Raw genomic sequence first — 144179 nt, forward strand, 5'->3', positions numbered from 1 at the left:
CCATGGGGGGAGGTGGTTGACAGTGTAAACAATATAAACATACAGCTTAGTGGCAGCAAGATTAGACGTGATTTAGCTTCTAAAGCACAGGCTTTCGAGTTCATTAACACTGCAAATTGTTCTCTTTCCGTTTTCGGTCTTAACCATTATCCTGCCGTCATTTGTCCATACATTCTGTAGCCCAAATTTCGAAATCGCTCGCTTCAAAACGTTTAGTCTTTCAGATGTCAGATCCTCGCGTAGTGTCAAACCCGACTTGGCGAGATTCTTCTTTGCTCTGAAGATTTCAGATCTTTTCCTAGAGGACACAAATGTCACTATTATAGGTCTTGGTTTTGTAGAACCTGGCGACCTACGACCCACTCTAAGACTTCTGTCGGTGTCACTCAGAGTCACCTGCACGCCTAGCTTCTCTTGGACAAGGTTTATCACTTGTTCATCTGTGTTCTCTCTGCTGCTCTATGGAATGGCGAACAGTCTGAGATTATTGCGTCTCTGACTTGCTTTTAACGATGCGTCCAGTGCACGGGTCTCGCTCGCACTCGCCTCCGGAGTTTTCTGTATTTTGTCCGTCGCTGCTGCAGTGACGGCATCAGTGATGGTCTGAACATCGAGCCCGAGCGGCTCCTTGGCCTGCCTGCACTGCGGCACTCACCCCACCTCGGCCTTCAGCCTTCACGAGTGCGGCGACGTCAGCGGTGCCGGGCGGAGCGGCCGCAGCTCCCGCTGTGGACTCCACCCTGCGCTGTCTCCGGCCTGGCCGTTGGCTGCACTGAGCGTTGTTCGGCGATTTTCCATTTTAAGTGCGATTCTGTGTAATTGGTGCTCAGTATGTGATGTAAAATACGACACTCGGCAGTAGATGTACGGCTTTAGTATATGTAGACTGGCCTAACTGCTTAAAACACCTCCAGATTTCACGTAAACTTGCGAGCCAAGCTAACGCACGTCACTCACTCGCCGCCATGACACCTAGGACTATATGATTCCCTGTTGGGACTAGGTTTCTATTTAGTTCACCTGCTATATTCAGAAACTGATTATTAAATACTGTACATATATGCGACTTATCAGTAACACGGACATTCCCACTACGAACTGATTCTATATCCTCGACCTGTCTCTGTAGACCAGCTACTTCCTTTACGACTGGCCATACGGTTTTAATTTTATCCTGAGACTTAGATATTCTATCTGCATACCACATACTTTTTGCCTTCCTAATAACTTTTTTGAGCACCTTACAGTACTGTTTGTAACGGGCTGCTGCATTTAGATTTTGACTGTTTCTAACGTTTTGATATAATTGCCACTTTGTTCTACAAGATATTCTTATCCCTCTAGTCAGCCACCCAGACTGCCTGTTTGGCTAGTACCCTGTTTTGAACGTTCTAACGGAATGCAACTTTCAAAGAGCACGAGAAAAGTCTTGAGAAAAGCATTATATTTACCGTCTACTGTATCTGCACTATAAACATCTTGCCACTCTTGTTCCTCGATAACGTTTACAAAGGTCTCTACAGCAACTGGATCAGCTTTCCTAAAAAGTCGATAACTATATTTAACATGTGTTGCAGCACAAAAATCTTTTAGAGTTAAAATTTGTGCATCACGATCTGAAACGCCATTCACCTTTTTGCTAACAGAAGGGTAAATCGTAGTCACTCCTGAAAACGTCGCCACGGTTTCTGGGATTACTCAGAAACATTCAAAGAAATCCGTCCGACGAATTGCAGCAGAGACCGGTCGGAACGACCCGGCGCGCAGAAAATGCTCACACGGAGCCTCCGCGTTTCCGTTCCGACTCCCGAGCCACCAGTTGGTACGTAACGGGCCGGTTGTGGCGCCCTGGAAATATTATACGTTCGGAGTCGGGGCGGCCGCACGGGACGCTCGGCACGCCGAACACGTGGAGCCGGACGTCGGCCGAAGCGAGAGGGGGCCGGAGTCAGCGTGGCCGGCAACTCCGCGGGGACGGCGCTCTGTCTCGGCGAGGGAAAAAAATGGCTCTGAGCGATATGGGACTCAACATCTGAGGTCATCAGTCCCTAGCACTGACAACTACTTAAAGCTAACTAACCTAAGGACAACACACGCATCCGTGCCCGAGGCAGGATTCGAACCTGCGACCGTAGCGATCGCGCGGTTCCAGACTGAAGCGCCTAGAACCGCTCGGCCACAGCGGCCGGCTCGGCGAGGGAGATTTGTATCCCGGGAGTGCCACAGGTGGCGGACTTTGTGAAATCTCAATGGCAGACATTTCAGCGTTCAGTCCGTATAGAAATTAATAGTAGCAAGAGGAATCGTGAATGAGATTTTCACTCTACAGCGGATTGTGCGCTGATATGAAACTTCCTGGCAGATTAAAACTGTGTGCCGGACCGAGAGCCGAACAGGTACTGGCAGAAGTAAAGCTGTGAGGACGAGGCGTGAGTCGTGCTCGGGCAGCTCAGTTGGTAGAGCACTTGCCCGCGAAAGGCAAAGGTCCCCAGTTCGAGTCTCGGTACGGCACACACTTTTAATCTGCCAGGAAGTTTCAAGAGGAATAGTGATACCTCAAAAACAAACATCTACATTGCCATTATCTGCACGACGATTCTGACGGTGTAATCTAATTTTCAAAATCTTTACTACTTTAAAGTTTAGTATCGGACTTTCAATTAGACAAGTAACACAAAGCAACTAAATTCCAAACTGTAAACTCTTCATCCGATTTCGTCGATCGCCGTGTCTTTACAAAACTATTAGTGTATGTTATTTGCATCTTGTTTCAATATTCCTGCATGCCATGCCTATGTATACTGCATCACAACTTTGACATTCAAGTTTATATATTCCTGATTGTTGGAATTTGTCCCTCTTGGTAGCTGGCTGGCTTAGATGTGATTGCCTGCCAAGAGGGACATATTCCAACAATCAGGAATATATAAACTTGAATGTCAAAGTTGTGATGCAGTATACATAGGCATGACACGCAGGAATTTTGAAACAAGATACAAATAACATATCAGAAGTTGGAAGCATGAAACAAACCATTCCACATTTGCAGAGCATTTAAAACACCATAACCATCATCCTACAAACATGGAACAAGAAATGAAAATAATGAGAATAATCAACCATGACAAGCATCTTATACAAACGCAAGAAAACTTTCACATCCAGAAAGCCATAGCAGAAAACAAACATCTGATAAATGAACAAATACACATCAGCACAGCCTCCCTACTACACTTAATACAGGAAATGATAACATAAAACAAAAAAACTCTTCCCCACACCATCTGGACACACACACACACACACACACACACACAAACACAGCAAAAAAAACCACATTGTAACACACACACACACACACACACACACACACACACACACACAGACACACACACAGCACAAAAAAATTATATCAGACCAAAACACACACACACACACACACACACACACACACAAATGCATACACGGACAGATCACAGATACTTCAGTAATTACACTCGAAAGTTCGGCAATAACATTCGATCTTTGGCTAAAAAATTTGACAGTCGGCAACAGAAACCAAAACATTGCATTGAAACAAGCGTTCAGTTCATAGTGCTGTGGGATGTGCGAAAAAAACCGCAAATTGGCATTCCTAAGAAGAAGAACAACACCAAAAATGCAACAGGAGCGTAATATGTAAGAAATTGTCCACGCAACCTGTAAGTACAGTTCGAAACATTACTACTTAATAGGAAAAACCAACCACCAGAACTGTTTATAACCTATAGGCACAGTGACAAAAAATGTAAATTAAATAGCTAACATATGTACACATTCCAGGCCACTGATGATGCCTTGCAGAAAATAAGGGAGGAACGCGTATGGCACTAAAATTGTGTTTTATTCAGTCGCTGTCAGACGGTCCATAAGTAAAAATTATCAATATACCGTAATATTACACGCAACTTAGGAAGACAGGACTAAAGAAGTTGGAGATATTCGTTGGGTTGGGTTGTTTGGGGGTGGAGACCAGACAGCGAGGTCATCGGTCTCATCGGATTAGGGAAGGAGGGGGAACGATTTAGGGAAATCACGGAAAACCTAAATCAGGATGGCCGGACGCGGGATTGAACCGTCGTCCTCCCGAATGCGGGAGATATTCGTGAATAAATTTGTTAAATATTCACTGTGCTTTAGAAAGCACAAGACATTGGGCCACTAGCCTACTTTCTGTTCTATTCCTTTGATATATGTTTATTTAATTTGTTTATGTATGTAATAATGTGTGTTAGAGTGTGTTTGTGGTCCAGCCGTAGGAATATTTATTTAATTTGAAGTTATTTAAATGTAACTCCACTATTTCGTGCGTTCCATTTTATGTTTGTGAGTGGGCGTTGGCTCGGAGGCAGGGCGGGAGCCCCCTAGCCGATCACAGCGATCGTCTCCGGGGAGGACGCGAGGTAGTTGGGAGCAGTGCGGCACTTCTGCAGTTGGGCCCACGACACGGCAAGTGCTGGCTGCACGCGGCGGCGCGGCCGGCGCTCGGTCGCGGCAGAGACCCGGGGAGAGTGGAGCGGCTGGCGCGAGGTCGCCAGAGGTAGAAGTACTTCGGAGTGCCGACTTGTGCGCTTGTGACATTTCCGCGGCTTCTGCACTGAAGACGTAGTATGCGCTTAGGAGTGATTATCTCGCCAGCTGTGCTGTTGTTCATAACGAATTACGTGCTGTGGGAATCTATTGTTTCCCTGTTATTCAACTTATATTTTATTTAATTGCTGTACCCTCGACACCAATAAGTGTTTTGCACAAACATACCACATTCTGCTATCGTACTCATCATTTAAAGTCGTTAGAATAGTGCCTGCAGATTTTATTTAATTGCAGTCTTTCATCGATAAATTTGTGTTACTTTTATAATTCGCAATAGCCGAGTGATAGAAACCTTCGACCATTCGATTCGTGTGCATATTCGTATCGTATACTGTAGGCGCAGCAGTGTTTGGCCTGTAATGCGGCAGCTACGTATCCCGGCCCCTAGACAACGAAACCGGTCAAAACTTGTAATATTTCAGCTCTGAGTCCGAGCGTAGGTAGTTGAGGGCCACCGACACCCCACCATTCATTTTCTATTGGAAATCCCGCAACCGACTGTGCGAAAGAGGGCTGACTTTGCGAACGGCGTTGCCGCAGTGACTGATAATGAAGGATTTGATGTTGGCTGCGTGCGGTTCACAGATGAAGTACACTTCATTCCAAATGGAGTTGTGAATAAAGAACAACTGGCAATTTTTCGGTTCCGAAAATCAGCGCTTATGTTAAGCGAAACCGCTGTATTCTCGCAGTGTTACAGTTTGGGCTGCGGTATGCAGCAGAGTCGCTGCTAGCGTTAGAGGATCGACCGTGCATGCGAGACGGGACCAGACCACATCACACCGAGCAAGTGTTTCACTTTCTTGATCAATACTTCTCGAATACAGTCATTGCGTTTGTATGTATGTACGGTATTCTGCCTTACGGCAGGTCTTGTCACGTGTTATGCCTCTTCCACTTTTGTCTGTCCATAGCCAGTCTTTTCATTTCTGAATATTTGCCTCCTTTCATATTCTCCAGCATTTGATATCTTCATTTTCCTCTTCCCTTTTTTCCCTCCACCATTCCTTCTATTCCTTCCTTCAATAAACAGTCCCTTCTCAAATAATGTCCAATCCAGTTCCGTTTTCACTTTCTGATGACTTTCGGCACGTTTCTTTCTTCTCCAACTCTTCTTAATATTTCTTCATTCCTTGCTCGGTCTTCCCATTTCACTTTCTCCATTCTCCTCCATATCCACATCTCTAGTGCCTCCAATCTTCTCTCATCTTCCTTCCTCAGTGTCCAGGTCTCCGCACCATACAGTGCGACGCTCCAAATGCAACATTTGGCAAGTCTTTTCCTCAGTTCTTTGTTTAGTGGTCCATACAGTAATTTCTGTTTCCTCTTGAATCCTCCTTTCTCCGTTGCAATTCTTTTCCTAATTTCTGTTCAGCAATACATATAATCGATTATTACACTTCCCAAGAAATTCAAGTTATTCATTTGCTCTATTTTCATACGGAATTTTGTCCCCTTTCCTCCAATTACCATGCTTTTCATTATCTTCTTTTTAATCTTCATTCCATAGTCTTCTAATTTTGTGTTTAGATCATCGAACATTTGTTCCATCTCTCTTGCACTCTCTGCCATGACAACCATGTCGTCTGCAAATCTTATACACTGAACTCTCTGACCCTTATGCAAACTCCTCTCCTTCCATCAAAAATTTCACTAATAATTTCCTCCAAATATATACTGAACAGTGCTGGTGATAAACAACAACCTCGTCTTCCCATTTGTCCACTCATCACACCTCCTGTTCTTACTTTTCCTCTCTTGCGTTGGATCATTGCAAATTTAATGGCGCAGGGATGGACTCACATCCACATTTGCCCGGTCTGACTCATTGCGATTAATTTTTGAGTGGCTCATCGAAAGATACCGTCTACCGGAAACATCCCACCGTGCTGGATGCGCTCGAATCGACCGTCTGTGCGGCATCCCAATCGATTTCTGCTGAGGCCCTACAGCACGTGATGGTGAATTTCAGCGCCCATTTGCGCCACCTCGGTACGGTGAGTGCTCGACATTTCAGGATGACAGTGATGTGATTGCAAAGAGTGGTTGCAGACGAGAGTTTTAACTGTGCACGCTCATACAGTACGACCTGCACAGCGCACAGTGGCATCTGTTGGCAGCTTTTTGAATTATTCCCAAACTTCTGTATAAAATCCTTACGGCTTTCATAATAAACGCACCATTTGTTGCACTCCTCTATCGATCTCAGTTGCCGAGATGTTTAAGTTCGAAAGCAGGGGCTCTTTCATTGCACGTCGTGTGTTACCGTGGTGTTTTCGGACAAGGAAATCGATCAGTATATTGTAAATAAAAAACTTTACTTGCAAACGCTAAGTTACTATTTTAAATGAAAAAGGAACGAAAACATCTTTTGATATTTGTTTCGTTTGAGTAGTAACGTGAAGAATTTCCTGTAATGTAAAATAGGAGATCACTCTCGAATGTCGCCGTTCGCCGGCCACCTGTGCTTCCGGCACGACGCTCGCGCCGAGCGGGTAGTCTACGCCAGCGGCTGCAGGCGCTCCACATCCACCGAACATCGCAAACACAGCGAGGGGCAAAGAGAAAGAACAGATTTCCAGCGTTTGTAAAAGAGAAACTGTGAAAAAAAAACACACATTGCGTGTGCCAGTGGACGAAGGAAGGTTCAAACATTTTTTTCGCACAGACACTGTACCATGAGCAACATTCGTTGCCGGAGAAATATCGAAATGATAGTCCGTTTCATTACACACACGAATCAGCATGTTCCTGTTTATTGAACCGATAGCTTCAACAATTCTATTTTTCTTTTATGCACCACCGCGGGTAAAAAAAAATCGCAACCTGTGATGTCTGTTGACCTGTGGGGGCCAAAAGCAATGAAGATCTGGTTGTGCATCTGTTCCAGCCCAACGTTGTGGGACAGCGTTGTTAAAATAACGCTGCAGCTCAGGGAGAAACTAGGCGAGTGGTTCCGAAAAAGTGTCCTCTACCATTTCCTGGGGAACTGAAATGCAAATTCCGTGTCATCTGTCACGGTTGCCGGACGCAGTTCCTGCAGCAACTGCAGCTTGTGAGGCTTGGTGTGGGGGCGTCGTTGCAGAACACGCCGCACCGTTGTTTTGAGGAAGTTGGAAGTTCCTGGCCCCTTGTGAACGCGTCTCCGATACGCTCGACACTTCTGTCAGGCGTGCGTGGCCCATCAGTGAGTGCTCTTCCCTCTGCATGTGCAACCAACTTGCAAGAATTTTGTACGCCAGTCATAAATCTGCTTGTGCAGAGGCGGCTTCTTGCTGAATCGAAGCGGAATCCGTGTTCGACTTGAACAAATAATTCCCTTCGCGATAATTCCAACACCCAGAGTGACTTCTGGTGTGGCGTGGTCGCCATATTGCTATAAACAAGAGGCAGCGCAGGTACTGCATGTCAAAACTCTGAACCTGCTTGTATCCAGTGACGGGCACAGTGTATTTCTGTCTTGTATTGTTTGTGAGTAGGTAGAAAACGAGGCTTAGTGGAAATACTTGGGTAACAGAAGTGGTACTGATTTTAACTGATGAAAGCGGGAAATATAAAAATGCAGTAAAGGAAGCAGGCGAAAAGGAACACAAACGTCTCAAAAATGAGATCGATAGAAATTGCAAAATGGCTAAGCAGGGATGGCTAGAGGACAAATGTAAGGATGTAGAGATATATAATAGTAGGGGTAAGATAGATACTGCCTACACGAAAATTAAAGAGATATTTGGAGAAAAGAGAAACATCGATATGAATATCAAGAGCTCAGATGGAAAACCAGTCCTAAACAAAGAAGGAAAAGCAGAAAGGTGGAAGGAGTATATAGTGGGTCTATACAAGGGTGATGCACTTGACAGCAATATTACGGGAATAGAGCAGAACGTAAATGAAGATGAAATGGGAGATATGATACTGCGTGAAGAATTCGACAGAGTACGTAAAGACCTAAGGCGAAACAACGTTCCGGGAGTAGACAACATTCCATTAGAACTACTGATAGCCTTGGGTAAGTTAGCCATGAGAAAACTCTTCCATCTGGTGAGCAAGATATACTACTAAACTCCGTCCGAACAGCCTTCGGAAGGCCCAACGGTACAGACCGAACGCCGTGTCATCCTGAGACCACAGGTGTCACCTTCCTAGCATTTATAGACGTAGAGGAAGCTTTTCAAAATGTTGACTGGAATACTCTCTTTCAAATTCTGAAGGTGGCAGGGGTAAAATACAGGGACGGAAAGGCTATTTACAGTTTGTACAGAAGCCAGATGGCAGTTATAAGAGTCGAGGGGCACGAAAGAGAAGCTGTGATTGAGAAGGGAGTGAGACAGGGCTGTAGCCAATCCCTGATGTTATTCAGTATGTATATTGAGCAAGCAGTAAAGGAAACAAAAGGAAAATTTGGAATAGGAAGTAAAATTCGTGGAGAAGAAATAAAAACTTTGAGGTTTGTCGATGACATTGTTAATTCCGTCAGAGACAGCAAAGGAGCTGAAAGAGCAGTTGAACAGAATGGACAGTGTGTTGAAAGGAGGCTATAAGATGAACATCAACAAAAGGAAAACGAGGAGAATGGAATGTAGTCGAATTAAGTCGGGTGATGCTGAGGGAATTAGATTAGGAAATGAGACGCTTAAAGTAGGAGATGCGTTTTGCTACTTGGGGAGCAAAATAAGTGATGATGGTCGAAGTAGAGAGGATACAAAATGCAGACTGACAATGGCAAGGAAAGCGTTTCTGAAATTTTTTAACATCGATTGTAGATATGTCAGGAAGTCTTTTCTGAAAGTATTTGTATGGAGTGTAGCCACGTATGGAAGTGAAACATGGACGGTAATTAGTTTAGACAAGAAGAGAATAGAAGCTTTCGAAGTGAAGAATGCTGAAGATTAGATGGCTAGATCACGTAAGTAATGAGGAGGTACTGGATACAATTGGGGAGAAGAGGTGGCACAACTTGAAGAAGGGATCAGTTGGTAGGACATGTTCTGAGGCATCAAGAGATCACCAATTTAGTACTGGAGGGCAGCGTGGAGGGTAAAAATCGTAGAGGGAGACCAAGAGATGAATACACTAAGCAGATTCAGAAGGATGTAGGCTGCAGTAAGTACTGGGAGATGAAGAAGCTTGCACAGGATAGGGTAGAATGGAGAGCTGCATCAAACCAGTCTCTGGACTGAAGATCATAACAACAACAACAACAACATTGCTTGTCTTTAATAAACGATTGAAGTCTGTTCTTTCTTTTCGTGTCGTCCTGTACCGGTGTCGTTCGTGCGGAACCTAACCCCTTCAGCGACCGCCGCGATCGACGTCTGTACGGACTGTGAATTTGTCTGTCGTACTTACGAGTATATCAGAGCAGCAGACTCTCTCAGTTGTGTTACTTAGCCATCATTGAGTCATCGGCTGTTTGCGTGCATAGTCCAAAAGACATAAAGAAATAAGGTTTCCTCATTGTTAGTTCCTAAAACGTACGTGGAACGATTTCAGCGTTACGATTGGTCGCTGTCGCGTGGAGATTATCGTGATAAGTGAGAGTTCTTCTAAAAGAGAACAGCGGTGTTCAGGTACCTGACGTCCTCGCTGTACAGAATTTGGTAATCTTTGAAACAAAAAATATAAAATTATATATCTAAATTAATTATTTACGTTGATATAGAAAGGCTACTCAGTTCCTTCCGAAATGAAATTGAGAAAATCTCTGCGATCAGAAGAAAAAATACAAGAAAATATTTCCAAACCAGAAATGAAACATATTTTTAATTGTATTCCTATGTTTTCCATAAATAAGGGTATTTAGCGTCTATTCCTCAAGTGCGTGAGGGACAGAGCTACGCACATTTCCGTCAAGTGGAAATTCATAGAGATGTTAACAGATCTCGCGTTTTTTCCAAGATCGATATGTTTCTCCGTCTAAATTGATGCGCAGTCTGTTTATCTTGCATAAACTCAATGGAAAATTTGTGTATCCTGCGGTTATAAGGATCGAAAAACGATGCTGAGTAGAAGGCGGATGTCAACGTGACAGGACCTTAAACGAATCTGGCAGTAGGGTAAGCGGAAAAACGAAATATTAGACTGTGTATACTTTCATTTACAAATATTGCATTAATAAATTCTTGGTAGCCAGTCTCTGGCGCTCTATACCAGTGAACTGTTACAGTCAGTCGTGCTTTAGCGTGACTGTGACACATACAGACGGCGGACATGTGCGCGGTCGGTCCACATCTTCAGACAGAAACGCTTCCACGCTTCAGATCTGCCCCGACAGTTCCATCCTGCGACAGCTGTCGGCGACGATGGCTTGAATTACACTTCCACTGTACTTCAGATGCTGGTGCTGCGGTCTCATACACATTTCAGACGTACAGTATAAGGCTTCAAAATTGTCTTGAGAGGGATGGAAAACACACAAAAAGAGATATTATAAGAATTTTTTCTTATCGAGCTGCATAAACATATTCAAATTTTTTATGCCCTTCCATTTATTTATTTATTTATTTATTGTTCCGTGGGACCAAATTAAGGAGAAGTCTCCATGGTCATGGAACGAGTCAATACATGAAATTATAACACGATAGTAGAAACAGATAAAATGAAATATAAGTAACATAATGAGGCGACAATTCGTAAGTTTAAATAAAGAAAATCAACAATGTAACACTGGAACTTGCTTAATTTTTCAGCTGTTCCAGGAGCTCCTCGACAGAATCGAAGGAGTGAGCCATGAGGAAACTCTTCAGTTTAGACTTAAAAACGTTTGGGCTACTGTTGAGATTTTTGAGTTCTAGTGGTAGCTTATTGAAAATGGATGCAGCAGAATACTGGACTCCTTTCTGCACAAGAGTCAAGGAAGTGCATTCCACATGCAGATTTGATTTCTGCCAAGTATTAACTGAGTGAAAGCTGCTAACTGCTTGGGAATAAGCTAATACTGCTAACAACAAACGACATTAAAGAAAATATATACTGTGAGGACAATGTCAGAATTCCCAGACTATTGAATAAGGGTCGACAAGAGGTTCTCGAACTTACACCACACATAGCTCGAACAGCCCGTTTTTGAGCCAAAAGTACCCTTTTTGAATCAGATGAACTACCCCAAAAAATAATACCATACGACATAAGCGTATGAAAATATGCGAAGTAGACTACTTTTCGTGTTGAACTCTCACTTATTTCAGATACTGTTCTAATGGTAAATAAAGCAGATTTTAGTGTCTGAACGAAATCCTGAACATGGGCTTTCCACAACAGCTTACTATGTATCCGAACGCGTAGGAACTTGAACTGTTCCGTCTCACTTATAATATGCCCATTCTGTCTGATAAAATTATCAGTTCTTGTTGAATTGTGAGTTAGAAACTGTAAAAGCTGAGTCTTACTGTGATTTAGCATCAAATTATTTTCCACAAGCCACGAACTTATTTCATGAACTACATTACTTGATACTGTTTCGGTATTACACACAAGATCCTTCGCTACCAAGCTGGTGTCAGCACCAACAGAAATATTTTTGAATCACCTGTAATACTAGAAGGCATATCATTTATATAAATAAGAAACAGCAGTGGCCCCAGCACCGACCCTTGGGGAACGCCCCACTTAGCAGTGCCGCATTGGGACTGAACACCACTACCACTCTCAATATTGCGGAGAATTACCTTCTGCTTTCTGTTCTTAAAGTAAGAGGCGAACCAATTGTAAGCTACTCCCCTTACTCAATAATGGTCCAACTTCTGCAGTAATATTTTGTGGTCAACACAGTCAAAAGCCTTCGTTAAATCAAAGAAAACACCTAGCTTTCGCAACCTCCTATGTAATCCGTCCAAAACCTCACAGAGAAAAGAGAATATAGCATTTTCAGTTGTTAACTATTTCTAAAACCAAACTGTATATTTGACAGCAAATTATGTGAATTTAAATGCTCCAGTAACCTTGTATATACAACCCTCTCGATAACTTAAGCAAACACCGATGGCATAGAAATAGGTCTATAATTGTCAACATTCGACGTACGGTACATTTTTTTTTGTGAATCGCCGTCCATAGCTTCAGACATAGTGGCCGCAAGTGGCTGCCGTGAAACTGAGGCGAAAAACGCATTCACGGAAGTAAAATAAAATGTAATGTTTCAGAGTAGACGAATGAATTTATATTTCCGCTTAATATACCGTTATTGCGTTACTTTTAGTGTATCACTGGTAATTAGGAGCTACGTAATCCCGTTTGAGTTGAGTTGAGCGCGTTGTGACTTTTGCCTCTGCCTGTTGCAGAGTACTGCGGCTCGCTGAACTTCTGCCCCAGCGGGACCTTCTGCTGCTTCGACGACATGTGCTGCAAGTGAGTACAACAACGCCTCCTTTAGTGTAGTTTAGTGTAGACGCTGACCGGCAATGTAGCTACTTCTTCCACTACAGTTTCCCACATTCGTGTCTATGTATCGAGTGCATCTGCTTTGCGTGGGTGAACCTTTCTTTAACCTTAGGATGAATGGTGCCGAAAACACACATGGATGCATATGCAGGGCCTCCAAAGCCCTGCCCTAATTTAAAATTTTCCTCTGTTCATATAATCATTCTTTGGAGTTAAATTTATTTCTGTCAAATTTACTGTCATATTGAAAGATTCCTAAGACACAGTAACAGGATCTGGTGGGCCTGATTAACATTTTATTAATTAAAAAAAACTCTAAGAGTGAATTTTTATTAGTTACATTCATTTACATACAACATATAGAAATAATTTTATTAATTCACTTATACGTTGCAGTTTACATTTTATAACATTTATTACAACAATTTTCTTCAGTTAAAACATACTCATTATTCACAATATTATGTATGTAGCCAATATTTTGACAAAAAGTTATTTTCCATTGTTCACATAAAATTGCATTTTACTTAGTTTTCAACATGTGACAAACAAGAAGCACAAAGAACGCCAGTATGTTCCTTACAAGTGTTGGTTTTACACTTAATGCATGTCATAGCACTCTCCCTGTGTTTATTATATGGACAATAATTGCATCTTCTACTTTTTTCTGAAACAGGTAGTTGGTTCGGCAGTATGACATCTTTTCGAACACCACATCTTTGCATAGCATCAACGATTTTCTTTGGAAGATTAGGGATCTGAATACGAAGTTCCATTAGTGGTCTTACCATTTCCTCTGCTAAATCTCTTAGGAACAAACGCCTTTTATCACTTCTTCCACTATGGTACGTCAGATGTTGGGCGGAAAATAAAATTTCACTGTTCATTGCTACGACGTCCATCATATTCATCCATAACGCAAATGGCCATCTTCTTGTTTGTCTCTTGCAAGTGTAATAACGAATTTTTCGGTCCATTTCACCTACTCCACCCTTCGTAGAGTTATAGAACTTTATTATATCTGAGGCAGAGGGTTTCATCTCATTAGGAATTTCTGGTTTATTTTGTTTGATTGTTCCCACCACTGTAATTTGCTTCTGAAGCATCTCTTCTGCCAGCTGCACACTAGTAAAGAAGTTGTCAACAGTAATATTTTTTGATGATCCTTCAATGCTTTTAGCAAGATCTTTCACCACACTCAATTCAAGATTTTTCTGAATAGGTTCATGGGGCTTCCTTCTCGTGTAAACAATTCCGTCTAAAGCATATGCAGATGTACGATGGCTATCCACAAAGTACATTACATTTTGGAATTAAAAATAAATAAAGTATTGGAAATTTTTTAAATTATATACAGATGAAAGCCACACTTAAATACTACTTTTCTACATAGTTGCCATTTAAATTAAGGCACTTATCGTAGCGATGGACGAGCTCGGAAATTCCTTCGTCGTAAAATTCGGCCGCCTGCGCCTTCAACGACGTGGTTACCTCTTCTTGAAGCTGTGCGTCGTCATCAAAACGCTGCACAGCCAACCACTTCTTCATTGCTGGGAATAAGTGGAAGTCGCTCGCTCGGTGCCAGGTCGGGACTGTGCGGCGGATGAGGGAACAACTCCCACTTAAAAGATTCGAGAACTTCACGAGTGGCATTTGCCGTGTGGGTCCGGGCGTTGTCGTGAATCGGCAAGATCTTTGAGCCCAACTTTCCCCTGAGCTTGTTTTGTATTGCTCTTCTGAGGTTGTGCAGAGTTTGGCAATACCTTTGAGAGTTTATTGTAGTGCCTCTTTCTAGGAAATCCACAAAAATCACACCTTTTCTGTCCCAAAAGACAGTCGCCATCACCTTCCTTGCCGACATTGTCTGCACTCATTTCTTGGGTTTTTTGGGGGAATTGTGTGCCTCCACTGCATTGACTGCAATTTTGTCTCGCAGTTCACATGCTTAACCCACGTTTCGTCACCAGTAACGATGCGATCGAGTAAAGAGTCGCCATCTTTCTCGTCAGCGTCCAAAGACGTTAACGCTGCAGCCATTCGCTGATTTTTGTGAATCTCTGTCGAGATTTTTGGTATCCATCTTGCACAAAACTTGTGGTAACAGAGCTTTTCGGTAATGATTTCGTGCAACAAACTTCGTGAAATTTGTGGAAAACTCATAGAGAGTTCCGTTATTGTGAAATTACGGTTTTCACGGACCGCGGCATCGACTTTTTCGACAAGTTCGGCAGTGACTATGCTGGGTCGTCCACTTGGTTCTTCGTCGTGAACGTTAGTTCGGCCATTTTTAAATTTTATGACCCATTGACGCACTCCACCTTCAGTGATTATGTCGTCCCCATACACTTCACAAAGCTGCCGATAGATTTCTATCGGTGTACAGTTTTTTGCAGTCAGAAACATTATTACAGCACGCACTTCACACTTCGCGGCATTTTTAATTAACGCTGACATTTCAAACTGTCGCAGTAACTCAACGGAGTACAGCACGAACCTCTCACTAGCACGGCAGGATGCCGACTGAGCGGCGGAATGCCATGACACCAAGATGGCCGCCCCTAACGGACACAAAGGAAAACGTAATGTACTTTGTGGATAGCCCTCGTAGCATACCATAACCAAAATATTTTTATGCCATACTTGGCTGGTTTAGAGGGCATATACTGGGTGAAGCTGCATCTTCCACGGAATGGGAGTAGCTGTTCGTCAACTGTGAGCGAATCATTGGAAATCATTCTATTTCTACACTTGTCAAGAAATAGTTCCCATACATAGCGAACAGCTGCAAGTTTGTCATCTGCAGATCGAGGGTTAAGGAAACCTTCCAAGCTCTGCTCGAAAACCAAATTACCTACCACTATCACCAGAGCTATTGTCCTGTATATCGCTCGTCTGCGCCTCGTCAGACATCCAGAACACGGCCTGTTTTGAGCACACTGACTGCCCCCCTAGTGGAACCAACTTCTGCTCGGAAGTCGACGCTGACTCCGGAAACGTCCAGTTTGTGCGATCAAAATTCCAGCAGTTCGCCGTCGATCCGTTTTCGGCAGCTCGCTGACCGGGGCCCCCAAAGCGCCGAAGGACGACCGGTGGTCGCGTTCCACACCTGCAGTAGTCGCGTCTGTACCGTAGCCCGCTTCCCCTCCTGTGCCGTGTTTCTCTGGAACTCTGTACTCTGGGCCACGGCCACTTCCTCCTCGCTGTACTTCAGCAGTAAAGAAGGCCAGAGCGGGCGGCCTACCAGGGCGGTGTGTTTGTGGAAAACTGTAGCTCGACGTCGGTAGTCAGGAATGCTCGGGAATATCTCAGTGCTGGATTGTTACGTATGCTCGACTATCGAGGTCATGTTAAATCTGGTTTCAGTGAGGGATTTCAGCAAAACCTAAAGTTTTAACACGCAGAAACACGTACCCGTTATTAAGATTACAGCGTAAAAAATTAAAAGTTTGTATTACTTTTCTGTAAAAACAAAACTGAATTAAGAAAAGAATACTGTACTGCACTCTTAAATCAGTTTAAAGTTCAAAGTTTTACAAAAGTTCAGTACACGTATGTACTGAACAAAACAAGTGCCATTGACTTGAAAAGATTGAGAACAAGGTAATAAAGAAAATTATTACTCAGAATTGCGTGCAGTTTAATTTTAATCACCAATACGTAGATTCAAGGTGGAGGGGGAACGGACTCACGGTGTCAGTTTCATCGCCGACGAATGGAAGAGTGTGCTGTGCCAGGATTCGAACCAGCGACCTCCCGCACACCAGGCAGCTGTGTTGAGCGGCGATCCGCCACCTCTGCCCATCGAGGCGAATCAGTTATACGAATGTGCCGAGTCTGTTCCTCCGGACATGTACGAATGTGTGGGACTGCATACCAGGTCCACTACTGTTTCTTCTGTATATTAATCACCTGTCATCTGTTACATTACCAGATGCCAAGTTTGTCTTATTTGCAGATGATACAAACATTGCAATAAATACACTACTGGCCATTAAAATTGCTACACCACGAAGATGACTTGCTACAGACGCGAAATTTAACCGACAGGGAGATGATGATGCGATATGCAAATGATTAGCTTTGCAGAGCATTCACACAAGGTTGGCGCCGGTGGCGACACCTACAACGTGCTGACATGAGGAAAGTTTCCGACCGATTTCTCATACACAAACAGCAGTTGACCGGCGTTGCCTGGTGAAACGTCGTTGTGATGCCTCGTGTAAGGAGGAGAAATGCGTACCATCACGTTTCCGACTTTGATAAAGGTCGGATTGTAGCCTATCGCGATTGCGGTTTATCGTATCGCGACATTGCTGCTCGCGTCGGTCGAGATCCGATGACTGTTAGCAGAATATGGAATCGGTGGGTTCAGGAGGGTAATACGGATCGCCGTGCTGGATCCCAACGGCCTCGTATCACTAGCAGTCGAGATGACAGGCATCTTATCCGCACGGCTGTAACGGATCGTGCAGCCACGTCTCGATCCCCGAGTCAGCAGATGGGGACGTTTGCAAGACGACAACCATCTGCACGAACAGTTCGACGACGTTTGCAGCAGCACGGACTATCAGCTCGGAGACCGTGGCTGCGGTTACCCTTGACGCTGCGTCACAGACAGGAGCGCCTGCGACGGTGTACTCGTCGACGAACCTGGGTGCACGAATGGCGAAACGTCATTTTTTCGGATGAATCCAGGTTCTGTTTACAGCATCACGATGGTCGCATCCGTGTTTGGCGACATCGCGGTGAACGCACATTGGAAGCGTGTATTCGTCATCGCCATACTGGCGTATCACCCGGCGTGATGGTATTGGGTGACATTGGTTACACGTTTCGGTCACCTCTTGTTCGCATTGACGGCAATTTGAACAGTGGACGTTACATTTGAGATGTGTTACGACCCGTGGTTCTACCCTTCATTCGATTCCTGCGAAACCCTACATTTCGGCAGGATAATGCACGACCGCATGTTGCAGGTCCTGTACGGGCCTTTCTGGATACAGAAAATGTTCGACTGCTGCCCTGGCCAGCACATTTTCCATATCTCTCACCAACTGAAAACGTCTGTTCAATGGCGGCCGAGCAACTGGCTCGTCACAATACGCCAGTCACTACTCTCGATGAACTGTGTTATCGTGTTGAAGCTGCACGGGCAGCTGTACCTGTACACGCCATCCGAGCTCTGTTTGACTCAATGCCCAGGCGTATCGAGGCCGTTATTACGGCTGGAGGTGGTTGTTCTGGGTACTGATTTCTCAGGATCTATGCACCCAAATTGCGTGAAAATGTAATCACATGTCAGTTGTAGGATAATACATTTGTCGAATGAATACCCGTTTATCATGTGCATTTGTTCTTGGTGTAGCAATTTTAATGGCCAGTAGTGTAGTAAATCTTTATATATAGAATTCTACTGTACATGTCTATGTCACTGAAGTACTCCTAAACGGCTGGACCGTTTACAAAGAATTTTTTTGTATGCGTTTCGATGGCGCCCTGGATGGTTTAGATTCCCAAATCAGCCAGGCAGATGGCGCTGCAGTCGGTATCTAGGTTATTTATCTATACTGCAACTAAACGGCTGGATCGGTTGGTGATTCGTGCCAATGAAGACAATAATATTCTGCGATGCCGCCAGCTGTTTCTTCAGTATATCGTTGATATGTATGCGAAAACTGAAAGCGAGCGATTATGATACATCAGGTATAATCAAGCGAAACTTCGAGCTGAGGAATACATCCATTTGCGCGATGCTATTGTTGGTAACGTAGATCGAATAACTAATATCAACGACATCGGTACTTAATACATTCTTCCATCATCATATATTGGTAGTCCACGTCATATGCAAGAATATATTCAAGACGCCATGACTTTTGTCCGCGCGTACGGACGACCAGATTTGTTCATTACATTTACGTGTAATCCAAAATGGGATGAAATTAAAATTGCGTTATTGCCAGGTCAAACTGCAATAGATCGGCACGATATCACTGCACGTGTCTTCAGACAAAAGTTAAAATCGTTGATGAACTTGATTATACATTCCTCTGTATTTGGCAAAACAGTTTGCTGGCTGCATTCTGTTGAATGGCAAAAAAGAGGTTTGCCACATGCGCATATTTTGATTTGGTTGGTTGACAAAATACAGTCTGAAGAAATTGAGCGGTGGTATGAACATGACGGCGCTGCATGGACAATGAAGAATGTACGAAATATTTTCCAAAAAATTGTATAAATGATAAAATCACTAATATCGATGGTTATCCATTGTATCGCCGCAGAGACACTGACGACTGAGGTGGTCAACCACGTCAGTTACGCGTGTCAGACGGTACAGCAGTTGACACTGACAGTCACTGAGTGCTTCTATATTCACCATTGCTGTGTGAAATCTACAAAGCACACGTAAGCATTGAGCTCTACAGTTCGGCTAAGTCCATAAAATATATATGCAAATATGTCCATACGGGCAGTGATATGGCTGTAGCTGCTGTGCACAATGTTAACGAAAACGATGAAATAACGCGGTATCAAATGTGCCGATACATCAGTAGCGGCCGGCCGGTGTGGCCGTGCGGTTCTAGGCGCTTCAGTCTGGAACCGCGTGACCGCTACGGTCGCAGGTTCGGATCCTGCCTCGGGCATGGATGTGGGTGATGTCCTTAGGTTAGTTAGGTTCAAGTAGTTGTAAGTTCTAGGGGACTGATGACCAGAGATGTTAAGTCCCATAGTGCTCAGTCCCATTTGAACCATTTTTTACCATCAGCAGCAATGAAGCAGTTTGGCTTATTTCGGGTTTTCCGATTCACGAAGGAGACACTGCTGTTATACATTTGGCCGTGCACCTTGAAAATGGACAGTGTGTTTATTACTCGGTAGAGACCGCTCTACAACGTTCATCAATTGCCCCAAAAACCACATTAAGTGAGTTTTTCGAACTACGCAACCGACCAGGTATTCCCGGTCAATTCGCAAAGACATTAATGTATACTGATGTGCCACGATATTTCACATGGAACAAACAGTCAAAAAAGTGGGAACCACGAAAGCGAGGTGTTCCGGTTGAAGGATTATGGGAAATACATTAGGCCGATTACACACAGTCCATCCAAAGCAACGCGAATGTTCCTTCTTTCGTTTATTGTTGGTTAATATTCCTGGACCGACGTCCTTCCAATACTTGCGAACAGTCAATGGCATTTTGTACGACACATAACATGATGCGTGTCGTGAATTACATTTGCTGATGACAACCATAGGGATATTACACTAGCAGATGCAGCATTGAGTTCCTCTCCTCATCAAATTCGCCAATTATTCGCCATAGTATTGACGACATGCTTTCCATCTCAAGTTTCTATTCTCTGGGACAAGCATAAAGTTTCCATGACCGATGACATTCTGCATCGCATTCGGATCGCTGATCAAGATGCCAATATCGATTTTTAGCCAGAAATATATAACAAGGAGCTAATAAAGATTGAAGATGTTTGCATTCTGATTACGAATATGCCACTCATTCATTTTGGTATGCCCTCACCCAACCGCCCGGTAAAAGACATCATTAACAGCAACATTCAGCGCGAACAACAGTTCAATACGGCCCGGCCTCTTTAACTGCTTTCGTTGAAAATAATGAGCAACTAAGAACAAGGATATATATATATATATATATATATATATATATATATGTATTTTTTTTTTTTTTTTACGGACCAGGTAGCACTGGAAAAACGTTTCTCATCTTACTAATAGTTGCGTGCATTCGATCACAAAATCAAATTGCCTTAGCAATAGCTTCATCAGGTACCGCCGCCACTTTGCACATTCAGCACTCAAGTTGCCGTTGAAAATTCGCACAAATCCAGATGCAGTGTGCAACATAGAGAAGCATTCCGGTATGGCTAAAGTTTTGCAAAAATGCGAAATTATTATCTGGGATGAATGCACTACGGCCCACAAGCCTTAACTTGGAGGTCTCGAGAGAATGATGAAAGACCTAACACCCGGCTTTTCAGTGGTGCCTTACTGCTGCTGTCCGGCGATTGTAGACAGACACTGCCGGTCATTGCACGCGCTACATATGCGGATGAAATTAACGCATGTATAAAACAATCTTATCTATCGCGAGTTGTCAGTATATTACGTCTGAACACAAATATACGTGTTCAACTGCAGAACGATCCATTGGCACTATCATTCTCCGAGCAACTGCTCAACATTGGAAATGGAACAATACCATTGCGTGGAGACACACAGTGCATCAAATTGCCAGACAATTCCTGCAACATGGTAAATACGAAAGATGCTTGATTGAAAGCATATTTCCAGATTTACAAGCTAATTATATTTATCATGCGTGGCTTCGTGAACGAGCTATTTTAGCCGCAAAAAAATATCCATGTTGACGCTATTAACTTCAAAATACAACAGTCATTGCCGGGCAATGAGATATTGTTCAAATCGATCGACACTGTTACCAATCCCGACGAAGCAGTCAACTATCCTGCTGAATTTTTGAATTCACTGGATTTACCAGGAATGCCACCACATAACTTGCGATTAAAAATTGGCTCACCTATCATTTTGCTTAGGAATTTAAATGCACCTAAGATATGCAACGGTACAAGATTAGTCATAAAAAATTATGGGCAATGTCCTTGAAGCTATAATTTTCAACGGCAAATTTGAAGGTGAAGTTCTCCTGCCACGAATCCCAATGATCCCTTCAAACTCACCCATTCCATTCAGAGGTCTGCAATTTCCAATTCGCTTGGCATTTGTCATGACTATTAATAAGTCACAAGGTCAAACAATGTCGATTTGTGGGTTGGATCTAGAAAACCCGGTCTTTTGACATGGCCAATTACGTGTAGCGTGTTCTCGCGTTGGAAAACCGTCAAGTTTATTCATTTATACTCCTCAGGAATTGACTAAAAATATTGTTGATCAACTAGCATTAAGATAAAATTAAACAAAATTATTGATTATAACGAATTGTTTTTAGAAAAATTGATGTTATTTCTAAATAAAGAATAATGAAATTATTATATTATTTGTCTTCCATTTCATACTTTGTTTAATATCCTAATCGCCTGAAATATCTTGCAGGACAACGTCTGTCGGGCCCGCTAGTCAAATATAAATTTAGAAAGGGCAGCTAATCAAATTTTTACTGACATTAATAAGTGGTTCATAGCCAATTAACTGTCATTAAACTTTGAAAAGACCCACTATATGCAGTTCAGAACTTCTGAGAGATTTCCTTCTGGTGTGTGTATAAAATATGACGACATGGAAATAGGACAAGTTGAGAGTGTAAAATTCTTGGGATTACAACGTGACAATAAATTCAGTTGGGAGCAGCATACTAACGAACTGCTAAAGCGCCTAAACAAGTCTGTGTTTGCAAATACTGGCATATTTTGCTTATTTTCACTCCATTATGTCATACGGTATCATATTTTGGGGTAACTTGACAAACAGAGAAAAAATTTTTAGAGTACAGATGCGTATAATGAGAGTAATGAGTAGTGTAAATCCAAGAACATCATGTCGAAACCTATTCAAAGAATTGGGCGTATTAACCACAGCTTCTCAGTATATTTATTCCTTAATGAAATTCGTTGTAAATGATACATTTCTTTTTCCAACTAACTGCTTAGTACACAGTATCAATACTAGGAATAAGAACAATATACATAAAGATTTAAAATCACTTACTCTTGCCCAGAAAGGAGTCCAGTATTCAGCAACGCACATTTTCAATAAGTTACCAGCAACCATTAAGAGTTTAGTTTCAGACGACGCACAATTTAAACATAAGTCAAAAGAATTTTTGGTGGACCACTCCTTCTATTCCATCCATGAGTTTCTCAACAAGTGCAGTAGACCATTTTAATGAAAATTTATTATACTTTAATTTTTGACAATACTTGGTTGTAACAGCTAAGTAACTACCTACTGTGTGAATGATGGATGTATGGAAAGCAGATGTAAGTCTTAAGTCTGTATATAGTGGAAGTTTAATTTTAAATCTTGTACATAATGTGACTGATATTAAATGAGGATCACTGAAATGATTAATTTACTTTAATTTTTGACAATACTTGGTTGTAATAGCCAAGAAACTAGCAAACGTCTGAATGATGGATTTAATGAAAGCAGATGTAAGTATTAAACCTGTAAATATTAGAAGTTTAAATTTAATGCATGTACATAATTTCACTGTTTATTGACTAAGGATCATTAAAGTTAATTAAACTCAAGTTTTTGTAATTAAATTTTTGTAATGTGTTTATCTGACATGATCCACATCCAGGAGGATTCCCTCTTTTATGTGTCTATTGAATGAATAATTAATCTAATCTAACCTATCTGCCACAGATGGTTTAGCTCATATCTTCTTCTGAGTCCACTGGAAAACGATAACTTTTTCCTTGGATTCAGCTCTTTGATGAAAAAAAAATATTTTGTGTGATGTACAGATTCATTTTGTTTTCCAATTTCATATGCACGCTGAATCACTAAGTATTGCCAGCAAGAATGACTCCTAAAGTATGACAGTAGCTGAAACGTCTGTGGCACAAATGTTGCATCGGACAACGGGGTCCATAATAAGACGTTGGTTTTTTTGTTGCTATGTCGGGTCGCGTCAGAGATACGAAGGTGAACTTTGGCATTCCTTATCACATCGGCACTTATCGAAGCACATGCTCTGACAATCGTCTCTCGCATATCGTGCAAATAATAAATATGCGCCGAATACGGCGTGCCACTAACACATAAACACTATTCGACAGTTTCGCAATACAACACTAACAGGAAAGGTAAGACTAGTATCGTCGAATCAAGCGAATCTCAATCATGTATTCCTTCGAAGAACAAGTCGGTATCCTTCACATTTACGGAGAACGCCAACGAAATTCACTGAGGAAAAAAAAAAAAAAAAATGGCTCTGAGCACTATGGGACTTAACTTCTGACGTCATCAGTCCCCTAGACTTAGAACTACTTAAACCTAACTAACCTAAGGACATCACACACATCCATGCCCGAGGCAGGATTCGAACCTGCGACCGTAGCGGTCGCGTGCGTCCAGTCTGTGGCGCCTAGAACCGCTCGGCTACACACGCCGGCAAATTCACTGAGAGCTGGAGACGTATACGCTGAAAGATAACTGCAGCGTACTCACACTACACGTCGTACATTTAAATGTGTGTATGATAAATTGAGAACATCTGGTTTTCTAACGCATCGGAAACATATCCGGCAGAAGAAAGTTACTAACAGGGAAACGGAAATTCGTACTCTTGCACTGTGATTCGAGACCCTTGGGTCAGTTGGCGTCAAATCGCGAGGTAATCTGGCACGAGCCAGAGTAGTGTTGTTCGTGTTCTGCATCGCCATAAATATCATCCTTACCATATCAGTCACCGCCAAGAATTAACTGGTACGGATTGTATGTGTCGCGTTGCATTCCGCCGATGGGCTCAACTTCAGATTCAGAGCGATGATTTTATTTACTGACGAGGTGACATTCACGAACCACGGAAATGTTAATTCGCATAACATGCATTATTGGGAAACTGAATAATCCTTGTTGGCTGCGGCAAGTTGCACAACAAAAAATCACGCTCGGTGAATGTATGGTGTGGGATTCTGGAGGACAGAATTATGGCTCCTATTTCATCGAAGGAAATCTTAATTGTAGAAAGTACACCACATTCCTGCAAGAAACATTAGGTCTGTTATTGGAAGAAATACCATTAGGAACAAGGAACGGAAGGTGGTGATATACAGGACATAAAATCCCGTTTGAGCTCTGCGGTCATTTTTATGTTAATAATTGGCAACCAACGCTGTACAGTCGTGAGAAAGTCATGCGATGTTCAATTGACTCCTTTATTAGACCATGTTATGCGTTTCGGTATTACACCCGTCTTCAGACATCTGTTACAAGAAAGTAAAAGACATAAGTGAACAGCACACTCACCACGTCTCAACGTTACAGAAAACAGGATCTGGTCATATGAGTTACATACCACAAACTTCAACTCCTTCCTACCCAACCAGGCGTACAGCCTCGACAACTCAAAGAAAGTGTCCGACAACATATGACTGTAACTGCGACACGAGCAGTCTTGAAGCAGAGCGTAAACTGACGGCAAACAAGTCGACTAGCATCCAAGTGCCCTCGGTAGGGGGCTCTGCACGGTCATGTGCTCCATGCGTCCACACGTAATTTAATAATAATACACTCAGCATATAACATCTAACAGGGTGTAATTAGGACTAGCAACCGGAATAGTACTTCGGTACACGTTAACACTAAAGGATTAAAAAAAATAAAAAAAGCTCCAAATTTTTTTACATTGCCTTACTATACCTATAGCCCATAGTGGTGGCCCTATGCGCAACTCAAACCATATGTCAGTATAAAATAAATAATAGGCTGGGGGGAATTCCTTCATGCACAAACCTTTCAACCTCCCAAATCACTAAAAGAATACCACCAAATTAAATATAACCAACATTATCCTTCATAAACTAAAACCCTGTGATCATCTCGCGTACGCAAACGTCTTACGCGCCATCTCTTAAAGCCAACAGCAACGCATGGAGCACATGACCGTGCAGAGCCCCCTAGCGAGGGCACTTGGATGGTAGTCGACTTGTTTGGCGTCAGTTTACGCTCTGCTTCAAGACTGCTCGTGTCGCAGCTGTAGTCATATGTTGTCGGACACTTTGTCTGAGTTGTCGAGGCTCAACGCCTGGTTGGTTAGGAAGGAGTTGAAGTTTGTGGTATGTAACTCGTATGACCAGATCCTGTTTTGTGTAACGTTGAGACGTGGTGAGTGTGCTGTTCACTTATGTTTTTTACTCTTTTGTAACAGATGTCTGAAGATGGGTGTAATACCGAAAGGCATAACATGTTCTAATAAAGGAGTCAATTGAACATGTCATAACTTTCTCGCGATTGTACAGCACTGGTATACACTACTGGCCATTAAAACTGCTACTGCACGAAGATGACGTCCTACAGACGCGAAATTCAACCGAGAGGAAGAAGATGCTGTGATATGCAAATGATTAGCTTCTCAGAGCATTCACACAAGTTTGGCGCTGGTGGCGACACCTACAACGTGCTGACACGAGGTAAGTTTCCAGCCCATTTACATACACAAACAGCAGTTGACCGGCGTTGCCTGGAGAAACGTTGTTGTGATACCTCGTGTAAGGAAGAGAAATGCGTACCATCACATTGCGGACTTTGATAAACGTCGGATTGTAGCCTATCGCGATTGCGGTTTATCGTATCGCGACACTGCTGCTCGCGTTGGTCGAGATCCAATGACTGTAAGCAGAATATGGAATCGGTGGGTTCAGGAGGGTAATACGGAACGCCGTGCTGGATCCCAACGGCCTCGTGTCACTAGCAGTCGAGATGACAGGCATCTTATGCGCACGGCTGTAACGGATCGTGCAGCCACGTCTCGATCCCAGAGTCGACAGATGGGGACGTTTGCAAGACGACAACCATCTGCACGAACAGTTCGACGACGCTTGCAGTAGCATGGACTATCAGCTCGGAGACTGTGGCTGCGGTTACCCTTGACGTTGCTTCACAGATAGGAGCGCCTGCGACGGTGTACTCGACGACGAACCTGGGTGCACGAATGCCAAAACGTCATTTTTTCTGATGAATCCGGGTTCTGTTTACAGCATCACGATGGTCGCATCCGTGTTTGGCAACATCGCGGTGAACGCACATTGGAAGCGTGTATTCGTCATCGCAGTACTTGCGTATCACCCGGCGTGATGGTACGGGGTGCCACTGTTTACACGTCTCGGTCACCTCTTGTTCGCATTGACGGCACTTTGAACAGTGGACGTTACATTTCAGATGTGTTACGACCCGTGGCTCTGCCCTTAACTCGATCCCTGCGAAACCCTACGTTTCAGCAGGATAATGCACGACCGCATGTTGCAGGTCCTGTACGGGCCTTTCTGGATACAGAAAATGTTCGACTGCTGCCCTGGCCAGCACACTCTCCCGATCTCTCACCAATTGAAAACGTCTGTTCAATGGTGCCCTAGCAACTGGCTCGTCACAATACGCCAGTCACTACTCTCGATGAACTGTGGTATCGTGTTGAAGCTGCACGGGCAGCTGTACCTGTACACTCCATCCGAGCTCTGTTTGACTCAATGCCCAGGCGTATCGAGGCCGTTATTACGGCCAGAGGTGGTTGTTATGGGTACTGATTTCTCAGGATCTATGCATCCAAGTTGCGTGAAAATGTAATCACATGTCCGTTCTAGTATAATATATTTGTCCAATGAATACCCGTTTGTCATCTGCATTTCTTCTTGGTGAAGCAATTTTAATGGCCATTAGTGTACGTTCGTTAAAGAGACACTTTATAAAAGTAAAAGTCCTGTAGGACACTCAGAGCGAAAGCAGGAAGTAAATGAACGAAGTTTTAAGTCCAGCAGGGATAAAAATTTTGTATGTCGAGCGTGTAGCCATTTGAAACTTCAAAAGGAATAAATTATTCTAGGCGCTCAGTCCGGAACCGCGTGACTGCTACAGTCGCCGGTTCGAATCCTGCCTCGGGCATGGATGTGTGTGATGTCCTTAGGTTAGTTAGGTTTAAATAGTTCTAAGTTCTAGGGGACTGATTACCACAGATGTTAATTCCCATAGTGCTCAGAGCCATTTTGAATAAATTAAAAAGTCCACAAGTGTTCCACAATGACAGACTCCTTTAGTTCCTCAGTGACAGGGCCAGAAACACCCTGACGGCTCAGCTGGCAGCTCCAGGGGTCGTGCAGCCGGACCTAAACGGCAGTGGAGCCCTGGAGGCGGAGCTGGAGACACAGCCCCGAGTGACGGAACCCCTCCAGGACCGGCGCCTGGCCCACGAAACCCACTCGGAGCGAAACAGTGTGCTCCGAGCTGAGCGCTGCACTAAACACCTTTCGGCTCTAGGGCGCAGCTGGTTCCTTTTTTATGTAGAGTGTTGTATCACGAGGAAGTGAGGAAGAGCATGTCGTTACGGGTGGGCGGTGACCTGTTTCTGCAACACAGATGCACACGTGGATTAATACGGGACAGGAAGCGGAACAAGCTCGTCAGTAATAGTCCTCTTGCAGACTGATAGTATTCTGCCTTACGGCAGCTCTTGCCGTGGGTTAAGCCCCTTCCACTTTTGCCTGTCCGTAATGAATTAAAAAGGGAGACAGAAAAAGCAAAGGAGAAATTGCTGACAGAAAAGTGTGACAGGATAGAGGAATTAGAGAAAGGAAAATACGATTTGATGTACAAAGAAGCAATGGATTTGACATTCAGGGAAAAGAGAAACAACAATGGACTAAAGGAAGTAGAGGCAGCAGTCGGTGAAATGGTGAGTGAACCCCAAGAAATAATGAGAAGATGGGACGAATAGCCATTCTATATATTCTTCGCATCTTCTCGTACGCTGCAGACAGCCGACCGAGTGAAGAAGACCTTGGGATAGAAGAAGAAGACAAAATCGCAGATGATGACAAAGGAAATGCAATGCTATGGAGGAGATGAAAAATGGAAAGGCAATGGGAATTGATGAGATTCCTGCAGAACTGTTAAAGTCATTGGAGGAAGAAGGGAAAAAAGGGAGTCGATTGAATTGTGTAATAAAATGGAAAATGACCATAGGACTTTACAGGAAGTATCTTAATACCTATAGAAAAGAAAAAGAACAGCAAAAAGTGTGAGGAACATAGAAGAGTGAGCGTCATATCACATGCAGCCAAAGTCTTGCTGAGGACCCTCAACAGAAGGTATATGGAAAGCTGAATTGCGTAATAGGAGATGAACAATTCTGTTTCAGGCGAGAGATGCCATTGGGCTACTGAGATTGTTAGGGGAGAGATACACGGAGAAGAAAAGGAAGGTGTGTGTTGTGTTCATTGATCTTGAGAAGGCTGTTGACTGTATCAGGTGGGCCAAATTGATGGAAATCCTAAGGAAACATGGACTGGATGGATAGACAGCAAATTAGACATTTATATTTGAACCAGAGAGCAAGAGAGCAAGAGTAAGAATCGGATGTGTGATGAGTGAAGAAGTTGAACTGGGAAGAGGTGTAAGACGAGGTTGCTGTTTATCACCAGCACTGTTCAATATATATCTGGAGGAAATTATTCGTGAAATTTTTGATGGAAGAGGAGTTTGTATAAGCGGTCGGAGAGTGGAGTGTATAAGATTTGCAGACGACACGGTTGTGATGGCAGGGAGTGCAAGAGAGATGGAACAAGTGAATAACTTCAGTTACTTGAGAGGTGTAATAAAGGATACATATTTCTCAACAGAAATTAGGAAAAGGATTTGCAATGGAAAAAGGAGGATTCAAGAGGAAACAGAAATTACTTTGTGGACCACTAAACAAAAATCTGAGGAAAACAATTGCCAAATGTTACATCTGGAGCATTGCACTGTATGGAGCAGAGACCTGGACATTGAGGAAGGAAGATGAAAGAAGATTGGAGGCACTAGAGATGTGGATATGGAGGAGAATGGAAAAAGTGAAATGGGAAGTCCGAGTAAAGAATGAAGAAGTATTAAGAAGAGTTGGAGAAGAAAGAAACATGTTGAAAGTAACCAGAAAGAGAAAACGGAGATTCATTGGATTATTTGAGGGGAGGCTGTTTATTGAAGGAAGGAATAGATGGAATGGTGGAGGGGAAAAAGGGGAAGAGGAAAAAGAAGATATCAAATGCTGGAGAATATCAAAGGAGGCAAATATTCAGAAATGAAAAGACTGGCTATGGGCAGACAAAAGTGGAAGGGGCTTAACCCGTGCAGACTGATATACAGTCAATGAAACTAGTCACTCTATAGTCGCTAGGTACTGTCATACCCCGTGACGAACTAAACCCACTGTGCGACTAGACTGCCAGGTGCCAAACTGGATGACCGAGAGAGGGTGAGTGAGCGAGGCCTTGTGGGTGTGTCTCTGGCTTCTCGTGTTCGGTGCTGTCGATCCAGCGCCTACTACTCGATCTCTGCGCTTCATCTCTGCCGACCGGTATACTGGCGACAGCACAAACCGGCACACCTCCTATCGCGAGCCTCGTGGAAGAGAATCTGTCAGAGCGACGCCACCTCCCTGCCTCCCTGCCTGCCTGTCGGCCATCTTCAAAGCACTCACGTGGCGCAGGCGTTAAGGCTCGCTACAGCCGGGCCGGAATTGTTACTTACGGGATGCCACGGAGAACAGTACTGATGTCTCTCGTCTACATTTACAACTACATCTACACGGTTATTCTGCAATTCACACTTAGGTGCCTGGCAGAGGGTTCATCGAACCATTTTCGTACTACTTCTCTAGCATTCCACTCTCAAATGGCGCGTGCGAAAAGGGAACACCTAAATATTTCTCTCATTTTATTATGACGATCATTTCTCCCTATGTAGGTGGGTGTCAACAAAATATTGTCGCATTCAGAAGAGAAAGTTGGTGATTGAAATTTCGTAAATGGATCTCGCCATAAAGAAACCGCCTTTGTTTCACTGACTGCCACCCCAACTCGCGTATCGTATCGGTGACACTCTCACCCCTATTGCGCGCTAAGAGGAAACGGGCTGCCCTTCTTTGGACTTTTTCGACGTCCTCCGTCAATCTATAGGCAGTCAACTGTACTGCCTAATGCAACGAGCCAAAAATCCTGGAAAATTTCATAGACTGACCAGAATATCCAGTCTGCTGGTTTGGTGAGTACCAGATTATTGCCACCTTACGGTATCTCGCCGTAACAGCTACGATAACGATCCGAGAATGAGATTTTCACTCTGCAGCGGAGTGTGCGCTGATATGAAACTTCCTGGCAGATTAAATTGCCTGCCGGACCGAGACTCGAACTCGGCAGTTCGAGTCTCGGTCCTGCACACATTTTAATCTGCCAGGAAGTTTCGTATGATCATGATGTTTAGTTTGGGAAGGTGCTCAAGTGCACGGCCATCAGCGCCTGTAAAAAGTCGTAATTTTTATACAGTCCAGTGTTCATAACTCAATCCGATGTAGCAACTGTCACGAATGATGATGGTGACGGTGAGATCAACACAAAGTCCCAGTACGTGAGCAGAGAAAATCCCCAACCCGGCCGGGAACTGAACCCGGGTCGCTGTCATCCAGAGGCAGCAACATTAGCCACTAGACCACGACCGCAGCACACGGAATGCGTTTCATTTACGAACTAAACGCGTGTTTTGCTTTTGTTGCAGCACCACTTACGTGACGCTGGGGGCCATAGGGGCGGCGGTCGTCCTCATAGGCCTCATATCGTGCTGCTGCTGCTGCTGCTGCGGCCGCAGGGCGAGGCCGGGCCAGGGTGAGTGTGAGAGCGGCCGGCGGGGGCGTTCCGGTGGCCGGCGGGGGCGTTCCAGTGGCCGGCGGGGGCGTTCCAGTGGCCGGCGGGGGCGTTCCAGTGGCCGGCGGGGGCGTTCCAGTGGCCGGCGGGGGCGTTCCAGCGGGGGCGGGGGCGTTCCAGCGGGGGCGGGGGCGTTGCCACGCGAGTGCGCTGCGCCTTAGCCGAGGATGCTAGTGTAGGAGGTACAGTGAAGCCCCAGAGAAACTGGTACAGGCCAGCGCATTCAAACACAGAGATATGTAAACAGGCACAATAGCGCGCTGCGGCGGTTACTGCTGCCACGATGGCGGGTTATCCAGCCTCCACCGGGTTGCACAGTCCCCTGAAGGGTCTACAGACTCGTGAGGTCGTCCTCACACCTGTACACGTCCATCCGCTCTGTACAGTTCGAAACGAGACTTGTCCGACCAGGCAACACGTTTCCAGTCGTCAACAGTCCAGTGTCGGCGTTGACGGGCCCAGGCGAGGCGTAAAGCTTTGTGTCATGCAGTCACCGAGCGTACGCGAGTGGATCTTCGGCTCCGAAAGCCCGTATCGATGATGTTTTGTCGAATGGTTCACACACTAACACTTGTTGACGGCCAGCACTGAAATCTGCAGCAATTTGTGGAAGGGCTGTTCTTCTGTCACGTCGAACGATTTTCTTCAGTCGTTGTCGGTCCTGTTCTTGCACGGTCTTTTTCCCGTCTCAGCGATGTCGGAGATTCGATCTTTTCCCGGATTCCTAATATTCACGGTACACTCGTGGAATGGTCGTACGGGAAAATCCCCCACTTCATCGCCTCCTCTGAGGTGCTGCGAACCGTCGCTTGCGTGGCAGCTGTACCACCACGTTCAGACTCACTTAAATCTCGATAACCTGCCATTGCAGCAGCAGTAACAAAAAAAAAAGGTTCGAATGGTTCTAAGCACTATGGGACTTAACATCGGCGGTCATCAGTCCCCTAGACTTTGAAACTACTTACACCTAACCAACCTAAGGACGTGACAGACATCCGTGCCCGAGGCGGGATTCGAACCTGCGATCGTAGCAGCAGCGCAGTTCCGGACTGAAGCGCCTAGAACCGCTCGGCCACGGCGGCCGGCCCGAGCAGTAGCAGATCTAACAACTGCGCCAGACACCTGTTGCCTTATACAGGGTGGTCCATTCATCGTGACCGGGCCAAATATCTCACGAAAGAAGCGTCAAACGAAAAAACTACAAACAACGAAACTCGTCTAGCTTGAAGACGGAAACCAGGTGGTGCTATGGTTGGCCCGCTAGATGGCGCTGCCATAGGTCAAACGGATATCAACTGCGTTTTTTAAATAGGAACCCCCATTTTTTATTACATATTCGTGTAGTACGTAAAGAAATATGAATGTTTCAGTTCGACCACTTTTCTCGCTTTGTGATAGATGGCGCTGTATTAGTCACAAACATATGGCTCACAATTTTAGACGAACAGTTGGTAACAGGTAGGTTTTTTAAACTGAAATGTAGAACGTAGGTACGTGTGAACATTTCGGTTGCTCCAATGTGATACATGAACCTTTGTGAACTAACCATTTCTGAGAACGCATGCTGTTACAGCGTGATTACCTGTAAATACGACATTAATGCAATAAATGCTCAAAATGATGCCCGTCAACCTCAGAGCATTTGCCAATACGTGTAACGACATTCCTCTCAACAGCGAGTAGTTCGCCTTCCGTAATGTTCGCACATACGCTGACAATGCGCTGACGCATGTTGTCAGGCGTTGTCGGTGGATCACGATAGCAAATATCCTTCAACTTTCGCCACAGAAAGAAATCCGGGGACGTCAGATCCGGTGAACGTGCGGGCCACGGTATGGTGCTTCGACGACCAATCCACCTGTCACGAAATATGCTGTTCAATACCGCTTCAACAGCACGCGAGCTATGTGCCGGACATCCATCATGTTGGAAGTACATCGCCATTCTGGCATGCACTGAAACATCTTGTAGTAATATCGGTAGAACAATACGTAGGAAATGAGTATACATTGCACCATTTAGATTCCCATCGATAAAATGGGGGCCAATTATCCTTCCTCCCATAATGCCGCACCATACATTAACCCGCCAAGGTCGCTGATGCTCCACTTGTGGATTTTCCGTTGCCCAATAGTGCATATTATGCCGGTTTACGTTACCGCTGTTGGTGAATGACGCTCCGTCGCTAAATAGAACGCGTGCAAAAAATCTGCCATTGACCCGTAATTTGTCTTGTGCCCAGTGGCAGAACTGTACACGACGTTCAAAGTCGTCGCCATGCAATTCCTGGTGCAATCGATGTTGATGTAGCATTCTCAACACCGACGTTTTTGAGATTCCTGATTCTCGCGCAGTTTGTCTGCTACTGATGTGCGGATTAGCCGCGACAGCAGCTAAAACACCTACTTGGGCATCATCATTTGTTGCAGGTCGTGGTTGACGTTTCACACCTGGCTGAACACTTCCTGTTTCCTTAAATAACGTAACTATCCGGCGAACGGTCCGGACACTTGGATGATGTCGTCCAGGATACCGAGCAGCATACATAGCACACGCCCGTTGGGCATTTTGATCACAATAGCCGTACATCAACACGATATCAACCTTTCCCGCAATTGGTAAACGGTCCATTTTAACGCGGGTAATGTATCACGAAGCAAATACCGTCCACACTGGCGGAATGTTACGTGATACCACGTACTTATACGTTGGTGACTATTACAGCGCCATCTGTCACAAGGCGAGAAAAGTGGTCGAACTGAAACATTCATATTTCTGTACGTACTACACGAATATGTAATAAAAAATGGGGGTTCTTATTTAGAAAAACGCAGTTGATATCCGTTTGACCTATGGCAGCGCCATCTAGCGGGCCAACCATAGCACCACCTGGTTTCCGTCTTCAAGCTAGACGAGTTTCGTTGTTTGTAGTTTTTTCATTTGACGCTTCTTTCGTGAGATATTTGGCCCGGTCACGATGAATGGACCACCCTGTATAAGGCAACAGGTGTCTGGCGCAGTTGTTAGATCTGCTACTGCTCGGGCCGGCCGCCGTGGCCGAGCGGTTCTAGGCGCTTCAGTCCGGAACTGCGCTGCTGCTACGATCGCAGGTTCGAATCCCGCCACGGGCACGGATGTCTGTCACGTCCTTAGGTTGGTTAGGTGTAAGTAGTTTCAAAGTCTAGGGGACTGATGACCGCCGATGTTAAGTCCCATAGTGCTTAGAACCATTTGAACCTTTTTTTTTTGTTACTGCTGCTGCAATGGCAGGTTATCGAGATTTAAGTGAGTCTGAACGTGGTGGTACAGCTGCCACGCAAGCGACGGTTCGCAGCACCTCAGAGGAGGCGATGAAGTGGGGGATTTTCCCGTACGACCATTCCACGAGTGTACCGTGAATATTAGGAATCCGGGAAAAGATCGAATCTCCGACATCGCTGAGACGGGAAAAAGACCGTGCAAGAACAGGACCGACAACGACTGAAGAAAATCGTTCGACGTGACAGAAGAACAGCCCTTCCACAAATTGCTGCAGATTTCAGTGCTGGGCCGTCAACAAGTGTTAGTGTGTGAACCATTCGACAAAACATCATCGATACGGGCTTTCGGAGCCGAAGATCCACTCGCGTACGCTCGGTGACTGCATGACACAAAGCTTTACGCCTCGCCTGGGCCCGTCAACGCCGACACTGGACTGTTGACGACTGGAAACGTGTTGCCTGGTCGGACAAGTCTCGTTTCGAACTGTACAGAGCGGATGGACGTGTACAGGTGTGAGGACGACCTCACGAGTCTGTAGACCCTTCAGGGGACTGTGCAACCCGGTGGAGGCTGGATAACCCGCCATCGTAGCCGCAGTGACAGATCTGACATGGGCGCCACAAACTGGTCTTACACAGGCAGCGCCCTATTCTGCCTGTTTACGTATCTCTGCATTTGAAAACGCGTGCCCGTACCAGTTTCCTTGGCGCTTCAGTGTATAATATATGAGAGCAGGTGTACCATGTCCGTGGCGCTCAAACTCGGAAACGAGTCGTAGTGTGATCGAGGGAGTCACACGGCGTGGTGTGGTAGCCCTCTGTCCCCCATCCGTGAAGAAAGGCGTGTCTTCCAAGATCTAATAATTTCCAGAACATTCCGGAGTATTCGAGAACATTCGAGAGTATTAGAGAGCATTCTACAACATTCCACCCTGTTCCGGAATGTTCCACGATGATCCGGAATATTCTGGAATGTTCGGGAATAGTCTGGAACATTCCGGTCTGTTCCAAAATGTTGGGAAACATCCCAGAACGTTGTCGAACAATCCGGAACACTCTCGAGTGTTGTAGAATGTTCTGGCATTCGCCACTGATGGGGCTACCCATTGGTTGTTGTTGTTGTTGTTGTTGTTGTTGTTGTGGTCTTCAGTCCTGAGACTGGTTTGATGCAGCTCTCCATGCTACTCTATCCCGTGCAAGCTTCTTCATCTCCCAGTACCTACTGCAGCCTACATCCTTCTGAATCTGCTTAGTGTATTCATCTCTTGGTCTCCCTCTACGATTTTTACCCTCCACGCTTCCCTCCAATGCTAACTTTATGATCCCTTGATGCCTCAGAACATGCCCTACCAACCGATCCCTTCTTCTTGTCAAGTTGTGCCACAAACTCCTCTTCTCCTCAGTTCTATTCAGTACCTCCTCATTAGTTATGTGATCTACCCATCTAATCTTCAGCATTCTTCTGTAGCACCACATTTCAAAAGCTTTTATTCTCTTCTTGTCCAAATTATTTATCGTCCATGTTTCACTTCCATACATGGCTACATTTCATACAAATACTTTCAGAAAAGACTTCCTGACACTTAAACCTATACTCGGTGTTAACAAATTTCTCTTCTTGAGAAACGCTTTCCTTGCCATTGCCAGTCTACATTTTATATCCTCTCTACTTCGACCATCATCAGTTATTTTGCTCCCCAAATAGCAAAACTCCTTTACTACTTTAAGTGTCTCATTTCCCAATCTAATTTCCTCAGCATCAACCGAGTTAATTCGACTACATTCCATTATCCTCGTTTTGCTTTTGTTGATGTTCATCTTATATCCTCCTTTCGAGACACGGTCCATTCCATTTAACTGCTCTACGAAGTCCTTTGCTGTCCCTGTCAGAATTACAATGTCATCGGCGAACCTCAAAGTTTTTATTTCTTCTCCATGGATTTTAATACCTACTCCGAATTTGTCTTTCGTTTCCTTCACTGCTTGCTCAATATACAGACTGAATAACATCCGGGAGAGGCTACAACCCTGTCTCACTCCCTTCCCAACCACTGCTTCCCTTTCATGTCCCTCGACTCTTATAACTGCCATCTGGTTTCTGTACACATTGTAAATAGCCTTTCGCTCCCTGTATTTTACCCCTGCCACCTTTAGAATTTGAAAGACAGTATTCCAGTCAACATTGGCATAAGCTTTCTCTGAGTCTGAAAATGGTAGAAACGTAGGTTTGCCTTTCCTTAATCTTTCTTCTAAGATAAGTCGTAGGGTGAGTATTGCCTCAGTTGTTCCAACATTCATACAGAATCCAAACTGATCTTCCCCGAGGTCGGTTTCTATCAGTTTTTCCATTCGTCTGTAAAGAATTCGCGTTAGTATTTTGCAGCTGTGACTTATTAAACCGATAGTTCGCTAATTTTCACATCTGTCAACACCTGCTTTCTTTGGGAACCGTGGACCTTGCCGTTGGTGCGGAGGCTTGCGTGCCTCAGCGATACAGATAGCCGTACTGTAGGTACAACCACAACGGAGGGGTATCTGTTGAGAGGCCAGACAGACGTGTGGTTCCTGAAGACCCGTCGTCGGTTCGAGCGTCAGTTTGTTTTCAGTGACGAAGGGAGGAAACGAAGAAGTGGTGCAGTGAGTGAATGAAGAGAAACAGTCTCGTGTGGGTAGCCAGGGTGACGCCTTGACAGGGTATAACCGCTCCTCAGTGACAATCAGAAGGAAACGTGGACTGGATCGACGACAACACCGGCCGAGTTACTCACCTGGACGGACCACGCGGCGCCGCCAAGCCGTCTCCAGCGGATCCGTCGCTGGCGGAAATGCGGGCAGAGAGAAGCGCCGGCGTCCTCACAGACGGCTGCCGCGCCTGCGAAAGCAGGACGAACTGCCTCCATTTCGCCCTACAACTACCGTCGAACGTAGCCGAAGAACGATTCCCGGCGTGTAGAACATCAAGAGCATACGGGCAGAAGCTGAAAACCGAGCTAAAACTGTCTTCTGGGACGAACGCACAACGGCACGTGGGGAAAAAAAAATCACTCTTAACCGTGGACAAAACATTGCGAGAACTGCGAGGAAAGTCATATTCTCGGGAGATTTCCGACAAACACTTCGAGTTATCCCCAAGTCAGCACCAGCAGACGAGGTCAGTGCATGCTTTTTTTATTTTTTTAAAAAAAAGTCTGTGGGCACACACACAAATACTGCGAATAACAAAAGATATGAGAGCTAAAGCATCGAAAGACGAAACAGCAGTACAGTTTGCGCAGTTTTAGAAATAGACCTGTGCCCTTTTCCAGTCCTTTGGAACGCTACGCTCTTCTAGATCTCTAGAAGAGCATAGCGATACAAAGGACTGGAAAAGAGCACAGGTCATCCCCGTTTTCAAGAAGGGACGTCGAACAGATGTGCAGAACTGTAGACCTGTATCTCTAACGTCGATCAGTTGTAGAATTTTGGAACACGTATTATGTTCGAGTATAATGACTTTTCTGGAGACTAGAAATCTACTCTGTAGGAATCAGCATGGGTTTCGAAAAAGACGGTCGTGTGAAACCCAGCTCGCGCTATTCGTTCACCAGACTCAGAGGGCCATAGACACGGGTTCCCAGGTAGATGCCGTGTTTCTTGACTTCCGCAAGGCGTTCGATACAGTTCCCCACAGTCGTTTAATGAACAAAGTAAGAGCATATGGACTATGAGACCAATTGCGTGATTGGATTGAAGAGTTCCTAGATAACAGAACGCAGCATGTCATTCTCAATGGAGAGAAGTCTTCCGAAGTAAGAGTGATTTCAGGTGTGCCGCAGGGGAGTGTCGTAGGACCGTTGCTATTCACAATATACATAAATCACCTTGTGGATGACATCGGAAGTTCACTGAGGCTTTTTGCGGATGATGCTGTGGTATATCGAGAGGTTGTAACAATGGAAAATTGTACCGAAATGCAGGAGGACCTGCAGCGAATTGACGCATGGTGCAGGGAATGGCAATTGAATCTCAATGTAGACAAGTGTAACGTGCTGCGAATACGTAGAAAGAAAGATCCCTTATCATTTAGCTACAATATAGCAGGTCAGCGACTGGAAGCAGTTAATTCCATAAATTATCTGGGAGTATGCATTAGTAGTGATTTAAAATGGAATGACCATATAAAGTTGATCGTCGGTAAGTCAGATGCCAGACTGAGATTCATTGGAAGAATCCTAAGGAAATGCAGTCCGAAAACAAAGGAAGTAGGTTACAGCACGCTTGTTCGCCCACTGCTGGAATACTGCTCACAGGTGTGGGATCCGTACCAGATAGGGTTGATAGAAGAGATAGAGAAGATCCAACGGAGAGCAGCGCGCTTCGTTACAGGATCATTTAGTAATCGCTAAAGCGTTACGGAGATGATAGATAAACTCCAGCGGAAGACTATGCAGGAGAGACGCGCAGTAACTCGGTACGGGCTTTTGTTGAAGTTTGGAGAACATACCTTCAGCGAGGAGTCGAGCAGTATATTGCTCCCTCCTACGTATATCTCGCGAAGAGACCGTGAGGATAAAATCAGAGAGATTAGAGCCCACACAGAGGCATATCGTCACTTTCCTTCCACGAACAATACGAAACTGGAATAGAAGGGACAACCGATAGAGGTACTCAAAGTTCCCTCCGCCACACACCATCAGGTGGCTTGCGGAGTATGGATGTAGATGTAGATGAATGTCATTACACTGCCTTACACTTAAAATTGGATCTTGGATCAAACTATTCAGAAATCTCAACTCACCAAAACTTTGTATTGGACCGAGAGTGATCGTCGAACAGCTATCGAACAACGTCACCGAAGCCGCACTCGTGACTGGCTACTACCAAGAACACACTATTTATCCCCAGAATACCACTGGTCTCTACTGAACTGCTTTCCAATTTAAAAGGCTGCAATTTCCAGCCAAAATAACCTATAGTTTTACAATTAAGAAAGCGCAAGGAGAAATTTTAAAGTATTGAAGCATAAACCTCATGAAGAGTACTGCTTCTCTCATGGTAAACTATATGTAGCTTGCTCTCTAGTTGGAATATCGAAAAATTTGTGCATATATATCACGGATTACAAAATGAAAAATGTTGTTTGTAATCAAGTATTGTAAATAGTTAGGATATCGTCTCAACAGATTTTTTTACCTCTTATGCATTAACAAATATTGTAAATAGAATATGTTTTCAATGGTTTTTTTACATGGTTTAAAATTTATCTTTTTATTCCAACTACCGCACAATCTCATCTCAACTCTCTGAGCGAAGCTGGGTAATTCAGCTTGTTCTTTATTTTTTTTTTTACAATAACATCACCAAAACCAAAGTTTTTCAAGTTAAAAGTGTAATTTTATTGGAAAATCTGCGCGCGTACTAAAAATCTAATTTCAGCTGATAAGAGCTGGAAGTGATTTCATATATTCATTGTGTGTATCGATGGATTTATACTTGTAGATGTTCAGGAAGCAGGTATACCTGATTTGGCTTGCGTGACCTACCGGTATGCGAGGGTACGCATACCTGGCCGCCATCTTGGCCCGGCCGGGCTGGTTTTGGGCGTGAGCTGGGTCGCCGGAGATCTCATTGTCTCGCGAAAGTATCGAGTGAGGTCCTTCCGAGTTTATTAATATTTTCGATCTGTGGACTTAAGAGTGGACTGATTCGTCAGGGGACGATTCCGAACTTTGAAATTTTACCGCCGACGCAGAGTGTGCATTCCGACTTGTGATTTTTGCCAGTCAGCACCTCAGGACTTTAACTCGAATCTGAACCGAGCTGGACTCGGAATTTTTCGAGGATTTGGAGTAAATTCGGACCTAGGTGGGATGCTGCCTGGCTGTACATTCATCCTTGGAAGTTGATTAAACTTGTTGCTGTGAGGCACAAGGAAAATAAATACGACAATTTCGTGAAACTCTAACCCTTGTAAGCTGTGAACTATAAAGGGTGCGGCAAAAAAGTGTATACACACTTTGAAGCGTCATAGAACATTTATTTCCCGTTCTACAATGTTAAATTTCTGGAAATGGAAAGCTTAAAGTCCAATTGGAAAAATAAATGTACCTTGCAAATGTGATTAATGTTCAGACTGGTGGCCTTCAGCATCAATACACTTCTGAGTACAGCGAGTCACCACTGATTCCGTGCATCGTGCCAAAGTGTCCAACGAGATTTGTGAGCGCACACCGCCTGAATCTCATTCCAAAGTGTGTCCAGGTTACGCGGTTTACGTTTGTACACATCATCTTTTACTGTGCCCCGTAAGAAGAAATCCAGCGGCGTGAGGTCCGGAGAGCGTGCAGGAAACTCGATCTGTCCCGTGCGTCCTATCCACTGGCCTGGCACATTGTGGTCCTGGGATGCTCGTACGTCCCTATGATAGTGCGGCGGGGTGCCATCTTGTTGGAAATAAAACTCATCATTACCGTATAATGCACGAATGGCAGGGAACATGGGGTCAGCAAGCATTGTTAGGTAGGTTTCTCCAAAGCGGAAAGGCCCACTGAGTCCCCTTGCAGACAAACCACACCACACATTTACACCAGGCAATTTCACAGCCTTTTCGACTGTAATGTGGGGATTATCTTCAGCCCAGTACACACAGTTGTGCATATTGACAGTTCCGCTGAGTTTGAATTGGGCTTCATCCGACCAAACTATGTTACCCGTATATCCCGGTTCACGTCTCACCATCTCCTGAACGCATTAACAAAATTATAACCTTCGTTATGGATCGTCGTCACTTAGCTGTTGCACCAGCCACACGAAACTTGCCTTTCTTCAGAATGCGTAGCACACTACTAGCACTTACATTACTCTCACGTCCCGCTTGCCTTGGAGATTTTTGAGGCGAACGCTGAAACAGTTCAAAGACCGCAGTTGTGGAATCGTCACTTGTAGCTGTACGAGGTCGCCCTGATCGACCTTTATGCACATCACACACTGTTCCACGAATTTAGAATTTGTCTCGTAGACGTGTAATCGTTAACCTTGAAGGTGGTTCTGTACCATACTCACTTCTCCACTGTCTTCGAACCGCAGCTACACTCTCAAACTTCCAGCACCACTTAATTATCTGCTTCCGTGCTTCAAAGCTCAAGCGCACGTACGCCATGTTGCAGTTACGTCCTTGTCAGTGCTGCCACCTGTTGAAGAAACATAACATTACTTTCTCACAGATATTTAACCTTGTAGAACGGGAAATAAATCGTCTATGGCAGTTCAAAGTGTGTATACATTTTTTTTGACGCACCCTGTATTACACGACTCCTAGAGTGCATTCTGTAGAATAATTTGGGCTAATGCGACGAGTGAATGGCTGATCCCTAGAATTTCAGACAGGCAGACTTTAGAAAAATCCAACCCTCCACTGTTGCCGGCCATGGTGTGCTACTGACCAAAACTTTGATAAACAGACGATTTGCACAGCAGTGCTGGGGGCCCTGAGCTGTCCTAGAGACCCACTGGACACTGACTTTCCAGCGACACGTGCTCAGTCTTGCGCTTACGCTTCCAAGTTGGCCAGCTAGCGTACGCAGGTATTAGTGGGCAGTGCAGTCGCGAGATGCACAGTCCAAGTGCCAAATTGTTACCGTCATCTGTAAAAACAGTACTGAAGCTCTTCTCTTTGGAGTTTGACTCCTGACTTTTTTTCTTTGTGTGCTTCCACCCTTTAACAACCTTTCTTATATTTGTCCGTTTCCTTCCCTTCTGTCTGTGCCTTCTCAGCACGTCCGTCACGCAATATTAGACGACATCTCTGCTGCGTATTGTTCTCAGCAACGTGATTTTGTATCTTCAGTTCCGATATCTTTATTGCGCTGCATTCTTAGACCAGAGTGGATGATGATATACAGGACATAAAATCCCGTCTGGGGCCTGAGATCCTTTTTATGTCAATAATTGGCAACCAGTGCTGTACAATAGCAATAAAGTCACGGGATGTTCAGTTGACTCTTTTATTAGAACATGTTACGCGCTTCGCGATTACACCCATCTTCAACATCTGTTACCAGAAAGTACCAAACATAAGGGAACAGCACACTCAACACGTGTCAACGTTACAGAAAATGAGACCTGGTCATACCAGATACATACCACAAACTTCAACTCCTTCCTACCCAACCAGGCGTACAGCCTCGACAACTCAAAGGAAGTGTCCGACAACATATGACTACAGCTGCGACACGAGCAGTCTTGAAGCAGAGCGTAAACTGACGCCAAACAAGTCGACTAGCATCGAACTGCCCTCGCTAGGGGGCTCTGCACGGTCATGTGCTCCGTGCGTTCACATGTAATTTAATAATAATACACCCAGCATATAACATCTAACAGGGTGTACACTACTGCCCATTAAAATTGCTACACCAAGAAGAAATGCAGATTATAAACGGGCATTCATTCCACAAATATACTAGAACTGACGTGTGATTACATTTTCACGCAATTTGGGTGCATAGATCCTGAGAAATCAGTACCCAGAACAACCACCTCTGGCCGTAATAACGGCCTCGATACGCCTGGGCATTGAGTCAAACAGAGCTCGGATGGCGTGTACAGGTACAGCTGCCCGTGCAGCTTCAACACGATACCACAGTTCATCGAGAATAGTGACTGGCGTATTGTGACGAGCCAGTTGCTCGGCCACCATTGACCAGACGTTTTCAATTGGTGAGAGATCTGGAGAATGTGCTGGCCAGGGCAGCAGTCGAACATTTTCTGTATCCAGAAAGGCACGTACGGGACCTGCAGCATGCGGTCGTGCATTATCCTGCTGAAATGTACTGTTTCGCAGAGATCGGATGAAGGGTAGAGCCACATGTAACACATCTGAAATGTAACGTCAATGCAAACTAGAGGTGACCGATACGTGTAACCAATGGCACCCCATACCATCACGCTGGGTGCTACGCAAGTATGGCGATGACGAATACACGCTTCCAATGTGCGTTTACCGCGATGTCGCCAAACACGGATGCGACCATCATGATGCTGTAAACAGAACCTGGATTCATCCGAAAAAAATGATGTTTTGCCATTCGTGCACCCAGGTTCGTCGTTGATTACACCATCGCAGGCGCTCCTGTCTGTGATGCAGCGTCAAGGGTAACCGCAGCCACGGTCTCAGAGCTGATAGTCCCTGCTGCTGCAAACGTCGTCGAACTGTTCGTGCAGACGGTTGTTGTCTTGCAAACGTCCCCCCCCCCCCCATCTGTTGACTCAGGGATCGAGACGTGGCTGCACGATCCGTTACAGCCGTGCGGATAAGATGCCTGTCATCTCGACTGCTAGTGATACGAGGCCGTTGGGATCCAGCACGGCGTTCCGTGTTACCCTCCTGGACACACCCATTCCGTACTCTGCCAACAGTCATTCGATCTCGACCGATGCGAGCATCTATGTCGCGATACGATAAACCGCAATCGCGATAGGCTACAATCCGACCTTTATCAAAGTCGGAAACGTGATGGTACGCATTTCTCCTCCTTACACGAGGCATCACAAAAACGTTTCACCAGGCAACGCCGGTCGACTGCTGTTTGTGTATGAGAAATCGGTTGGAAACTTTCCTCACGTCAGCACGTTGTGGGTGTCGCCACAGGCGCTAACCTTGTGTGAATGCTCTGAGAAGCTAATCATTTGCATATCACAGCATCTTCTTCCTGTCGGTTAAATTTCGCGTCTGTAGCACGTCATATTCGTGGTGTAGCAATTTTAATGACCAGTAGTGTAATTAGGACTAGCAACCGGACAGTCATATGTTATTCAACACTTCCTTTGAGTTGTCAAGGCTGTACGGCTGGTTGGTTAGGAAGGAGTTGAAGTTTGTGGTATGTAACTCGTATGACCAGGTCTCAGTTTCTGTAACGTTGACACGTGTTGAGTGTGCTGTTCGATTATTTTTGTACATTTCTTGTAACAGATGTCTGAAGATGGGTGTAATCCCGAAACGCGTAACATGTTCTAATAAAAGAGTCAATTGAACATCTCGTGACTTTATTGCGATTGTACAGCATTGGTTGCCAATTATCAACAGATTGGATGACACATGTGAAAGCATAGCACTATGACACATTTACAATTCCCTCTACATTACAAATTATAAAACGCAAGTGAAGTAAGGCGGGACTCGCACTGTATTTTCTGTGTTGTTGTGTTGTTGTGTTGCAGTTGTGGTCGTGCGCAACACGCCCCTCCTGGCCTCGCCCTGAACGCCGGAGCGGAGAGAAGACGCAACGCCAGCGGCGACGAGCGCAGCGTGCTTACGTGCGTTCTTATAAGCAACTCTGACTGATTCTCACTTTGCGATGTCTCAATGGAACGAAAGTCTTGTTTTATACATAAAATCTAGAGGTGTATATTTTGAAGTAATTTTAATAAAGAAAGAAATGCCGTCGATTGTCTTATGTTTCTGTAGCGTATGAAAAACTTTGCAAATTTCACCTGAATCGTGTTACATAAACAAAAGAGTATTTGATATTTAGTATCTCGTTAAATGCAAGGTTTTTTTTTTTTTAAAAAAATCATGAGTATGGCGCACTTTGCTTGTTGTAACAGTGACCTTATTTACAGTTTTCAGTTTTTTTTCTTTTTTTTTGCGCAACTGGTGTGGAAATACTGACTTGCGTCCTGGAGCACACCTGTACAAATCCTCAAAGCTTTTTCCCAATAATACAGTGTGACCCGGCCATATATTCCAGAACGTGCAGTGTGTCAATAAATGCTGCCAATGCAGAGCTTTTGCATCGTGTACAATCTGACGTAATACCCCAATGGCTTTATCTTTGTTAACTGTCTAAGGACGTATACGATAGTGAGTGTATCGGACGATTCACACCAAATCAGAAAAAAATGAAAATTTCTTTCCTCAAAGTGCACATAAAAAAATAAAATGAACATAAAAGTGAACGAAAACAGTACTTTCGAGTAATAAACCTATTGCTTGGTTTTCAGCACATAATACAATAGACGTCTTGGAACAATGGTGGTTTTCAAAAACCTCATACCAGTATTCATTCAAAACATAAAATTAAAACTCAGTTAACTCACAAAAGAGCAATAATTTCATACAACAATAACATGAGTACGTGCATTGTTGATTCCTGTGGTCGTGAATACCTTCCAAACGGCTCACAAAATTCGCAACTGTCCCTGAACATTCTACTCTATATTGCGAATAAAATTTACATGTCTTCGCAAAAAATAGGAATATCTGTAATTACCACTTGCAGTGACGTCGCATCAATGACAAAGAGTATTTTGATGATATTGTAAAAAATACTAATTAAGTCACTAATGTAAGCTCACTCCGGAAGACACTGAAAACAAGATTTATTCACCATATTTACACATGCTGGCAATTTGAAGAGCCAGTCTCTAAACGGTGTGCGTTACGTCGTGAGTTCCAACTCGTCCTGAAAATCAGTATTTTTCTTATATTACCGTCACTTTCCCACTTACATTTCTCCTATTACACTGGGCAATAAAAAAATAATTTTTGAATGTTTCGAGCACTTCATGAGGAAATTCCTACTAATTTTGGGTTGAGAAAAACAATTATGACAATGAAAAAATTTTATTAACTCTAATATACACAAGGTGGAAGTATTACATATTAACGGATTGAGAGAAAAGGATAAATTTTAATTACATACATGCTAACGACAATGAATTTTTTAAACTGGTAATTACATGCTAAGACTTATAAATTGCTGTAAAAATACTTCGCAGATGGTCGTGTCTGAAGAGAATCATGTGGTGGCCTATTGACTGCGTCGTCTTTTAGCTTGCCTCTTGTAATGGAGTTCCGCACAATCCCTACACAAAGACCAACAGTAATCCGCAAGCTCTACTTCATTCCAACGGCCCTGATATCTTTGCTCCATAACAGAAATGTCCTGATTGAATCTCTCACCATGTTCACCAGTAACAGCTCCACAACTAGGAGGGAAAAAGTCTAGGTGGGGGTGGGGAAAATGGATCTTAAGGGACACGTTGCAGCCAAGCTTACGGTATTTTTGCAGGAACACTGTCACCAAATGCTTGGTAGCTGTCATCTCTCTGGTCGCCTAAAAATCCATGAACGACACCCTTGAAGGCTTCCCAAGCTTCCTTTTCTTTCCCCTCCAAAATTTGTGATCCGACAAAAATGCCTTCCTTAACTTTTGCATCACTTAATTTCGAAAATTTCTCTCTTATGTGCTTAAAGGCCCGTCTTTCTCGGTTCATACATAGCTTTGACAAAGTTTTTCATCAAACCCAGCTTGATGTGCAGAGCTGGAAGAAGAACGTCTTTTGGGTCCACAAGAGGCTTGGCAACGACATTTTTCTCGCTAGGGCGAAAATTTCTTGCAGGCCAGTATTCTTTAATATAACGCAATTTCCTATCTCTACTGTCCCACATACACAAGAAGCAGCAACGCTTTGGGTAACCCAGTTGCATTCCTAAGAGAATGGCAACGACTTTTAGATCTCCGCAGATTTTCCATTTGTGTTCATGATATTTAATTGAGTCCAAGAGAGCTGCCATATCTGCATATGTCTCCTTCATTTGAGCAGCATGACCAACAGGAATAGATGAAAGAAGGTTCCCGTTGCGAAGTAACACAGATTTCAAACTAAGCTTGGAGGAGTCTATGAATAGCTTCCATTCAGTTGGATCGTGGCTCAGATTAAAAGATTTCATGAAACCATTAATGTCACAGCAAAGAACAAGATTATTTTTCAAAACATCCACGGGTATGCTGCCGGTCTATAGTGTCCAACGGGCACTATAGACCGGCAGCATACCCGTGGATATTTTGATTATCAAATACGCCGGGAGAAACTCAAGAATCAAGATTATTTTTCTTCTCAAAAAAGAGAAGCAGTTCCATGTGAGATTCTCACATCACTTCGGAGAAGATTCCATAGCTGCAGTCGAGACCCAAGAATTTCTGCACTCTCCTTTGACAGGTCAAGGTCTCTAATGAGATCACTCAATTCCGCTTGACTCAGTCTGTGCAGTTTATCATCTTTTCCCTCAAAATCAGGGTCATGGGATGTGGAAGGCTTGTTTGGTTCTTCTTGTTCCACACTGTCTTCATTTTCTACTTCAAACACACAATTTTCGGGTGGAGTAGGAACTGGTAAACTATCCGAATGTGGGATGGGTCGAATAGCAGATGGAAGATTCGGGGACTGAACTGTTCTTGTTTTCAACATAGACAATCTTGCCTATATAGGTGGAGTCAGGCAGAAATAGCAGTCATCTGTATGGTTTGTAGGCTCCCGCCAAATCGTAGGCACAGCGAAAGCCACAGACCGTTTCTTGTTTTTCAGCCATTCTCGCAGTGTGACTGAACATGCGTTGCAACATATATGTGGAGCCCAAGACTTATCCTGGTCCCCGACTTTCATGCCGAAATAATTCTGATAGGCAGTCTTTACAAGAGGCGTCAGATTGCGTTTCTGTGAGGAAAATATTTCACCATAAATATAACAAAATTTATTCACCATATTTACACATTTTCGTGGCATTTTTACAAATTTTACACTAAAGAAGCACTCACGAACCAGAAGTTTTGCGTTAATTTGAGTAGAAACTACATGTAATTCACAGTCACAGCGACAGGTATCTATGTTTATTACTTACAAACAGCTGAAGAGCGTTTGTGTTTTGTTATTTGACAGGTGCGCCAACTCCCAAAAAAAAAAAAAAAATAATTCCCCAAATTTAAAATCTTCACTCTAAAAAATGAAATTCACTTTATCTGCAAAACAAGAGCTAATCTGTCATTTTTATGGTCATTTTTGAATTCAGCCGATGGAAATACATGTAAATTTACTGTTTTTAAGCCCGAAACATTTTCATTGTTGCCCAGTGTTACCAAAGCCGCAGTACTACTCTGTGGCTGGAGCTTTTTTTGGAATGCAAACCAAAATATAAATTTTGATAACAGTTTGCAGAAATAGCTGCATCACTAGAGCAAAATGTGCTATACTGGTATTTAAGCACTGACGCCGTAAGGAGGTGCAAATGGTGCGGATTACCCACAGGCGCGTGGCTGGCGGATACTTTGACTAGGAACAACTCACGTGTCTAAGTTCGCAACTCCACAGTCTCTCGCTACGATTATGGACTGATATGTACGTCTCGTTTCTCGAAGAAGAAGATGCACCGTCCAGCTCCGTTGCAAAGGTTGTAGTATAATGCAGTCATAAACAATGTGGCTGTGTTTTCCGAAGTTTGCACACTACGATGTACACAAATATCATTTTCAGGATTAAGCAATTTAGAAATGAAAGAAACTGCCTCCCTATCCAGAAGATGTGTTGTAAAGACTTTTACACAAACATATTCTTACGGCATAAAGTCTAGCGCCGCCACGACAGTCGGGAACGACGGAGAAGATACTCGCTGTGAGAAGATGTCAGCCAGTCGCACACTGACCGGACCTCTTTCCAGGATGACAACGTGGTGGCAGCGGCCCCTGTGTGAAGAGCGGCCATTCGCGTAGGAGCTTCGGGAGCGGCGACTCGGGTAGAGGCGTCAGCGCTCGTTACTTCGCTTGTACGCTCTGTGTGGCTGTACAGACTTGGAATTGTTTACACTGAAGGAGATCGATGATGATACAACGAGCGTAGTGTTTTTAAAACACCTTCCGAACATAGGGTGGGAAGTACGTGTGGGTGACTGACATCAATTTTTACTACTGTTATAAATTTTTCAATCTATGCAATTTTTTATCATTTTATTGTTATTTCAAGTAAACAGATGATGGGGAAAATTAGATTCAAGGAAAGTAAAGTAAGTTTTCAACTTTCATGTTTATTTTAACATTTATCAGTGTTCAATGAAATGGATAACACATGATCAGTCTGTCTCAACGCTGGTGCCTTATTTTCTGTTGTAAATTAATTAAGAAAAGTGTTTGTTACTCAGAGGGGGTTCAAATAGCATAAAATGTGATTTTTGAAGAATAGGAAACAAAGAATAGGCAACGAGATGGGGTCCCACATTCAAACAAGCACACGAACATAGTTCAAGGGTACATAAAAAGGAAGTGAACCATCACCATTCCATTCCATTTAGGCAAAGAAATTCCGCTTCTAGCGTAGTCGTGTTCCCAATGGATAACCACAGACTGGTATTGGAAATTAAGACAAAGATCACGTGGTTCAATATAATCACAATCTTCCCAAAATGCTCTATAAAAATGTTTCTAGAAATGGTGACACAGCAAAAATGCTCGCGATAGCGATTAATTACGTTTGAATACGCGATATATATTACGCAAAAAAAGTAGCCGAGCGCCAGTTTTGTTGCTACACCACATGTTCCACGTGCACAACTACATTTACAGAAAATATGTAAGAAGAAATCAAGTCCAAACACATTAGTTACAAAAGAAACTTCCGAACTGCGTTAATATCGGCATAGTATTGACCTAATGGCTCGTTAGACAATTTTTACGAGCACGTGGCACTGTTAGTACAAAGCACACACCACGTGGGTTGAACACAACGAGAAATTATTAACCTCAAAAATTTCAACTGGAGAAAACACTTACGCACATTCACAATAAAGAGCGATGATTTTAATCGGAATTACGTCTCATGACTTAGCGTGCTTCGACTTTGCTTTATTGGATTGGAAACAAAGCAACTATTGCAATAAACTCCCAAACCAACACTGAAACCGCATTGAATCCCGATTTAAAATGATGTAAAAAGCATTTGCGATATAAATCTGTAAGAAAAGTAATTAATATTTCAGTTACGAAGTTAAGAATTTCATTCTCCTTCCGACTCACCAAACACGCGCTTACCCGGAGATGTTACCACCTGAGAAACTGCCCGCAGACTGAGTAGCGAGAGATACAACAGGAAGTGACCAGAGGGGTAGTAGCTCCCTTTACCAACCTGACAAGGGACGGACAGAACCACACCGAGGGGACAAACACCTTCGCCTTAGAAATCGTAGCTACCTACTCAGACGTTATTAGAATTATATTAATACCTTCAGCTGTTGACGGGAGTCGATATATATCAACGGGGACAGGTGAAAATGTGTGCCCCGACCAGCACTCGAACACGAGATCTTCTGCTTACACGGCAGACGCTCTGTCCATCTGAGCCACCGAGGGCACAGAGGATAGTGCGACTGCAGGGACTATCTCGCGCACGCCTCCCGCGAGACCCACATTCTCGCCTTGTATGTCTACACACTACATTCGTAGTGTCCCACTCCAACAGACTCATTACTCGTGGAAGACATTCCCACCAAGTCCCGAACGAGTTCGGGGAATATGTGTGCATCCGCACAGAAGAAGAAGGTCGTGGGCGGTATTGCCAGAACTATATACTTAAGTATACTCAGACTTTGGTCCTACTGTTCTCTAACAGACAGACTTCTCTGCTACCACTGAGCATGCAACTACAAGAACACTCACTCACTCATCCTTTCATACCAGAAGGGAAGGAGATGGTAGTATCTTATGACATCGTATACACTATGTAAAGGAGGCGGATTTGGGTTTCATAGGAAACTCTGTATGATAAGATTTACAATAACAATGTGTTTGAAAGTGTTGAATGACAACGTTTTCTTGTTTATATGTGAATATAACATATTCCACTGCTCAGCCCCTCCCAGATAAATTTGAAAACACCACAGTAAATTTAGAGGCGCAAATGCATGACGTAAACAACAATAAACCGAGGAAAATGGCATGAAAGATTCTAACAGAGACCTTTCAATATTGTACGTCGGCCTTTGCCTGCGACACATCTATGTAACTGCAAAAGGTAAGTGTTGTAATTAAAGTTCTGAAATTAAACTCATTAATATGATTTGTTTGAACTGTTTGTCTAGCGAACCGAGTGCGCAGGTTTCGTAGACACCACATATTTGACGACGAGGCTGACACACACACAGTGCGTCAGTAGTGGGGCAAACTGTGTGTCGGCTCACTCTGCATTGTTGCCAAATTTATTCAAGATGGCGGCGATTACGTCATCCAAGATGGCGGCATGTAGACTTGGCAACAGTGCATGATGTCATCCAAGATGGCTGCTTTTGGCGGGAAAGTAGGCCAATTGTGCTATGTCCACTAACCTAACCCTCCAGAAAAATGGCGGGAGGTTCGAATTTTGGAGGGAAAATAGGCCTCCAAAAGAAAAAAAAAATGGCGGGAAGTTTGAATTCCAACAGGATAATGCATGCAAAACCGTACTTGTCCTTGTTACTATTCATTATCGTTTATTATCATCATTCATTATCATTTATTATTATTATTTATTGTTTTTGGCCTACCTCCACTAGAAAATCCCTCCAAATTCAAATTCCAAAACGATAATGGCTGCTAAACCATACTTTTCGTTATTATTATTAATTATCATTCAACATTTATTATTGTTTATTATCATTTATTAGTTATTATTTATTATCATTTATTATTATGTATTATTATTGGGCTACCTCCAGTAACATAGAAAATCCCACCATGTTCAAATTCACACACCATAATCTCTGGAAAACCGTACTTCTATTTATTATTATTATCATTTACTATTATTTATTAGCATTTATTATTATTTATTCAAGATGGTCGACTTTTGTGGCAAGAAAGCCAATTCCCTTACACCCATAACAAAAAATCTGTCACAAATTCAAATTCAAACATGATAATCTGACACACCTGACCAATTGGGCCATATGCACTAACCTAAGTGCACCTCATCCTAGGAAGTTGGAATTTTTCGCTGTCACTTATTGTTTCACTCCCAAGCTATGAAAATCGCGCAAATAATAATAAAGTGCACTTTTACTGACGTAAGCCACCTCCTGTGAATTCGTGGGGAAAGGACTGTAGTCTTCATTTCAAACAGTACCGTCATCACTTGTTCTCCAACATCACATCTTCGAGATCGCAGCAGCATCCACCGTGCTCGCTATGAGGTCTGGAGTCCAACTGTGTGTTAGTTCGTATCTCAGCCACCCGAGGACGTCGCTGTGACGTCATTTAAGATGGTGGCAAGAAAGCCGATTGGGCCACGTCCACCAAGTTTGAATTTTTGCGGCCACTTATGCTTCCGCCGCTAAATTATTATTAAAATCGCGCTACTTGTACTAACCTAAGTCACGAGGTGGGGAAAAGGACTCTTCATTTCAGGCATTACCGTCATGCAGGTGTGTCGCACCACGAACTCCAGAGCCCATATGGTTTAGTTCACGCCCTCGCCGGCAGAGGGACCTACCCCCCACCGGTCGGCGGTAGCCCACGCGCGCCGCTGGTCCAGCCAGCAAGCCGCCGCTTACGTCGGCCGGCGTAAACATCGGCCGGTCGGTTCGCGATCCACCACGTGGCTTTGTGGGACAAGCAACGCACCAAAACACGTTTGTCGCCGAAGTTGCTTGCTCAAGAGGGGAATCTGCCCTGACGTCACACCCGTCGATAGGCCAGTCGCAACCTGCTTTTGCTGTACATTCGAATCTGCCCATGTATTTCTATATCGGCACCCGGACATACATTATTAAAATCTCGTCACTCGTACTACGCAAAGTGACAAGGTGGGGAAAAGGACTCTTTATTTCCGGCATTAGGGTCATGCAAGTGTGTCCCAACCGACTTCGCCATCCTCACACGACGAACTGCAGAGCGCGGCTGAGGTACGCGCGGCTGACGCGCGGGGTTCTCTCCGAAGACCCCAGGGGGCAGGCGGGCGTCGACCACCCCGCTACGTAAACCTCCTGTCGCTGCCGCGAGCACTTAACGCTGGACACGACGGAACCTGTCGACCACGTGACTGTATAACAGCACGTTTGGTCGTCGCGAGAACGCTCGCTAATTGACTCTCACCACCCCGCTGTATTAAATAATTCAATTTACAATTTCATATACGTATGCAAACGTGTTCAACTACCCAATTTCAACTACTTTTCGAGGACCACACAGTCACCTCTTCCTAGGAACCAGCACCGAGTTTGAATTCTGGCAGTAAAGAAAGGTCACTTCCGCTTTCTCTACCAACCTAAGAAAATTGTTCTGAAGAAAGGCCACTTGTACTAACCTCAGCCACCCGACCGCCACTTTGTCCTAGAAACCAGCGCCAAGTTTGAAATCCGCCAGTAAACACAACTCACTTGTGCTCCCGCCACCAACATAAGAAAATTGTTTCAAACTCAGCCACCAGCACTCAACCTCTTCCTCCACGTTTCTGGTAAAAGGACTCACCCTGTACTAGGTCGATGGGTGCAGGAACGAATTTTCTTTATTTAGGAATGGAGTGTATGTATCACTCTGACATGTTCAACACCATACAGACATGCAAAACACTCCTACATATTTATAATGCTGTAGACACACGCTTGCTAATTGTAAACAGCTAAAAATAATGCATAGCACAGCCTACAGACATGCGAAACGCTCGTAAATAATGCAAAACATTTACGTCCAAATAGCCAAACAAATCCTAATTATGGGAAATAATTCAGTGCATAGGCTGATGGAAGGAGTGTACTTTATTTATTTGGGACATATCTTTTTGAGACTTTTGCATCTCATAGGTTTCGATGCGTAAGTCTGACATAAGGCAGGTTCTGAACTCGAGTATTGCACTACACTGGCAACACAACCACACCCATCAAGATATTCATTCCAGTCCGGGGCTGTAACTCCTCTAGAGATAAATTTGTCCAGTTATTTGTCTACCCACTCACAGTCTGACCAGATTGCAGTTTTTGCGTAAAAACCGCTCAGACTGCGCTGTGCTGCTTGGGGAAGTAATGAAGGACTGAGCTCTATTTATTTGGAGCCCCTTTTATTTAGTCGTGGAGTATATTTGTCACAAAACACTCGCACTGATCTGACTGTGGTCATCTGACACAGGCCACAAACACGTAAACACCTTCTAATTTCACCACACAATAGCGAACTGCTCTTAAATAATGCAGTACACAATATCGGCAGACGAGCTCTGTACTCTTAAACTCTCCAAATAAAGCACAGCACAGTGCAACAGGCGCCCCCAACCACCTCCCAGCTGCCAAACCAACCATAAAGTCTCTGCTCTGCACCCCCCAAACATGACCTCAACACAGTCGCATTCGCGCCTATCACCGGAGAAACTGACATCGCCGAAGCGCCTTAGATTACGCTCCAAGGCAAGCGGCGCGCGCGTGCGGTCGGCGGGGGAGGGGGTTCCAGAGTCTCCAGCCAAGCTCAGCTTCCGAGCGCTCGTGACAGCCGACACATGTGAAAGCTGCATTGTTCTTCTCATGTATACCGCCGCCGTCTCAGGTCTGCACCTGCCTTCACGTGTATTGTCAGAATAGTGCATAGCTCGTCGACACACACGAATAACGCCACTGCGAAAAACTTACTGCAGTCACGGAAAACCGATCATTCTGATCTGCGCTGCATGGGCCTGTAATGATTGATAACACTATTTATTTTTTCAAACAACTTATTTAACCATACGGTACATCTATCACACTATCAGAAAACACCCAACTACATTTACCCTAGGCCACGTCTCACAGCCTACGGACACGCACTCAATCGTAATTCCAGTACACACTACAGCAAACTGCTACTAAATAATACATCACACAGATGTTTAGACACGCTCAGTACTCGTAAACTAGCCAAATAACGCATAGCCGAGCTTCCAGATCCGCTGCCAAAATAACTCGGCACACGTGCGCAGGTACCCCCCACTCCGCACCCTGCCCACAGGATCGTGAAGTCACCCATCCGTCTGATTTCAGACCTCGCACAGCCCCTGCTCGGCTTCCGCAAGCGTGAGTTGGCGCGGTCGTCAGCGGTCAAAGCAGACACATACGTCCGTGCAGGACCACGATCCGCCACAACCCCGAGCCGCGACCACCGAACGCGGGTGAACGTCTACTTTATATCAACCTATCGTAATTCCAAAGCGCAGCCTCCATACGCTAGACACATCATAGGATGACCCTGTAGCACACTGCGCATTGCTCCTGACACGACATTACACGGCCCTTTAACTAAACATAACTACACATCGCTGCCCTCGCCTTGTCGCGTGACCAGCTATCTAAAACCTTCTCAGTATTATACAACATTTTTTAAAAAATAAGATCTAATTTACTCCTCCCACCATCAACTAACGCAAACGTCCTCAACCCTATCTTGACGCTCATATATCACCCCACAAACCATGTCCATCAATAAATTTACCATTCTCATCTCCTCTTTTCGAATTACAAACGTAGCCTCTATCTAAACACCCATCAACTCATCTTTCTCGCACTTTCAAGAGTAAAATTAATTTTACACACACCCCGAAATACCAAACCCAATTAAAGATTGGAACTTTTAAACAGACCATCAAGCACATATCACACTCACACCAATATTCAAAGCCTTGCCCATATTTACCACCTCCAACTTGAATTAAATATTATTACCATGGCCCCAATTATACGACATTCATTTACAGGTCCTAATGATACCGACGTAGATGAGTCGTGTCATCCACTAGCTCACTCATTCGACACACGCTTTCACACAACTTGTTCTACTTATATGCCACCCACTCTCTTATAATAATTTAGTACAACCATTTACGCCCCCACATACAACCCAGCTCATTAGAACATAATAATTCCTTTTTGCACAGATAGTCATATTGGTTGAACAATTAAACATAATAAATTACGCATACATCTAGTCAAATAAGTAAAATACTTTCACCGACATACACACCCCTCTCACTGAGGATAGTGCATTTAATATTGTATACTTAAACACATACCAATGATGACAATATTCCCATGTACACCTTGTCCTTCTAATAAAGATAGAATTCGTTTTCCTATGTGGTACAAAATGACCATTTTACATCAGTGCACCTTCAGTCAACCCATTCGCTCTCATAACAATTCAGTTGATTGGAGAGCGTTTTTCCACTGGCAGAATCGCGTCAGTCTATCTGATCAGAGCCTACCCCCCTTTTCTACAGATATCTACATACTCGCATATTAGAAGACCAAAAATAATTTTAATATAATATTATAAAATTCATCTCATACTCGTCCATATTAAGCACAGTCCTAGTACTTTAGTGTGCCATACACCTATGACTAACCAGAAGTAAGTATAAAAATTTATATATTCAGTACTCAATAACAATCTCTTCTTTGTAAGACCTTCTAAATTTAATTTATAATTTTTCTTTTAATAAATCAATAACAATCTCTTCTTTCTAAGACCTTCTAAATTTAATTTACAATTTTTCTTTTAATAAAAGAACTAAATCCCTTCTCGTCTATAGAGAACCTACAAAGACAGAGAAAAATTATTTTTTTCCCCTTTCAATTAAATAAAAATATCGTCTTTGAAAGAGTGATCAAATTTAGATCAGACCCAATAAGGTCCTCCCCCAAACACACCACCCTCTTCTTAAACCTCAACCCAATCACCAAAGCTAACCATCACATATTAAATATTATATTTAACAATTTAAATTATATCGCTCTTAATTGAGCTACACTCACATCCGCAACAAATTAATTCTAATCTTTTATCACTCCCACACCGCTCACCTGCACAGCGGTCAAACATACACGCACAATCATTGTATTAAAATCAGCCTCATATAACACCATGCATAGAAGTGAATTTTACCAAACGTCGTGTGAGTAAAGAGCTAGTTGTGTTTCACAAGAACGATATTTTCCAAATCCTTGTTGACTGTATGTCAATAGACCGTTTTCTTCAAGGTAATTCATAATGTTCGAACACAGTATATGTTCCAAAATACTGCTGCATATCGACGTTAATGATCCGGATTTTCTTGAATACTGGTGTGACCTGTGCAACTTCCCAGTCTTTGAGTAGAGATCTTTCGTCGAGCGAGCGGTTGTATATGATTGTCAAGCATGGAGCTAATGCATCGGCATACACTGAAAACAACCTAATTGATATACAGTCTGGACCAGAAGACTTGCTTTTATTAAGTGATTTACTTCTACGTTACTCGTGTTGGCAGCTGTTCTCGATTCGAATTCTGGAATATTTCCTTCGTCTTCTTTTGTGAAGGCATTTCGGAAGGCTGTGTTTTGTAACTCTCTCTGTGGCGAGTGCTGTAGTTGTGGTCAAAACGGAAAGTGTTTAGTTTATCTTGATTTTTATATAGGAACACCACCATCTCATACATGTAAAGTGAGGGGATAGACAGTATTTTTAAATTTTATAACAGTGGTCGACAGTATTCCCATTCCTTCGCAACACACGCTTCTAATTACTTTCTTTTGTAATACTAGGAGCCTAGTGACATTTGCTGAATTTCCCCAGAAGATTATGTCATAACGAATAACTGACTCAAAGTAGCAGTGATAACTATGTTCCTGGTATCCATGTTTGTGGCACCTGACAAAACACACTTTACAAATGGTAGGTTGCTCAGTTTATTAGCTAAGTAATCTATGTGTACCTTCCAATTTAAATTTTTGTAAAGATTTAGGCCTAAGAACTTCATGTGGTTTGCTTCTGTGATATCCTGATCATTACAAGTTATCTTTATTTCAGTCCTTTCTACTGATTTAGATTCAAATTGCAATCATTTTGGTTTTAGTTACATTTAGTTTTAGTCCATTTTGATAGAACCAAGATTCGAGTTTTTCTAAAGTATTGTTGGCTCTTTCTGAACTATTTTCAGATACCTCATTTTCAATTAGAACTGATGAATCGTCAGCAAATAAAACTGAATGAACATCAATAGCAAGTGGTAGGTCATTTACGTAAAAAAGAAACAGATAGGGACCCAATATCGAACCTTGTGGGACTCCTTGGGGAACTGTTTTCCAGTCTGAGGAATGATTGGTTCCATTTTAAGTTAAAATTACTCTTTGTTTCCTACCCGACAGGTAAGAGCTAAACCCATTTAAAGCAGTGTCCTTGATTCCACACATCTGTAATTTGTAGAGGAGTAATGCATGGTTCACGGAATCGAAAGCTTTAGTTAGATCACAGAATATTCCTGTGACCTTTGTACCTTTAACTAATGTGGAGCATTTTTTTTTTTTTTTTTTTTTTTTGATAAACTCATTCATAGCATTCACAGTGTTTCTACCCTGTTGGAATCTGAAGTGGGTTTTAAAAATTATCTCATTTACAGTAAGAAATTTATTAATTTGTTTTGCTGCAATCTTTTCAAAGACCAGCAAGAGAGAGATAGGGCAGTAATTCCCCATATTTTCTGTAAATCCTTTCTTGAATAGAGGTTTGATCTCAGCATATTTCAAAAGATTTGGAAAGCATCCCTGTTCAAAAGATTGATTTATAATAATTGACAGTGGTTGAGAAATAATATCGTACACACACTTGATTACAGATGTTCTTTCATCCGACCCATGTGAGGTTTTGTTTTTTAGAGACAATATTTCCTTTTCCACATCCCTTTGGCTGATTTTTTCAAATTGTTTAAAAAATGTGTTCTGGCTGTTTTCCAAATTTGTGATGCCCTGATAGAATGTCGTATCTACATCCAATCTTACTACATTTAGCAAGAATTCATTGAAACAACTTGACATCTGAACAGGGTTTACTATAATTTCATTTTCATATATAATTTTCAAAATCTCATGAATTCTTACTTTGGCTCCTAATTCAGACTGAACAACTTACCACACTGCTTTTGTTTTATTTCTGTGTTCTTGTATGAATTTATTATTTGCCATTTTTTTAGCTGCCACTACAACTTTCCTACATAGTTTTATACTGTTTGACATAAGCAACAAAATCCGGATTTATGTTTGATTTTAACTCATTGTGGAGCTCTCTCTCTCTGGGACTAGAAATTTTTATTCCTGTTGTAATCCATTAGAGTTTACCATTTACTTTCTTTTGCTGATATTTACGAGGAAATGATTCATTAAATACCTCTAAGAAACAATTTAAGAATTTGTCAGCTTTAAAATATGATGTAACTGACTAGATTTCAATATTTTCAAAAGGTCGGCACAAAGTTCCCTCAGTACTGGGAAGGATAATTGTATTTTCACAGGACAATTGTCTATATTCAAGCATTTCCAGATGAGCTTTTTCAGCATTTTTTGAAGTTCTCTTATGGGTCAAGCAAATGTTTGATCATTTGTGCTGTGATTCTATCAGTACCTTTAATATCTACTCTTAGTTCTGTATGGTATGGGTGTAACACACTGGAACAATATTTGAAAAAATACAAAATAATTCTTTCATAAGTTTTTTCCCTGGTATCCTGCCAATGTACACGAATCTACCACCTACTTTAACTGCCACTGAGACTATATGATCATACTTAATCCATATCATATTCCCATAAACAGTTACACTTAGGTATGAATTGATTCCAGTTTTGACTCACTGAAATAGAAATTGTAGGGTAGTATGTTTTGGAATTTTGTGAAGTGCACAGTCTTATAATTATGAACATTTAAACCGAATACCAACCTTTGCATCACTTTTAAATTTTTTTTTATCATATAGCACCTCATTACAGAGAAGTGTCTCATCTAGAAAAACTCTGATATTATTACCGATACTGTCTATCAAGTCATTAATATACAATATGAAAACGAAGGGTCAAACACACTTCTATGGAGTACCCCTGAGGTTACTGCTACTTCTGCCAGTGACTCGGCATTCGAGGTAAGATGGTTCTTTCCTACCACGGAAACATCAGTCTCACTTTAAATCTCTTATGATCGTACTTTTGTTAATAAAAGTCACTGTGGGAACGTCTTGTCATTTTCGAATTTATTAAGCACAGCAGCTACTTGATTCCCTTGACTAAAGGATTTCCAGTGTCATGTAAGAAAAAGTGAGAGCTGGATTGCACAGGTTTGACATTTTCAAAATCCTAGATGGCTGACCTGGAGAAAGTCTTTCTTTTTGAGGTATTCAATGATTAGGTCAAAGTATGACACATTTATATTGGTGGCCTGGTCTGTTGGTTTCTTTCAGGGTTGAGAATGCAAATCAGGTGAAGCTTTAAGTACTCAATGCTGTTCCAATGACATACCAAGCCCACAATGGACATATTAAATCTGACTCATACACAACAAAACAACTTTGAAATATGTTTTAAATGAAAACTTCTCATCAAAGTTTGAAACTGTTGTTGATAACTTACTATATGAAGGAACTTACTCTACAGGGGTATGCAGCACTGGTTACCTGCATTGATTCAGAAAACTCACCACACTATCCACTTCCACTCACAACACTATCCACTTCCACTCTCAACAAAAATTAGGAAACTGTATAATTTCAATCAATAAAAACGTCTACATTTCAATTAATTGACTTAATAGCAAGTCACTTGTAAATTAGAATTATTTAACTTAACCATGAGCCAAAATAGAGAATTTTATGTCTTGTACTTTTATGATATTCCTTGCCACTTTACCTACTTGAGTCTACCTGAAATGGGTCCCATTTTGTGTACAGCAATGTGAAATATGTTTTGTTATATTGTTGCATTCACAGTTGATTTCTCAACTATCGCTTCAAGTGCAACTTCAATTCATTGGACAATTGTAATTCAATAGCAAAAAGTATTGATGACAATATTATGAGGATAGTACTTTTACTTGTAGAATGTGCTGTCTTTCATTTATGACTGTATTGCTACTTTTGGTAACTTCAGGTCTTTTACAGTGAAAAGGAAAGTATATCTTCAGCAGAAATTCCATAGTTGGTCTTTATGTCAAAATTCAGCAGCTAAATTTTCCTACTGTTAAACATAGTATGTTATGTTACCATTATTTCAAAATTGCTACTCAGTAGTCAGTGGCAATCTACCATCAACAACAGACTTGATTATATTGATTTATTAACTATTTTAGTAAATTGCAAAGTTCTTTATGTCTACAGTTTGGAGAAATATTATGAGATATTGTGATCACTGTTGCTTTTCATTCTTTTGGAAGCAGAGTAGCACATGTGTGATGTACATAGTTTTGTGATTCAAATGTTTGCACAAATTCCTAACATAGCCCCATCAGCTGTATTGTTCATTCGAGCCATCTAAGCAGTGAGAGCAGTGTCAGAAATGGTGCCTGTCGAGCCAGAGTTGCCAAGTGGCGACCCCTGTAGGCACTCTGCCTAAGTGACACTGGGCTGAGGGAAAGGCACTTAAGATTGTGCAAAATCTGGAAAGCAGCAAGACTTCCTGCAGTATCCTGCAAGGTGAGAGCCAAGTTTGATGTTACCTGCCTCAAGTTAACAAGTTTTATACCATCAGAAGTATAGCTGTGTTCATGTGGGAAAGAAATCATTTGATGGGGTTCTTCGATTCCCTTTAGTTCAACATTAACTGCTAACATAGTACCAGATGATAGGCCCATCATGTGGAATGAATATTGCCACCAATGTCGCATTACAATTAAACACATGAACTGCTACTGCACTGCACTGAACTGAAGAAATATTCTAGCTACATAGCTTACACTGGAAAGGCAAAAGATTATAACCACTGGCCACCGTGACATTGGATGCCACGCTTTGACGCTGTGGGCACCTGACGCAGTAAAAAAAAAGGATGTAATCAGATCATATAGAAATGGGGAATCACCTAGCAAGCATATGGGCTGCAAACGCCGAAATACATTCAGGTAAGCGACTTTGACAAAGAGCAGATTATTAACACGCAGAGCCTGTGAACGAGTATCTCGAAAAATACTGAAGCTGGTCAAATGTTGACATGCTTCTATCATGAGCATCTACGGAAAGAGGTAGAAGATCAATGAAACTAACACTAGCTGCTAAATGGTCGGATCTCAATGTCTCTTCACAGAACGTAGAGTTCAGAGGATAGAAAGTGATGATGTGGAATTGTGGCATCTCTGCCAAAAGACCAAAATACTGGCGCATGTACAAGTGTTTTGGAGCACACCGTTCGTCGTACACTGTCGAACACGGAGCTCCGCAGCAGACCGACCGTACGTGTTCACATGTTGACCGAACGACATCACCAGTTACGATTGCACCGGACAAGGGACCGTCGGGATTCAGTGTCAACCGAAGGAAATGTGTCAGCGCTTTGGGTGAATCACATTTTTGCTACTAGGTCGATGGTCATCTCCACAAATACTGTCATCGAGGTGAACGGCAGCTGGTGGGACCAGTATTATGCTATGGGAGACATTCTCCTGCACTTGCACGGTACCTGTCGTAGTAATTGAAGACACGCTGACAGCCTGCAACCACCTGCATCCCTTTATGCTCGAGCTCTTCCCTAATGGTGATGTCATCTTTCAGTGGTAGAACTGTCCGCCTCAGAGTCAGAACGATGGTACAGAGGTTTGAAGAGCATTACAGTTAACTCACTTTGTGTCTTGGCGATCAAATTCGCCTGAAGTAAATCCTCTGTGCCACCTATCTGAGTCGCTATAGGTACGCAAATTGGCAGCCTGTTATTTATGCAAATTACACGACTTGTGCGTAGACATCTAACGCCACACACCTCCGTAAACTTACCGACTGACGGATCCCTGATGTGCAGAATGAGTGATATATTTCATTCCAAAGATGGACAAACGAGCTATTAAACAGGTGGCTGTAATGTTTGGGCATGGTGCAGTTCACACTTGCTTGACATAGCAGCATACAAGGTCCAACCAAGTAGTTTTGAGAAATCAAATAATGTACAGGATTTGTTCAAACAATTTACAGAACCGCAACTATGAGAAATCTGCACAGAACGCTGATATTTCGCTGAGTGTACTCTGAAAGCATTTTTCTGCTCACCTTTTGAAATATGGAAACTGTCAAATCAGCGTCCGGCTGCATTTCATTAAGTTGTCAACATTTTATGTGCTAGGAGAAACGAAGGCACAGGACTTGAGTTAACAGGTAATGAAGAGATATTTCAGTTGATATTTCCTACTGTTTATTTTCAAAATAATGGAAAGTCACATAGCAAAGTTTTGCTCAACTCCGCGTTCCTCGGTAGGAGTCCGGTCTTCACGTCAGCAGCTGCACGAGCTGCTGGTGGCTGTACAGCCGGGCCTCGTCCAGTGGGGTGTCCCCCACATCGTCCCTGGCCAGCCTGTCGGCCCCTGCCGCCAACAGCGCAGCCGCCGGCTCTGCGTGGCCCCACCTCGCAGCCAGGTGCAGCGGAGTGCTGCCCCGCTGGTCCCTGGCGTCGGGGTCCGCCGAGGCCTCCACCAGCAGTTGCACCACGGCCGTGTGCCCGCCCCCTGCAGCCGCGTGCAGAGGCGTCTGCTGCCTGTGGTCCCTAGCGCCCACCTGCGCGCCACCCCCCACTAGACACCTCACCGCCTCCAGGTGTCCCTGCTTCGCTGCCCAGTGGAGGGCAGTCTTCCCGCTGCCGTCCCTCACCTCCAAGGCCGCTCCTCCCGCCAGCAGTGCCCGCAGCTCCGCCACCGACCCCTCCTTAGCTGCCAGGGTCAGCCTCCTGCGTTTCTCCCATGCTGAAAGATTCCTACAAAACAAAGAGCCTTACTATTGACTACAAACATACAACACAAAAGAAGCAAATCATTATAGAAACAAAAACGTTAGCAGTTCTTATACACATCTGACTAATGGCAAAGAAATCTAGAAACACCCCTCACATTATACACTGAAGAGCAAAAGAAACTGGAACACCTGCCTAATACCGTGTAGGGCCCCCGCGACACGCAGCAGTGCCGCGAGGACTTGTCAAATGTCTGAAGTAGTGCTGGAGGGAACTGGCACCGTCAAACCTGCAGGGCTGTCCATAAATCCGTAATAGTATGAGGGGCTGGAGATCTCTTATGAATGGAATGTGGCAAGGCATCCCAGATATGCTCATTAATATTCATATCTGGGGAGTTTGGTGGGCAATGGATGTGTTTAAACTCTAAAGAATGTGCCTGGAGCCACTGTGCAGCAATTCTGGACGTGTGGGGTGTCGCATTGTCCTGCTGGAATTGCCCAAGTTCGTCAGAATGCTCAATGCACATGAATGGATGCAGGTGATCAGACAGGATGCTTATGGAGATGTCACCTGTCAGAGTCGTATCTAGACATGTTGGGGGTCCCACATCACTCCAGCTGCTCATGCCCCACACAATTAAAGAGCCTCCACCAGCTCAAACGGTCCCCTGCTGACGTTCAGGGCCCATGGATTCGTTAGGTTGTCTTCATACCTGCACACATTCATTGAACCAACTTTTATCACTTGTCACAATGTTGTTAAGCAAACCATTATTTTCATGCTCAAAACGCGAAATGAATCGTTGACAGGTGCCCAATCTGCTCTGCTTCATGCGAGGACTGAGCAGTCAAGCCAGCCACCACACACAGAGTTTCCCTGTACCGCAGTTCTGCAGTGATGGCCCTGTACACGCTCTCGTGATCCCCCTCACGTACCCGACACCTGTGTCTGTGTTATCTGCAGATTTTCTTGTGCGAGTTCATCAACTCAATTCAGACGAGTCTCGTCGGTTTCCATATGCAATCGTCCACTCCAATCTTTGGCACACACATTGGGGTTGGCACACTGTTACCTTCATTAAGAGTACTAATAACCCAATGTCGCACATTACTGATGCATATAAAATCAGAATGTACACGGCTTTCATTCTTCTTTAGATTTCAATTGGAGACACGTTTTGTGCATTTGGAAATTCGGTCACAACAAGTTGTTTCTCACACACCAACATATTTAAGTTACACACCGCCCTTTTACACGCTACAATTCAGAGCCCACTAGTGCCAAAGTTTTGCAACATGCGTCAGCATACTGAGAAAGTTGTCCAAGTAACATGTGTGACATTTAAGTTTTCAACCGATATTAAAAAAAAAAAGCCACACACCGAGAGGCATTGCTTTTCAGCACACCCTCGTGCTTTACATGTCTAATTCAGTGGTTCCCATTATCTTCCCCATCCTCGAACCATTGACCACTGCTGGTTGTTCTGCCTTTATGGGCAGTTTACCACCCCACAGGCAAGAGAGTAGCGAACTTCCGCTCGCTCCTTTTCGCTCTTTGACATGGCTATTGGGAAAACAAGCATGACTTCTTACGCCACAAGTGTTTGCCCACCATTGCTACTGATTTTTATTCAGAATTTAAGCAACGGTTGGGTTCTAACCTGAGACCAAGGACACTGTGATTATTATGATGGCCTAACATATGTGAAACCCGAGTTTCTCCTGGCATATACAGTTTTCAAACAACTTACGGGAATTCAGCCAGTTAATATGCCGACCGGAGTGGCGGAGTGGTTCTAGGGGCTATAGTCTGGAACTGCGCGACCGCTACATTCGCAGATTCGAATCCTGCCTCGGGTATGAATGTGTGTGATGCCCTTAGGTTAGTTAGGTTTAAGTAGTTCTAAGTTCTAGGGGACTGATGACCTCAGAAGTTAAGTCCCATAGTGCTCAGAGCCATTTGAAGCATTTATGAACCGGTTAATATGTTCAGTGACCACCGATATTACAGCAGGAGTACACCCCGCCATTTTCAAGGCAATAATCGGTGGTCGCTGAAAATATTACCTGGCTGAATTCCCGTAAGTTGTTTGGACTAACATAGTTTATATATTCTAAATGGGCCGTGGTGTTCTGACAATTACGTGAAACGGTGCTTGATCTTTTATATCAATAGCGAGAGAGGTTACGTGAATTCTGAACGACTTTACAGTGGCCACTGGAAGTGGGTTTGACACCGAAAGTGCTTTCCTAGGAGCAGCTATGGTGGAGGTGGTGGACCTTTGACTAGTTTGGAGTGTGTACGGGTTCACACGAACCCACAGACTGCTATGGAACGCTAGGAATGGTAATACTTCATTTAAAAACCTGCACAGCATGGAGAGATGAAAGTCATGTGTACTGATTCTACTAGTGTAGGTCAAACCCTGAACTGTGGAAACTGCCTGGTAAGGAGCAAATGAGGTGGCTCATGCCATTCACCGTATCTGCTGTTATCATAATGAGATGCAAGTCTGGTTGCATCAGTGATGTTTTAAGACCCTGTTTGTCCCACATCCTCTCATTATTATTATTATGCATTTTCTTTGACCTGCACTGTAATTAACACCTGGTTGTATCATTATTGCTTCCATGCAAGAACTCCCTCCCTAGCCCAAGTCCAACACATGTTCTGGAAAGCTGAGTTACTGCAAGTCTACAATCTGATATGATGGGATAATTCGTGTTGGCGCTTCTCTGTTTTCGTGTAATTGGCTGTTAAGAGAATGGGGGTGAACTCAGTAGTTCAAATCTGTTGTTGAAGCAGACACGTGTTTAAGGCTGAGAGATGTTCAGTTTCAGTTTCATGTACGTGTAGTTATTGGCAACAGGCGGAGCCACCAACCTGCGGAGGTGTGAACGGCAGACGTGTTTCCTCTACAACCAGAGGGATGGTGGCAGGACACAGAGAACCAGGCAGTCTGGTGATTGACATTCCCCTCACAGATTTCAGCAGGTACTGTCAATGAGTTATGGAGAGGGCGATGAATAATCACATGTGTGATTATGTCTGACGAGGAATCCATTGAGTGTGAGGTTACAAAAGACCAATGGTGTTTACGGCATTTGACACCCCACATATAGTCCTAAGATGCAACGACAATGGGAACAGGGGCGGGACTGGAGGTATCGATTGGTGAGCACACCACGAGACTACAGAGCTAATTGAACACCTTAGTCAATGAGTAACTCACAACAGTGCCGCAGTGCTAGTGGTGTTTATGCACAGAAATGACAACAATAAAGAAAGCAGACATTGCATTATGTCTACAACAACAGTTGTCAAAGTTGACATCTTGTTAGCAGGGAACCCAAGGAATTTTCCAGGGTGAGAAAGAAGTGACAGATGAAATATTAGCATTTCTGCAAGATGAGTCAGTGGAATGTGTGGAGTCGTATGTGCTCGACTGTGCAGATAATGCACATGACGAGTGTAATGACGATACATGCTTAACAAGTGAAAGTGATAGTGAAAAACGTGTTGGGCTATGTAGGTCGTGGTACTTGTCGGACAGTGAACCACAAATCCCATCTGCAGTGAAACGTAGTAAAAGACAATTGTTGTCCAAGCAGCAGATACTAAACATAATTAAATACATAGAGGATCATCCACAGCATAGTAAAACAACAATTATGAACAGATTTCAAATAAATCCATAGCAATATGACAGTCTAGTGCACAAGAAAAACTACAGATATTCAAGGGAGGACATGGTGCAGTTCTTACAAAAACTGGCATTTGCACATTTCAAGGATGCTCAATACCATTTACGGGATGTGCACGATAATGACCTAGTATGTTATGCACATCAAATTCTGCGCAACATATATTACAGTGATTTCAAGGGAAGCACTGGATGGCTGCATAACTTCAACCACATCTATGTCACAAGACATATCAGACATCAATTTGGATGCAAATTTCAACATATTTTCTATGCTGCTCTTCATTTTCATGTAGCTTTAATGGTTTTCTCACAAACAGTGTTTCTGCTCATACGGGTTCTACTTTGCATCCTTATACCACTAATAAATATTAAACAATGGAAGTAATTACAGTCATGAATGCCACAATCACCACCTCACCATCCATTACCCCCAAAAAACGAGCAACACAGACAAGATAAAGGCTTAGGAAACATGAAACATTAAAAACGGCAAACATGAAAGAGCAAGGAGATTAAAAAGGTGGGACGTGTAGGGGCCAGGCTAGACAAACAAGAAAGGAGTGCTATGGGATTCGTAGGCCACACCAAGCGAGGGCCATCGCTACAATCCCTCAGTCGGTCAATAAGGGCAAGTGCCCCACCTCACAATGACGAGTAGAAACCACCTCTGCAGGTGGAACGCAAAACCTGTCCGCTAGCATCAGAGGTAGAATGTCTGCAAGTTTAAGATATTGCCACACTGCAGCCAAAATTGGGTAGTCTAGCTGGACGTGGGCCACCATCAGCTGGGCAACTCGTCAGCAGTATGGGGGTTTCTCACATCAGAAAATGTTGCGGTGCTTCAAATGAGTGCGAATGATGCATAGCTGCCACGGACAGAGGATTCCCTACGAGAAGCATGGAGGGAACACTGCATGTAGTCGTGGTCTCCTTTACTGCCCTCTGTTTGGGCAGTCGAGGGCGAACTATCCCGAGTTCCAGAAATCCAACAATTGGTGCCGTCAAGTCGACCGAAGGTCCAGTTGCGGTGCTCTATCGACAGATGCTGCTTATGGCATTGGAGAAATCACTAATAGTCTTGTGATTTCTGAGGCCCACCAAAATATAGTCTTCCAAGTGGGGGAGAGGGGTATCCCGAAGAATAAGGGATTTCCACATCGTCTGCCAAAAGATTGGGTGCTGCTGTATTCTGGACAGCCACGCCAATGCCTCCACGTAGTGGGAAGCTCAGAATTACAGTGGAGGCGAAAACATCTCAGTAGGCACCGTGGAGAGCCAACCTAGGTGGGTGCCCACGTGAGTGTCGCTGAGGGAGAGAAAAAGAAGACTGGGAAGTGGTCACTACGACAATGGTCATTGTGGAACCTCCAGTGGGTGGATAGGAGATCAGGCTTGTAAACATAAAGTTCAATGGCTAAGTAAAGTTCCATGTACTGCACTGAAGTGTGCGGAGGCACTAGTATTCAAGAGACGGAAGTTGAGATCTGCCAGGAAGTTATCAATGTCTTTACCACGGCCACTGATTGTGGTACCACCCCACAAAGGGTTATAGACATTGAGTTGCCAAAGATTATGAAATATACTACATCCTGAGGCACTCCACCGTTGGGAGGATGATAAATGTTACAGATGGTATAATCCTGAAATGCCCTTGCCCAAACAGCTACAGCCTTCAACATTTTATCCAGAGGCACAAGTTCGCTATACATAAGGTTCAAACACATGTGCAAATTCCACCTGATACCCTATCATCATAGGCCCAATTCTTAAAATATCCCCAATTACCCATGAAGGGCAGGGGTCAGGTGGTGGGAAAAACTGCTACAATTCCACTGTAGAATCGTGGTGTCAGTGTAATGGGAGGATTTGAAGGGAACAAGGAAACAGGGTATGTCACAGGGTCACCTGCAGCCACCGGTTGAGTGTTGGTGTTGTCAACACACGTGGGATCTAAGAAATGTTATGTGGTGCGTTCTGGAGCCCCAGGGGCTGTCAGGATCACTGCTGTGGCCATATAAGCAGAGCATGTGGGATCCTGTGGTGTGGGAACACTGGAATGTCCTCCATCTTCTTGAAGGCCTCTTTTTATCTTTTTTCTCCTTAGTGGGTTTGGATGACTTCCCTGCGTTAGCTGCAGGGACTGAAGAAGACCATGAATCCATACGACCAGCAGCCTGCCTCTCCTACAGCCACTGGCTGATATCCAGTTGGAGACCAGCAGAAACCGTGGAGGGGAGTGTCCTGAGGGACCCTTTCCTGGCAATAGAAGCTGGACGAGGATGATCCCCAAAACATGCGAAAGGAAAAACTCTTTGTGACACCTTCAGTTCTGATTTATCGAAATACGATAAAGCAAAATTCGCATCTCTTTCTACAACATGTGGTTGACTGACCTATAAATGGTACTAAGAGTGCAAAAATTGTCCATGCTTAGTGATAAAACTTACCGCATACGAGAGACAGTGGCGGCATCGAGTGGAGGAATGTCGGGGGCAGCCGCGGGCAGCGCAGCAGTGGCAGGTGTCTGGCCGTGGTCGCTGTGGGCGAGCGTGTTCACGTGAGGGCCAGGGGACTGCTTGGTGCACGAGTTGCTGCTGAGGGACTGTCTGGAAAGATAGAAGAACACACACTGCCTGTGACAATAGCAGTTCCAGTACGATGAATGACTTACCACTGTGCAAATCAGTTAACACACCGCTTCTCCCAAGTTCTCTGTAGCAGTAGATCAGCATACCAGACAACAGCTTCTTTAAATGAAGCACAAATTGAATGTATATACATCAGCTGTGCAAAATTTTGTACATGGCTGCACGTTCAGAGACCGTGAATAGTTAGAATTGAAAGAAAACAGCCCTCGGTCACTATTTTTAACGAATTAACCGGGTTTCAACACTGCTAGGAGTGCCTTCCTCAGAATTTAAATCAAAGAATGGTCTATAACATGGTCACAGAATTATGACTAAAAACATATGATACAGAGTATAAGTACAGAATCATCGTGAAAGACTGGCAGGACTTATATGTCATTTATAAAATAATAAATATGCCAAAAGGGCACTAGTCACATTTTCTTCGAAAGGATACCCTCATCCTTAACGAACAGCTACAGCTATGTAACATAATTTTTTCAATGGTACAAAGCCGCTACTCGATATCTGACATCTGGTCTTCTTGTCCAGGTTGCCGAAATGTTCTTTTCCTTCTAAGGTAGTCCTATGTTTTCTAATTATCAAATGTTTCTTGGCTGTATTTCACGTCAATACTGCTTTCTACAAGTTGTCATTCAGTTGTATCTACATTCTCATCATCATGTTTTCATGTTTTATTTTACTGTTACAAGCTTCGATGTAGACAAAATGTTACGTTGTATGCTACTAGCAAACAAACATTGCTTTCCATTACGTACCAAATACTGTTCATTTATAATCATTCCTGCCTATATTTCAATGTGAAGTCACCTAATTGTATCTACGGCTACTACATGGCGCACTCGTTGCAGTGCCATGTTCACCTGGCCGCATTTGTTAACGCGGGCACCTTCAGGCCGTTTGCAACCTGTAACCGCGTAAGTAATGAGCAGCCTTTAGTGGCTCGCCATTGAAATTTTTTATCTTAAACATCTTTGTGACTAATGCCCTTTTGGCATATTTATTATTTTATAAATGAGATATAAGTACTGCCACTCTTGTTGAAACCCGGTTAATTCGTTAAAAATAGTGACCAAGGGTTGTTTTCTTTCATTTGTCATCAGCTGTGTCCTAGCACATAGAAACACCACAGTATCCACTTTGTGGCCTTTGAAAATGCCAAGAAAAACTTCAACAAAAAAGAGTGGGCACAGATTTGACCTTTGCTTCTGTGAAAAGCAAGCATAGCGTTTTGACTACCTAAAACACCCCCCCCCCCTCTCCCCTTCTCTATATGTGCTATGTGTTACAGAACGGTGTTTACAGCACATTTTCTGAGGCATGACTTAACAGAAATAAAATTGATCAACACACCCAGCGTCATGGGAGAGTGCCTGGATCTGTTGTGAGGACTGGTTTATGGTCTTGTGAATTGGTCACAGGTTGTGCGAAGAGTAAGCAGTTACAGCCTGCTGCATACGTGGTTATGTCACATGGTTTACTCTATGTCTACAATACATGCCCCGACTGAGAAAAATACCCCACACCTACAGCTACTCCTACCTAATCTGTATTTTAAAAAATACATAATTACCCTGGTACTGGCAAGGGAGTCTAAACCAATTTCGTTACGGTATTTATGGGCACATCACATACACCTACCAAGAAAGTGAAAGAGAAATTTGCAGTGCACAAAGCTGTAGTCCAGATGTTGGTGCAGTGATTACTCTGTCTACTTTACAACACTTAATGTTTCCACAGATCAATGTTTGGAACAGAGCAACATCAGAAATGAAAAATTTTAAGTATGCTGTTGCCCTCCTTGAACTGTACTAGTGCATACTACAGGGCCCCTGGTGCTGGTAATGAGTAACAAACTTGCTCCGCATCTTCATCTTTCATTTATGCAGCAGGACAGGTGTTATGTACATGTACCTCACTATCAAAGGGAGCAGAGACAGCACACAGTTTCAAATTCTACTCTCTGTGGAGAGGTTTACAGCGACCAGTGCAGTGTGCAGAATGAAGGACAAGCACTCAGCAGCCCTGGATGCAACTTGTCCGACTGTGCCCTTTGCTGCACATTTTGCGTTCATGGCAAATATGGTTTATGCTATGTACAAAGTCAGTCTGCCTTTCATTGAAACACTTGATCCCAAAACGTAAATAATCATTAGTTTTACACATTCAATGAACACAGCTTATCACTGTAAGTAACTATGCATTGGTCGGTTTGCTTTTCGGAGTAAAAGGGACCAAACTCGGAGGTCATAAACCTGTTCATCTAATCCCCAGAGGAAGGATACAAAAGGTAAATCTAGGGAGCTTAATTGTAACTTAGATACAAAAGCAAGGAGAAGTAGGAGAGGAAAGAGAGGGAGTCATGTGGGAGAGTCACGTGGCCCAGAATGCAGTCTGAGGTTGGGGTACAGTATGCAAAGTGAGACACACCCTCTGCATCCGACCAGCACTATCTCACCCTCCACTGCCCCAAGAAAATGAGCAGCTCAGACAAAATGATTAAATTTTAAGGAATAAAAACATCAGAAACAGCAAATATAAAACGGAAATAGAGCATAAAAAGGTAGGAAGGGTTGGAGTGTGGCTGAACCACTGAGCAAGGGTCACCATGGATCCTTTGGACCAGAGCTGATGTGGGGTGTCCCTTCACCATCACAAGCAGTCAATGAGATCGAAGTGTCCACCTTACAGAGATGAGTAGAAATCAAGTCAGCCACTTTGACATCATCACTAACACCAGGGGTAGAATGTCAGGTTTTAAGATATTGCCGCAAAACAGCCAAATTTGGGCAGTCCATTAGGACAAGGGCCACTGCCATGTGGTCACAACAGTAAGATGAGTTCTCACGTTGGAGATTGTAGACACGGCTCAGCCAAGTGCTGCCAATGTGTAGCCAACAAAGGACGATGGTTTTCCTGTGAGAAGTGCAAAGGAACACTGCTATGTGATCGCAGTCTCCTTCGTTGCCCTCAGTTTGTTTGGGGAGTCCAGAGTGAACCATTCAGAGTTCCAGGCCTCCAACAGTTGATGGTGCAGAGTCGACCAAAGTTGCACTTATGATGCCTGGATTTCCAAAATCGTCATCCTGGTAGCCGACTTTGAAAACAAGTCAGCTTGTTCATTCTCAGAGATCTCCACATGACCACAAGTCCAATGATGACTGACTGTCCTGCTTGATGGAGGCCAGAAAAAAGATTCTGGATAGTCGTGAATGATGGGTGATATATAGCCTGAAAGCTGCTCAGGGAGTGACTGCAGATCAGAAACATCTTGTAGGTGCAAGTACAAGGATGACTAAGGGCTCGTTTGACGGTCATCAGTTCGGAGTGAAGTCACCGCATCCATTTAACAAGGAGCATAGTTCACTGCACCCTGAATGTGTGTGCAAAATCAGTTCATCCATCGACCACTGAGCCGTCAGCGTATGCAATTTCCAAACCCAGAAATCCATTGAAAACTGCCAGGAACAGGAGGTCAAAAACCACGGGCTCAACTGAATCTTTTGGTTTAAAGGATAAATTGAGACCGACCCAAGGTCAGGGTACATGCCACGGGAGCTTGCACTATTGCTCCCTGATGGGAGGTGACAGTGGGGGAAGTAGGAGTTGAGAAGAGAGACACTACACGAATTGCAATTGTGATTCTGGGTCTCTGTTGTGGGAGATGGATAGCCCTACTATGAAATAGTTTGTATGCTTGTGGGAGCTGTGAACATTTATAACATAACTGAGAAGCTATTATTGGTGACTAATCTGTAAGTGGTAGGAACCCCAGCCTCCACGAGTAGGCTGCTCACGGGGCTAATTCGAAAGGCTCCTGTGGGAGGCTGGCCACCACAGTTGTGTCCTGTGGCTACAGTGCTGAGAGAGATGCTGAACCATATGTTGGACTCCCATAATGAAGATGGGGCACGATGAGGGTTTTGTACGTCCACAGAAGGACAGAGCAGTCTGCACCCCAGATGGTGTTACTGATGCAGCGTAGTGTATTACTACATTGTAGCCGGCACCTTTCCCTAAGTTGGTAACGATGGGGGAAGGCGTGTCAACCCAGCATCAAAGACCAGCACAATACATCTCCACCACATTGAGTAATCAGTCATCAAGGTCTGGTCACGGATGAACAGTGACAGAAGTGCATTACGTAAGTCTCGCCAGCAGAAAACTGAGCGCCATAGGTGAGGACTCACGACTACGCCTGTCGAATGGCGCTGCAGTCAGCATTCGGCAAGACCCATACAGAGGAGCAATAATTAAAGCAAAAATTGTCAGCACAAGAAGTGTGACACTGAAGACCCTAGAGCTTCAGCAAGACCACTGATGGTCACTACAAAGAGAGGGATACTCAATACATTGAATCCAGAAAGTATGGAGTGAGCAGAAGTTCTGAGCAAAAAACTGGAAGTGGGCTCCAGAGACTCCATCCATGTAAGGTAGTGAGGATGTGGTGTCACCTTGTGGTGTCACCTTGTGGTGTCACCATGTGGTGTTATAAGTCTTTTGTAGTTCAAAGGAGACAGCAATAAAGTGCTGACGCCAGGCAAAAATTCTCCAGATGTCAGAATCCAGGAAAACCAAATTATCAGCAGTGTAATGACCTTGGCAAAAATTGCTCTGCGATAGAGCTAGAAGGATTACCGAACAATTGCACTTATTTCACATGCTAGCAAAGTTATGTTGAAAATCTTACAAAATAGACTTCGCCAATATCTAGATCAAGAGCTGCCAGAAGAACAAGCTGGATTTAGGAAAGGAAGAGGAACTAGAGATGAAATTGCTAACATTCGGTGGATTATGGAAAAAGCGAGAGAATTCCAGAAAGATGTGTACCTCTGCTTTATTGACTACGCCAAAGCCTTTGACTGCGTCGATCACAACAAATTATGGAACGTACTGAAAAACATGGGTGTACCAGATCACCTCATTCATCTCATACGGAGTTTATACCTTGACCAAGAAGCCACGGTGAGAACTATGTATGGAACAACGAAATGGATAAAGATTCAGAAAGGGGTCCGGCAAGGCTGCATACTGTCACCGTACTTATTCAATCTGTATGCAGAACATGTCATGAGGAATGCGAGGCTAGATGAAGGAGAAACAGGAATTAAAATAGCTGGAATAAATGTAAACAACCTCAGGTACGCGGATGATACGATCCTATTGGCAGAAAGTGAAGAAGATTTGAGAACACTCTTATTGAAGGTGAAAGACGAAAGTGAAAAGGCTGGTCTTATGCTGAATGTGAAGAAAACGAAAATTATGGCAACTACACCTACCAATTCGTGGGATATAGCAGGAGAAACCATGGAAGCAGTGACCACATTCAGTTATCTCGGTTCCCAGATCTCTGCTGACGGTGACTGCAGCCATGAAATCCGGAGACGCCTGTTGCTCGGTAGACAGGCGATGTCAAACCTTGACAAGGTTATAAGGTCCAGAGATATAACACTAGCAACAAAGATCCGTATTGTGAGGGCTATGGTCTTTCCAGTTGTGATGTATGGATGTGAGACCTGGACCATTAGAAAGGCTGAACGGCGAAGAATTGACTCCTTCGAATTGTGGTGTTGGAGGAAACTTCTTAGAGTTCCATGGACTGCAAAGAAAACCAACAGATCAATTTTGGAGCAAATTAAACCAGATTTCTCCCTGGAAGGTCTAATCTTAAAACAAAAGCTGACCTACTTTGGACACACAATGCGAAGGCATGCCTCGCTGGAAAAAACATTAATGCTGGGGAAGATTGAAGGAACTAGAAGAAGAGGACGTCAGAGGACGAGATGGATCGATGGCATCACAGAAGCAATGTGTTCCAACCTGGAAGGTCTACGGGAGAAAGTGCAAGACAGGAAAAAGTGGCGTGATTTGGTTCATGGGGTCACGAAGAGTCGGAACCGATTGAACGAATAGAGAGAGAGAGAGAGAGAGAGAGAGAGAGAGAGAGAGAGAGAGAGAGAGAGAGAGAGAGAGAGAGAGAGAGAGCTAGAAGGTCCCGAGACTCAAGGAGCCAACACAGTCACTGGCTCGACATGCATTTGAGCAAATTATAGAGAAGATCGGCGAGACTAATTGGGCAATAGCTACCCCCCTCTGCGGGACGCTTACCCAGTTTCAGTACTGCAACAATGGTGCTCTCCCCCCGAGGAAATGGGAGCTTATCCTCACCCCAGATACGGTTAAAGATAGTAAGTAGATGATACCAACAATCCACAGATAGATGTTTAAGAATTTGTTTGTGAATGTGATCTGGACCTGGGGCTGTATCGGGCCAAAGGCACTGAAGAATTCCCACTCAATGAATGAAGCATTATACGGCTCTAAATGGTGTACAGTGAAGGACAAGTTCAGTCACTCTATCCACAGTTTGGGGGAAGGAAATGCAGGATCACAGTTCTCAAATGCAGTTGGAGAGATGGTCTGCAACCTCCAATAGCCTCGGCAATTTCAGGGGTCTGCCAGGGTACTGTCTGGGTACTGTCTTCCAAAGACTGGGGGATTACTAAGATGCCTGCCAATAGAATAGCTGGTGTTGCATGCTGGACAGCCACATCAACACCTCTATGCAGCAGGAAGCCAAGAAAAACAACAGAGGTGAAAATGTACCAGTCAGCATTGTGGAAAGCCCATCTGGGTGGCGCTGTGTGGAGTGATGCTAGGGAGGGATAACTCTATTGTCCTATGGCCGCCTATGGACATGATGGACAAAGTGTACACTCTGTCACTCTAAGCTGGTGTGTAGCTCATCACGAGACTGCAAGGTGGTTATGATGGAAAATGATGCCTTTAACCATATTTAGACTTCACCAGAATGTGAACGAGCTTGTTACAAGCCAGCAATACCCATGACTGGGACGGAGATGCTGTTTCGATCGAAACTGACTCACACTTCACAATGCAGATGGCTGCAACTCCCCCAAATTTGTTCTCTATACTCCAAACAAAGAGTAAAGGGTTTGTGACCAAAAAGAGCCCCCATATGTCCACGTACAAACCCGGTATCGTGGCAATTATTTCTCTGCTTGTCACTTAGCCCTATGTTCCTCCTAAAGTGTAGTCGGAGAAGGAAACTTTCTGGGGCCGAATCTCTCTGTGTTGAATGAGTTCCTTCCTTTTGAAGAGACTGTTGGGGTTGTATAACCACAAGTGGCAGAAAGATTCAACCACTCGATACGAAAGTTACCTACTACGGTGCCATCCACTCCGAACGGGAGCTCTCCCCACGGGCGTCACTCAGACTCGGCAATAGCTACCCGGCCAGCAATCTGTCGCTCTGAGTCCCCGTGCCCCATTCGTGTTGGGGACATAGTCTTTGGCACACGTGGGCAGTCTGCAGCTCAGGCACCAACAGTACAATTACTGTGTGGTCAGGTACTTGGTGGATTATCCACAATAAGATGGCTACTGTGTTTGATTTTGGGCATACTACCTCCTTGGAAATGAAGGCTGTTTAAGTGGAAGGCAAACATCACCACACTGCACGACTGACACTTCATGTAAATTTGGAAATGTTGTGGTCACACAAACCCAACAATGGGGACCATGAACATACTAATAAAAAGGCGTGGACAGCTCCACAACTGAATGGAAAACCTAGGGTCCTAAATCATCTACCAGGTCCGAGTGGGGACTGCACTGGGAAGACCATCTAACAGAAAGGCAGAGGGAGAAAGGGATAGTGCAAGTAAAGACTCGCTACACGGAAAGGGAAATAGTGCTGCAAAGGCTGGGCCCCCAGAGTAGCAAAGCGTATACTCAGAAAAGAGTTGTCGACCGTCAGGGGATAATTAGGCATAGCTAAATTGCCAAAACAATTTATAAAGTTTCAAAATACTTTGCCGTTTCAAGATTTTTGTCATCTAATTTAGCCACATCTGGTGAACCAGTTATGAGGATGTAAGGAATGTGCTGATGCATACCTTCGTAGAGGTTTCTGTAGCTGTCAAGCATGTATTTCATAGTTATGGGAGAATATTTGAACATATTGTGTAAGCATACCCGGGTCGTACAGGTGGCTGTGCAATCAGGCGAGTCAACTCCGCGACAAAGTGCGGGTGTCGGAGCACGGCGTCTGCCCAGCCCCGCGTCACAGCCACCCGGTGGAAGTGGTCCTTTACGAATGCGACGGCAGCCCCCTTCAGGCCGGAGCAGCAGTGGCTGAGTGCGAGGACGGCCGTGGCCGCGGCGTTCTCCACGGTGAGCTGCCCGGCCACCTGCTCCTCGCACGCGTCCTTCAGACCCGACAGTCCGTACTTGTCCGCGGCCGCCAGCAGCTGCGGCGCCATCCCCGGCAGCTGGGGGGCCTTCAGGGTGTACACGTAGGCCACCAGCTGGCGCAGCACCGGGCCCTCCACGTCTGCGATTTGGACCCAGCCGCTGCGCGCCTCCAGCATGTCGTGCCGGAACATGGCGGCGAACACGGGGCTCCTGGCGGCCAGGACGGCCCTGTGCACCACGAGCCTCGTGCCGCCCGCGGCCAGCGTCACCGTGGCGCCGTCGCCCGCGTCCAGCAGCGCACCCAGGTCCCCGGCTGACGTCTCCTCGGTCTCGTAAGTGGCTGCCATAATGCTGAGTCCGGAACACGGTGTAACTCGGCGACCCTCTGCCCGTCACAAGTCAGTACCACCACCGTGTTATTCTCCTCTGTCAAACAGATGCCAGTGCAGTTATTTTGAACAACACATCCACCAAATGAGTTGAGAACTACACTACTGGCCATTAAAATTGCTACACCAAGAAGAAATGCAGATGATAAACGGGAATTCACTGGAGAAATATATTATACTAGAACTGACATGTGATTACATTTTCAAGCGATTTGGGTGCATAGGTCCTGAGAAATCAGTTACCAGAACAACCACCTCTGGCCGTAATAACGGCCTCGATACTCCTGGGCATTGAATCGAACAGAGCTCGGATGGCGTGTACAGGTATAGCTGCCCGTGCAGCTTCAACACGATACCACAGTTCATCGAGAGTAGTGACTGGCGTATTGTGACGAGCCAGTTTTTCGGCCACCATTGACCAGACGTTTTCAATTGGTGAGAGGTCTGGAGATCGTGCTGGCCAGGGCAGCAGTCTAACATTTTCTGTATCCAGAAAGGCCCGTACAGGACCTCCATCATGCGGTCGCGCATTATCCTGCTGAAATGTAGGGCTTCGCAGGGATCGAATAAAGGGTAGAGCCACGGATCGTAACACATCTGAAATGTAACGTCCACTGTTCAAAGTGCCGTCAATGCAAAGAAGACGTGACCAAGATGTGTAACCAATGGCACTCCATACCATCACGCCGGGTGATACGCCAGTATGGCATTGACGAATACACACTTCCGATGTGGGTTCACCGCGATGTCGCCGAACACGCATGCGACCATCACAATGCTGTAAGCAGAACCTAGATTCACTCGAAAAAAGGACGTTTTGCCATTCGTGTACCCAGGTTCGTCGTCGAGTATACCATCGCAGGTGCTCCTGTCTGTGATGCAGCTTCAAGGGTAACCGCAGCCACCGTCTCCGAGCTGATAGTCCGTGCTGCTGCTAGCGTCGTCGAACTGTTCGTGCAGATGGTTGTCGTCTTGCAAACGTCCCCATCAGTTGACTCAGGGATCGAGACGTGCCTGCACGATCCGTTACAGCCATGCGGGTAAGATGCCTGTAGTCTCGACTGCTAGTGATACGAGGCCGTTGGGTTCCATATTACCCTGCTGAACCCACCGATTCCGTATTCTGCTAACACTCATTGGATCTCGACCAATGCGAGCAGCAATGTCGCGATGCGATAAACCGCAATAGCGACAGGCTACGATCCGACCTTTATCAAAGTCGAAAACGTGATGCTACGCATTTCTCCCCCTTACACGAGGCATCACAACAACGTTTCACCAGGCAACGCCGGGCAACTGCTGTTTGTGTATGAGAAATGGGTTGGAAACTTTCCTCATGTCAGCACGTTGTAGGTGTCGCCACCGGAGGCAACCTTGTGAGAATGCTCTGAAAAGCTTATCATTTGCATATCACCGCACCTTCTTCCTGTCGGTTAAATTTCGCGTCTGTAGGACGTCATCTTCGTGGTGTAACAATTGTAATGTCCAGTAGTGTAATTTCTTTCTTTTCTAATTTCATCTCAGTGTCAGTCAATCACGAAGTCTTTCAAAATGGAGATCTAGCGCAATACCAACACGGCCATAAAAATACAGGGTGTTTCTAAAAGGACTTTAAAACTCTGAATATTCATACAAATTAATTCCTAGTTCCTACCCAGGTGGTTGTAGTGTCAATCTGTCGGGAAATACATCAAGTTTTGTCTCGTGTATTCCGCTGTGCCGAATCGCACCGTAAGGAGCGCTAGCGGCAGTTGCGTTAAAGATGGCTACCTCCGCTGGACGTGCTACCGTGCTAGCTGTGTGTTTTGCTTTGAAGAATCGAAGTCTGCGACAATAGTTCAGCATAATTTCGGTGCCGAGTACGCCGAAGATGTTCCTTAGTAGCCCCACAATTTATGAGTGGCATAAATGTGTTGTAGAAACAGGGTGCTCAGTAGGACATGGGAAATCGACAGGTCGTCCGAGCACATCTGACGACGCTGTTGAGTGATTGAGACAACGTTTTGTCAACGGTCCAACGAAATCGACTCGGCATGCATCTCACGAACTGCAAATCCCACATACAACTGTTTGGCGTGTGTTGAGAAATCGTTTGCATTTGAAACCGTACGGATTAACGATCATGCAAGCAATAAAACACAATGATGAAATTTCTTGCAGGAACTTCTGGTCGGATGTGTAAAATCCATCACGCAAGGATGAAAATTTCTAGGATAAAATGTTCTTTTCTGATGAATCCACTTTTGACTTAAGTGGCAAGGTTAACACACAATATTAGAATTTCAGGTAAGGAAAATCTATATCAAACATTGCAACATGTTCGTGATAGCCCTAAACTGAACGTTTTCTCTGAATTGAGCAAGAACGACGTGTACAGCCGCTTTCTTCCATGACAGAACCATCAACGGGATAGCGTACCTGGATATGTTACAACAATTTCTGATACCACAAATCGATCAGGATGACCGAGAACGAAATGTTTACGTCACGCAAGACGGCGCACCACCCCACTACCTGGCTGATGTCCAGCATTTTCTGCGACCGCCTTCCAGGTGAATGGATCGGCCGTGATGCGCCAATAGCACAGACCTGACACCACTCGAGTTTCTTTTTTTAAATGGGGATTCATCAAGGATATCGTGTTTGCACCTCCTGTGTCGGCTTCTGTACCTAAGCTTTGAGCAAGAATTTACGCCACCATTGAGCAAGTTACACCTTCAATGCTAAAACGAGTTTGGGAAGAAATTGACTTCCGATGGGATGTAAGCAGCAGTACCAACAGAAGCCACACACAACATCTTCAGTTTAATGTAAAAATACTTGATGTGTTTCCCTACAGAATAACACTATACCCAGCTCTATCTCTCCTTTCAATAAATTTATATGACTTTCTAAAGTTGTAAAGTCCTTTCTGAAACATCCCGTATTGGTGATCTGCCAAGCAACTTACCTTCGTAATCTCATCTGGTATTTACGAAAACTATAATTGTCTGGGACTGGAATAGGTATTTCTCTGCTCTTAACAGCTAGTGCCCTATGTTGCCAAGATACACGAGTCACAGAGTCAACTGACCATCTGCTGGGTTGCCTCATTGAGAGAGATTACTTCAGCGAAGCTGCCACCATGAGAATGGGCACCGAAGTGTGTTCCTTTATTATGAACTTGAAATTTGTCTGGAAATTACGCAGCTACCACATTGTCCTAATGGAGTGCACAGTTAAAAGGGCAAGCACCAGCCAATATAGCAAACCAATAAAGAAAATAAAAAATTAAGAAAGCTCTTTCAAGCTAAATATATTAATTTATCATAACGAAACCGAGGTGAAGTACCCTGAACTCAAACCCAAAAGGTATAATAGCAAGCTTAATAAAAAAGAAACAATAAAAATCACCATCTGAAAAAATTACAGCCAACAACATTCTCATAAAAAGAATTCTAGTATATTCAGCCAAAAAAATCAAAGTAAAACCGCCTGCACTATATTCAATATTAAACACTGAAACTAATTCAGACTCACTCTCAGCAAAATCAAAAGTTCAATTAGTTTCAGCCAAAGAAGAAGCAAAATAAGCTGGAGCTAAAGGAAAAGAAATACTGATAAATCAACAATAAAATTGATAGTTTATAAAATTAAACATGTTAAAACTACCAATTAGAATAATTAAAGACAATAAAATCAAAGTTAGCCTAATTTCATATGACATTGTTTGAGCAACAGAACGCAGGGAACCTAATGAAGAATAATTTGAATTAGATCAACCAGCAATTATAACAGTATAAACACCCAATCTAGTGCAACACAAAAAACAAACAAAAAACCATAAGAAAAAGAAGTCATGTAAGTTAAATAAGGAAAGATTACTCAAACAGCCAAAGAAAGTATTAAATTAAAAACAGGAGAAAAATAATATAGTAAATAGATATAAAAGGGATGGGCTCCTCCTTATAAATCAACTTAATGGCATCACTAAAAGGTTGCGGAATCCATACAAACCCTACTGTATTTGGACCTTTACGAATCTGAATATAGCCTAAAACAAGCTCAAATAAAGTTAAAAAAGCCACACTAACTAACCAACAAGAGGAAGTTCAAAACTTAATCTGTCAAAATAGTAAATTAATTAATATTAATCAATAACAGGAAAAATACTTTAACCATATGGTCCTTTCGTACTAATGTTGTTGTTATTGTGGTCTTCAAGTCCTGAGACTGGTTTGATGCAGCTCTCCATGCTACTCTATCCTGTGCAAGCTGCTTCATCTCCCAGTACCTACTGCAACCTACATCACTCTGAATCTGCTTAGTGTATTCATCTCTTGATCTCCCTCTACGATTTTTACCCTCCACGCTGCCCTCCAATACTAAATTGGTGATCCCTTGATGCCTCAGAACATGTCCTACCAACCGATCCCTTCTTCTAGTCAAGTTGTGCCACAAACACCTCTTCTCCCAAATTCTATTCAATACCTCCCCATTAGTTATGCGATCTACCCATCTAATCTTCAGCATTCTTCTCTAGCACGACATTTCGAAAGCTTCTATTCTCTTCTTGTCTAATATGGGTTAATAATCTTAGGATAGAAACCGACCTGGCTCACGCCAGTCTGAACTGAGACCAAGAAAGAATTTAGAGGTCCAGCAGACCTAATCATTGGGATCCTGCTCCCAAAATTTTTCTTATTCCGACATCGAGAGGTCGCAATCTGATTTGTCGATATGAGCTCTCGAAAACAATTACGCTGTTTTCCGGAAGGCAACTTAATCTTATGACCATAAATTAAAAATTGATCATAAAAAATGACAATAAATCAAAAATTTCTTAATCAGCAATAAAAAGTCGAGAGCAAAGAGAAGACAGCAGAAGGACCACCACTCTCTTTATCGTAGCGACAGTGAGTTAAAGTGCGTGTGACTTACGACGGCGGCCGAGTTTAGGTTAGTTCTGCGCATCTGACGTCACAAAACACAGTCAGCCAATGAACAGAGAACGACGTTGCCAGATCTCGACTGCAGTGCAGAGCACGGACGAGTGTCTTCAGTTTTAGAAACGTTCAGTCATAAATAAAGTAATTGAACGAAAGCCATGTCTTGATAGCAGACTATCTTTTATAGAAAGTTTGGAAAAAGCATTCTTTACACCAATTGCTTAATATACTATTAATTAATTAAACCAAACAAGCAATAAGCCTCCTAATTCAGGCGATAGCAAAGAAAGGTGTTTGTATCATTCTCACTAACCGCTTTTTCGCAATAAAGAACAGCGGTAATTGTTTATTTCCTATTGTACTTCGATGAAACGTGAGTAATTTATAGTCATACCAACAGTGTTTGTCGGTATTTTGCGTGACATTTTGAAGTCCTCCGGGAGTTCTATTGAATGACCAGCTGCGTTAACGTTGTGGTTAAAGTGTGTGGCTGCTATGTGAAGGGTTCTGAGATTAAACCTTGTTCGGTGCTTAATATTTTCTTTATTTAAAAACAATATCAAAGTGTCTTACTTCATGAATTTTATTCGTTTGAATGCTTTTTTTTTTTTTTTTTTTTTTTGAAATTTCTAGTAGCAACTAAAATCGAACATATGGAAAGTATACACAATGGACTTTTACCTCTGCAAACTCTTCAAAATTTCGTGCAATGGTTTACTACATCTAATGCTGCGCAGTAACTGCGTTGAACATCGAAACAAAATTAAGTCATTTATGGGGGGAAGGTATCAGTCAAGAAGATGTGTAAACATCAAATTTTTGTGCCAAATAGTTTTTGTGAAATCGAATGATAGTGTGTCAAAGTCAGTCGGAACACCGTGTGTCTGCACAGGCGAGCAGTGCAGTGATGACAAAATGCGGGGAGCACGTCCCTGTAGCAGCGAAAGGGATAATGCGGCCGTGGTGGCAACACTTCATAAACTGCGCGCTCCCCCCTAAACGTAAGTCTGCGACGTATGCTATACTATACTATGGCGCTGCTTCTCTTGGCGCGTACAACTGGCAACGCAGCAATATCCCGCGTCTGGGCGGGCATGCGCGAATGCGTAACATTTCAGTGGCATTCGGCAGGGCGATTTTATGGCTGGCTGTTTGATTTGTAACCACAATACTGGAAGTGAAAATTATCTCTGTGCAGACCGTGCATCACTATCTAGGGATCCCGGGGAACTTTTATGCTGTGCAGTGAAAGACCGTAACAGAAGGTCAGTAGACATCAGGTACACACCGTGCAGAGAGACGAAACCAAAGAGAGTACCTTATTCATCGTTCCTCCTACAATTCATAAAAATATTTGAACTCGCAGTCAGGAATTTCACACGAGTGATGTATGTATCGAGCGGTTCTCGACTTGCGCAACACACACGGCTTGCAGTGTTTCGTTCCAGACGACATAAATGCTTTATTCGAAGTCTCGGACAAAAACAGCGGCTGACTGGCATAACGGAAGGGGCAGTAGCTTGTTTCGCACTGTTCTTATCCCCGTACGGGATGGTAACAGTCTGGCTGGAAACCTTGCAGTACGGGTTATGATGGCAGATAATTGTCAAGGAAAAAAACTTGGGTATGTTGCGCTTTTTCCGATTTACGCAACATCGCAGTTAGCCGACCAGGTCGTTGCGTGCAGAGCCTGGGAGGGACGGTGCTGACAAGGGTTTGTTTTGTTTCCTAAGGGTGAGAGAGAGGGGGCGACCTGATAACTGGACACGGGACGAACAGTGACTGAGCAGTCTGGTCTACGAGGACGACTCGCGCTAACTCCATCTGGCGAGCTGCTCGGATTTGCGCGTGCAACGACCATACCGGCTAACTTTTCGCTAAATACATCGGAAGCGGCGCAACATATTTAAGTTCTCTCTTAACAAATATTTCTCAGCACAACCTGCCCTGCAACACGCTTTTATGCGCAGTGAGATAATTGGTTTTGCGGCTACATGCTTTCCTCATTCTGATGTGCAAGCACTGCTCCAATGATTTCTCAATCGTTTACACACACTATGTGATCAAAAGTATCCGGACATTTGGCTGAAAATGACTTACAAGTTCGTGGCGACCTCCGTCGGTAACGCTGGAATTCAATATGGTGTTCAAATGGTTCACCTGGCTCTCAGCACTATGCGACTTAACTGCTGAGGTCATCAGTCCCCTAGAACTTAAAACTACTTAAACCCAACTAACCTAAGGACATCACACACATCCATGCCCGAGGCAGGATTCGAACCTGCGACCGTAGCGGTCGCGCGGTTTCAGACTGAAGCGCCTAGAACCGCTCGCTCACTTCGGCCGACCGATATGGTGTTGGCCCACCCTTAGCCTTGATGACAGCTTCCACTCTCGCACGCATATGTTCAAACAGGTGCTAGAAGGTTTTTTTGGCGAATGGCAGCCCATTCTTCACGTAGTGCTGCACTCAGGAGAGGTTTCGATGGTGGTCGGTGTGGCCTGGCACGAAATCGGAGTTCCAAAACATACCAAAGGTGTTCTGCAGGATTCAGGTCAGGACTCTGTGCAGGCCAGTCCATTACAGGGATGTTGTTGTCGTGTAACCACTCCGCCTCAGGCCGTGCATTACGAGCAGGTGCTCGATCGTGTTGAAAGATTCAATCGCCATCTCCGAATTGCTCTTCCAACAGTGGGAAGCGAGAAGGTGCTTGAAACACCAATCTATGCCTGTGCTGTGATAGTGCCACGCAAAATAACAAGGGGTGCAAGCCCCCTTCATAAAAAACACGACCACACCATAACACCACCGCCTCCGAATTTTACTGTTGGCACTACACACGCTGGCAGATGACGTTCACCGGGCATTCGCCATATCCACACCCAGACATCGGATCGCTACACTGTGTACTGTGATTCGTCACTCCACACAACGTTTCCCCACTGTCCAATCGTCCACGCTCCTTACACCGAGCGAGGAGTCGTTTGGCATTTGCCGGCGTGATGTGTGGCTTATTAGCAGCTCGACAGTGAAATCCAAGTTTTCTCACTTGCCGCCTAACTGTCGTAGTACTTGCAGTGGATCCTGATGCAGTTTGTAATTCCTGTGTGGTGGTCTGGATAGATGTCTGCCTGTGACACATCACGACCCTCTTCAACTGTCGGCGGTCTCAGTCAGTCAACAGACGAGGTCGGCCTGTACGCTTTTGTGCCGTACGTGTCCCTTCACGTTTCCACTTCACTACCACGTCGGAGACAGTTGACCTAGGGATGTTCAGGAGTGTGGAAATCTCGCGTACAGACGTACGACACAAGTGACACCCAGTCACCTGACCACGTTCCAAGTCCGTGAGTTATGCGGAGCGCCCCATTCTGCTCTCTCACGATGTCTGATGACTACTGAGGTCGCTGACATGGAGTACCTGGCAGCACAATGCAGCTAATATGGAAAACGTATGCTATTGGGAGTGTCCGGATACTTTTGATCACAGTGTATATACCCTTTTCAAACAATTTACTTCTCTTAGTCGAAGCGGATAAAAGTCTCTCGAATTAGACATAATTTTTGACACGAGACCATACTTTAATGAATAAAAATAAATAACTCCAGTAACAAAATGTTTACTTTCCAAATGAATTCGCTTCTATGATCTTTTTGAGTGGCCATCCACAGCTTAACTGGCACGTGTTAAAAATGTTGTTAAAACCTTCCAAAAAGCTTGCCATCCACAGCTTAACTGGCACGTGTTAAAAATGTTGTTAAAATTGTTGTTAAAACCTACCAAAAAGCTTGCGGAAACCGCATTAGCAGTTATTAATCCTTTATTCAGAGATTACAGGCGACGAGTTTCGCGATACTGTAATGGCACCATGAGGTGAAAAGAAAGTGACGTACCCAAACTGAAAAGAGGGTGAGAAAGATAGACGTGGCGAATTTAGAAATAGGCGATTGAAAGAGCACGGTCTCCCGAAGTTCGGATGGCATCCGACAACAGCACTGCCAGTTAAAATGGACGGTAAGTAATCCGGAAAGAGAAAACCAAAATTAGTCGTTGCAGGCAGTATAAGTGACACCTGGAAGTCGCGTTGTTGCCTCGAGGACGGCGTGCTTCGGCAGACACACGCCAGGGCATCACACACACTGACTTCCCGCGCAAACTGCTGCCGAAACCGGCGTGACGTCACTGGGACTAAGGGAAGCGAGAGCACTGTTAGTGAAAGCAAATTCCAAAATCTCATCTGGAAATAAATAGAACGCGGCTCCTTGTTAGCTATTCTCGGCGCTGGCCGCTTTCCAGCACTACGAGCAAAACTAGAAATCACTGTGCTTTTTGCGGAATGCGAAAATGCTTCACGTAACACTGGGAGTGTAGTTTATCGTCGATTTCCGAAAGATAAGAGAACTTGTGTAACACGCCCGGAAATACGAATGGGTGTGGTACTTTAAACTGACTTCTCGTTTCGTGACCTTGCTTTTCTTGACCGTGCGCCCTGTCCACAACACGTACCTGGTAACCCCGCGGCGGTCGTACTGTTCTGCTCTACACTGCTGCTGGCTTGCCTGTAGTTATCTATCGAAATATGCAAGCGGGTTTAGGGGAGAAACTCAACGTTAAAACTCAACACTGTCCTATGTCTGGTATGAACGTCTATATTCTGGGACGATATGGAAATCACAGGTTGCACTGTTTACACTCTAAATCGCAAATGTTTATCCCAATTAACAATCTTGATGACTGAACAGTCCAAAAAGATAATTCGGACGCGCGTACGCGTAACCGACACGACGCGGGTGATTGTTGATGACGCGGAAGCCGAATGATGGAACGAAAGTTCTTACGCTCGTCACGCTTACAGGTATCTGGTAATAGTCCTCCTTGTCACTGTTCGTAAAGTTAATTTTTCGGTTCTCATTTCTCACTTGTACGGACGTGCGCGTGACCGTCGCGGCGCGGCTGATTGTTAACAAGGCGGAAACGCGATGATCGAACGCACGCCGTCACGCTCGCTACAAGACGCTGGCTGGCACTTGACTGCACTCTTTCGTGGTAACTAATTTCTACTGATTCACGTCGGTTCATTCTGGGAGACGGAACACGGCGCGGATGATCGATGCTGTGCGACACGCAACCAGAGGAAACATAAATACGTTATCGACGGCACTGCTCAGTTTTTCATCACTTCTTGACACACTTTCCTCCGAATCACTTCCATATTTCACCACTTAACTGTAACAGCAGTTGTAACAACACTTCAACCTGAATAGTAAAAAAGAAAAAGGCTCTCACATGCAGAGCTACACACTACTCAACATAACCGTCCCGCGTTTGACTCACTACACACTACAGTTGTGGCGATTCGTGAATGAGTCGTTCATTTGAATGACTCTAAATAAAGAATCGTAAGAATCGAATCGTGATACGGACGAATCGTCGTTCAAAAGAATCTTAAGAACGATTGCGCGTTTCCGAGTCGTGACGATTCCAACTTCCAACGATACATCGATTCTTAGTACGCTATGCTTAGAAGGCAACTTCCGAATCATGCCGAGTCGTGCCGAATGATTACGACCGCCGGATGGCAGTCAAGTGGAGGATGCGTGTGAACAAATGAAGCTCGGAACGAACAAACGAAGTTCGTGGGCCGTAATATTACTCGTGAAAACCAAGCTGACAATTGGCGGCGGGTGGCGTGAACGAGCGTAAAGGCATTTCCCATTTACCATCGCTACCATCAGCCACCGCGCCGACGTCAGCTTAGTTTGCACGAGTAATACACGAACTAGTGATGACAGAAACGATATACAGCCAGTAGACAGCTCCCAATACACACGATTAAAATAAAGAAATCAAAGTATGATGAACAAATACGTACCTCTTATTTGTTGCAGATGCAATGCAAAACACACACACCTTCTTTACACACGAGCAATAGCACTTGGATTATGACTTGTAACGTCATATGCATGTTTACTCATAAATAAACTATTTCTGGCACATCTTATCATGACACAGTTCGATTCTAACTCCATTGATAATTTCAGACATGTCCTGCCATCTGTGAGTAAGACGTAGAACTTTTTGCATTCCGTAAGAATCGTGCCGTCGCAGACTAGAATGAATCGTGAGATAATCGTGAACGAATCGTAGGAATCGATTCGCGATGTGAGATTGAATCGTAGGAATCGAATCGGGAAAAAGAATCTTGTTGCCCAACTCTATTACACACGCGTCTGCCCGCAAAGATCCTCCACAACTAAACCAGCGATATGACGACACGCTTACAAACTGCAGCGCGAACGTGTGCCACGCTGCACCAGATGCCATCCTGTTTTCGTATACAATGCGAGCTCGTGCTCACGTCATTTCCTCTGTACCGCGCTGCAGAAGATGCGATCCTGCCTTCACACGTGCCTTCCGTATCAGCGATGACGACAACTCGGAATCGGGGTTCAGTTTTTTTAAAGACGACACTGAAGGCAAATGGGTATAATAGTTATTCAATGGACAGAGCTTTTTAGGCGGAATAGTTATACCGCTAATAAGAATGACGAGGAACCGCCTCCTCACTACGTCACGTTACCGTTCGCTTCTGGGGTCACTGACCGCACAAGCAGAATTTTAAAGAAAAATGGTATTCAGACATCTTTCTTAGTCAAAATAAAATGACTTTTTCCGCAGGAAAACGGATGCACATGATTACCTCCACAGTGCAGGCGTCTATCGAGTGTCACGTGGGTGCGGCAAAGTGTATTCAGGCGAAACGGGAAGAACTGTTAAAGAACGCATTAAGGAACACGAACGGCACATGCGGCTTAGGCTTCCGGCACCGTGGCTCCCCGCCATCAACGAAGTAAATACGCGGCCGCGGTGTGTGAGCGGCGTAAACAACGCGCTGCAGGTCGCCTCGGCGGACAATATTTTGGGTAAACATTCCCCCTCTCTTGCTCTGTCCGTTTCCAATGTAGCCACTGATGACGACCAACCAATAGCGGTAGCAGGCATTTCAACCAATAACCCTTCTCCAGCACAGTGTAGAATAGTGCCTTTCTATACGATGACCATGGACCGTGTAATGGTACTTCAATTACGTAACCATTACGGAACCTCACCTCAACCTCTCGATACCAGCAATATTCTACTGTGTTTATGGAAAATAGTTAACATATTTCTGTGACAACATTCAGATTTCATTTCATTAATGTAGAGGAACTTTGATACATCGATATGTTTATATTGCAATGATATTATTATTATGTGAATTCTTTCTTTTTGTCACTTTGATCTTTGTCTACTTGTAACTCTGATTTTTGGGCGCGTAAGCAGTTATTAGAGAGTCAAGTCTTGGACGTCATGTTGAAAAGACGCAAATTGTAGTCAGTTTATAAAATGTGAACTTTAACAGTGAGGAAGATATTTTCAAGTAAGTTTTATATTGTGAAGTGATGTTTTGTGAGTTACGTGATATTGCAACAAAAGTAATAAAAAAGAAGTGTAACAAATTCGGAGTGCTGATTACTTTTTGTACCTCACTATTGTGCTAACTTTGAGAGGTTTAATCTTCAAGAATGGTTTGTGAAACACATCTATAAAACTTTTGAATGTCGCAGAATAACACCTAGGCCTCTTTGCATCCGAGCTCGGAATCACAACCACCTAGATTTTCGACGATAGAGCCACGAGTTCACAACGAGACCAGCGTGGGAAACACGAAAAGGCAAGTGCCTAGTTTATTCATTATTACATGAAATGACTTTATCAACTGTACTCTTAATGACACATGCCACTTAATAACTTTGTTGTTGCCCGAAAATGCAATATGCAGCAGCGTGAGCAACACTACAATCACAATTAACTTTTGACCTTTGTTGTGGTAGGTTTGTTAGAACCGCCAATGGTACCCACAGAAGATGAACTACCAACGCCCCTTGTTTTGCATCAGAGCGGAAATATTGGCCTATGACTATGGCCTGCCAATAGTAGCCACATGAATTTTAACCAATACTGTCACTTCTCCAGCGCCAACGCCAGAAAACTCCCCGTTTATAAGTGGACGCGACACTCGTCTCCGACAGTGTTCTAGCAGTAGTGGACACAAGAAGATCCTGAGGAAGATCCCAGCGGAGGGGTCGAAACGTCGATCACTTTAGTAGAAATATGACGCGACCTAATAACCCAGAAGATTTTAACTTCAAAACTAGAAATCACTGTGCTTTAGCGGAATGAGAAAATGCTTCACGTAACACTGGGAATGTCGTTTATCGTCGATTTCCGAAAGATACGAGAAGTGAGGCGCAAACGTGTGCCACGCTGCAGCAGATGCGATTCTGTTACTGTGAATAACGCAAGGTCACGTTCGCGTCATTTCCTCTCCGGACGTTGTGAACGGGACTTGAAAAATGAACTCCTGGTTTTGCCTACGAAATGGAAACTGATGGATGACGTCGTTCCGACACAAAAAATTCCAAACGCAGCGATGCATTCCAAGCTGTCGCAAGCAGCAGCAAGTCATTGGCAAATATTCATTTCCTTTAGAAATGTACTATTCGTTTTGCAATCATTCGCGCAATATATATATATATATATATATTTTTTTTTACAGCGATTACAAACATTTCATTTCTATGGGAACAGTAGTAATAGTAATTATAATAATGAAGCTGTTCTAAAGTAGCTGAGCATGAGATCGCCAATGACCTTGTGGATGACATCGGAAGTTCAAAGAGACTTTTTGCGGACGATGCTGTGGTATATCGAGAGGTTGTAACAATGGAAAATTGTACTGAAATGTAGGAAGATCTGCAGCGAATTGATGCACGGTGCAGGGAATGGCAATTGAATCTCAGTGTAGACAAGTGTAATGTGCTACGAATACATAGAAAGAAAGATCCCTTATCATTTAGCTACAATGTAGCGGGTCAGCAACTGGAAGCAGTTAATTCCATAATTAGGAGTGATTTAAAATGGAATGGTCATATAAAGTTGATCGTCGGTAAAGCAGATGCCAGACAGATTCATTGGAAGAATCCTAAGGAAATGCAATCCGAAAACAAAGGAAGTAGGTTACAGTACGCTTGTTCGCCCACTGCTCGAATACTGCTCACCAGTGTGGGATCCGTACCAGATAGGGTTGACAGAAGAGATGGAGAAGATCCAACGGAGAGCAGCGCGCTTCGTTATAGGATCATTTAGTAATCGCGAAAGCGTTACGGAGATGATAGATAAACTCCAGTGGAAGACTCTGCAGGAGAGACGCTCAGTAGCTCGGTACGGGCCTTTGTCGAAGGAGTCAAGCAGTATATTTCTCCCTCCTACGTATATCTCGCGAAGAGACCGTGAGGATGAAATCAGAGAGATTAGAGCCCACACAGAGGCATACCGACAATCCTTCTTTCCACGAACAATACGAGACTGGAACAGAAGGGAGAACCGATAGAGGTACTCTAGGTACCCTCCGCCACACACCGTCAGGTGGCTTGCGAAGTATGGATGTAGATGTAGATGTAGAATGTGGAAAGAAAAGGGGATGAAAGAGAGCGTCGTCTACGTTAAAATCTTTATGTCCGAAGAAAATTAAACCTGTTCGGTCGACGAGCACAGAGGCTATTGTTTAACCCAGAAGAGGAAACGCGGGAGTGAACAGACACAGATTGGGTTGCATTTTGTCTCCGTGTTGGACAGCAGGCCGAATCCCACCTTTTCTTAGTAATAGAAAGAGGGTGGAGTGGAGCCTGAGAGTTATTGCTGAGGTTCTCATCTTAAAAACGATTTCTCATCCGAAACTTACCCCTTTTCCCTGCCCTTTCCAGAAATGGACCAAACAATTCTGAAACAAGTGCTGGATCGTATGAAAGCTAAGATACATCTACATCTACGTCATTACTCTGCTATTCACAGTAAAATGCCTGGCAGAGGGTTCAATGAACCACCTTCAAGCTGTCTCTCTACCGTTCCACTCTCGAACGGCACGCGGGAAGAACGAGCACTTAAATTTTTCTGTGTGAGCCCTGATTTCTCTTATTTTGTCGTGATGATAATTTCTACCTATGTAGGTGGGTGCAGACAGAATGTTTTCGCAATCGGAGGAGGAAACTGGTGACTGAAATTTCACGAGAAGATCCCGTCGCAACGAAAAACACCTTTGTTTTAATGATTGCCACTCCAATTTACGTATCATCTCTGTGACACTATCTCCCCTATTTCGCGATAATACAGTACGAGTTGCCCTTCTCTGAACTTTTTCGATGTCATCCGTCAGTCCTACCTGATGGGGATACCACACCGCACGGCAATACTCCAGAATAGGGCCGACAAGCGTGGTGTAAGCAGTCTCTTTAGTAGACCTGTTCCACCTCCTAAGTATTCTGCCAATGAATCGCAGTCTTTGGTTACATTTCTAGCATTTGTAGACTTAGAGAAAGCTTTAGACAATGTTGACCGGAATACTCTCTTTCAAATTCAGAAGGTGGCAGGGCTAACATACAGGGAGCGAAAGGCTATTTACAATTTGTACAGAAACCAGATGGCAGTTATAAGAGTTGACGGGCATGAAAGGGAAGCAGTGGTTGGGAAGGGAGTGAGACAGGGTTGTAGCCTATCCCCGATGTTATTCAATCTGTATATTGTGCAAGCCGTAAAGGAAACAAAAAAGTTCAGAGTAGGTATTAAAATCCATGGAGAAGAAATAAAAACTTTGAGGTTCGCCGATGACATTGTAATTCTGTCTGTGACAGCAAAGGACTTGGAAGAGGAGTTGAACGAAATGGACAGTGTCTTGAAAGGAGGGTATAATATGAACATCAACAAAAGCAAAACGAGGATAATGGAATGTAGTCGAATTAAGTGGGGTGATGCTGAGGGAATTAGATTAGGAAATGAGACAAAGTAGTAAAGGAGTTTTGCTGTGTGGGGAGGAAAATAAGTGATGATGGTCGAACTAGAGAGGATATAAAATGTAGACTGGCAATGACAAGGAAAGCGTTTCTGCAGAAGAAAAATTCGTTAACATCGAGTATTGATTGAAGTGTCAGGAAGTCGTTTCTGAAAGTATTTGTATGGAGCGTAGCCATGTATGGAAGTGAAACGTGGACGATAAATAGCTTAGACAAGAAGAGAATAGAAGCTTTCGAAATGTGGTGCTACAGAAGAATGCTGAAGATTAGATGGGTAGATCACGTAACTAATGAGGAGGTATTGAATAGGATTGGGGAGAAGAGGATCTTGTGGCACAACTTGACCAGAAGAAGGGATCGGTTGGTAAGACGTTCTGAGACATCGAGGGATCACCAATTTAGTATTGGAGGGCAGCGTGGAGGGTAAAAATCGTAGAGGGAGACCAAGAGATGAATACACTAAGCAGATTCGGAAGTATGTATGCTGCAGTTGGTACTGGGAGATGATGAAGCTTGCACAGGATAGAGTAGCATGGAGAGCTGCATCAAACCAGTCTCAGGACTGAAGACCACAACAACAACAACACCGCGTAATCGAAATTTAGTTCATTTCTTTCAGTACCCATGTGAATAACTTCACTCTTTTCTTTATTCAGGGTCAATTGCCACTTTTCGCACCCTAAGATAGAAACAATCAAACCTCTAAAGAAAACAGGAGTCCTATGTTTTCACAAGATGAATATAAATGATCATTTGTGGTATGAATCAACGGATGTTGTAATTTTACGGCCAAACAAAAACGTTATGTTGGTCGTAGTTCGTCGTCGTCATGGGAAATGCTTGCATATTTTGACTCCCATTGTACCGTGACTGGTGAATTACTACTGAACAGAATGGAACAGTTGGAAGCAGCTGGATCCCAAACCGCGGCAGTAGTTCGTCGCGTGGGAGGCAAGGTGGTCTGCAAGGAGTTGCAGTTTCCGCGACAGAACTCTGCTTTCCAAGCGCTATGGATCGAGCAAGAGGGGCGTCGGTTGGGTTGCCTGTCAAGTCCCAGACCTAACATTGCTGTGGAGAAAAGCAGTGCCTCTTACCAATGCGGAAGGGTTCCATAATTTCAGTTAACTCTCTTTGGAGTTAAAGGTGAATAAGGAATACGGGAGCTTTGTACGTCTCGACTTCTAGGCTGAACCAAAACTGTTTGAAGCACTTTTTTCCTAAAATTCGCGATCTGGGCGTATTTTTCAACAGCGCATCTTTCGAAGTGAAAAACAGTACGCGGCTTCCAATACTGACTGGTAATACACAAGACACCCCCTTGTAGACAAATACATCCGTTACGGAGGGTACTAGTGAGTGAGGCGCCGTCATATGTTCCTCCAACAGAATAAACTGAACAGGAGTTCATAAAGTTCATCACACGTGAGTTGCGAATCGATATAACTGGAAATGTGACAGTTCTAATTTCAGCGAAGAAGAACTAGATCCGTTGCTACGTCCTAGTGATGAACCAGCGACCAGAGACGACTGCGAATATCGAGACACGCCGCAGTACCTCGCGCGTCATGCAGCACTTACATGCAAGTGCACTGGCACTTTTTTGGGTCTCGGATTACATCGGCGCTAATGACCGGATCTCCGTAATCATCACAAGTGGGCTCACCTCTCGTTCAGTTGACTGACTCAACAAAATATAGGAGTATGAAGTGACATTTTGCAGTTTTCATGGGCCACATGTAGCTAAGTATGACGGAGTGATGAAAATTTAATTTCTATGATATTCTCAAAGTTTCCCGAGATAGGACAAGGACATTCATTAGAACTGAACACAAACACTAAAACAGAAAACACATAAAAAGCTTGCCGCGAAGAAAAATCTTCAGTCGGTTGTGTCATCTTCCTGGGCAACAGTGAGTATTTACGAACGCAATAACATGTTAGCTCTTCATCTATTTTAAGGTGGCTATTATTATTATTATTATTCTTTCTTTTCTCAGACGTTATGTCTGGTCAAAGATGGAAAGTGACGCGGACCTTGATCAAGCGTGACTTCCTTTTAACTGTATGGTATGTGTTATATTGCATTTAGGAACTTTCGGGTAATTGAACATGGATCAATAATTACGTATTTCTGTAGGTGTATATATAAGTTTGGATGTAGCTGTATTGCATTGATGTACTGGCGGATATTGTGAGGTATGACTCCTGTAGTTGATAGTATAATTGGTATGATGTCAACTTTATCCTGATGCCATGTGTCCTTGACTTCCTCACCCAGTTGGACGTATTTTTCAATTTTTTCTCCTGTTTTCTTTTGTATATTTGTTGTATTGGGTACGTATATTTCGATTAGTTGTGTTAATTTCTTCTTTTTATTGGTGAGTATGATGTCAGGTTTGATATGTGGCGTTGTTTTATCTGTTATAATGGTTCTGTTCCAGTATAATTTGTATTGATCATTCTCCAGTACATTTTGTGGCTCATACTTGTATGTGGGAACGTGTTTTGTAAGTTTATGTTGTAAGGCAAGCTGTTGATGTATTATTTTTGCTACATTGTCATGTCTTCTGGGGTATTATTATTATTATTATTATTATTATTATTATTATTAGTCGCAAAGCCCCCAGAGTGGAAGAAGCTAAGTAAAGATGGTTCATTTTCCGTTCTTCTTCTTGTTCTGGTTCTTTTTATTTGCCCACCAGATTTTCACTGTTTGCGAGAATTTCGCTCTTCTTCATTCGCTCCATTTTGTTCCGTTTCTTCAGGCTTTTGTCTCTGGTTTAACTCTCCATCTTTCTACTTTTATTCTATTATTGTTATATAATACAAAAGTTTTTATTTTTAATATTTTTACATTTGAACGATGCATAACAATATGCGTCAGCACTTAACGACGCTCAACTCGTAAGGCTGGTGTTAAACTCTCGCGGTGAACAGTATTCCCGATGACGTCATGCGCGTCAGCCAATAGCAGCGCGACGCCCCGGAATGGCCGACCCAGTCGCCTCTGGCGCGGACCGCGCCATTAGTATCTCAAAATTGTCAGCGCGACGGTATGTCATACCTAACAGCCCGGGTTCGATTCCCGGCTGGGTCGGAGATTTCCTCCGCTCGAGGACTGGGTGTTGTGTTGTCCTTGTCATCGTCATTTTAGCCGGCCAGTGTGGCCGAGCGGTTCTAGGCGCTTCAGCCTGGAACCGCGAGACCGCTACGGCCGCAGGTTCGAATCCTGCCTCGGGCATGGATGTCTGTGATGTCCTTACGTTAGTTAGGTTTAAGTAGTTGTAAGTTCTAGGGGACTGATGACCTCAGAAGTTAAGTCTCATAGTGCTCAGAGCCATTTGATCCATCGCCATTTCATCCCCATCGACACGCAAGTCGCCAAAGTGACGTCAACTCGAAAGACTTGCACCAGGCGAACGGTCTACCCGACGGGATTTCCATTTCAAAATTCAAAGGCAGAAAAGGTCCGTCTCGGGACTTTGTACATAACATGTTAATGGTTATGGAAGATGACTCCACCAAGGACTAAAGCTCCAGCCATGGGAGACCCAATGGAAAACAAACAGAAGCTGTTGAAAGTGAAGTAGTTTTGTTCTGTAATTAGTCTAAGAATGCATGAGATTTCATTTTTTTGTCTGTCTGGGAATTACTTGCATTTTAGCTGCTGTTCTGTAATGTTTACAGCTCCTTCTGTGGGTATGTGTGTGTACATGAATTCAGTTTCAGAAGTTTTGCCGTTTCCTTTACTATGTCTCTTGTGGTTTTGAGCCATGGGGTCCCCCCATCAGTGGAACCTTAGCCAACACTTTCTTGGACCATATAGAAAACACAATATGTAAAACAAGAGGGGCTCAAAATAATGTGCTGGTACCAATGTGTGGACTACATCATCGTTTGTCTTTCACATGAAACGAAATTAGGACAGAAGAGCTACACAGTAACATCAACACTGCACCCACAAATCCACTCCACGGTGGAAGTGGAAAAGAAAAACAGGAAACTAAATTTCTTGGATCACAAGAAACAACCACCACCATTAATTCTCCATCTGCAGAAAACCCACGTCCACAGGCACTGTTATCCATATCCCACAGAGCATAAATATGCCAGTTTCACACACACATGCTCCACACGATAAACAGAACACCTCTTGAAGCACAAAACTACACACGGGAATTGAATATAATCAAACAAATAGCCGTTGCAAACGACTAAAAAAAAGACATCATAAACAATCTCAACAACAAGGTAAAAATGAAACACAAAAATAGTGGCCACGCACCCAAGAATACGACCAAAGGGTCTGAAAACCCAGAGGCCGAACACAGACAACACAACAGACCACATCACATCAGGAAAAAAGACACAGGTGGTACGCACTATCATACAGTAATAAAATATCACATGGAATTGGAAACATGTTGAAAAAGCTCGGAATCTCAATAGCATCCAGAACAAACGACACAGTTCAAAAAAGGCTAAGATCAGACAAGAGAACGCAGACAAATTCAGCAATGCCGGAATACACCAGCTCACGTTTAACTCCTGTCAGGCCCAGTACATAGGGCAAACGAGCAGGAATTTCCGAACGAGGTTCACCAGAGTTGAAAAGCGCGTGGCGGCGAACATTCAGCTCTCGCAGAACACCGACTGAAGAAAAACCATAACCCCATTAATATCGAGAGCAAAATAAACAGCAACAGTCTATACCGACAGCTAACAGATGAAAATTACTGCATTCAAAAGGCTGTAGTGGAAGGGAAGAACGTAATAGACGAAAACACAGCACTTTGCAACAAAACACTGAGAGAAGTGATCTAGGACACAGAACATAAAGCACACACCCGCAAAAAGAAAACACGGAGACACACATGAGGAACACACCTCGTGACGGCTCCCGCCACAGGTTTCACAGCCTTCTCGCAACTCGCGAACAGCAAGATGGCGTAATGTTTTGGATCGTAAACAAACTGCGAAAGTTTTGCTTTTCCTGTGTATAAAATTTGCTGCAAGCCGTCCAACTAACGTGGGTACACGATAAACTAAGTGACCGCCTAGTACGCACCGAAACTGTATCCACAACACTACCGCAATTACAAATGTATAGCGCTGAGATACCTAGGTTCACGCTGGAGTGTTTGTTCACTAACAGCCGCTCACTCCGTCGCGGATGACGAGATGTACGCCGAGAAAAGCGGCAACAGAGAAAGCACAGAAGATGCGCTGCAAACAGCGACATCAGTTCTGAAGAGCGTGCTATGGCGTACAGTAAGACAGTATCAAAGTACCCACAGAAAACTATATTCAGAAAACCAACAGTACAAATGTAATAACGCGTTACAGCGTTTATAACTGCGTTATTTTCTGCGTGTTTTAGATTTAAAGGACCCACTGATGATGGCGATATTTGTGGCTGAAACTAGTCTGTGGAATACAGAAGTACCGGGTGATCAAAGAGTCGGTATCAATTTGTAAACTTAATAAACCACGGAATAATGTAGATAGAGAGGTAAAAACTGACACATGCTTGGAACGACATGAGGTTTTATTAGAACAAAAGAAAAATAAAAATATTGCTAGATGCGTGAAAGATCTCTTGCGCGCGTCGTTTGGTGACGATCGTGTGCTCAGCCGCCACTTTCGTCATGCCTGGCCTCCCAGGTCCCCAGACCTCAGTCCGTGCGATTATTGGCTTTGGGGTTACCTGAAGTCGCAAGTGTATCGCGATCGACCGACATCTCTAGGGATGCCGAAAGACAACATCCGGCGCCAATGCCTCAGCGTAACTCCGGACATGTTTTACAGCGCCGTTCACAACATTATTCCTCGACTACAGCTCTTGTTGAGGAATGATGGTGGATATATTCAGCATTTCCTGTAAAGAACATCATCTTTGCTTTGTCTTACTTTGTTATGCTACTTGTTATGCTGGTCAGATGAATCGAAGCGCCATGTGTCGGACATTTTTTGGTTCTAATAAAAACCCATGTCATTCCAAGCATGTGTGTCAATTTGTGTACCTCTCTATCTACATTATTCCGTGATTTATTCAGTTTTCAAATTTATACTGACTTTTTGATCACCCAGTAAGTAAATAAATAACAAACGAGAGTTTTGCATCGAGGCGGACTCACATTTCGCATAATGTCGTTTTGCGGATCTCCTCATATCTCAACATAGACCAATCACGTGTCAGATCTTGGCTGCAATACGTCCACGGTCTGTTCCATTTCGCCGCCGGTATAAGTTTAAAAAAGCAAACTGGAATAAGTTTACAACTCTTCTTGATGAACAGGTAACACACACCCTGAGCAATACGATCGTTTCGTAAGAGCTGTGAACAAATCTTCTAGATTGTCCATCCCTCGTGGATGTCGAACTAAATGCGGGCAAGGACTCTCCCCTGAGATAGCATCATCAGATCTTGATCGCTATTACACAGCATTTGAGCAAGACCCTTTTGGCGAAGAAACAATGTCTCGTCGACTGCAGTTACTCGAATCAATATCAGCCGCCAAGTTGGATCAGTGGATCAAGCTTATGGAGGAAACTGACTTCAGCAAGAAAGCCTGGAAACTTCTCAGACGCCTTAATAATGACCCTGCTAGCGCGACCCTTCCTGCAAACATAACAGCTAACGATATTGCCCATCAACTATTATTAAATGGGAAATCAGATAAGCGAAACATCAAGCCAAAGTCTAATGACATGCATACTTTTGTTACCGACCTGTCTAGACCTTTCTACTCGGAAGAGCTGCAGAGTAAGATTAAAACAGCAAAGGCTGCTGGGTTGGATGATCTTAGCAAAGAGCAAATGAAACTTTTTGGTTCTGCAACACTAAAATGGATTCTAGATCTTTTCAACAACTGCTTACGTTCTGGTAGGATCCCCAAAGTCTTGCGGAAAGTTCATGTCATCGCAGTCCTTAAATCCGGTAAAGAGAACAATGACCGTAAGAACTACCGTCCCATACCTCTTCTTTGCCCTTTGTATAAAATCTGGGAGAGAATGAGTTTGAACCGCTTGACAGAAACAATTGACTCTGCGCTGATACCTCAACAGGCCGGCTTTAGACCGGGTACGAGCTGCACATCACAGACCAGTACATCGAAGACGGTTCTGAATCACGTACGCTAACCGGCGTGGCCTTCGTTGACCTGTCTGCTGCGTACGACACTGTGGACCATAAATTACTCCTGAAAAAGTTTCATGACATCACTAATGACTCTAACCACCTTAATAGCCAACTTCCTTATCAACTTGATATTTTTCGTGGAATTTGAAGGACGGCTACCCCAGGCCCCTATACTCTTTAACACGTACACGGCGAATGATCAACCACTCCTGCGGTACACCAGGAGTTTTCTGTACGCGGATGGTGTCGCATTGACCACCCAGGGAAAGGATTTCCATGAAGTCGAAAATAATCACTGGAAGAACTAGGACGGTTCCACAAAAATAATAACTTACGGCCTAACCCTACGAAAACGCAAGTCTGTGCTTTCCACCTAAGAAACAGACAGGCCAACCAACAAAAAGTCTCTCCGCAGTGCCGTATGATTGTTAGCCGCGCGTGCCGTATGATTGTTCGCCTGCCTGGGTTACTTCAAGCGGACTCTGCCGACATTCCACTGTTTCGTTTATCTCGGCCAGCGTCAGTAGCATCGTTGGTGTGTGTCGTTACGTGTCGACGTGAACGTTCAAGTTTACTTGCTTTGTTAGTTTCGTTTTTGCCGCTGTGAAAATGCTAACCACTGAAGAACCTTTTTTTTTAGTCGAACAAGTGTTCAAAGCTGGCGGTAAATACACAGTTTCAGTTCGTCAAACATTTAATTCAGTTTTCCCGGAGACGACACTCCTACGACGCGATACTGTGCGAGATTTGATTAACAAATTTCGAAGTACGGGTTCAGTGACAGATACACCGACAAGTGGTCGTCCTACCGTTTGGTCAGAGGATAAACTACTCGATATTCCCGATAAAATGTCCACGAGTCCGAACAAGTCAGTAAGAAAACTCGCCCACGAAATCGATGTTAGTGTCGGGGCGACTCACACAGCTGTAAGGAAAAAATTCCATACTAAAAATGGTTCAAATGGCTCTGAGCACTATGGGACTCAACTGCTGTGGTCATCAGTCCCCTAGAACTTAGAACTACTTAAACCTAACTAACCTAAGGACATCACACACATCCGTGCCCGAGGCAGGATTCGAACCTGCGACCGTAGCAGCAGCGTGGCTCCGGACTGGAGCGCCTAGAACCACACGGCCACCGCGGCCGGCCAAAATTCCATACTAAGTGACAGTCGTGCAAGAACTGAAAAATACTGATCATGGCAAGAGACTGCATTATTGAAACATGGTTCAAAAATTTCGTTCAAGAAAATAAAAGGGATATTCGTAATGAAACGTTTTTCACTGATGAGGGGCGGTTTCATTTATCGCAAAATTCTCGTATGTGGAGTACTGCAAATCCACTGTGCATCCACGAGGAACCACTTCATTCTGTGAAAATAGGAGTTTGGATTGCAATTTCTAGACGTCGGACTGTGGGTCCGATATTTTTCAACGAAACAATAAACGCACAACGATACTGCAGTGATATTCTGTACCTACTCATAGGAGAACTTGTGTCACGTGAAATACTGAATGGTTATTTTGAACAAGATGGTGCAACCGCCCATACAGCTCGCGTTTCAATGTCTCTGCTCGTGGATGTTTTTGGTGATCGCGTAATTTCAACAGGGACTTTGGCCTCCACGATCGCCTGGGCTAACACCACCTGACATTTTCCTCTGGGGTGCAGCGAAAGCCAATGTCTATAAAAACCGTCCAAAAGCCATCGATGAAGTGAAAACTGCAATATCCACTTCCACTGCTTCCGTTACAGAAGAAACGTTACGCCTTATGTTTGAAAACACGATTGGACGACTTGAATTGTGTATTCAACAACAGGGGGGACACGTTCAACATTTAGTGTGAAAATTTGTAAGTAAAAATGAATATTCAATAAATTAACAACATTTATTTCACTAAGTATCATTTCGGTATTTACAAATCTGCCTTCCATGAAACACAATGACGAGACAGTTCTCTAGTACTTTCTCTAGGTTTGAGGTTATTTCTTAGTTTTTGTTGTTTATATCTTAAATTTACGGAGCGCCATTCTATGCTAAAGTGTAGACTGGCAGCATACCGTGTTTTATTATTTTAACTAACCACATAGCTTCTTATTTATTCCTAGAGGAATACACGCTGTCAGTTGTAGAGTTTCTTCGCCTCACAGACAATCTTGTTAATTTTTTACACATTTTGAAATAGAAATAATTCAGTCTCCTTTATTCTGGTGTAAGCCACACTAGGGCCTACTCCTTTTATTTCTTGCAAGAAATTTGTATTCCTTCTTACTAGCTTTGTTGCAGTGTTGTGCAGATGTAAACCTGATGGGAAATGCTACATAACAAGAATGCAGAAAACGGGGTCGACAGAAGCGTCCGATCCCACGCGTCGGCTTTGACCCGTGACGTAAGGGTGTTGTGTGTGACGTCATGACGGCGCGGAGTTTGGTTTGAGTGTGGCTGTCTCCAGTTCTGTTTTATCTTATTTTATTTACTTTTCTGACCTGTTCGTTCTATCTCGTGAGATTTTTTTTAAATTTAAAAACACTTATTACTTATTTTAATTATCTGTTTCCTCGAATTTCTGTTTTAGTTTATTATATTTATCTTTCTGATCTGTTCGTTCTATCCCGTGAGATTTTTTTTTTTAAAGACAAAAAACACTAATCAGCTACTGAAGCATCTTTATCTTCTATGGGTTGCAGGGGTTACGACCCCTGGGGAGGTGGGTGGGTATTCATGCATGGCTGTCTTCACTTACACGTTGTAGCTACGCAAGGCGTCTAAATTTGTTTATATTTAGTTTGTCCCCCACCCAAAACACCCCATTTCCCGCGCTTGTCCCGTTAGTGTCATTAGGCTTCTTGTGGAAAGTGTGTGTGTTTGTTTTTGTTTCCGCCATATTTGTGACGTCATGGGTCAAAGCAGACGGGTGGGATCGGACGCTTCCGTATTTGCAGAAAACGAACTATAAAATCTATCTTTAAGTCACCACATTAGTAAAATGTTGGGGTACTTTGAACTGTAGTGTATAGTTTTGAAACGATTTACGCCAGGAACTGCTTCCTGATTTGCATTCCTTATCTGGGTACAATATGATAAAACAATTGCCCCAGGTAAAACTCCCAGTCCTCTCCGGTAACAGCTCAAACAAACCTTACATCTGACAAGTGTGTTGCGAAAAGGGATAGCACTAGAGAAGTTTGACGTGATGCTGAAGTGACGGATCAACACCGAAAAATTTCCTCCTTTCTTCATTGGGAAGGGGGGAGGGGGCAAGGAGAATCAGCGACCAAAAGTTACTACTCTCCCTCAAGACAACACAGAGTTTCTAACTGTACTGTTTGTCTTACGTGTTAAACCGTTAACATAAGTTTACTACTCTTAACGAACATACTTTGACAGCATTTTTAAATTCGTCAATAATCACGCGAAATATTAAAAACATTATTTTTGTTGACCCTGGAAACCGCGGGCAACTGGTAACGGCTTCCAGGACAGCGCTTTACTAATACACAAGAGGTCGGCTGACGTTTCGATGCAGAGGCACGGACAGAAACGCGCCGCGCTCATTTTAAATATCTGAGTCACGGCAATTTTGCACAACGCGACAACGGCACTTCTGTACACTTCGCAACAGAATAAGGCGCCATTTTGTGTTCATTGTCTGTTGCCCCGGCTCACGCCTGAACGATTCAGTGGCGAAGGCCGCGTCTTACGTAAGCGACAGAAGCGACCGACAGCTTCAGGCGACAAACCACAACCGCAGTTATGGTTCCAGAAGTGTCCTACGTGAGCGACGTCTGTGTCCCGCCTGCAACTGGCGACGTTTGATTCAGACGTGTTTGAATCTCTCAGAGCAACAGCCACGCGTCTTCTTCCGCATCTTATAGCTTGACATCTTTGCTCGACAAAGTTCGGAATTTATTTTCGTTATTCGTCATTGTTACTGCGCTGCACGAAATTGAGTACATGGCTGCACGAAATTTTTAAGAATTTGCGGAGGTTAAATTACATTGCGTAGACTTTCCGTAAAGTTCATTTCAGGCCACACATTATTGCGTCTGAAATGCAACCAGTAGATCTAAATTGTATTTAAAGTTGAGACCGGACTGCTTTTCATTCTTGATGTATTGGTTGTTATACCCGCGGACGGGTCGCTCGCGGCGCGTCCGAACCTTTCCTGCGCATCGGAAATCAAGTGGTTGTAAAAACCTCAAATGGTTCAAGACGATTTTTGGAAATGACAGCATGCAGAAAGGACTATTTTATCGTATGATTAATACTCGATACGTTTTTGTAAACGCTTGAGCAGAGCGAAAACAAGACTCCCTATAAATTACACCATGAGGTTTTGTCCGTATTTTCATAGCCAAACAAAGAAACAGGTAAATGGGGTATCCAAGTGACCAGCGTGAGGTCTAGTTTTGCATGAAAATATTTAACTGCTTGAATGTAATCAGGGTAATTAACGAAAGCTTAATTAATGAGTTGAGGAAAAATTGAAATATTTCGCGAAAAGCTGCTGCCAAGCTATGTACATGAAGTATCAAAAATGGTGTGTGTTCAAGGCCTAGCTACTTTGCACATAAAAAGATATTGGTGCGGTATTTAAATGTCAAAAAGGCTTCCTTCGAATCAAGTACATTAGGAAGGCAAACGAGGAGTCAGTAAGATCATGCTTTCTGAATAAAACTTGAAATTAAAAAAAATGAAAGAAATCAGTAAAATATTCTGTGAAATGATTTGTGTAAAAGAAATAAGTAGAGCAGAGAAACGTTCTATGTGCCTTTGAATGACTCTCGAAATAGTGAAGAGAAAGTGAGTTGCACAAACGTTTGCCTGATATTTATTTCATACTTTTAGACAAATCATTACACAAAACGTTTGACTTTTCTTTTCAAATATTTGGTATGCTTTACTGTTACAGACTCTTTAGATTAATTGAAACGCTTGGCCCTAAGACTGACTGCTGATTAATTACGTTCGCATCATCAAATATCTGTAAAATTTCATTGTTCCTTGTAATTAGGAATTTAATGTGTGTGATGTACTGGGATAGGTGTGTATACACTTAAAGATCAAGTTCTTTGGGAAGACATTAAAAATATACTTAGCGATGCAGTGTAAACGGGATACATAAAGCTTGGTACACAGAATTGTAACTGAGTTAGTTTAAGAGCAAGCTGGGATGGAACCCACAGCCTCTTCGAAGCCATAATCATCTGTAACGCTACCGCCACACCACAGCTCGCTGATAATCTGCGTATTTCTATCTGTACGCGCAAACAAAGTTGACACTCGGCGCGGCGGCTGATGGCAGCGACTGCAAAGGCATTTCCCGTCTACGGCCGCGTTTAATATCTGTGTATTTACGGTAGTCATTCTTCCGCATTTATTGGCTGTTAAAAGTTCTTGATCATGTAAAAGAGAAACACTCGCCTTTAATTTATTAAAGTGACAGTGGAATGCTGCTCTGCTCATTCACCTGTATTCGAAGAATTTGTCTGGTGATTTTCGTAGTTGATATTTATGAAATTCTGCACGGAGATTCCTCCCTTTGTAAATTTCACGCACAGCATTCCTTTTCGCTTTATTTTCTTAAGTAAACCTATTTTTGTAACCTTACTCCCCCGATACAGTGCTCTGCAGTTTAGGGGCGCCGTTTTATAGAAACAGCTGGTTGGCTCTGAGCAGCCATCTTGTAACGGGGCATAGTCGGCCGCTCGCACGCACGACATCCGAGCTTGTCGCCAGATTCTGCTGCGTATCCAGACGTCGCCCACGTACGGCAAGGCCTAACTGGGCGACGAGTACCGAGGGATAAATTGTTAAACGGTCGGCACGGAAACCTACTGCACTGTTCTTCGTACAGATTCTAGTTTTTCTTAAGACACCAGAACAAGAGCGACATTACAGCAGACACGAGCAGTTGCTGTGTCACGAGGCAAGCAGCAATGCGTACACGCAGAACGACACTAGCAGCTCGCTTATACATTTAGGAGACGCCAGCTAGCCGCCTACCTTTCTCCGGTATTCCAAGGGACAGGCGTGTCTGCTCGTCGCACTGCTAACCGCGTGGCCGCTACGTCACGACTGATCCGCGGCAACAGCTGAGGCGCGCGGCGCGGCGCTGACGTCACGGAGCGGCGATGCCAGCGCCGCCCGCGGCCGGCGCCCGCACTACAGCTGCCAGGTGACGGGCTGAGGCGTCCGCCGTGTTTTCTCCGTCTCCCTGACGTTCCAGCAGTGTTTACCTTAAGGGTAGTTAATGTATTCACAAAACTTCATACGATCTTCCTTGTAAGATATTTGATACTGCACGTATGAAGTGAACCACACAATAATTAATGTTTATACAGATATTTTGAATGCCCCTTTAATATAACAGCAAAATTGAAATGTAACGTTATACGGCTACAGAAACGTAGTTGTTACGTACCAATGTCTTCAAATACGGCTGTTGTTGTTGTCGTTGTTGTTATTGTTATGGTCTTCAGTCTAGAGACTGGTTTTATACAGTTCTCCATCACACCCTATCCTGTGCAAGGTTGTTCATCTCTAACTACCGCAACCTACAGCCTTCTGAATCTGCTTAGTGTAATCATCCCTTGGTCTCCCCCTGAGGTTTTTACCCTCCATGCTTCCCTCGAATACTAACTTGGTGATCCCTTGATGCCTCAAAATGTGTCCTACCAACCGATCCCTTCTTTTGATCAAGTTGTGCCACAAACTCCCCTTCTCCCCAACTCTATTCAGTACCTCCTCATTAGTTATGTGATCTACCCATCTAATCTTCAGCATTCTACTGTAGCACCACATTTCGAAAGCTGCTTCTCGTCTAAACTATTTATCGTCCATGTTTCACTTCCATAATGGCTACACTCCAAACGAATAATTTCAGAAAGGACTTCCTGACACTTAAATCTATATTCGATGTTAACAAATTTCTCTTCTTCACAAACGCTTTCCTTGCCATTGCCAGTCTACATCTTATATCCTGTCTACTTCGACCATCATCAGTTATTTTGCTCCCCAAATATCAAAACTTATTTACTACGTTAAGCGCCTATTTTTCTAATCTAATTCCCGCAGCATCACCCTATTTAATTCGACTACATTCCATTATCCTCGTTTTGCTTTTGTTGATGTTCATCTTATATCCTCCTTTCAAGACATTGTCCATTCCCTTCAGCTGCTCTTCCAGGTCCTTTCCTGTCTCTGACAGAATTAGAATGTCATCGGCGAACCTCGAAGTTTCTATTTCTTTTCCATGGATTTTAATTCCTACTCCGAATTTTTCTTTTGTTTCCCTTACTGCTTGCTCAACAGACAGATTTAATAACGTTGGGGACAGGCTACAACCCTGTCTCACTCCCTTCCCAACCGCTGCTTCCCTTTCATGCCCCTCGACTCTTATAACTGCCATCTGGTTTCTGTACAAATTGTAAATAGCCTTTCGCTCCCTGTATTTTACCCCTGCCACCTTCAGAATTTGAAAGAGAGTATTCCAGTTAACGTTGTCAAAAGCTTTCTCTAAGTCTACAAATGCTAGAAAGGTAGGTTTGCCTTTTCTTAATCTTTCTTCTAAGATAAGTCGTAAGGTTAGTATTGCCTCACGTGTTCCAACATTTCTACAGAATCCAAACTGATCTTCCCCGAGGTCCGCTTCTACCAGTTTTTCCATTCGTCTGTAAAGAATTCGCATTAGTATTTTGCAGCTGTGACTTATTAAACTGATAGTTCGGTAATTTTCTCACTTGTCAACACCTGCTTTCTTTGGGATTGGAATTGGGTGTTATGCTGTAACAACCTGTGGCTATTTATTAATTTTACCTGAATATGGTTACTTGTAAGAGAGGTGTTTATGTTTTTTTGTTCAAAAGTAGGTTTTTTTAGGAAATGCCACATTTTTATTGTACAGGGATGGGGGAAAGCATAGTTTCATGTTACAGTGAAATGAATTTTTATTAATAGTTTCATCCCCCCTCCCCCCCCATGAACCATGGACCTTGCCATTGGTGGGGAGGCTTGCGTGCCTCAGCGATACAGATGGCCGTACCGTAGGTGCAACCACAACGGAGGGGTATCTGTTGAAAGGCCAGAAGAATGTGTGGTTCTTGAAGAGGGGCAGCAGCCTTTTCAGTAGTTGCAGGGGAAACAGTCTGGATGATTGACTGATCTGGCCTTTTAACATTAACCAAAACGGCCTTGCTGTGCTGGTACTGCGAACGGCTGAAAGCAAGGGGAAACTACAGCCGTATTTTCTCCCGAGGACATGCAGCTTTACTGTATGATTAAAAGATGATGGCGTCCTTTTGGGTAAAATATTCCGGAGGTAAAATAGTCCCCCATTCGGATCTCCGGGCGGAGACTACTCAAGAGGACGTCGTTATCAGGAGAAAGAAAACTGGCATTCTACGGATCGGAGCGTGGAATGTCAGATCCCTTAATCGGGCAGGTAAGTTAGAAAATTTAAAAAGGGAAATGGATAGGTTAAAGTTAGATATAGTGGGAATTAGTGAAGTTCGGTGGAAGGAGGAACAAGACTCCTGGTCAGGTGACTACAGGGTTATAAACACAAAGTCAAATAGGGGTAATGCAGGAGTAGGTTTAATAATGAATAGGAAAGTAGGAATGCGGGTAAGCTACTACAAACAGTGAACGCATTATTGTGGCCAAGATAGATACGAAGCCCACACCTACTACAGTAGTACAAGTTTATATGCCAACTAGCTCTGCAGATGACGAAGAAATTGAAGAAATGTATGATGAAATATAAGAAATTATTCAGATAGTCAAGGGAGACGAAAATTTAATAGTCATGGGTGACTGGAATTTGAGTGTAGGAAAAGGAAGAGAAGGAAACGTAGTAGGTGAATATGGATTGGGGCTAACAAATAAAAGAGGAAGCCGCCTGGTAGAATTTTGCACTGAGCACAACTTAATCATACCTAACACTTGGTTTAAGAATCATGAAAGAAGGTTGTATACATGGAAGAACCCTGGAGATACTAAAAGGTATCAGATAGATTATATAATGGTAAGACAGAGATTTGCGAACCAGGTTTTAAATTGTAAGACATTTCCAGGGGCAGATGTGGACTCTGACCACAATCTATTGGTTATGACCTGTAGATTAAAACTGAAGAAACTGCAAAAAGGTGGGAATTTAAGGAGATGGGACCTGGATAAACTGAAAGAACCAGAGGTTGTACAGAGTTTCAGGGAGAGCATAAGAGAACAATTGACAGGAATGGGGGAAAGAAATACAGTAGAAGAAGAATGGGTAGCTTTGAGGGATGAAGTAGTAAAGGCAGCAGAGGATCAAGTAGGTAAAAAGACGAGGGCTAGTAGAAATCCTTGGGTAATAGAAGAAATATTGAATTTAATTGATGAAAGGAGAAAATATAAAAATGCAGTAAATGAAGCACGCAGAAAGGAATACAAACGTCTCAAAAATGAGATCGACAGGAAGTGCAAAATGGCTAAGCAGGGATGGCTAGAGGACAAATGTAAGGGTGTAGAAGCTTATCTCACTAGGGGTAAGATAGACACTGCTTACATCAAGAGCTCAGATGGAAACCCAGTTCTAAGCAAAGAAGGGAAAGCAGAAAGGTGGAAGGAGTATATAGAGGGTCTATACAAGGGCGATGTACTCGAGGACAATATTATGGAAATGGAAGAGGATGTAGATGAAGATGAAATGGGAGATGCGATACTGCGTGAAGAGTTTGACAGAGCACTGAAAGACCTGAGTCGAAACAAGGCCCCCGGAGTAGACAACATTCCATTGGATCTACTGACGGCCTTGGGAGAGCCAGTCCTGACAAAACTCTACCATCTGGAAGGCAAGATGTATGAAACAGGCGAAATACCCTCAGACTTCAAGAAGAATATAATAATTCCAATCCCAAAGAAAGCAGGTGTTGACAGATGTGAAAATTACCGAAGAATCAGTTTAATAAGCCACAGCTGCAAAATACTAACACGAATTCTTTACAGACGAATGGAAAAACTAGTAGAAGCCGACCTCGGAGAAGATCAGTTTGGATTCCGTAGAAATACTGGAACACATGAGGCAATACTGACCTTACGACTTATCTTAGAAAAAAGATTAAGGAAAGGCAAACCTACGTTTCTAGTAGGTATTAAAATCCATGGAGAAGAAATAAAAACTTTGAGGTTCGCCGATGACATTGTAATTCTGTCAGAGACAGCAAATGACTTGGAAGAGCAGTTGAACGGAATGGATGGTGTCTTGAAGGGAGGATATAAGATGAACATCAACAAAAGCAAAACGAGGATAATGGAATGTAGTCGAATTAAGTCGGGTGATGTTGAGGCTATTAGATTAGGAAATGAGACACATAAAGTAGTATAGGAGTTTTGCTATTTGGGGAGCAAAATAACTGATGATGGTCGAAGTAGAGAGGATATAAAATGTAGACTGGCAATGGCAAGGAAAGCGTTTCTGAAGAAGAGAAATTTGTTAACATCGAATATAGATTTAAGTGTCAGGAAGTCATTTCTGAAAGTATTTGTATTGAGTGTTGCCATGTATGGAAGTGAAACATGGACGGTAAATAGTTTGGACAAGAAGAGAATAGAAGCTTTGGAAATGTGGTGCTACAGAAGAATGCTGAAGATTAGATGGGTAGATAACATAACTAATGAGGAGGTATTGAATAGGATTGGGGAGAAGAGAAGTTTGTGGCACAACTTGACCAGAAGAAGGGATCGGTTGGTAGGACATGTTCTGAGGCATCAAGGGATCACCAATTTAGCATTGGAGGGCAGCGTGGAGGGTAAAAAATCTTAGGGGGAGACCAAGAGATGAATACACTAAGCAGATTCAGCAGGATGTAGGTTGCAGTAGGTACTGGGAGATGAAGAAGCTTGCACAGGATAGAGTAGCATGGAGAGCTGCATCAAACCAGTCTCGGGACTGAAGACCACAACAACAACAACAGTTTCATCTGTCATTTAACCAGTGCTCATTTTACGGAGTTCATGATATATGTTGCTTTTTGAGTTGAGGTAAAAACTTTATTCTTTGAGGGTTATGTTACTTGTCCAAGTTCCCTCACACTTACCAGCCCGCCATAAAAATATCTTAATTATCATCCGGTCTACCGAGCTTATATAAGAAATGGGGTTAACCATTACTCCGTTTCTGCCGGTATGGCCATGATAAGACGTATATATACATCAAAAATATTCCTCTCCGCATTTCTAACTGCAAAAACATCACAGGAATTTTGAGACGAACTGCTGCAGTACAGTTTTCGACTGGGAAGATACGCAATTGCATACAACTGGTTTCACGTCTATAACGAGGTGTACGTGTGTTTGCGTATATTTCCAATACACAACGGAGCGACGGGTGGTTCCCTATTGTTTCTCTGGCAGCCTACGGCCCATCTTGTTCTCCATTCAGGGTCATATTATATCCAAACATGCGAAAGCCATTTTTCCAACAGTTTGTGCAGTCAATAGCTGAGCAGCCACCCATATTTACGACGAGTTCTTCGGTAGATTTAAACAGAAATGTCCACTCGCATCGCAACTCGTACGTAAACCAGTGTGAATATCTTATTCTTTGGGGAGAACATGGCGGACAGCTGAGCCCAGGTTGCAGGAGGAGTCTCGGTCGGCACGTGTCCGTCAGCCGGGCGCAGTTAAGTCCACCCCTCTGCCTCTGCCAACACGTGGGCCGCTCAGGGGGAATACACAACTACACCAGAGAAAGCAGCTCTTTCGTTACATTCCGTCTTCTGGAAGATCGCCATTATTTTTAACGCATTTAATCGGCCGCTAATAACTACACTACTGGCCGTTAAAAATGCTACACCAAGAAGAAATGCAGATGATAAACTGGCATTCATTGGACAAATGTATTATATTAGAACTAACATCTGATTACATTTTCACACAATTTGTGTGCATAGATCCTAAGAAACCAGCACCCAGAACAACCACCTCTGACCGTAATAAAGACCTCGATACGCCTTGGCATTGGGAGTCAAACAGAGCTTGGATGGCGTGTACCGGTACAGCTGCCCGTGCAGCTTCAACACGATACCGCAGTTCATCGAGAGTAGTGACTGGCGTATTGTGACGAGCCAGTTGCTCGGCCACCATTGAACAGACGTTTTGAGTTGGTGAGAGATCTGGAGAATGTGCTGGCCAGGGCAGCAGTCGAACATTTTCTGTATCCAGAAAGGCCCGTACAGGACCTGAAACATGCGTTCGTGCATTATCCTGCTGAAATGTAGGGTTTCGCAGGGATCGAATGAAGGGTAAAGCCACGGGTCGCACCACATCTGAAATGCCGGGTGATACGCCAGTATGGCGATGACGAATACACGCTTCAAATGTTCGTTCACCGCGATGTCGCCAAACACGTATACGACCACATGATGCTGTAAACAGAACCTGGAGTCATCCGAAAAAATGACGTTTTGCCATTCGTGCACCCAGGTTCGTCGTCGAGTACACCGTCGCAGGCGCTCCTGTCTGTGATGCAGCGTCAAGGGTAACCGCAGCCACGGTCTCCGAGCTGATAGTCTGTGCTGCTGCAAACGTCGTCGAACTGTGCGTGCAGATGGTTGTCTTCCAAACGTCGTCGAACTGTTGACTCAGGGAACGAGATGTGGCTGCACGAAATGTTACAGCCGTGCGGATAAGATGCCTGTCATCTCGACTGCTGGTGATACGAGGCCGTTGGGATCCAGCACGGCGTTCCTAATTACCCTCCTGAACCCACCGATTCCATATTCTGCTAACAGCCATTGGATCTCGACTAACGCGAGCAGCAGTGTCACGATACGATAAACCGCAATCCTGATAGGCTACAATCCGACCTTTATCAAAGTCTAAAACGTGATGGTCCGCATTTCTCCTCCTTACACGAGGCATCACAACAACGTTTCACCAGGCAACGCCGGTCTACTGCTGTTTGTGTATGAGAAATCGGTTGGAAACTTCCCTCATGTCAGCACGTTGTAGGTGTCGCCACCGGCGCCAACCTTGTGTGAATGCTCTGAAAAGCTAATCATTTGCATACCACAGCATCTTCTTCCTGTCTGTTAAATTTCGCGCCAGTAGCACGTCATCCTCGTGGTGTAGCAATTTTAATGGCCAGTAGTGTATTTATGGTTTGTTTAAATGATAACCCCATAATCTTAATGTTTAACTGATAACACAAAAGTTGCATTTTTAATCATGTAACGTTCGCACGATTAAATTAAGACAATTATTTTATAACACTTTATTCTTCGAAAATATAGATAAATCAATAATTAAAAAAGTTACTGTGAGATGCGAGTGTTACTGCATGTGAACTCAATCTCGATTACGCTAGGTACTGCAACTCCATTCTTCTTACCAATGTGATGGAACGTTTTGAAACTTTCACAGAATTATTCATCCTCCTTTAACTCTTATATAAACAAATGCACACTCACGGAGACAGCTGTCAGGCGTTGGAATGCCTTTGGAAATAGCTGCAACTTGTGTATTTGACATATCACTGTTACATCACTACGAATGGGACTCTGAGACACTGTAAAGTCTAAAGCGTTAAAAGCCTTCACGTTTTTGGTACCCTCTGTGCTGTTGAAGCTAAGTTTCTTTTGCTTCGAGTTTTAGTAATCTGATAGCCAATTGTTCCGCTCTATAGACATCGATAGAAGTCGATATAAGTTACCGGTGTTAAGTTGTTTGCAATTAGTGATGGCTTTCGAGCATTATCCACACAGCCCGTCTCAGACTCACAAAACGAGAGATATCTGTTACTTCCGTTTAAACTGAACTTAAGTCAATCACCCAAGCACATTAACTTACACTCGCAGAAATAAGCAAGAAAGACGCACCACGATTGATTTATTGGCATGCGATGGAAATCGATAGATGTCATGGGCATATGTACACAAACAAATAATTGCAATCTCAGAAAAATTGGATGATTTATTCAAGACAAGTCAATAATGCGTTGGTCCTGTGCCGTCCCCAGTGAGAAATATTGCAAAAAACTCGAACGTGATATTTAAAAAAAATAAAGTGGACGAGAGATTTTATCTCGACACATAATATTATGTTGTGTGTGAATACTGACCTCTCAGACGGTAGATAATTTTTCTTATGTGTATTATTATTATTATTATTATTACATAAAATACTGAAGAGACTGTCGATTGCGAAGAGTGAAAAGCACTCTGTATTCATTTGTATTTTTTTTTTTTTTTGTCTGTTCACTCTCTCCCTTGTCTGTCGTGTTACAAGTCGGACATATTGGTTCGCTGCTATCGAATGTAAGCTCAATCGTACTATTAATCTGGTAATAAGTTTAATGTTTTTGTCGCTTTTATTTGTAAGAGGTGAGCCCTATCTTATGTTCGCTTCCTCTAAATACCAAGATTCTGAGTAATTTTCAGCGCAACAATTGCAGCCGCCGCTGCAGCCCTAGACGCCATTACGTGGCAATCGTAATTCATAAAATTCGCGGAAGCGAAGAATTCTGACGCTAAAATTATAATAAACATTTTCTCCACAGCCGACTGACGCAGCAGCAGCAGACGTGGTTTCAAGATTTTCATTTTCAGTTCTTGATCGAGTCCAGAACCACGACTCGGACTACAACCAATTGTTAAAAGTGGTAAGAAATAATTGTCTCGCGCGCGTGTGTGGGCAATTGCAAATAATAATCAGAGACCTCATGCTCGAGAAGAAATATTTAGCCGGTGGAAAAATACCAAAAGATTATTTCAGTTGTAAGGTTGATGCATCAAGTTGTTCTGAAAGCGGTGCCGATACTCAACATAATAAAAGCGGGTTTAAAGCTGTGAGCTATCTGGGGAAGTTATCCTCGCATTACTGAGCCACTGTTTCACCAGGTATCCAGTCTAGTTTACCAAATTGCCAACCAGACCAACATTAATTGTAATCTTTTAATACTCATATTACAACAACTGGTGATATATATATGTATATATATGTATGTATGTATGTATTAAACTTGATTCATAACTAAACTGGTGCCTTATTTAGGATTGTGAAAATGTGAGTTTGTAATCTTAGAGAACACATCAAATATGGAGCCAAGATTGGGAGACTGCATACAACACTGCATTCATAAAATAACACACGAAGAACGTTGAAACATATGGAAGAGGAAATTAACCACAACCAACCGATTCAATTTTCACCCAAAGAAGTTACGTTCGTAACACAATCCTGCCGTCATGAAATTATCACACATTGGTATACTAAATTCATACTAACTGTATGCGAAATCTTCCTGAAAAGAATAGCTGAGGGCTACTTTGATGCTTACACCACATGCTTCACGTGTTCAACTTGGTTTACTCAAAGAGTGTAACTCCACAATAAGTTTGATAATTAAAATAAATTACATCGAAACGCAGTTTACAAAAGAAAAACCTCGAACTGGTTACTATCGTCATACTATTAACCTGATGGGTCAAACAATTGTATAAGCACGTGGTACTGGTCTCACAAAGTACACCCCACGTGGGTTGAACACAAAGAAAAGTTGCTATATTGAAAAATATTGTCAAGACAAGACGTTATAATCTCACGCACATTCGCATTGAAGATTGATGATGCTAGTTAGAGTTACTGATCAACACGTGGTTCCACTTTACTCATACAGTAGTGACAAAGCAACTACTGGAAGATATTCTTAACTTCACACTCGAATTACACTGCGCTGCAATTTAAGATAACGTAAGATATTTTAGATCTAAACCTCAAACAAAGGTGATTAAATTTTCAGTTAGGCTGAACTTAAGAAATCCATTGTCCTACGGACTTAGCAGAGACGCGCTTCGCCGGAGATCTTACCACTTCAGGCGTTCGCCGCGGACAGACTGCCGTGGGCCCCTACTGAGTGTGCTTAACAGATACAAACGGAAGTGACCAGAGAGGCAGCTTCCTATTCCAACATGACAAGGCAAGGACAGGACCATACCAAGAATAGAAACTTCTTTGCTTTTAGAAAGCGTAGCTACCTGTTCCGACGTTGGTCCTACTGTTCTCTAGCAGACAGGCTTGTCTGCTACCATCAAGCATGCAATGAGAAATACATTTGCTCAGTCATCCTCTCACACAGAAGTGAAGGGGGATGACAGTATCTTATCATATACAGTATATGAAAGAGAGCGGATGTAGGTTCTGTATGAGACTGTGTGACATGAATTACATATAAACTGTGTTTTAAAGTGTAGTAGCGTGACAGATTGTTCTTGTTTATGTGTAAAAGTAACATGTTCCACTGCTAAGTCTCCTCCCAGATGGAGTCAGAAACACCACAGTAAATTCAGAAGTGGAATGTATGCCGCAAATGACAACAGATTTAAGAAATTAACATGAAAGGAATCCAACAGAGACCTTTCAAACTAAGTGCATTAACAGATCTGTAAGAGGGTTCAACAAGATTACTGTGTACTTTTGGTAAAAGAACTTACAAAAACTTGGGGGTTAGAACACGTGGCGGAGGGCTCACTTTCGCTCGCGATTTTGTTGCCAGATTCTATCCTATTACAGTGAAATCCACGATAAACGCTTTAGTAATAATTCGGGAAAAGTGTAGTATAAGCTGTATGATAAATTTCTTCAGTATTTTTTGGGACTTTCGTTTGTGATGAACTTCAGTGCGGGACACAGACAAACATTAACGTAGTATTTGGTGGGGAAGGGGGGGGGGGGTGGCAGTGTTCAGTTTATTTGTATCAAATCTAAATTGCTATTCCTTTAATGGATATTCGGGGGTTTGATTTCAACAACTTGTAGCACTTTTTGTTGTTTACTAAGGAAACGCACCCACGTGGTCGCGAATTTCGGTACGGTAATACGCGCGTTTGATTACTAGCCGCCACAGTGTGCAGTAACTGCACATAATCGAATAAAAATAAACCAATCAGTATATTCCATTTCTTCTTGCACGCAGTTAAGAGTAGTTAGTTTGAAACGCCTGCGTGTGGCAGAGTCAGTCCCCAGCCTTGTCCTCCTCTCAGTGGCCTACGTTGACCGATTACTGCGTATTTGTTAGAGTCTTGCTTTGTCCACAAGTGCAAGTAACTCTCTCGCTATCTAAAGGTTGCACAGTTTTACAAAAAAAAAAAAAAAATCGTTTTGAATTGGGATCAGCGCATGCTATGGCATACTGCATATAGGTTTGTTAGTAATCAACTCTGATTGCACAAAACCCATCCCATTCCCTACTCACTTGGTAATGAACAAGTAGTTGAAACTAGATTTGTGTGCTTGTGAGACCACCACGAAATATCATGTATGGTAAAAATAAAGCCGAACTATCATATCAGTTAAAATTTCATTTGGATCTGAATAAGGATGTATTTTCCTTTCAAATGAAGCTGTACACTACGCAGCAATAAAAAAATTATTTTTATAACTTTCTTGGGTGTTCTGAAAAAAAAAAATCTTTCGTTGCCCAAATGCACATACCCCCACTCCTTTTATTGATTCTCAACATTTAGGTCAGGATTTCAGTTATACACTCCTGGAAATGGAAATAAGAACACATTGACACCGGTGTGTCAGACCTACCATACTTGCTCCGGACACTGCGAGAGGGCTGTACAAGCAATGATCACACGCACGGCACAGCGGACACACCAGGAACCGCGGTGTTGGCCGTCGAGTGGCGCTAGCTGCGCAGCATTTGTGCACCGCCGCCGTCAGTGTCAGCCAGTTTGCCGTGGCATACGGAGCTCCATCGCAGTCTTTAACACTGGTAGCATGCCGCGACAGCGTGGACGTGAACCGTATGTGCAGTTGACGGACTTTGAGCGAGGGCGTATAGTGGGCATGCGGGAGGCCGGGTGGACGTACCGCCGAATTGCTCAACACGTGGGGCGTGAGGTCTCCACAGTACATCGATGTTGTCGCCAGTGGTCGGCGGAAGGTGCACGTGCCCGTCGACCTGGGACCGGACCGCAACGACGCACGGATGCACGCCAAGACCGTAGGATCCTACGCAGTGCCGTAGGGGACCGCACCGCCACTTCCCAGCAAATTAGGGACACTGTTGCTCCTGGGGTATCGGCGAGGACCATTCGCAACCGTCTCCATGAAGCTGGGCTACGGTCCCGCACACCGTTAGGCCGTCTTCCGCTCACGCCCCAACATCGTGCAGCCCGCCTCCAGTGGTGTCGCGACAGGCGTGAATGGAGGGACGAATGGAGCCGTGTCGTCTTCAGCGATGAGAGTCGCTTCTGCCTTGGTGCCAATGATGGTCGTATGGGTGTTTGGCGCCGTGCAGGTGAGCGCCACAATCAGGACTGCATACGACCGAGGCACACAGGGCCAACACCCGGCATCATGGTGTGGGGAGCGATCTCCTACACTGGCCGTACACCACTGGTGATCGTCGAGGGGACACTGAATAGTGCATGGTACATCCAAACCGTCATCGAACCCATCCTTCTACCATTCCTAGACCGGCAAGGGAACTTGCTGTTCCAACAGGACAATGCACGTCCGCATGTATCCCGTGCCACCCAACGTGCTCTAGAAGGTGTAAGTCAACTACCCTGGCCAGCAAGATCTCCGGATCTGTCCCCCATTGAGCATGTTTGGGACTGGATGAAGCGTCGTCTCACGCGGTCTGCACGTTCAGCACGAACGCTGGTCCAACTGAGGCGCCAGGTGGAAATGGCATGGCAAGCCGTTCCACAGGACTACATCCAGCATCTCTACGATCGTCTCCATGGGAGAATAGCAGCCTGCATTGCTGCGAAAGGTGGATGTACACTGTACTAGTGCCGACATTGTGCATGCTCTGTTTCCTGTGTCTATGTGCCTGTGGTTCTGTCAGTGTGATCATGTGATGTATCTGACCCCAGGAATGTGTCAATAAAGTTTCCCCTTCCTGGGACAATGAATTCACGGTGTTCTTATTTCAATTTCCAGGAGTGTATTTGAGTCAATTTAATCAGATAGTGCACTTAATTTAATTTACAGTCTGAATAACAAGGTCTAACATTCTGCGTGGTGTCTGTTTGTTCTATATCGTGCCTCCCTACCACTTTCGCGCAACGACGCTCTGAGCGTGTTTTTTAGGGAATTGACTAGTTTGAACCTGGGACCTGTTGCTGGTAAGGAGACGCCAGACCACACATGACTTGTAGAGCTCAGAAGAGTTCAGTGAGACTAGCTATGATGTAACCAAATACTTAATGATTTCAGCGTCAGCTCCACTGCACTCCCTGTAAAAGAATCTTAATACTAACTAAATTTAGTGGAAGGGGTTCAAGGCTTTCCTATTTCTAGTTAGCTGGTAAAACAACGTCGAAAAAGCAGTTAAGTTTACCATTGGAAATTTTATTCTACTCACAAAACATTATTTATAAATTGCACTATTGATAAAAGGAAATGTTTTAATACAGGATGATAAAAACCAACTGCGTTCAACAAAAATGTGAACGAATATTCCCTGAATGGGTTTCCAAGTTCTACAATGGATCGAAGGATGACCTATGCCATATCACATCTATAATCTAGGTTTAAATTAAGTTTCACAAAAGAGAAAACTCTCAAAATGGTCAACAGTGACCCTCAATTATCTTTAATTACTTATCTAACTTGTCGTAAATTACAGTGGCTGATGTGGCTTCTCAATAATTATATAACAGAAAAATCATCGCGTTTCAGATTTTAACTTATGTAGCAAATGTGAACACCATGAGCTTTAATTGACGATCGGCACTAGTATTACATAAAACGGGGATGTAACAGATGAGACTTCTGCAGTTCTGAGTGTAGCCTTATGCGCTGCTATGCGGCATCGCATGCATTCATTACCTTGTCGGCGTTCGTCAGGGGGCGGCGGGCAGCGCAGCTCCATGCACCTCGCCATCTCCGAAGCAACTCTTTCATAACTTCTCCTTACAATTTACCGAAGTTGGTTAAAAAAAAAACTATCTGGCTGTGTTTTCATCTGACCAATCGGGGTCTCAATGTTAACCTTAAGCTCCGCCTACAAAAAATCTGTCTATCCAATGAGAAACGTTATACTTTTCGTGGTGGGGCAATGTTTTTAATGTTTGCAACGTAACACAGACGCGAAAAAGTCTCACGCTAAAACTTGTAGCTTGTGTGGCCCTTTTAGTGTTATCGTAAGATCTATACTCTTCTTCTGGAGCGCTCTATCTTTCAACATGGGCTGGGGGGTGGTCCTGGTGGTTAATTTTCGTGGTGGGGCAATGTTTTTAACGTTTGCAACGTAACAGAGACGCGAAAAAGTCTCACGCTAAAACTTGCAGCTTGTGTGGCCCTTTTAGTGTTATCGTAAGATCTATACTGTTCTTCTGGAGGGCTCTAGCTTTTAACGTAGGCTGGGGGGGGGGTGGTCCTGGTGGTTACTTTTCGTGGTGGGGCAATGTTTTTAACGTTTGCAAGGTAACAGAGACGCGAAAAAGTCTCACGCTAAAACTTGCAGCTGGTGTGGTCCTTTTAGTGTTATCGTAAGATCTATACTCTTCTTCTGGAGGGCTCTATCTTTTAACATGGGCTGGGGGGTCGTCCTGGTGGTTACTTTTCGTGGTGGGGCAATGTTTTTAACGTTTGCAAGGTAACAGAGAGGCGAAAAAGTCTCACGCTAAAACTTGCAGCTGGTGTGGCCCTTTTAGTGTTATCGTAAGATCTATACTCTTCTTCTGGAGGGCTCTATCTTTTAACATGGGCTGGGGGGTGGTCCTGGTGGTTACTTTTCGTGGTGGGGCAATGTTTTTAACGTTTGCAACGTAACAGAGACGTGAAAAAGTTTCACGCTAAAACTTGCAGCTGGTGTGGTCCTTTTAGTGTTATCGTAAGATCTATACTGTTCTTCTGGAGGGCTGTAGCTTTTAACATGGGCTGGGGGGTCGTCCTGGTGGTTACTTTTCGTGGTGGGGGAATGTTTTTAACGTTTGCAAGGTGACAGAGACGCGAAAAAGTCTCACGCTAAAACTTGCAGCTGGTGTGGCCCTTTTAGTGTTATCGTAAGATCTATACTCTTCTTCTGGATGGCTCTATCTTTTAACATGGGCTGGGGGGTGGTCCTGGTGGTTACGTTTCGTGGTGGGGCAATGTTTTTAACGTTTGCAAGGTAACAGAGACGCGAAAAAGTCTCACGCTAAAACTTGCAGCTGGTGTGGCCCTTTTAGTGTTATCGTAAGATCTATACTGTTCTTCTGGAGGGCTCTAGCTTTTAACATAGGCTGTGGGGGGGGGGGGGGGTGGTCCTGGTGGTTACTTTTCGTGGTGGGGCAATGTTTTTAACGTTTGCAAGGTAACAGAGACGCGAAAAAGTCTCACGCTAAAACTTGCAGCTGGTGTGGTCCTTTTAGTGTTATCGTAAGATCTATACTCTTCTTCTGGAGGGCTCTATCTTTTAACATGGGCTGGGGGGTGGTCCTGGTGGTTACTTTTCGTGGTGGGGCAATGTTTTTAACGTTTGCAACGTAACAGAGACGTGAAAAAGTCTCACGCTAAAACTTGCAGCTTGTGTGGCCCTTTTAGTGTTATCGTAAGATCTATACTGTTCTTCTGGAGGGCTCTAGCTTTTAACATGGGCTGGGGGGGTGGTCCTGGTGGTTACTTTTCGTGGTGGGGCAATGTTTTTAACGTTTACAGCGTAACAGAGATGCGAAAAAGTCTCACGCTAAAACTTGCAGCTGGTGTGGTCCTTTTAGTGTTATCGTAAGATCTATACTGTTCTTCTGGAGGGCTCTATCTTTTACTATGGGCTGGGGGGTCGTCCTCGTGGTTACTTTTCGTGGTGGGGCAATGTTTTTAACGTTTGCAAGGTAACAGAGACGCGAAAAAGTCTCACGCTAAAACTTGCAGCTGGTGTGGCCCTTTTAGTGTTATCGTAAGATCTATACTCTTCTTCTGGAGGGCTCTATCTTTTAACATGGGCTGGGGATCGTCCTGGTGGTTACTTTCCGTGGTGGGGCAATGTTTTTAACGTTTGCAACGTAACAGAGACGTGAAAAAGTCTCACGCTAAAACTTGCAGCTGGTGTGGTCCTTTTAGTGTTATCGTAAGATCTATACTGTTCTTCTGGAGGGCTCTAGCTTTTAACATGGGCTGGGGGGTCGTCCTGGTGGTTACTTTTCGTGGTGGGGCAATGTTTTTAACGTTTGCAAGGTAACAGAGACGCGAAAAAGTCTCACGCTAAAACTTGCAGCTGGTGTGGCCCTTTTAGTGTTATCGTAAGATCTATACTCTTCGTCTGGATGGCTCTATATTTTAACATGGGCTGGGGGGTGGTCCTGGTGGTTACTTTTCGTGGTGGGGCAATGTTTTTAACGTTTGCAACGTAACAGAGACGTGAAAAAGTCTCACGCTAAAACTTGCAGCTGGTGTGGCCCTTTTAGTGTTGTTGTCAGATCTATACTGTTCTTCTGGAGGGCTCTATCTTTTAACATGGGCTGGGGGGTCGTCCTGGTGGTTACTTTTCGTGGTGGGGCAATGTTTTTAACGTTTGCAAGGTAACAGAGACGCGAAAAAGTCTCACGCTAAAACTTGCAGCTGGTGTGGCCCTTTTAGTGTTATCGTAAGATCTATATTCTTCTGGAGGGCTCTATCTTTTAACATGGGTGGGGGTCGTCCTGGTGGTTACTTTCCGTGGTGGGGCAATGTTTTTAACGTTTGCAACGTAACAGAGACGTGAAAAAGTCTCACGCTAAAACTTGCAGCTGGTGTGGTCTTTTTAGTGTTATCGTAAGATCTATACTGTTCTTCTGGAGGGCTCTAGCTTTTAACATGGGCTGGGGGGTCGTCCTGGTGGTTACTTTTAGTGGTGGGGCAATGTTCTTAGCGTTTGCAAGGTAACAGAGACGCGAAAAAGTCTCACGCTAAAACTTGCAGCTGGTGTGGCCCTTTTAGTGTTATCGTAAGATCTATACTCTTCTTCTGGAGGGCTCTATCTTTTAACATGGGCTGGGGATCGTCCTGGTGGTTACTTTCCGTGGTGGGGCAATGTTTTTAACGTTTGCAACGTAACAGAGACGTGAAAAAGTCTCACGCTAAAACTTGCAGCTGGTGTGGTCCTTTTAGTGTTATCGTAAGATCTGTACTGTTCTTCTGGAGGGCTCTAGCTTTTAACATGGGCTGGGGGGTCGTCCTGGTGGTTACTTTTCGTGGTGGGGCAATGTTTTTAACGTTTGCAAGGTAATAGAGACGCGAAAAAGTCTCACGCTAAAACTTGCAGCTGGTGTGGCCCTTTTAGTGTTATCGTAAGATCTATACTGTTCTTCTGGAGGGCTCTATCTTTTAACATGGGCTGGGGGGTGGTCCTGGTGGTTACTTTTCGTGGTGGGGGAATGTTTTTAACGTTTGCAAGGTGACAGAGACGCGAAAAAGTCTCACGCTAAAACTTGCAGCTGGTCTGGCCCTTTTAGTGTTATCGTAAGATCTATACTCTTCTTCTGGATGGCTCTATCTTTTAACATGGGCTGGGGGGTGGTCCTGGTGGTTACGTTTCGTGGTGGGGCAATGTTTTTAACGTTTGCAAGGTAACAGAGACGCGAAAAAGTCTCACGCTAAAACTTGCAGCTGGTGTGGCCCTTTTAGTGTTATCGTAAGATCTATACTGTTCTTCTGGAGGGCTCTAGCTTTTAACATAGGCTGTGGGGGGGGGGGGGGGTGGTCCTGGTGGTTACTTTTCGTGGTGGGGCAATGTTTTTAACGTTTGCAAGGTAACAGAGACGCGAAAAAGTCTCACGCTAAAACTTGCAGCTGGTGTGGTCCTTTTAGTGTTATCGTAAGATCTATACTCTTCTTCTGGAGGGCTCTATCTTTTAACATGGGCTGGGGGGTGGTCCTGGTGGTTACTTTTCGTGGTGGGGCAATGTTTTTAACGTTTGCAACGTAACAGAGACGTGAAAAAGTCTCACGCTAAAACTTGCAGCTTGTGTGGCCCTTTTAGTGTTATCGTAAGATCTATACTGTTCTTCTGGAGGGCTCTAGCTTTTAACATGGGCTGGGGGGGTGGTCCTGGTGGTTACTTTTCGTGGTGGGGCAATGTTTTTAACGTTTACAGCGTAACAGAGATGCGAAAAAGTCTCACGCTAAAACTTGCAGCTGGTGTGGTCCTTTTATTGTTATCGTAAGATCTATACTGTTCTTCTGGAGGGCTCTATCTTTTACTATGGGCTGGGGGGTCGTCCTCGTGGTTACTTTTCGTGGTGGGGCAATGTTTTTAACGTTTGCAAGGTAACAGAGACGCGAAAAAGTCTCACGCTAAAACTTGCAGCTGGTGTGGCCCTTTTAGTGTTATCGTAAGATCTATACTCTTCTTCTGGAGGGCTCTATCTTTTAACATGGGCTGGGGATCGTCCTGGTGGTTACTTTCCGTGGTGGGGCAATGTTTTTAACGTTTGCAACGTAACAGAGACGTGAAAAAGTCTCACGCTAAAACTTGCAGCTGGTGTGGTCCTTTTAGTGTTATCGTAAGATCTATACTGTTCTTCTGGAGGGCTCTAGCTTTTAACATGGGCTGGGGGGTCGTCCTGGTGGTTACTTTTCGTGGTGGGGCAATGTTTTTAACGTTTGCAAGGTAACAGAGACGCGAAAAAGTCTCACGCTAAAACTTGCAGCTGGTGTGGCCCTTTTAGTGTTATCGTAAGATCTATACTCTTCGTCTGGATGGCTCTATCTTTTAACATGGGCTGGGGGGTGGTCCTGGTGGTTACTTTTCGTGGTGGGGCAATGTTTTTAACGTTTGCAACGTAACAGAGACGTGAAAAAGTCTCACGCTAAAACTTGCAGCTGGTGTGGCCCTTTTAGTGTTGTTGTCAGATCTATACTGTTCTTCTGGAGGGCTCTATCTTTTAACATGGGCTGGGGGGTCGTCCTGGTGGTTACTTTTCGTGGTGGGGCAATGTTTTTAACGTTTGCAAGGTAACAGAGACGCGAAAAAGTCTCACGCTAAAACTTGCAGCTGGTGTGGCCCTTTTAGTGTTATCGTAAGATCTATATTCTTCTGGAGGGCTCTATCTTTTAACATGGGTGGGGGTCGTCCTGGTGGTTACTTTCCGTGGTGGGGCAATGTTTTTAACGTTTGCAACGTAACAGAGACGTGAAAAAGTCTCACGCTAAAACTTGCAGCTGGTGTGGTCTTTTTAGTGTTATCGTAAGATCTATACTGTTCTTCTGGAGGGCTCTAGCTTTTAACATGGGCTGGGGGGTCGTCCTGGTGGTTACTTTTCGTGGTGGGGCAATGTTCTTAGCGTTTGCAAGGTAACAGAGACGCGAAAAAGTCTCACGCTAAAACTTGCAGCTGGTGTGGCCCTTTTAGTGTTATCGTAAGATCTATACTCTTCTTCTGGAGGGCTCTATCTTTTAACATGGGCTGGGGATCGTCCTGGTGGTTACTTTCCGTGGTGGGGCAATGTTTTTAACGTTTGCAACGTAACAGAGACGTGAAAAAGTCTCACGCTAAAACTTGCAGCTGGTGTGGTCCTTTTAGTGTTATCGTAAGATCTGTACTGTTCTTCTGGAGGGCTCTAGCTTTTAACATGGGCTGGGGGGTCGTCCTGGTGGTTACTTTTCGTGGTGGGGCAATGTTTTTAACGTTTGCAAGGTAATAGAGACGCGAAAAAGTCTCACGCTAAAACTTGCAGCTGGTGTGGCCCTTTTAGTGTTATCGTAAGATCTATACTGTTCTTCTGGAGGGCTCTATCTTTTAACATGGGCTGGGGGGTGGTCCTGGTGGTTACTTTTCGTGGTGGGGCAATGTTTTTAACGTTTGCAAGGTAACAGAGACGTGAAAAAGTCTCACGCTAAAACTTGCAGCTGGTGTGGTCCTTTTAGTGTTATCGTAAGATCTATACTGTTCTTCTGGAGGGCTCTAGCTTTTAACATGGGCTGGGGGGTCGTCCTGGTGGTTACTTTTCGTGGTGGGGCAATGTTTTTAACGTTTGCAAGGTAACAGAGACGCGAAAAAGTCTCACGCTAAAACTTGCAGCTGGTGTGGCCCTTTTAGTGTTATCGTAAGATCTATACTCTTCTTCTGGATGGCTCTATCTTTTAACATGGGCTGGTGGGTGGTCATGGTGGTTACTTTTCGTGGTGGGGCAATGTTTTTAACGTTTGCAAGGTAACAGAGACGCGAAAAAGTCTCACGCTAAAACTTGCAGCTGGTGTGGCCCTTTTAGTGTTATCGTAAGATCTATACTGTTCTTCTGGAGGGCTCTAGCTTTTAACATGTGCTGGGGGGGGTGGTCCTGGTGGTTACTTTTCGTGGTGGGGCAATGTTTTTAACGTTTACAGCGTAACAGAGACGCGAAAAAGTCTCACGCTAAAACTTGCAGCTGGTGTGGTCCTTTTAGTGTTATCGTAAGATCTATACTGTTCTTCAGGAGGGCTCTAGCTTTTAACGTGGGCTGGGGGTCGTCCTGGTGGTTACTTTCCGTGGTGGGGCAATGTTTTTAACGTTTGCAACGTAACATAGACGTGAAAAAGTCTCACGCTAAAACTTGCAGCTGGTGTGGTCCTTTTAGTGTTATCGTAAGATCTATACTCTTCTTCTGGAGGGCTCTATCTTTTAACATGGGCTGGGGGGTGGTCCTGGTGGTTACTTTCCGTGGTGGGGCAATGTTTTTAACGTTTGCAACGTAACAGAGACGTGAAAAAGTCTCACGCTAAAACTTGCAGCTGGTGTGGTCCTTTTAGTGTTATCGTAAAATCTATACTGTTCTTCTGGTGGGCTCTAGCTTTTAACATGGGCTGGGGGGTCGTCCTGGTGGTTACTTTTCGTGGTGGGGCAATGTTTTTAACGTTTGCAAGGTAACAGAGACGCGAAAAAGTCTCACGCTAAAACTTGCAGCTGGTGTGGCCCTTTTAGTGTTATCGTAAGATCTATACTCTTCTTCTGGATGGCTCTATCTTTTAACATGGGCTGGGGGGTGGTCCTGGTGGTTATTTTTCGTGGTGGGGCAATGTTTTTAACGTTTGCAAGGTAACAGAGACGCGAAAAAGTCTCACGCTAAAACTTGCAGCTGGTGTGGTCCTTTTAGTGTTATCGTAAGATCTATACTCTTCTTCTGGATGGCTCTATCTTTTAACATGGGCTGGGGGGTGGTCCTGGTGGTTACTTTTCGTGGTGGGGCAATGTTTTTAACGTTTGCAACTTAACAGAGACGTGAAAAAGTCTCACGCTAAAACTTGCAGCCTGTGTGGCCCTTTTAGTGTTATCGTAAGATCTATACTCTTCTTCTGGAGGGCTCTAGCTTTTAACATGGGCTGGGGGGGTGGTCCTGGTGGTTACTTTTCGTGGTGGGGCAATGATTTTACGTTTGCAACGTAACAGAGACGTGAAAAAGTTTCACGCTAAAACTTGCAGCTGGTGTGGTCCTTTTAGTGTTATCGTAAGATCTATACTGTTCTTCTGGAGGGCTGTAGCTTTTAACATGGGCTGGGGGGTCGTCCTGGTGGTTACGTTTCGTGGTGGGGCAATGTTTTTAACGTTTGCAAGGTAACAGAGACGCGAAAAAGTCTCACGCTAAAACTTGCAGCTGGTGTGGCCCTTTTAGTGTTATCGTAAGAACTATACTCTTCTTCTGGAGGGCTCTATCTTTTAACATGGGCTGGGGGGTGGTCCTGGTGGTTACTTTTCGTGGTGGGGCAATGTTTTTAACGATTGCAACGTAACGGAGACGGGAAAGAGTCTCACGCTAAAACTTGCAGCTTGTATGGCCCTTTTAGTGTTATCGTAAGATCTATACTGTTCTTCTGGAGGGCTCTAGCTTTTAACATGGGCTGGGGGGGTGGTCCTGGTGGTTACTTTTCGTGGTGGGGCAATGTTTTTAACGTTTACAGCGTAACAGAGACGCGAAAACGTCTCACGCTAAAACTTGCAGCTGGTGTGGTCCTTTTAGTGTTATCGTAAGATCTATACTGTTCTTCTGGAGGGCTCTAGCTTTTAACATGGGCTGGGGGTCGTCCTGGTGGTTACTTTTCGTGGTGGGGCAATGTTTTTAACGTTTGCAACGTAACAGAGATGTGAAAAAGTCTCACGCTAAAACTTGCAGCTGGTGTGGTCCTTTTAGTGTTATCGTAAGATCTATACTGTTCTTCTGGAGGGCTCTAGCTTTTAACATGGGCTGGGGGGTCGTCCTGGTGGTTACTTTTCGTGGTGGGGCAATGTTTTTAACGTTTACAGCGTAACAGAGATGCGAAAAAGTCTCACGCTAAAACTTGCAGCTGGTGTGGTCCTTTTAGTGTTATCGTAAGATCTGTACTGTTCTTCTGGAGGGCTCTAGCTTTTAACATTTGCTGGGGGGTCGTCCTGGTGGTTACTTTTGGTGGTGGGGCAATGTCTTTAACGTTTGCAACGTAACAGAGACGTGAAAAAGTCTCACGCTAAAACTTGCAGCTGGTGTGGTCCTTTTAGTGTTATCGTAAGATCTATACTGTTCTTCTGGAGGGCTCTAGCTTTTAACACGGGCTGGGGGGTCGTCCTGGTGGTTACTTTTCGTGGTGGGGCAATGTTTTTAACGTTTGCAACGTAACAGAGACGCGAAAAAGTCTCACGCTAAAACTTGCAGCTGGTGTGGCCCTTTTAGTGTTATCGTAAGATCTATACTCTTCTTCTGGTGGGCTCTATCTTTTAACATGGGCTGGGGGGTGGTCCTGGTGGTTAATTTTCGTGGTGGGGCAATGTTTTTAACGTTTGCAAGGTAACAGAGACGCGAAAAAGTCTCACGCTAAAACTTGCAGCTGGTGTGGTCCTTTTAGTGTTATCGTAAGGTCTATACTGTTCTTCTGGAGGGCTCTAGCTTTTAACATGGGCTGGGGGGTGGTCCTGGTGGTTACTTTTCGTGGTGGGGCAATGTTTTTAACGTTTGCAACGTAACAGAGACGTGAAAAAGTCTCACGCTAAAACTTGCAGCTTGTGTGGCCCTTTTAGTGTTATCGTAAGACCTATACTGTTCTTCTGGAGGGCTCTAGTTTTTAACATGCCCTGGGGAGGTGGTCCTGGTGGTTACTTTTCGTGGTGGGGCAATGTTTTTAACGTTTGCAAGGTAACAGAGACGCGAAAAAGTCTCTCGCAAAAACTTGCAGCTGGTGTGGTCCTTTTAGTTTTATCGTAAGATCTATACTGTTCTTCAGGAGGGCTCTAGCTTTTAACATGGGCTGGGGGGTCGTCCTGGTGGTTACTTTTCGTGGTGGGGCAATGTTTTTAACGTTTGCAACGTAACAGAGACGTGAAAAAGTCTCACGCTAAAACTTGCAGCTGGTGTGGTCCTTTTAGTGTTATCGTAAGATCTATACTGTTCTTCTGGAGGGCTCTAGCTTTTAACATGGGCTGGGGGGTCGTCCTGGTGGTTACTTTTCGTGGTGGGACAATGTTTTTAACGTTTGCAAGGTAACAGAGACGCGAAAAAGTCTCACGCTAAAACTTGCAGCTGGTGTGGCCCTTTTGGTGTTATTGTAAGATCTATACTCTTCTTCTGGAGGGCTCTATCTTTTAACATGGGCTGGGGGGTGGTCCTGGTGGTTACTTTTCGTGGTGGGGCAATATTTTTAACGTTTGCAACGTAACAGAGACGTGAAAAAGTCTCACGCTAAAACTTGCAGCTGGTGTGGTCCTTTTAGTGTAATCGTAAGATCTATACTGTTTTTCTGGAGGGCTCTATCTTTTAACATGGGCTGGGGGTCGTCCTGGTGGTTACTTTCCGTGGTGGGGCAATGTTTTTAACGTTTGCAAGGTAACAGAGACGCGAAAAAGTCTCACGCTAAAACTTGCAGCTTGTGTGGCCCTTTTAGTGTTATCGTAAGATCTATACTGTTCTTCTGGAGGGCTCTATCTTTTAACATGGGCTGGGGGTCGTCCTGGTGGTTACTTTTCGTGGTGGGGCAATGTTTTTAACGTTTGCGAGGTAACAGAGACGCGAAAAAGTCTCACGCTAAAACTTGCAGCTGGTGTGGTCCTTTTAGTGTTATCGTAAAATCTATACTGTTCTTCTGGAGGGCTCTATCTTTTAACATGGGCTGGGGGGTCGTCCTGGTGGTTACTTTTCGTGGTGGGGCAATGTTTTTAACGTTTGCGAGGTAACAGAGACGCGAAAAAGTCTCACGCTAAAACTTGCAGCTGGTGTGGCCCTTTTAGTGATATCGTATGAACTATACTCTTCTTCTGGAGGGCTCTATCTTTTAACATGGGCTGGGGGGTCGTCCTCGTGGTTACTTTTCGTGGTGGGGCAGTGTTTTTAACGTTTGCAAGGTAACAGAGACGCGAAAAAGTCTCACGCTAAAACTTGCAGCTGGTGTGGCCCTTTTAGTGTTATCGTAAGATCTATACTCTTCTTCTGGAGGGCTCTAGCTTTTAACATGGGTTGGGGGGGGGTGGTCCTGGTGGTTACTTTTCGTGGTGGGGCAATGTTTTTAACGTTTGCAAGGTAACAGAGACGCGAAAAAGTCTCACGCTAAAACTTGCAGCTGGTGTGGTCCTTTTAGTGTTATCGTAAGATCTATACTGTTCTTCTGGAGGGCTCTAGCTTTTAACATGGGCTGGGGGTGGTCCTGGCGGTCGGCTGGTGACGTGGGTGTCCGTCCCTTATCGTAGGGCGTCCTAGCCTACACGGTTCTGCTCTCGCCTTCTGTTCTCGTTTCTCCCCTCAGAACTGCGTCTGTCTCACGGTGGGAAGGTATGACATGCATTTAGGCCTTCTTGTGTTAAGTCTGTGGTATTCCATTTGCTCACTCGTTACTCGTATTACTTTGGTTAATTTAATGTCACGATTTATTCGGAGCTGTGTGACATGCTACTGGATTTGCTTATCATGTCAGGGTTTTCATGGAAGGTGTTGGATTTGCCTGACACCTTGCAAAGCAGGTTAGTAGTATGTGATTAAGGTTAGGGCGTTATATAATGAAGGATCAAGTCAGGGCGATATAAAGAAATATAAAAAGGAAAAATAAATTCCGTTGTGCATAAACAAATAAATCAGTCCTATATTAAATTTACTAAAGATAACTATGAGACCAGCCCCACTTCAGCATAAGTGACAATGTTAAAATACGATGATAGTGTTTAATGCGTTTTAATTAGTAATAGTAGCTATAAGTGAGAATTGCAAACCATTCTAAATGTAAAAATATTTTTTAAATAATAAAGTGAAAATACTGGAGTTCTGCTTCCCAGTCTTTGCAGTTCTGCCAAAGCCCATCTGTCACGAGGGTTATTGAACAGCTTCCAATGAGAGAGTTCAGCAACACCAGTCAAGCTTTTTACGCGACTTACGGCCACGTTAGCCTGGCCATTTGCAAAGTACTTTCCACTAAATCAATGCCAGCTTTTTATACAGTTGTCCCTAGCGACTCGTGAAAAATAACAGCCCAACTTAAAAATTATGGAAAACATTATTCTTTCGAAGTTGCCGTTCCTTCTGAGATCTGGAAATGTGGCACTTTGTGGATGTACTGGAATCCATTAGTTCTCGTGTTTGAAACTCCCTTTAAAAGGAGAAAGAAACATGTACTGCCCCTGTAGGTTTAACGTAAGTAGCAATATCTGGATCAAGCGTCGTCTAAAAATGACTAAGGATGTAATTTAAATACGAGTAAACTAAATAGGCAAAGTAGGTAAATATCAAAACAACAGTACCAAACCGTTGAGTCTAAAGTCCACGTTTAGCCCCAAGCATTCACAGTCAAGTGGGGCCGCCCCAGCGCGACGACGCTCTAATGCGTGGCACTAAGTTCGTAATTAATTTTCTAAAAATGTGACATAAAAGAAACAGGTAAGTATATTCTTTGACAATGTTACGCTAGTTAAAGACGGATTACAACTCTGAGGTGCGCATGCCGGACAAGCACAACTGGAAGACATGGCGCCGAACAGAGAGAACGAAAGTGCGGCGTTTTAGAAAGGACTGCCGCTGTTCAGTTGTTTTACAGGTTTTTGTGTCTTCTTTTTAATTTTTAATTTAAGTTTCATTTGTTCACGAATTCACCGAACGCTTTCCACATTGCTCTCCTTATACCTATTTTCGCTTCGGTGCACTCTTGTTTGTCAACTCAATTCGTTTAACTCTGTCATGCAGCTATCTTTACTTTCGTTGAAAATTCCATATGACGAGTATCTCTCCCATGCCTCACAGCCTCACTCAGCACATACGCGACGTATTCTACGAGGGTGGTCCAATAAGTAATGCTGCACACTTTTTTAAAAAGCTGCTTCACATCTGATGTTTGTTCTGTGCGCTGGTGAAGCATCGAACCGTTCTGGCGGATGGCGGAGCCGTAGCACAGCGTCAAAATGGCGTCTACATACGACTCACATGGCAAGCAGCGTGCTGTTATTGAATTCTTGTTTGCAGAGAAAAAAACCGCGGCGAACATCCATAAACGTCTGTGTTCAGTGTACGGAGTTGATAGGAGTACAGCCGGCGATGGGTAAAGAAAGTCACAGCGTCAGGAAATGCAATAACAGAGCTCCACGGCCAGCCACGCTCGGGTCGTCGTCACAGCCACTGCTTATTATATCTCTTAAAAAAAAGTGTAACTAATATATTTTAGAGGAAACACTCTCCTACTAAATTTGTTTGTCCTTTGATTTATAGTGATCTGTTACTGATTTTTAGTGAAGTTAGTTTTTACGTTTAGCTTTCAAAAAAATACGAAAGAGATGCAATAAGCAAAATAATGAATTTCGTAGGTTGCCAATTACGTATTATATCTGGTTTTATCGAGTGCCAGGCTCCCTACAAATTACTGTAAATGCAATAGCGTAGTTTTACTCAGCTCCAGTTCACTATCACAGAAAATAGACAAGTTTTAATAAAATTATTTCACAGGATTCCTTCAATTAATCTCACTGAATATCTTTACATAATTTCTTCCGCTCCGGCTATCAGACATTGTGCTGTGAAAAAATATTTTTGAATGTACCGCGTAATGGCGGCTAATTGTTAACAGTCAGAGATCACTGTTACTCGCTCCGCAGCAGCTGGAAACATGCTAAATAATTTTCATTAAATATTCTTTCCGTAAGATAAATGTGGCGTAGTTTCTCGAAATAACACACGGAGATCACTTTATACTAATATATTCTTATTCGGACACAGTTTACACCATTAAATATTTGCAATTACGTTACGACAGAAACAAATGCTAGCGCAGCACAATAGCTTGCGTACCTTATTCCAGCTAACACCAGAACGAACAGAACAAAACAGACTAGACAGAAGAATGAGCATTGCATTGTGTTTTATACTCTTACAAAGATAATAATACTTCTTTTAATTACTTACACATTATAATCTCATACAATAAAAATAATGTCTTTTCTGCATCTATCGATGTATATTGTATATTTTTACAGTTAGTGTTATTACCTTTCGCAGATAAATCGATGTTTGCAGTTCATTTTGAGTCACATACAGTCATTTTTATTTATGTTTCACCTCGATAATGGTAAATATTGAAAAAGGGACTCAACATACTCCAGACGTGCTGAGTCGTGCGGACGCCATTAACCGTGCCGACCGGCGCATCACAACTCGACAACTGGCTCTACAGTTGTCTGTCAGCTTTGGAAGTGCGTCTGCAGTGATCGAGACTCTCGCGTGTTCAAAGAGGTGTCACGATGGGTTCCACGAACGCTCACATCGGACCACAAGATTCTGAGGCAGACCATTTCGTCTGAATTGTCGGAGCGTTTTGAGACCGACGCAGAGTCCTTTTTGTCACGGGTCGTTACGGGGGTCGAAAGCTGGGACCACCACTTTGGCCGGAAACGGAAAGGCAGTCCACGGAGTGGCATCGTCATCATTCACAGCAAAAGAAGAAATTCGAGACGGCCCCCTCTGACGGAAAAGTCACGGTGGCAGTCTTCTGGGATTGTGGTGGCGCCATTCTCGTGGATGTGACGCCGAGAGGGCCACAGACATACGTGAAGACTCTGAATAAACTCAAGAACTGTTCCCGACGTGTCCGATCGGGCGAGAATCCAGCAGAAATCTTGCTCCGACACTATAATGCACGCCCACACACGCGGAAACACGTCGCCAAATTGGGCTGGACATCGCTGCCCCATCCACCCTACAGACCAGAACTGGCAGCCTCGGACTTGCACCTCTTTGCGCCGCTTAAGGATTCTGTACGGGGAACACAGTCTGAAGATGACGGGGGTGCACGGACGACATGGCTTCGCCTACAGGGCGAGAGCTTTTACCAGCAAGGAATAACACGTGGTCTTCCACAATGTTGGCTCACGGCCATAGAACGTAGAAAAATAGAACGTCGACAAGACATGTTGATGTACTCGTATATTGTCAAGAAATTCTGACTCTTGAAAATAAATATATTCTGAGAAAATAATGTGAGGGATTACTTATTGAACGACCCTTATGACTTGTCTTCTCCACATATTGGTCCTCAGTGCCGAATACTTGATGTTGAGTACTGAGATATTTTGTAATTTGTTGCCTGTAACTCTCGCTAAGCAAACATTTTCCTGTCTTTCAGAACATATGTTTAACACCTGTATTCACTGATAGACTTACGACCACTGATGCTCCCAGAAGTCGTTTGTCCAACTATCTGCTAAAAAAAAATCCTGGGTAACACTTTCGAAACAGTCTCATGTGAATACCTTCCTCAGAGAACAGTTTTAATTCTCCATTCTGTACCTGTACCTCTGTGTCTCCAGCCCTGGGATGAAACATATCGATGTCATCCAAGGTTTTTTCCCCAGTGGTCGATCGTGCAGGTACAAGTTTTCTTTAAAATGTAGATGTGTATGTAGCTGACACGGATTGTAAAATTTCTGCTATCGTTGACGTTTCATAACTATGGGAATTTGTCGGCTATAGGTGTCTCTCGTTAACACTGTTCATATGATTGCAACATAGCGTGTCATTAAGCGGATATTTACATCTACATGGATACTCTGCCTGACAGACGGTTCATCTAACCACCTTCACAATTCTCTATTATTCCAATCTCGTATAGCGCGCGGAAAGAACGAACACCTAGATCTTTCCGTACGAGCTCCGATTTCCCTTATTTTATCATGGTGATCGTTCCTCCCTATGTAGGTCGGTGTCAACAAAATATTTTCGTATTAAGAGGAGAAAGTTGGCGATTGGAATTTCGTGAGAAGATTCCGCTGCAACGAAAAACGCCTTTGTTATGATAACCAGCTCAAATCCAGTATCATTTCAGTGACACTCTCTCCCATATTTCTCCTTTGAGCTTTTTCGATGTACTTCGTCAGTCCTATCTGGTAAGGATCCCACACCGCGCAGCAGCATTCTGAAAGAGGGCGGACAAGCGTAGTGTAGGCAGTCTTCTTAGTAGGTCTGTTACATCTTCTAAGAGTCCTGCCAATAAAACGCAGTCTTTGGTTAGCCTTCCCCATACTTCCAATTTATGTTGTTCCTAATTGCACTACCTAGGTATTTAGTTGAATTTACGCTAGACGGCTAGACTGATTTATCGTGTAACCGAAGTTTAACGAGTTCCTTTTACCACTCGTGTGGATGACCTCACACGTTTCGTTATTTAGGGTCAACTGACGCTTTTCGCACCATATATATATATATATATATATATATATATATATATATATATATATATATATATATATATATATATATATCTTTTCCAAATCATTTTGCAATTTGTTCTGATCCTCTGATGACTTTACTAGTCATCTGCAAACAACCGAAGACGGCTGCTGAGATTGTCTCTCAAATCGTTTATATAGATAAGGAACAGCAAAGGGCCTATAACACTACCATGGGGAACGCCAGAAATCACTTCTGTTTTACTCGACGACTTTCCGTCAATTACTACGAAGTGTGACCTCTCTGACAGGAAATCTCAGATCCAGTCCCATAACTGAGACAATTTTCCATTAGCACGCAAGTTCAATTAAAGCCTCTTACGTGGTACAGTGTCAAAAGCCTTCTGGAAATCCAGAAATACAGAATCGATGTGAAATCCCTTGTCAATAGCAGTCAACACTTGATGTGAATAAAGAGCTAGTTGTGTTTCACAGCAACGATGTTTTCTAAACCCATGTTTCTGTGCGTCAATACACCGTTTTCTTCGAGGTAATTCACAATGTTCGAACACAATATATGTTCTAAAATCCTGTTGCATATCGACGTTAACGATATGGGCCTGTTCAAATGGCTCTGAGCACTATGGGACTTATTAGAACTACTTAAACCTAACTAACCTAAGGACATCACACACGCCCATGCCCGAGGCAGGATTCGAAGCTGCGGTCGCGCGCTTCCGGACAGTAGCGCCTAGAACTGCTTGGCCACCACGGCCGGCGATATGGGCCTGTAATTTAGCGGATTACTCCTACTACCTTTCTTGAATATTTGTGCGACCTACGCAACCTTCCAGTCTTTGGGTACGGATCCTTCGTCGAGCGAACGATTGTATATGATTGTGAAGTATGGAGCTAACGCATCAACCTAGTGCAAAAGGAACCTAATTGGTGTACATTCTGGACCAGAAGGCTTGCTTTTATTAAGTGATTTGAGTTGCTTCATTACTCCGAGGATATTTACTTCTACGTTACTCATGTTGGCGGCTGTTCTCGATTCGAATTCTGGAATATTTACTCCGTCTTCTTTCGTGAAGGCTTTTCGGAAGGCTGTGTTTTGTAAATCTGCTTTGGCAGCACTGCCTTCGACAGTACTTCCATTGTTATCGCGCAGAGAAGGTATTGGTTGTTTCTTGCCGCTAACATACTTCACACACGACCAGAATCTCTTATGATTTTCTGCCAGGTTTCGAGACAAAATTTCGTTGTGGAAACTGTTATAGGCGTCTCGCATTGAAGTCAGCCCTAAATTTCGAGCTTCTGTAAAAGATCGCAAATCTTGGGGATTTTGCGTCTGTTTAAATTTGGCATGTTTGTTTCGTTGTTTCTGCAACAGTGTTCTAACCCGTTTTGTGTGCCAAGGAGAATCAGCTCCATCGTTTGTTAATTTATTTGGTATAAATCTCTCAATTGCTGCCGATACTATTTCTTTGAATTTAAGCCGCATCTGGTCTACACTTACATTATTAATTTGGAATGAGTGGAGATTGTCTCTTAGGAATGCGTCAAATGAATTTTTATCTGTTTTTTGAATAGCTATATTTTTCGAGGATTTGGAGATTACAATATTCAATCTCGTACGACAACTCGGTGTTCACTAATCCCTGAATCGGTTTTGATGCTCGTTATTAACTCAGAATTATTTGTTGCTAAGAGGTCAAGTGTGTTTTCACAGCCGTTTACTATTCGCGTGGGATCATGAACTAACTGCTCGAAATAATTTTCAGAGAATGCGTTTAGCACAATTTCGGATGATATTTTATGCCTACCTCCGGAATTAAAAATATATTTTCGCCAACATATCGAGGGTAAAATCGCATTTGCCGAAACATCCAAGTGTAGTAAATAATTTTTCAGGGATTTAGAATTGATCACTTTTGAATACATTATGGGAGAGGCAGTGATCAATGTCTTACAAATATTTACTACTGAGTCTCCAGCAGAAGGAGTCTCTTACTCATTGGTCTGAAGATGATCACAGTAGTGGTCGAAACCGGTCACCTTGATAAACAAATAGTGATCAAGACTGTTTTAAATAGTAAAGATTTACAATTGATTTCCTGAATTTTCTTCAACGATGGATAGCATACGTGTTTGTCATAAAGTATACAGAATTTGTTCAGGTTTTTCCAATATTAAATTAAAGTGAATTTTTAATATTTAAAGCGTTAAAATATTTTGTCTTATTGATGTAACGTTTCGTTAATACAGTTAATTTATTGTTTTTCCATCAATCAGCATTTGTCTCTTCATTTCAAGTTTCACATACATAGTTTTCTCGAACTTTTAACTGACTGACTGATTATTAGTACAGAATTTTTGTGGATGTCACTGTAGTTGAAAGCACACATTGCGGATCGCGTTGCTTGTAGTTTGAATTTTTATTTCTTAACTAGCGAAGCAGCAGGCGTACTAGTTTGGAGATATCAGCAGCGCAGCATTTATTCATAATGCAAACGAACAGGCCGTTTATAATTTACATGAGATACAATTAACATCTCAACAGCGATATTCTTATCACACATCACATTTTTGACAGTTATTTATACTTCATTATTTTTCTCGCAGTCAGTTTTCTTAAATTCAACAACACAGTGTGTACTCTCATCACGAACGTTGCAAAACACAGTTTAATGTTGTATTTCTGATTAACTGTTCGGCCCTGGTAGCTGAGTGGTCAGAGCCACGGACTGTCGATCCTGAGGGCCCGGGTTCGATTCCCGGCTGGGTCGGAGATTTTCTGCGCTCAGGGACTGGGTGTTGTGTTGTCCTAATCGTCATCATTTGATCCCCGTCGACGCGCAGGTCGCCGAAGTGGCGTCAAATAGAAAGACCTGCACCAGGCGAGCGGTCTACCCGATGGGAGGCCCTAGTCACACGCCGTTGTTATTATTATCTGATTAACATCCGCATTTTTGATCACTTTTCAAGAATTACGAGATTACCTACGAACCTACGTACCGGCTTGACTGTTACTCTTATCACGAGTCGAACTTCACATTACCACACAGGCAAAATATCAGTAAATATGACTATACACTATCGTACAACAAGAACTTGGCGACAATTCTGTACAGTGCGAACTTTTCTCTGTAGACAGATTACGTGCTCTGCTTTTCTCCAATGTTGTAGTTTCATTTTGTTTCAGCATTTTATTTGTGATTTTGTATGATTTATTTTGTCTTTGAAATTTTTTTGCTTTTGCTATAATAATGGTTAAACCGTGTACTACCACCAATAGTAAATCGCGAACTTCAAGTGCTACAAGAATTGTTTCCGAACAAAGTTCAGTTAATGACGGTAATCCCATTTCTGAAATTTCTACTTGCAATTTAGCCACGAACTCTGACGCAAGAAAGCAGCAAGCGCCTCAATTAGTTCATAAGAGTCAGACAGCTTACAGTACAGTCATGCGACCGATTACTGATTCCAACATTTTTGCCAACGCCGATATATTTTTTTTTTCTGAAGGCCCCCAAAATACCACAGATGATTTCCAGAATCCCGCTCAGTTTAAAGATTTGCAAAATTCGTCTCAGTCTCCCAAAAATGTCACGAACAGTACGCAAATAATGCCAGGCAACACAGCATGTAATGCAGACACGATTAAACAATGGGTTTTGTAATGAGAAATTCCTTGCACTAATGCTGATATTAAACTCATGTTTCAACAAAACATCTAAAGGCCGGTCCCCAATAGGGCTGCCGTGCGGCAGCGGCGTGGTTGCCATGGAAACGCCGTCATCGGTTTGCCCCTGTCTTGTGCATCTTACAGCCTGATATCTTCTCTCGATAAAGGACCGAATTTCTTCCCGTTATTCGTCGTAGTTACTTGCTGTATCGCATTTACGTAAACCTTTACACGAAATTTTAGTGAGTGTGCAGGAGTAAAAACGCATTGCGTGGAGTTTGCGTAAAGTTCATTTTAGGTAATACATTATTGCCTATGAAATTTAGTCAACCTATCGAAATTGTTTTTGAAGCTGAGAGCAGAATACCGTTCTCGAGATATCGAATGATATGTCGGCTGACGGGCTGGGGTAAATTCTAGTGTCCCATACCACCCGTCGGCTTTGACCCAAGACGTCATCCGTAAGACAAAGATGCTGCAATGGAACGGATCATATTCTTAAACAATGGAGCGTGCCATAAAATAATCCATTTAACGAGACTATGATTTACGCGCAAATTTCATTTAAACGAGTTGAAGATGACTGAAATAACTACGAACACGAGAGCAATTGCGAGTGCATATATTATATTATATTTTCCGCACGTACTGCAAAAACGGTCTCAATAATGAACCGTCGAATAGCTGGAATCGGTAACTAGAAGCAACCTATGTAGGACGTCATTTCTAGTTACTGAATCCAATATTGCTGTTTGTTGCGCAAAAAATCTTATAACATACCAGAAACGTGCTTAAAAAATGATCTTGGTAGAGAACCACAGAATACGACTAGACTTTCAAAAAATGAAAATCTTTACGCACATTCCTGCAGACGCAAAGATGACCAAACCTTGCAACCGATAACTATACTACACGAAAGTCACACCAACTACAGTAGCTCGAAATAACACTCAGTAAAATCTATACACCAGGAGTGACAGTAAAAATAAGAGAACTGTAGCAGAAAAATCGAAAAGGAAAACATAAAAGTGGCTACATTAAAAGAAACTTGGCGCATATGAACTTCCGAAGGAGTCAAAGATCGAGGCTGAGAAGAACTAAATAACGATATAACAAGAAATAACAATGTTAGAAGGTCAAACTGTAACGGAAGAAGCAAAATCCACAATAACTAATGAAAAAATAATAAGAAACACAAACTTCGCTACAAAACGAGAACCAGACGACTACAGTGCCACACGAAACCCCTGCTTCGTGCATGACAGATTTGCAAGAAGATTCATATCAAAAATAGTAGGTTAGCATTACAATTACTTCTAAATTCAGCCTCTATCTTTCGAACCACGTCCCCCTGCGTATGGGTTTTCATATGTTATTTTTTCTGCACCTCCACATGAATTCGTTGGAAGTTCGTGATTACGCAACCTTCATCAAAACTATATACTTTCCACAGACACTGCACTTGCAAAATTCAGCAATGACGCCCAATGATTACAAAAATTTTATAGTTGATTTACGGACACTCATTTTCTGAAGCAGAATTTTCGCAGTAAAAACGACTGACTCATCCGTAACGAACAGCGTCAGATATCAATACCTTATAAATCGCGACTACTTTCATTAACAAAAGAAACCGAAAACAATTACGAGATGAAAACAAAACAATCTACATCGAATTTTTAATATACGCGCGTTACGAGGAAATCTAGAGAAATCATTTAACGTTCATCGACAGCAATCTGCGGCACAAACAAAATAACATCACACATTACGTAATTGGTGAAAGCCGACGGGTGGTATCGGACACTAGAATTGACCCACGGGCTGTGCGGCGACCAGGGTGCGGATCGCTCGCGATGCGACCGATGCTTTCTCCTGCTCCTCGTAAACCATGTGGTTGTATCAACCGCAAATTTCGTAAACGGTTCAAGAAATCGAAACGTGTTTTTTTGCAAACGATAACTTGTAAAAAGTCATGTATTTCGTCTACCGAGATATGAAAGTAACTACAGTTTTTCAGAAGGGATAGATGAAGTTTTTTAAACGGCATTTAATAGCATGTGGAATGAGAAGTTAAACCGAAACTAAATTGCTGGTATGTCATAAGATGTAATTTGCCAAGTATCTACAGCTATTTATTATTTCCTTTAGTAAGTAAAAAACGTTTTTTCCTTGATCCAGTGTACTTTATTGGTTCAAGACGCGTTTTTACTTGAAGGCATCTTCGGTGGAATCTAGAATGATTCAGTTTTGTTTTAATATGTGATACTTGCAGATTATAAAACAGTTCACATCTCTTTTTTTTTACGTGAATAACTGATTGCTTACAGTGAATCGAGTTTTTGGCGGACATCTGCGTTTCCCCTCACCTGGTCACATGCTGGAGGTTGAACTAAAACTTAGATTATGGAACATAAGCACATTTTCATGTTCGCTCTTTTTTCTTCTGTCTCTAGCTGTAGACATTTTACCGAAAACACTGATTTGAAGTCGTAACTACAGTGTGTTCACCTCATGTCCCTTCCTGTTTGTTTTGTTTATGTACAACCTAAAGAATTATAGGCTGAAAACTAGTGTTTGTTTATTTCTGTTCTCCTTATATCTGTATGTGTGTGTGGCTAGCCAGTGATAGTTATAGAAAGTTGAAAGAGAATGCAGTAGTTGTCAGACAGTGGTTGAAAGATTTGGTGTTCAGCTGATTTCAGTTTTGGTTTAAATGTTTTGTGGAGGAGTGCATGGAAGACTAAATTCACTGCTTACATTAATAGATAGCATTTCAACAGATGATTATTATCAGAATACTATCACCCAAACCCTTTGTCCTCACTCTTTGACGCCTCATAATATGTCCTGTCAACTCACCCCTCTTGTAGTCAAAGCTGTGCCGTTATTTCCTCTTCC

The 144179-nt window shown here is 43.6% G+C and overlaps 1 protein-coding gene and 1 non-coding gene across 3 annotated transcripts; one reads left to right on the forward strand and one right to left on the reverse strand.

Moving 5' to 3' along the window:
* Positions 1-63587: 63587 nt before the first annotated feature.
* On the reverse strand, positions 63588-108156 carry LOC124553765 (ankyrin-3-like). 2 transcript variants are annotated; one of them, XM_047127700.1, is made up of 4 exons: positions 108067-108156; positions 78491-79135; positions 70292-70450; positions 63588-64159 (listed from the first exon to the last, which is right to left on the reverse strand). In XM_047127700.1, the coding sequence occupies exons 2-4, from the start codon at positions 79054-79056 to the stop codon at positions 63679-63681; spliced, it is 1206 nt and encodes a 401-aa protein (XP_046983656.1). In that variant the 5' UTR covers positions 79057-79135; positions 108067-108156; the 3' UTR covers positions 63588-63678. The 2 variants fall into 2 exon arrangements, with proteins under 2 accessions (XP_046983656.1, XP_046983657.1); XM_047127701.1 differs by having other exon boundaries at positions 78491-79094; positions 108067-108142.
* Positions 108157-140305: 32149 nt separating this feature from the next.
* Positions 140306-140379, forward strand: Trnad-guc. Its single transcript has one exon. It is a non-coding gene; the product is annotated as a tRNA-Asp (tRNA).
* Positions 140380-144179: the final 3800 nt, after the last annotated feature.

The sequence above is a fragment of the Schistocerca americana genome, chromosome 11 (assembly GCF_021461395.2).
Source record: "Schistocerca americana isolate TAMUIC-IGC-003095 chromosome 11, iqSchAmer2.1, whole genome shotgun sequence".
Lineage (NCBI taxonomy): Eukaryota > Metazoa > Arthropoda > Insecta > Orthoptera > Acrididae > Schistocerca > Schistocerca americana.

What these genes read in the sequence shown, in the direction of transcription:
- LOC124553765 (XM_047127700.1), bottom strand. Translation starts at nt 79,056, where the DNA reads ATGGCAGCCACTTACGAGACCGAGGAGACGTCAGCCGGGGACCTGGGT. An exon ending in CAGCCACCTGTACGACCCGG is followed by an intron (nt 70,451 to 78,490) that starts GTATGCTTACAC and finishes CTATCTTTCCAG; the next exon opens with ACAGTCCCTCAGCAGCAACT. An exon ending in GCCACTGTCTCTCGTATGCG is followed by an intron (nt 64,160 to 70,291) that starts GTAAGTTTTATC and finishes TTTGTTTTGTAG; the next exon opens with GAATCTTTCAGCATGGGAGA.